At 52.1% G+C, this 114,515-nt stretch overlaps 5 protein-coding genes, 1 long non-coding RNA gene and 1 pseudogene across 8 annotated transcripts; 5 read left to right on the top strand and 2 right to left on the bottom strand.

Annotated features, from left to right (window-relative positions):
- Positions 1-2,695: 2,695 nt before the first annotated feature.
- On the top strand, positions 2,696-8,607 carry F7 (coagulation factor VII). Its single transcript, XM_057533195.1, has 8 exons — positions 2,696-2,779; positions 3,772-3,932; positions 4,484-4,508; positions 4,583-4,696; positions 6,052-6,192; positions 7,044-7,153; positions 7,385-7,508; positions 8,009-8,607. The coding sequence occupies exons 1-8, from the start codon at positions 2,710-2,712 to the stop codon at positions 8,605-8,607; spliced, it is 1,344 nt and encodes a 447-aa protein (XP_057389178.1). The 5' UTR covers positions 2,696-2,709.
- Positions 8,608-11,708: 3,101 nt separating this feature from the next.
- Positions 11,709-30,003, top strand: F10 (coagulation factor X). Its single transcript, XM_007196758.3, has 8 exons — positions 11,709-11,833; positions 13,635-13,795; positions 21,893-21,917; positions 22,886-22,999; positions 24,327-24,458; positions 26,108-26,349; positions 28,331-28,448; positions 29,261-30,003. Exons 1-8 carry the CDS (start codon positions 11,764-11,766, stop codon positions 29,839-29,841), a joined length of 1,443 nt encoding a protein of 480 aa, XP_007196820.2. The 5' UTR covers positions 11,709-11,763; the 3' UTR covers positions 29,842-30,003.
- LOC114235833 (lysine--tRNA ligase-like) lies at positions 13,825-16,043 on the top strand (annotated as a pseudogene).
- Positions 30,004-32,011: 2,008 nt separating the features above from the next.
- On the top strand, positions 32,012-45,319 carry PROZ (protein Z, vitamin K dependent plasma glycoprotein). Of its 2 annotated transcripts, XM_057532917.1 has the most exons (9): positions 32,012-32,124; positions 32,629-32,857; positions 35,750-35,913; positions 37,195-37,219; positions 37,673-37,786; positions 38,746-38,877; positions 39,238-39,323; positions 40,826-40,943; positions 42,296-45,319. In XM_057532917.1, the coding sequence occupies exons 2-9, from the start codon at positions 32,785-32,787 to the stop codon at positions 42,868-42,870; spliced, it is 1,287 nt and encodes a 428-aa protein (XP_057388900.1). In that variant the 5' UTR covers positions 32,012-32,124; positions 32,629-32,784; the 3' UTR covers positions 42,871-45,319. The 2 variants fall into 2 exon arrangements, with proteins under 2 accessions (XP_057388900.1, XP_057388899.1); XM_057532916.1 differs by lacking the exons at positions 32,012-32,124; positions 32,629-32,857 and having other exon boundaries at positions 35,877-35,913; positions 37,648-37,786.
- Positions 42,461-111,122, top strand: CUL4A (cullin 4A). Its single transcript, XM_057532915.1, has 21 exons — positions 42,461-42,464; positions 65,799-66,027; positions 66,704-66,819; positions 75,843-75,947; positions 77,834-77,902; positions 79,064-79,137; positions 81,295-81,457; positions 81,847-81,936; positions 82,904-82,986; positions 84,979-85,046; positions 87,559-87,677; positions 90,718-90,910; positions 92,228-92,332; positions 92,629-92,739; positions 92,822-92,907; positions 93,490-93,597; positions 103,003-103,116; positions 105,452-105,557; positions 105,681-105,853; positions 108,465-108,617; positions 109,638-111,122. The coding sequence occupies exons 2-21, from the start codon at positions 65,874-65,876 to the stop codon at positions 109,731-109,733; spliced, it is 2,286 nt and encodes a 761-aa protein (XP_057388898.1). The 5' UTR covers positions 42,461-42,464; positions 65,799-65,873; the 3' UTR covers positions 109,734-111,122.
- PCID2 (PCI domain containing 2) lies at positions 45,410-65,470 on the bottom strand. Of its 2 annotated transcripts, XM_007196756.3 has the most exons (14): positions 65,302-65,470; positions 59,604-59,693; positions 57,731-57,804; positions 56,603-56,668; positions 55,516-55,557; positions 54,235-54,289; positions 51,341-51,444; positions 50,958-51,033; positions 50,264-50,405; positions 48,229-48,329; positions 47,184-47,257; positions 46,925-47,050; positions 46,077-46,200; positions 45,410-45,807 (listed from the first exon to the last, which is right to left on the bottom strand). In XM_007196756.3, the coding sequence occupies exons 1-14, from the start codon at positions 65,335-65,337 to the stop codon at positions 45,718-45,720; spliced, it is 1,200 nt and encodes a 399-aa protein (XP_007196818.1). In that variant the 5' UTR covers positions 65,338-65,470; the 3' UTR covers positions 45,410-45,717. The 2 variants fall into 2 exon arrangements, with proteins under 2 accessions (XP_007196818.1, XP_028018309.1); XM_028162508.2 differs by lacking the exons at positions 54,235-54,289; positions 55,516-55,557; positions 56,603-56,668; positions 57,731-57,804; positions 59,604-59,693.
- A 326-nt stretch (positions 111,123-111,448) lies between the features above and the next one.
- On the bottom strand, positions 111,449-114,254 carry LOC114235826 (uncharacterized). The gene is made up of 3 exons (XR_003621903.2): positions 114,147-114,254; positions 113,207-113,368; positions 111,449-111,644 (listed from the first exon to the last, which is right to left on the bottom strand). It is a non-coding gene; the product is annotated as an uncharacterized LOC114235826 (long non-coding RNA).
- Between the last annotated feature and the right edge of the window lie 261 nt (positions 114,255-114,515).

Below are 114,515 nucleotides of genomic sequence, written 5' to 3'. Positions count from 1 at the left end.
CGGCCTTGCTCTGTAAAGGCACAGGATCTGAAACTGGGTGGTAATGTTAGGCTCGCCCTCACTGGAACGCCCCCCCACCCCCAGATGCCAGTGTGGGCCGGAGGGGCCCAGGGTGAGTGGGGCCTCCTGATCCCTGAGCCCTCGACCCCAGCGCCCATGTCCCCCATCCCCCTCCCCTCTCTGTCAGGGGTTCTCCTGCAGGAATAAGATAGGGTGAACTCTGTACCTGTGCTCGGCCACCTGGGAGAAATAGCACGTGTCAGTGGGTGTAGTGGCTCCTCAAAGCCAGGTCCCCACTGGCCTGCAGCGTCCCCTCCACCTCTGCGGGGACCCCGTCACCCTGGACCTGAGGGCCTCTGTCTCTCGCATTGCCCTAATTCATGCTGATGCCCTGTGCCTGGCAGGTCGTTTGTCTGTGGAAACCTGGTTCTGTGGTGATGCTTTGAGAAGCCCTAGAAGGAGCAGAGTTCTTTCCTCACCCCCGAGCCTTGTCCCCACTGGGCCTGGGGTCAGGATGCCCCTCACGCGGCTCCCCACACAGGTGCGGCTCCGCTCCATCCGAGGGAAGCCGGGGGCGCCGGGCTGCGAACTTCGCCCTAGGACCCCTGTCCGCCCGGACCCCGGAAGGTGATCCTGCTTGGATACGGGGGCGCCGGGCTGCGAACTTCGCCCTAGGACCCCTGTCCGCCCGGACCCCGGAAGGTGATCCTGCTTGGATACGGGGGCGCCGGGCTGCGAACTTCGCCCTAGGACCCCTGTCCGCCCGGACCCCGGAAGGTGATCCTGCTTGGATACGGGGGCGCCGGGCTGCGAACTTCGCCCTAGGACCCCTGTCCGCCCGGACCCCGGAAGGTGATCCTGCTTGGATACGGGGGCGCCGGGCTGCGAACTTCGCCCTAGGACCCCTGTCCGCCCGGACCCCGGAAGGTGATCCTGCTTGGATACGGGGGCGCCGGGCTGCGAACTTCGCCCTAGGACCCCTGTCCGCCCGGACCCCGGAAGGTGATCCTGCTTGGATACGGGGGCGCCGGGCTGCGAACTTCGCCCTAGGACCCCTGTCCGCCCGGACCCCGGAAGGTGATCCTGCTTGGATACAGGGTCGCTGCAGGTGCAGGCGGTTAAGATGGGGTCATGGTGGCCCCTAGTCCAATGGCTGGTGTCCTTATAAGGAGCAGGAAATTTGGACACACACACACACCAGGCGGGAGCAGCCATGTGCCGGCCAAGGCAGAACCTGGAGGGCTGGCTCAGCAGGGCAGGGGTACCAAGGGCCACCAGAGGCCAGAAGGACCCTCGCCCAGAGCCTCTGGAGGGAGCGTGGCCCTGGGACACCTGCCTTCAGACCTGGGACTGGATAGATTCCCGTCGCTGGAGCCCCTGGGGGCGGTGCTGGGTCAGGCGGCTGGAGAGGAGCCCTAGGAGTCAGTGACCAGTGACCGCGCTGCACTCGGTCTGAGAAGGTGGGCAGCCCTGGGGCCGGAGGAAGCCCTGGGCAGTGGCCACACCCAGCAGGGGTGGCAGGTGGCGCTTCTGGAGCCCTCGCAGGACAGCGCAGACCCCCAGGCTCTCGGCAGGACGAGCACCCCGCTGCCCCGCAAAGAAAGTGAGGCTCAAAGGAACGAGCCCCTTCCTCCCCAAGCTGGGAGGAGACAGACCCTGACGGGACCCTGCTGGGTGGTCTGACTCCAGAGCTGCTGCACCCACCGGGCCCAGGCGTCGCCACGAAGGGCTGTGAGAGTCCCTCCCCTCCCCCTCCTCTCCCCTCCCCTCCCCCTCCTCTCCCCCCTCCTCTCTCCCTCCCCCCTTCACAAATAAATTCCTGTATAACTGAATTCCTAAACAGTTGTTGACAGTAACAAATAGAAATTCCAGAGGTGATAAGTAAAATGTTGTCCTCTAAGGACTGCCTTCCATCTGGGGAGGGAGTAGCGCCGGACCTGCCTGGAACAGCTGGGTCTCCTTGCTCCCCCTCTGAAGATAAATGCGCAGAGCTGCTGTCCCCAGCCTCCACCCGTTTATGGAGAGGAGGCTACTTCTGGAGGAGGCTGGACGCCTGAGTGAGCCTTGCAGGGTGACCGCCAGCCCAACGGGCCCAGGACAGTCCCAGTTAAGTCTGGAAAGTCCAGCGTCCTGAGAAACCCTTTCGTGCCTGGCAGCCAGGATAGCTGGTCGCCCCAGCCGGTGGCCTGGGCCCAGGAGGGCATGAGGGACAAGACCCGGGCCCCCGGGGCTGAGACAGGGGCAGGGGCTCTGCTGGGGGCGCGCTCCCCTCCCCCTCGCGCTCCCAGAGGGGCCCTTCGGCTGAGAAACCAGGCCTCCCCTGTGACAAAATATTCACATTCACGCCCCAAATCTGCTCCCCTTTCCCAGTATCATCAATGCGGGGCACGGCTCTCCACCTGCAGTCCAGTTCTGTTTCCCAGCTTGCCATCCTACGTCCTCGGGCTGCAGGCTTCTGAGCCGCATTTGAGCTGCACACGCCAGACATGCATCCTGACGCCCGTGTCTCGTCTCGGACAAGGAGCCCGATTCCCCAGGCCCGTGCCCTGGGGCGGCCCGGCTGTCCCGTCAGCGGGCACTAGGTGGGGGACCGCATGCCCGTGTGCTTGGGAGGCGAGGCCTCCCTCCCCCACCCTCTCTGGCTCTTGGAGAACTTTGCCCGCCTCCCCACCTGGAAAGTCAACAGACTAAGCGACCCAGGGCCTCGCCATGGTTCCTCGGCTCCAGGGGTTGGCCCTCCTCTGCCTTCTGCTTGGCCTGCGGGGGTCCCTGGTGGCAGGTACGCGGGGGGAGGTTTCCCCATTCACCCAGCAGAAGGGCAGCCGACCCCCAAAGCTGGCCTACGTGCTGGGCGCTCCCGTTTGCTGGCAGCTCCGCTCTGATCTGCTTTCCTTCCGAACGGCAAACGGTGCCCAGGGCCTCGCCCAGCGTTTGGAGGAAAGGCTTCGGGGAATTATTTTCCAGACTTTTGGGAGCCGTGGCGTTCCCCGGCCACAGTGGGCGCCCCCCACCTGCCGCCAACACCCCCCACCCCCTGGCACAGGATCTGGGGCTCAGAGGTGCCTCTCTCACTCTGCTCTCTCGGCCTCTCGGTGGGGGGCTGGCACGAGGGACGGTGTGGGGACGCTGGACCGTGATGATCTGCCACCACGCCTGTGACCCCTGCACCCCGCCCTCGCAGACACTGGGAAGCCTGAGCCGGTAACACGGGGACAGCTCTGTGAGCTGTCATCATGACTCTCCAGCACCGAGGGGCCGAGGTGGGAATCAGGCACCGACACTGTCCCGTAAAGTCTGGTTCACGTCGTCCCTCAGATCCCACGGCCAGACTCTGGGGTCCGAGTGGCAGAGCTGGTGCCGCCCATGGTCCTTCCTGCTTGTCTTCTTTTTTCACTTAATATCGCACCTTCTTAAGCATCATGGGGCACCATCATTTAGTGTTTCAGATTATTTGTCTCCAGCTTTCCTGATGGCTGGGTCTCTGTGCAGGTCTCAGAGCATTTCCTCGGGATAAATTCCTAGAAGTGAAGGGACCAGGTCAAGGGTGTGAATGTGTTATGACGACCTACTGAGCACGTTGCCTTCCTCCTGCACATAAAGCTTGTGCAGTGCTGCCCGTTGGCAGCAGCGAGAACGTGCTCCCATTGCAAACTCAGCCAGGCCTGTGGACAGGAGCCCTCTGACTCCCATTACCTAGCGGAAGGGCGGGGTGGGGGGACGGGAGGGCGTGGGCCCCCCCGGGCGTCCAGCGTCTCACGGCCCGCCCTCCAGTCTTTGTCTCCCAGGAGCAAGCCCACAGCGTCCTGCACCGGCCCCGGCGTGCCAACTCGTTGCTGGAGGAACTGTGGCCGGGATCCCTGGAGCGCGAGTGCAGGGAGGAGCTCTGCTCCTTCGAGGAGGCCCGGGAGATCTTCCAGAGCGAGGAGAGGACGGTGAGCTCGCCTGGGGCCAGCGGCATGCGGCGGCCACCCCGTGGTTGTGAGGCCTGCTTTGATTCTCACGACAACCCTGCGAGTTTTACTTCATTGGCCAGAAGATTCCTCGGGAATCCCTTTTACTGACGGGGCCTCTGCGGTCGGCAGAGCGCCCGTGCGTCCCTTTCCCACCTTCTCCCGCTCAGCGGGTGACTGGACAGTCCACGCAGCATCCGAGGAGGAACTGGGGGCTCAGGGAGCGGGGGTGTCTTGTCCGCATTCACAGCTTGGACGTGGCAGAGCTAAAGCCTGGGGATCCTGACTTGGGAGAGGAAATCTGTGACCTCTGGTGGCCTTAGCGATGGCGGGTGGATATTAGGAAAAAACTCGCTTCCCCTGGATGCACCCACCTCGTCTCCAGAGAAAAAAGTCTGGCTTTCAGAGCCCATCACGAGGGCCGGGTCAGAAGCCCCACAGCCCGCCCCAGCCCGCCAGCTCCTTCCGCGGGGACCATAAGCATTGCCTCTGGTGCACGCCTGTGTCACACACCTTCCTCTTTGCTCCCTCAGAATCAGTTCTGGATTTCTTACAACGGTGAGTATGTGCCCGGACGACTTGTTCTACCCGCCAGCCCCCCTCTCAGCATCCTGACACTGACTTGCTCGCAGACGGGGACCAGTGCGCCTCCAGGCCCTGCCAAAACGGGGGCTCCTGCGAGGACCAGCTCCAGTCCTACCTCTGCTTCTGCCTGGATGGCTTCGAGGGCCGGAACTGTGAGACGAGTGAGGAGGCCCGGGGCCCCCGGGGGGGCTGCTGAGCACGGCCTGGGGGGAGGTTGGCCTCGGTGACCTTGAAGGGCCTCAACCTGAGAGTCTCGGATCTGGGGTTCTAAGGTGCTAATTCTTCCACTTTTGATGCCCTGTCCCCTTCTGGGCTCCCGGCACTGGGAAATTCTGATGCACCCGGAGGGGCCCGGGGAATCACTGCATCTCCACCAGCTCCACACATCCCAGTGGCGAGGTGGTCAGGGAAGCTCGGCCTTCCCTACTTGCTGTTACAAGGGTCGGCCCAGTACTACAGTATCACACAGCTCAGGGCTCCCCAGACCACCCTCAGCTTCAGTCATCTGCTAGAAGGTCAGCGTGCTCTGAAGGCCGACACAGGCACAGTTACAGTTATCACACGGAAAGGATATGGGTTCAAACAGCCGAGGGGCCAGGTGTGAGCTCCCAGCGCCTTCTTCCCGGGAGCCCTGTGGATGGTGTTCTGTTCTCCGAGACCATGTGGGACAGAACTTACAGAGACTCACCCGCCAGGGACGCGCCCACAAGCCCCGGGATCCTGAGGTCCCACTGGGGCTCAGGCATAAGGATGTGGCTGACCCCCGTGTCCAGCCCGTCCAGGGGTCACGCTGATGCCAGGTGGCCCCAGCCCCCCAGGAAAACAACACTCTTATCAGGCAGATCAAATTAAAGTGGGCGACTTCATCAGAGGGGGGCAGTCACTCCCCGGGATCCCTCCCCACCTGTGAACATTCTGATGCCACCTAGCTCGTCTCAAAGGACCACGGTCAGAGACGGAGGAGGCTCCCCGCCGGTCACCTGGGGCTTGGGTGCTCAGCGGTCCTGGTGTGAATTCACCCCCAGGACAGGCCTTCCCGCTGGTGGCCCTGGACTTGCAGAGCGAGCCAACCACGTGTCCACAACAAAGTTCCCTTTTTCAGAGGCAGGTTGAGCCAGCGGCCAGCCCGGGCGGCTCCCTGGGGCACCAGGCCCCGGCTGCAGACCAGCCTCCTGGCTCCGGCTGCTCGCGGGCTGGCCTCCGATTGAGTCGGACTCGTCCACCGTCCCCAGGGGCCTCTGCTCTCCCCAGCCTGGGAGGGGTGACGGTGTGGAGGCCAAGCATGCCGGCCCCGCATCCCCACTGGCGAGGCTGCTCAGACGTGGGCCCCCGCCCCCAACTCCAGGTCTTGCCCTTCCGGGTCAGTCTGCAGAGCAGCCTGCTGCCAGGCTGCCCCTGGAGCCGGAAGCTGGGTGCCACCTTCGTGCAGAACGCGGCCCCTGGCCCAGGGAGGGGTGGCCCCCGGGCTGGCTTGCCCTGACCAGGGGCCCCTGTCGGCCATGCCCTCCGCCCTCAGACAAGAAGAGCCAGCTGATGTGCCCGAATGACAACGGGGGCTGTGAGCAGTTCTGCAGGGATGACGCGGAGGCTGGGCGCGCCTGCTGGTGCCACGAGGGCTACGCGCTCCAGGCGGACGGGGTGTCCTGCACGCCCACAGGTAACAGGCCCTCGGGGACCAGGTCCAGGGCTGCGGGCTTTCATTTCCGATGAGCACTGTCCTGACACACGTCCCCCGTTGGCTACAAGATGGGTGGGGGGAAGCATAGCATCACTGAGCATCTACCAGGCACTGCCAGCGCGCTCTGCGCAGCAGAGGGGAAGCTGGGGTGGAGGCGGCCGCCCCCCGCCCCCCGCCCCCAGAGCAGGGAGGGGCCCCGGTGGGCAGGGCGGAGCCCCGGAGAGGGGGCAGGTGCAGAAGGCAGCGCGCGCTGCCCACGCCCACTCCCCGCGCTGGGCTCAGCACCACACCCAGTGTCTGTACTGACTGCAGCACGATTCTGGATTCCAAGTCTCTTCAACGGCAAGCACGTTTGGGAAAATGGAAAACGTCTCCAACCCAGCCTAAAGGCGATGGGGCTGCAGCTCCCAGAGCTGACCCCACCCCCAGCCCTGCGTCTCTCCAGAGGTGGATGTACCCAGCCTTGTCTAGGAAGCCTGAAATTCAGCTGCCGCCTCTAAAGGCTTTCTTTTCTGGCCTGGGGCTTTCTTGGAGGATGGAAAACTTGGAGCCGGGTCAGAAGAGCAGCCTGATTGTCTGAGATGCCGGTCACCTTACACAGCTTATCCTTTACACCTTTAGTGACTTCAAGCTGCACGTCTTCCCCCCTTGGAAAATGAGCGGGACCCACTCTCCAGGACCCTGGGCCATCTGCTTCCCCAGCAGCTCCCGCAAGGGCCTGCCGCAGCCCTGGGCAGCACCAGAGGCGCAGCCGCCCGTCCGCAGGGCCCCTGGCCTTTCTCACCAGCACCTCACACATCCCCACGTCTTGCTGGATTTGTTTTACACAGTTGAATATCCGTGCGGAAAAATGCCTGTTCTGGAAAAAAGAAACGGCAGCAACCCCCAAGGCCGAATCGTGGGTGGTCACGTCTGCCCCAAAGGAGAGTGTCCCTGGCAGGTAAGGCTCCAGGAGCGTTGGGTCGAACTTGGGTGGCGATCCCGGGCACGCACAGAGGAGTCCAGCCCCGGCGTGCCCACTGTCTGGCCAGCGTCCACCAGTTTTCCACTCCCTTAGCCGGACGGAAGCGGCCTGTAAAGCAGCCCCCATCCGGGGTGCACGGGAAACGGGAGCCCCCAAGGCAGCCACGACGGGAACGCGAGCTTCCAGCATCTGCTGTGCCCTTGCCAGGCCATGCTGAAGCTGAACGGGGCGCTGCTGTGCGGGGGCTCCCTGCTCGACACCGTCTGGGTGGTCTCCGCAGCCCACTGTTTCGACAGACTCAGAAGCTGGAGGAACCTGACGGTGGTGCTGGGTAGGTTGCGTGGAACCTCCTTCTGCCGGGAGACGGTCCTTGAATGATAACCTCGGGGCTTCCACGACCAGTGACCTTCCCCACAAAGAGAAGTGGCAGCGTCTGGGCAGACCCCATACCCACAGCGCCACTGTGGCCACCCACCTCAGCCTCTTTGCCACCCAGATGCAGCCCTGGGGTGACGCTGCTCCCGCCAAGGTCCCCGAGGGGGTGCCCCACCCAAGGCTGCGCCGCCCGGTGGGTTTAGGGGACGACGAGGACCCCAGGAGGGCCACGCCCCGTCTGGAAGAACCAGGGGAACCGGGGCACCCTCTCCTCACCCAGCCACGGCTGCCCGCCCGACCCCCTCACCTGCCTCCAGCACCTCGGGGCCAGATCCGCCCCGACTCACGCCCACGCTGACCCCCCAGCAGCCCCAGGAGGCTGCTCGCCCACCGGGGGTGGGGGACGCGGGGCCCCGGGAGGCGAGGCGGGCAGTGAGTGGACGGTCCCCCCCGCAGGCGAACACGACCTCAGCCAGGACGAGGGTGACGAGCAGGCGCGGCAGGTGGCTCAGGTCATCGTCCCTGACAAGTACGTCCGGGGCAAGACGGACCACGACCTGGCGCTGCTCCGCCTGGCGCGGCCCGTGGCCCTCGGCGACCACGTGGCGCCCCTCTGCCTGCCCGAGCCGGCCTTCGCCGAGGGGACGCTGGCCTTCGTGCGCTTCTCGGCCGTCAGCGGCTGGGGCCAGCTCCTGGAGCGCGGCGCCACGGCCCGCCGGCTCATGGCCGTGCACGTGCCCCGGCTCCTGACCCAGGACTGCCGGCAGCAGTCGCGCCGGAGGCCCGGCGGCCCCGTCGTCACCGACAACATGTTCTGCGCCGGCTACACGGACGGCAGCAAGGACGCCTGCAAGGGGGACAGCGGGGGCCCGCACGCCACCCACTTCCAGGGCACCTGGTACCTGACGGGCGTCGTCAGCTGGGGCGAGGGCTGCGCTGCCGCCGGCCATTTCGGCGTCTACACCCGGGTCTCCCAGTACACGGCCTGGCTCCGCCGGCTCATGGGCTCCCCGCCGCCCTCGGGGGGCCTCGTCCGGGCCCCGCTGCTGCCCTAGCGCCCGCCCCGCAAATAAAGCTGCCGTGTGTGCCCGGTCTTCGCGCACCAAAGCCGGAAATTCTCCTGTGGTTCTTGGGGCAGGGGAAGGGGAAACAGAGACACAGAGAGGGAGACAGGGAGACTGACAGACAGACAGAGACTGAGGGATGGAGAGACAGAGAGAAACCTGAGGGAGATTCTGAGGAGCTGGAGAGAAAGAGAGACTGAGCTTCAAAGAGGCAGATGGAGAGGGGAGGGGGACAGAAGGTGACACACCGGGCAGAGCACGCGGGGACTGGGCGCGCCGGGCCGGCAGCAGAGGCGTGAGTGTCCACCCCCGGTGACGTGTCCACCCGTGGTGACGGTGCCGCTTCCCCACACGTTCGTCTCTCACTCAAGCGTTTCATCTTCATTACAGAAAAACTGTTAGCATCCGCCACTCACTGTGCTGAATATCCTTCCAGATCTTTTCTTTTCTTTTTATAAATTTATTTATTTTTGGCTGTGTTGGGTCTTCGTTGCTGCAAGTGGGCTTCCTCTAGTTGCGACGAGCAGGGGCTACTCTTCGTTGCGGTGCGCGGGCTTCTCACTGCGGTGGCTTCTCTTGTTGCGGAGCACGGGCTCTAGGCACGCGGGCTTCAGTAGTTGTGGCACGTGGGCTCAGTAGTTGTGGCTCGCGGGCTCTAGAGCGCAGGCTCAGTAGTTGTGGCGCACGGGCTTAGCTGCTCCGCGGCACGTGGGATCTTCCCGGACCAGGGCTCGAACCCGTGTACCCTGTCTTGGCAGGCGGATTCTTAACCACTGCGCCACCAGGTCTTTTCTAAGTGTGCGAACTTGACCGTAACACGCGGCCTCATGCTCTGCACACCTGCTCCCCCACGGACAGCAAGCAGCCGAGCCTCCTCCAAGCCCCCGGTGGCTGCCTGCCCTGCCTGAATTGTCCAGAGGCATTTCACGGAGACCCTCGTGTTTATCTCTGAGCAGGTCTCCTTCACAATCACCATCTTTGCTGAAGTGAACTTTGCATGAAGCTGTTTCCAAACGCAACGGCTCTCATGGATTTGGAGGCTACAGTCCCCAACCCTGAGGACTGGGTGTCTCTTCCAGCCGAGGCCCCAGCAGATGACACCTGCCTGGGGACCAGCAGGGATGCTCCAAAAAATGCAGGTTCCCAGGTCCTGCCCAGCTCAGTGGCATGAGGGTGAGGCCCCTTGACCTACCTTCTTATCGAGTCCCTCAGGTGATGGGCACACAGGCCTCAGGTTGGGAAGAATGAGGAACCAGGGACCAGGGAGGGGAGCGCCTGACCCCACCTGAACCCGGCCAGGTGGGCAAGGCCACCCCGGCGGGCGCACACCTCCCTCAAGACTCGCCCGTCCCGGCCTGGGACGCCGTGCTTAAAGTGCCAGACGTGCTCTGGCGGACAGTCCAGCCTGTTGAGTAACCAGGGCTCTGCCAGCCTGGCCACGTGTTTGGGAATAAAGGCTCCCCGGGGCCTGCCCACTCCACTGTGCATCACCCACAGCCCCTTAAAACCGCAGGGCTGAGTTGCTGCAACAGAAGAGACCGTCTGACCCGCAGACCTCACATGCTCGCCATCTGAGCCTTCACAGAAATGCTTTGCTGCCCCATCAGGTGGTAGTTTCTAGGGTTCTCGCCGGACACACGTTGAGAGCTCCGACCTTGGGCCAGACCTCCTGGGGTGGCTCTGGCTCTAGCCCCCTCAGCTGCACCACCAACCCTCTCCGCCCCTCGTTTCATCTACAAGATGGGGCCCGCTGCCATGCTTGTCATGAGGATGAAACCGGTGCAGGTAAAACGAGGCACTGGAGGACAGGCCACCTGGCCAAGGCCAGGAAAGCCGATCTGCAAACGTCCAGGTGCCCCCAGAAAACAGCTCAGGCTGCAGACACTCGAGAAATTCTGCAACCAAAATGCCCGAGGTCTCTGGAGGCCCTGAGCCTCTTGTTTCTTCCTGGAAATGAAAGCTAGCTGGACTCCTCTTCCTGGGAAGAAAAGGGGATGTGGGGTTCAAGGGGCCAAGCCAGGAGCCCACTCAGACCCAAGGGGTTCAGCAGGTCGTGGGCGGGCTGCTGGCTCTGCCCCGCTTTCCCCGGCCTCACTGCTGCAGTGGGTGCAGTGCCGGGCCACGCCGCAGTGCCTCACCCGCATGGACCATCTCCCCTCGCCAGGCGCGGGGAATCCAGTCTCGCCCCACACGCCCAGCAGTGCAGAGACAGGGCAGCACAGAGACCAGGCGAGCCAGGCTCAGGGACCAGGCTCTGCACATCACACTGACCACCCTGCGAAAGACCAGCCCTGGCCTGGGCGCCCAGCAGGAGCATTCTGGGACATCACTGATTCGTTCAGTCCACTGGTGTTTACTGAGCACCTACTGTGTGCCAGACACCCCTCTCCGTGCTGGACACAGAGCAGCGAACAAGCCAAGCGACCAGGGTGTCATACGTGGGACGCGTCAGGTGTGCTCGGTGTGTGAAACACAGCACAACCCCCTCATCTCCAGCACAGGCGCTCACCCCACCGGCAGTTCCCAGGCCTCTTCCTCCAGAGCCCCGGTCAGCTGAGACGCTCGGGCCATGCCCCACACCTGCCACTCCAGGAGGGGAGGTTCCTGGCTGGCAGATCGGCCCAGGGCCCCATGTGGTGCACACACCTCCCGCCCCGCGTGGGCAGAAAGCCCCGGGTCCTAACCCCGCGTCCACCACGCACGGCCATGGACTAACGCTCCACCTCTCTCTAAACCTGTTTTCTGTCCTAGAGAAAAGATGGGCAAATGATACTTGGTTTTTATCGTGGTTGTAAGAACAAAAACAGAGCTAGACATAAACGTCTGAAAGCTATAAAATGACGGTTTTTTCCTCTCTCAGAACAAAGTGCTCCTGTGCCCACAGCAGGCCCCCCTGGACACGGTTCCTGACAAGGACAAGGTTGGGCCAGGACCTCCCCACGGCCACACAGGCCAGGGTGACCATGCCCTCAGTGCGGTCGCCTGCCCCTGACCTCCCCCCGCCTCCCCTGCCACCGGGCAGGCCCAGGCTCCAATCAGGAGGCTGTGATAAACAGAAGGACACCCAGCCACCCTCCAGCCAGGGTGCGTGAACCTTGCCCCAGAGGCCTGTCACGGCGGGGACGGAGAGCTGTCCGCGGCCACACCATGGCGGGCCTGCTATGCCTCGTCCTTCTCAGCGCCTCCCTGGCTGGCCTTCCGCTGCCGGGGGGGAGTGGTGAGTGCCCCTCACCCTGCAGACTGCAGGGGTGGCCCTGGGGAGGAGGAGAGAGGGTGAGGGGTCAGGGCGATGCCCCTGAACTTCCACAGTGTGGAGAGTGGGTGCCCATCCCCTGTGGGAGGCCGGCACGAGGGCCTGGCTTGGTGGTTTCAGCCAAGCATAGCTTAGGGCCAGGTGTGCCTCCCTGTTGGTGGAGAGTCAGAGAGCAGATCACAGATCACAAAGACAGACAGAAACACGGGCAGAGAAGGAGGAAGAGAGACAGAGACAGAGAGGGAGGGAGATGGAGGGAGGGGGAGGGCGTCAGTGGCAGGCAGAGACAGAGAGAAGCCCCCTTCCTCTGCCAGAGCAAACTGCGGGCACAGAGGCTAGGGGGTCACAGGCAGAGAGGAGCTTCCATGGCAGGGAAGAGGATGAGAGCCAGTGCCACCACCCTCAGGCTGGCTCCGCCAGGGGGGCTCTAGGCTTTCTGGGACTCCAGACCTGTCCAAGAGAAGAAACGAGAAAGGACAGAGCAGAGTGGAGGCAGCCCCGGGGGCCTGTCTGCATGTTTGCACTCTGGGTGACGTGGAAGTTCAGTGGCCCAGGAGCGTGGGAGAAGGAAAGAGTGAAAAGTGAGACAGAAAAACAAACCAAACAGGAGTGGGGGGACCAGGGAGGGGAAGGAGGGAGGGGAGAAATGGGTGCGTGGCTTGTATTTCAAAGCAAGCGCTCCCTGGTGGAGCGGGTGTCTGGAGTAATGGGGCATGGGCCCTCACAGAACAAATGTGGGCCTGGCCTTGCTGGGAACACACGGGTGTCACTAAAAGAAATAGGGAATTTGGAAGAGAAAGTAATTTGAGGTAGGAGCGAGTGAACACTAGGAGTTTCATACACTCTTTAAAACAACTCTAAGAAGTAGGTATCGAATTCCCACTTGCCAATATTCAGTAGCAGGTGACCAAGATGCATTTGCCACTCAAGACAGTTTGATTCTGCAGGCCTGTTTTTTAGTTTCGGACATGGGGAGAATGGAGTTCTGATGTGAGGGCAGAATCCATCGCCGTGAGAGAGCTGAAAACACAGCGCTCACGATGGAAGCTGGGACTAGAAATACCAACTTGGAGAGTCATCTTCCTTCTGGGGAGACTCAATTCCCCAGCAGAAGAGAGGCAGAGAGCAGGACAGAGCGCCAAGAAAAGGACCTGAGGGCCTCCCACAGCACAGTGAAAAGGGGAAGAGGAGTGGGTGAGACCGGGAAGACCCAGGCAGCTCGGCAGGGGCTACTGAGGGGAGAGGGGAGAGATCCCTGAGCCAGGACACTTTAATTGGCAGGTCAATTTAGTGGATTTTTTTTAATGAAACAGGACAGAAACAAGTAGAAAATTTTGTAACAAGTACTATTTTGTAGAAATTAATAGTAAGCACTATTTCTTGAAACTTTTGTTTTACTCTTGTGTACGTGTGTCCTGGGACTTGAAACAAATCATACTTTCAATTGTAGATCGTGCAAAACCGTGTCACCTCCCCACCTAACGCAGAGCTGAGACCTTGAAGGCGGGGGGTGGGGGTGGGGTACAGCTGAGCCACAGAACGGAGTGGAGGGCCCGGGGAGGCAAGAGGGACCGAAGGGCGAGTTCCAGAAGGAGGGCTCGGGTCTCAGCGCGGGGCCAGGTGTGCGCGTGTGCGGCGGGGCAGGTCAGTGGTGGGCGCGCGGGCCCTGGGCAGGCGTCTGACCCGTCACTCGCGGGGGCGGGGGTGGCCCGGGGACGCGACCCGCACGTGGGCGAGCACGTGACAACCGCGTTCTCCACCCCAGTGTTCCTGCCCCGGGACCAGGCCCACGGCGTCCTGCAGAGGGTCCGCAGGGCCAACTCGTTTTTGGAGGAGATGAAGAAAGGAAACCTGGAGAGGGAGTGCCTAGAGGAGGCCTGTTCGTATGAGGAGGCCCGCGAGGTCTTTGAGGACACGGAGAAGACGGTAAGGGGCGGCGCGGCCAGGATGCACTTACAGGGCTGCGGGGGCTTCTGAAGCGCCGTCAGGTCCACCTTAAAACTCAAAATGTTTATCTAAGAACGCGCTGTCGGCCTCGGCCTGCACAAGGACCCCGGGCCCGGGCTCTTCGCCCAGACGCTCAGCCGCCGCCATACTCGCCGACGGGTTCCGGTCCTGAGACCACAGGGTGGGTCGGTGCGCAGGCGCAGAACGAACGCAGCCTCGAGGCCCTGCTCTGCACCTGCGCAGCAGCGGCAGCGGCGGCCGCGGCGCGAAAGCATCCGCCCCTCCCCCGGAAGAGGCGGGGCTTCCAATGCTGACCCGGAAGTCACTGAGGTCCGTTAGCCACCTCGCGTCGTGCTGTCGTCTGGCACCTTGCGTCAGGCCGTGGGGTGGCTTGGCTGCAGCAGGGGCCGAGGTGGACGTGGACGGCTGCGAGCCAAAACTGAGCAACCGCGAGCTGAAGACGCCTGAAGGCTGAGGAAAAGGAGGCCAAGCAGGAGCCCACGAGAGACAGCCTGGCTGCAGACAGCGGACCTGTCCACACCACGGGCCTGCAGTGGAGTGTCCAGCGGAGTCTGGGCGCTGGGGGGCCCGTGCCACACAGGCTCGTGTAGACTCCCGCCTGCTCGCGGCAGCCTGGACACCACCGGCCTGGCTCACCTTAAAGGTGGCAGAAGAGCTGTGGCCCTTGGAGGACAGGTCCAGTTGCAAGTCATGGCTGAGTGGAGAAATGTTAAGTCGGAAGAAGAATTTACTCAAGTCTATAGAAGACTTCCTTGTGGAGTCCGGAGAACCCTGGGAAAACCGAGGAGCAGAGCTGAGCGCCCCTCAGCTCCACAGACTTGCGTTACTGTCTTCTTGCTTCCATGGGCACCTCATCCCCCTTTGGCCGAAAGGCGAGGAAAGGCAGTATCATCGGAGATTCTCTGACTCCAGCCAGAGTGACTTTGTGAGGAAGAAGTGTATCCCGCACGCCAAGATGATCACGTGTAGAAGAAGTTTCTTGGAAGAGTTGGGGTTCCTAGATGAACTTCCCATGCTCAATGCCGCTTCACGGGGAGCTGTGACCAAGCTTTCCATCACCTAGCACAGCAAGCTGGACATGAACTTACGTGTAGGAACTGCTCCAGAACGCCAACTGGAAAATGCTGGTAGTTGGTGGCATTGACTGCGTTTGTGATGTTGGATGCCAGTTCCAGAAGGTTTGACTCGAACTCACCACTTGTGAGTTTTACCTGGCCGTTTATGACCTCGTGAAATCATGGATATCATATCAGGGATGCTGAACATGTTATGGGCAGTTACAAGACCACCCACCATCCAGTCAGCCCAGCAGGCCAAACCCATGAGATGGACTCCACCCCACCCTTCTGGAGAATCAGCACAATAGAAGGGCCCAAGAACAACCTGGGAGTGAAGCTGCCGGAAACTAACCTCTTCAGAACGGAAGAAGCTGAAAAAATTATTGATCACATCTGTGTCGCAAAAACTGCTGAACGTCCTCCACCTCGGACCACAGGCAGACTCCTTGCTAAGCTTGTCAGAGTCCCTGAAAGTGGCTTGCAGCAGCGACCCACTCATCGGTGACGGCCCACAGATAACGGCCAGACAGACTGCTCTGGGTCTCACTGAGCAGGCTGAGCTGCTTGTCATGAGGAGGGAAGTGTGCAGTGCTTACACTGGGTTAAATAGTCCCATACAGCAGCCAGAGGCTTTTAAACAACAGGCCAGAGCCACCAACGATGATGATGTTCATAGATGAGAACTTCTATACCGCCTGGAATCCAGGCTGCCACCCCCATCTGGCTGTGGCATGGACATTGGCTGCATCACCGTGTTTCTCACAGTCTACGGTAACATCAAGGAAGTACTTCTGTTTCCTGCCATGAAACCTGAAGGTAAGGAGAATGTGGCAACCACTGATACACTGAAAAGCACAATAGTTGGCACTTCTGTCTAGAAAATAATAATTGGTAAGTTGTATGACTCAGACATCTTTGCATTCCTGCAAAAGGTCAAGGTCTGCAAGGGAATTCTTGTGTTGCTATCCATTTGACTACCATAGTTCATTTCAGCCACCAGAAGAGAGAAGAGGAATTAAGAATTCATTTTTACTCCTTGTTACCAAGTGAACGATTTAGCTCTTTTAAAAAGTTATTCATAATTTCAGGAACTGTTTTTATTTTTAAATATTCCTTTAATTCACATACACTGAACAGTTTTTTAAAATAATAAAAATAATTGTAGTGCCAAGTTCATGTTCTGCCTTTTTCCTCAGTATCATTTCCCAAACACTCTTCCTTACTTCCTTAGAACTACCATACTTATAATTTTAAAGAGCTAAGTTGTTTGTTTGTTTGTTTTAGCCACGCTGCACAGCTTGTGGGATCTTAGTTCCCTGAACAGGGATTGAACCCACGCACTCAGCAGTGAAAGTTCAGAGTCCTAACCACCAGACCGCCAGGGAATTCTCTAAATAATCCACGTGTCAAAGAAGAAGTCTCAAGGGAAGCTAGAAAATACTTTCAGGACTTCCCTGGTGGTCCAGTGGTAAAGAATCCACCTTCCAATGCAGGGGACGTGGGTTTGATCCCTGGTTGGGGAACTAAGGTCCCACATGCTGCGGGCCAGCTAAGCCCACGTGCCACAACTACTGAGCCCACGCGCCTCAACTACAGAGCCCGTGTGCTGTAAACTACAGAGCCCACATGCTCTGGAGCCCGTGCGCCACAACTAGAGAGAGAAAACCCACACAACACAACTAGAGAGAAGCCCACGCACCGCAGCGAAAGATCCCGCATGCTGTGACAAAGATCCCGCGTGCTGCAAGTAAGACCCGACACAGCCAAAAATAAAAATATATATAAATAAATAAAATTTTTGAAAAAAGAAAAGAAAATACTCTCAGCTGAACAGAAATGAATGTATAACATACAAAATCTGTGGGATGCAGCTAAACAGTGCTTATCGGGAAATTTATAGCATGAAATGTTTTTATAGGAAAAGAAGTTCTCAAATTGATAATCTAAGCTTCCACCTTAAGACACACACACACACACAAAAAGGCAAAATAAACCCAAAAGAGGAGAAATCAATAAAATTGAAGACTTGAAATAATAGAGAAAATCAGCAAAACTGATAAGATTTAACAAGATTGACAAAAAAGAACACATGAATTGTATCAGGAATGAAAGAAGAGGTATTACTACAGACCCTGCATATGTTAAAAGGATAATAAGAGAATACTATGAACAACTCCATGCACAAATTTGGATGGAATTTTACAATTTGGATGAAATGGACCAATTCCTCGAAACCATGAATTACCAAAACACATAGTATGACAAGAGATATCTGCAAATTCAACTTCTTAGTTAAAAACCTTATGTAAAGGAAATGTCCAGGTCCAGATTGTGTCACTGGTGAGTTTTACCAAACATTTAAAGAAGAAATAACACCAGTTCTGTGTAATCTCTTCTAGAAACAAAAAGGGAACACTTGTAAGTTTGTTTTTGATCAGCATTACCCTGATGCCAAAACCCACAAAAACAGAAGAAAGAGAAAAAGAGGGAAGGAGGGAGGGAAGAAGGTAGAAAGCAAGAAAGCTATATAACAACATTTCTCATGAACCTCTTATAAAAATTCTCAACAAATTATTAGCAAATTGAATAAAGCAATATATGTTAAAAAAGAAGAATATTAATTGTATTTCTGTGTAATAATAATGTGCAGTTAGAAATAAACAAAATAATTAATGCCACTTACTGTTGCTCCAAAGAAAAATATCTATGTGTAAATCTAATAAAACATGTACACGACCTATATGCTGAAATCTGCAAAACGCTAATGAAAGGAAGAGGACGTAAATAAATAGACATAGAATGTTCATGGTTTGAAAGACTTAACATACTAAAATATTGACTTTTCCCAATTTGATATATAGATTTAATGCAGTGCCAAATTTCCATCAGATAAAGAAAAGTTGATTCAATATTTGTAATATGGAAAAACAAAGGAATTAGAATAGCTAAAACAATTTTGAGAAAGAAGATAAAATTGGAGGAATCACACTACCTGATTTAAAGACTTATTGTAAATCTACATTAATCATAGAGATATGGGACTTCCTTGGTGGTGCAGTGGTTAAGAATCCACTTGCCAGTGCAGGGGACACAGGTTCAATCCCTGGTGCCAGAAGATCCCACATGCCGCGGAGCAACTAAGCCCGTGCACCACAACTACTGAGCCCAAGTGCTGCAACTAGCCTGCGTGCCTAGAGCCCATGCTCCGCAACAAGAGAAGCCACTGCAGTGAGAAGCCCATGCACCACAACGAAGAGTAGCCCCTGCTCTCCACAACTAGAGAAAGCCCGCGCGCAGCAACGAAGACCCAACGCAGCCAAAAAAATATAAATAAATAAATAAATAAAATCGTAGCGATATTGATGTGTGGTATTGGTAAAGGGATAAACACATAGATCAAAAGGACAGAATAGAAAGTCCATAAATGGACCCACGCAAATATGGCCAGTTGATTTTTTTAAATATTTATTTATTTATTTAGGCTGTGCCGGGTCTTATTGCAGCACACGGGATCTTCGTTGCCGCATGCGGGATCTTTAGTTGTGGCATGCATGCGGGATCTAGTTCCCCTACCAGGGATCGAACCTGAGACCCCTGCATTGGGAGCACAGAGTCTTACCCACTGGACCACCGGGGAAGTCCTTGACCAATTGATTTTGACAAAGATGCATAAGCATTTCATTAGAAAAAGAATTCTCTTTTTCAATAAATGGTATTGGAATAATTCTACATCTATATGCAAAAAAGGTCAGCTTTGACCTAAACCTCACAATGGTACAAATATTATCTCAAAATGGACCATATAGCTCTAAAGATAAAACAGGAAACTTTTGGGCTTCCCTGGTGGCGCAGTGGTTGAGAATCTGCCTGCTAATGCAGGGGACACGGGTTCGAGCCCTGGTCTGGGAAGATCCCACATGCCACGGAGCAGCTGGGCCCGTGAGCCACAATTGCTGAGCCTGCGCGTCTGGAGCCTGTGCCCCGCGACGGGAGGGGCCGCGATAGAGAAAGGCCCGCGCACCGCGATGAAGAGCGGTCCCCGCACCGCGATGAAGAGTGGCCCCCGCTTGCCGCAACTGGAGAAAGCCCTCGCACGAACCGAAGACCCAACACAGCCAAAAATAAATAAATAAATAAATAAATAAATAAATAAGAAAATCCTTAAAAAAAAAAAAAAAAAAAAAAACAGGAAACTTTTAGGAGAAAATTTTCATGACACAAAGTTAAGTTAGGCAAAAATTCTTAGACGTGACACCAAAAGCATAATCCATAAAAAACATATAGATAAATTAGACTTATTCTAAATTTAAAACTTTTGCTCTGTGAAAAACATTAAGAGAATGAAAATACAAGCTATTGACTAAGAAAATATTTGCAAATCACATATCTGCCAAAAGTTTTGTGGTCAGAATATATAAAGAACTCTCACAAGTCAACAGGAGAAAATAAACAACCCAATTAAATACAATGAGCAAAAGATTTGAACAGACACTTCACCCAAGAGGATACATAGTTGGCAAATAAGCATACGAGAAGATATTCAATATTATTAGCCATTACAGAAATGCAGATTAAAACCACGATGAGGGACTTCCCTGGTGGTCCAGTGGTTAAGACTCCATGCTTCCACTGCAGGGGGCATGAGTTCGATCCCCCTGGCCAGGGAACTGAGGCCCCACATGCCGCAAGGTGCGCCCCCCCCCCACAGAAACCAAACAAACCACAGTGAGATGCCACTACACACCTAGAATAAAAACAAGTGCTGGTGAGGATGTGGAGCGACCACCACTCATACACTGCTTGCGGGAATGCAAAATGGTGCAGCCAGTCTGAAAACCAGTTCGACAGTTTCTTATAAAGTTACCATATGACTCAGCAATCCCATTCTTGGGTATTTACTGTAGAGAATTGAAAACTTTTTTCACACAAAACCTGTACATAAGTGTTTACAGCAAGTCTATTCATAATTGCCAAAAACTAGAAATAGTACAGATGTCCTTTGTCGGGTGAATGGATAAACAAACCGTGTTCCGCCGCACAGCGGAACACTGCTCATCAGTAAAAGAGAACAAACTATCGACACGCAGAGTAACTTGAATGAATTTCAGTTTCAGAGGCACTATGCTGAAAGAAGGAAGCTGGTTTCACAAGCTTATATCACGTATGAGTCCTTTTACAGGACATCCTCAAGAAATCATGACTATAGTGACACAGAGCAGACGCGTGCTGGGCATTCGGAGCGGGGTGGCCAGTGGCTGGCAAGGTTGGGGGAGACGGAGCTCTTCTGCGTCTCGGTTGTGGCGGTGATTATACAAATCTATACGTGTGTTGGCTTTTATAGAATTGTACACCAAAAAAAGTCCGTTTTACTGTGTGATAAATTTTTAAATAAAGAATTTAAAAGACAGTGTAGTCATTTCTTAGGCCTTCTGTAACAAAGCACCACAAATTGGGTGTCTTAAAACAACAGAAATTTACCCTCTCACAGTTCTGGAGACCACAAGTCGAAATCAGAGTGTCACCAGGCTTGGTTCCTTCTGGAAGGTCTGAGGGAGGATCTGCTCCATCCTCTCCCCCAGCTTCTGGGGGCGACCAGCAGCCCTTGCTGTTCCTTGGCCGGTAGATACATCACTCCACTCTGTGCCTGCACCTTCACACAGCCTTCTCTGTGTGTGGCCTGTGTGATATTTTATGTCTCTTATAAGGACACTCTCATTGATTGGGGGTCCACCCTAATCCAGTACGAGCTGTTCTCGATCCATAACTTAATTACATCTGCAAAGACCCTCTTTCCATTAAGGTCAAATTCTGAGGTTGCACCTAAGTTGGGGCCGGGGAGTAGGGGAGACACTAATTAACCTACTATAGATAGCAAAAAATTGTTTTAAGACTACGAACATTTCTTTTCAGTGTTACATAGGCTCTTGATGCCCTATTTTAAGCTAATTACCAACTATCTTTTTTTCCAAGTAACATAATGATTATTCTCCAAGCATCTGATCCTGTTTTGAATCTTTGACCCGGGTATCTTAATGTAAAACCACTTGTTGATTGGCTTGGGGGTAGCAAAGAGAGCAAACCATTTTTGGTACAATCCGTTTCTTGGTAATTAATTTGAAAATAAATTTTCAATATTTAACAAAGTTGTGCAATTAAGATGATTGAGCATGGCACCTGGGAAACATTTTGTAATATTAAATGATTCACATTAATCTTAAATTGATATACATGTAGGTCTAGATGTAATATGTGTGAAATATAACACTGATTCTTCATATAAAAGCTTGGATATAGGTATTGGTTTAAGAGATAGTAAAAAATTATATGATAATGTTGTATGTGATGAAATTAAAATATTTTGTCTTAGCAATTACAATTATTTGTCATTATGAATTTATTACAGTGTTTGAATGTGATACATAAAGTTTACAGTTTGCTTCTGAATCTAAGCAATTACTTTAGAGATTTTACTTAAGTTGCTGTTGTCTCAGCACAGTTTCTCCAAACTGAGATTAGTGAAAAACAAACAAATAAAACCTATATAGAAACTTTTGTGGTTCAAGAAAAGTAATCTAATTTCAAATTACTTAACAGTTGAAGCAAATAATGTGAAAATCTTGATTGTGATCATATCGTTAGTGATTTTGCTCGGATGAAAGTTAGAAAAGTACATTTAATATTACAAAATGTTTCCCAGATGCCATGTTCAACTGTGTGAGCAGGCAAGAAAATGGACGCTAGGCCGTATTGGGATATGATCATTTATTACACAAACATGTATTGTATTAAAAAAAAAAAAAGATGAATGAAGCCACAGCTTTACAAATGCAGGAGATCTGAAAACATTTCCTTTTTAGATTGAATAGTTCTAGAGCATTTTGTTCCAGAAAATGACCTGTTTGGGAAATAGCCTATTCACTTGAGTTACTAGATTGTGGCTGTTATTGGTGTAAAATGTCTCTTTTCCATAATGCATTAAATTTTTTTTCCCTTTTAGAATGAATTCTGGAATATATACAAAGGTGAGATGTTTTCTATTTCAGTCTTGAGTGAGAGGGGTTCATCAGGGTATTTAAATCGGGAGAGATTGTATTCAAATTTTGAAGATGTTTCCTGAATTTCCTTTCTGCTCTTGTTTAAATTTTACTTATCTAAGACTTTTCCCCTCTGAGTGTTTCCATAATAGTTATCGTAAAATAGTTTTTTATAGTAGCTTTATACTAATTCTAGTTTTGTTACTTATATACATTTAAATCAGTTCATTCCCATTTGAGGATACCAAATTCCATGATAATTTTTTTAAACCCAAGTATATTAGGTAGAAACAAAAAATAAGAGTCTGAAACACTGGGTCCTCTCATAAGGTAACCACCTTGACTTAATGCTTATAGCGTCTGAAATGGTATTTATCATAACTAATGTTTTCACTCTGGTAACAGTATTCAGATTTCTCAAAATGACAATTGGACCTATCTCTAAATTATATTGTACAAATGCCCCAAGAAATGTGAAGTCCCATGTTAGTGCTCTACAGGAGCTTTTCATTCTCCTTTTACACCCAAACCATTGGAAATAGGAACCCTCTTGTCGATGCCCAGCGCAGAAACAAGTGTCCAGCAATCACTTATCCGCCCTCCTTCCAGCTGACCCCATGTGGTCACCAGCACAGGGCTCCTCTCCGTGATGGAAAAACGTTGTCAGTGATTGTAAAAACAGTCAGAGGTCTCAGCAAAAACTGGAAAGCTCAGTCAGCAACCCAACTAGATAGAGGTATCACGTGCACATAGCCACAAAGCCGGGGGGGAGGGGGTGCGGGGGAGGGCAGTGGTAACGAAGTCCAGACAGGACAACTTGTTTACAGGAAAACAGGAAGAATCCCAGGTTCATTCAAGTTAGCTGAGAACTGGGCGCCAGAATCAACACAGCAAAATCATTTCCACGATGAAGGGAATCGCCTGCAAGCTCTGGTTTCCAAATGTTTTCTTCGCAGATGGTGACCAGTGTGAAAGCCGTCCTTGCCTGAATCAGGGCAAATGTAAAGATGGCCTCGGGGACTACACATGCACCTGTTTGGAAGGATTTGAAGGCAAAAACTGTGAATTACGTGAGTTCCTCTTCTTGGTGTACCTTCAGGTCAGAGCCCCCTGCGGAGGCCAGGTGGGAATGCGGGAAGAAGCTAGAGGCCCAAGGAAACTCTCCCGGTCACGTGGGGTTCAGCCTGTGCTCCGTGAGGCTGTGCCGCTGCGGGCCGCGGAGCGCGAGTCAGAGTGCCCAGCTCGGAGGCCGGGATACCGGGCACTCCTCTGCCCCTCTGAGGAGCGGCTGTGGAACGAACGTTCCCGAAGGGTGGGGCCCCTTCACGTGGAAACGAGAACCGACGTTTCTTTCCTCGGAGGAGGAGGTTTCTCCTGCTTCTCCGGATCCTGGAAATTCGTGCAAACGTCAGTGCTGAATGCTCGGGATTGTCCAGTTATAAACATTTGGTACAGTTAATTCTGCATGGAAAAATCACTGAGCTTTCCTATACCGTGATTAATTTTTAACAAAACTTAGGTTAGTATTAGGCCAGTTTTCCCTGAGGAGACAGATTCGCGCTTCTTTGTTGATTTCTTAATCTGTAGTCTTTAGAGCGCGCTCTTCGATTGGATACTTCGGAGTTTCCCCGGTGGGAGTATCAGTCGTGCCCCCTTCCACCCACCGCCCAGAGCTGCTTCCCCAAATACCGTTTGGCTGACGCTGGAATGTTTTCTAAAGTTTCTTTAATGTTTGCCCCGTAACTATTCTTTCATCAAAACCCAGTGGAGAAATGTAAAGTCAGCTGCCAGGGCGGCATGACTGATGCGTCTGGGGTCTGATGTCCGGTGCACGCTGGCAGGGGTGACGCTGGCACAGTCCGGCGGTGAGATCCCCTGTGCCCGGCGCCTCGCGGGACCTGGACGGCTCTCCTGGGGGCTGGGTGGCCTCCACTCCTCTACAAGTGACGCGGCAGGCCGTGGGGGTTAAATAACGTGCCCAAATCACACAGCTAGAGGCCCACGGCCAGCCGGGAGACGGCCTGAGTCCGGGAGGTGGCTACCACCCCTCCTTCCCGCCGCACGGGACCCAGACCCCGTCTGGGGATGGACCCCAGGTCCTTTATGCCACGGGGGACCGAGGCCTCAGAGTGGACGGCGTGGGCTGCTCCCGGCTCGGCCCGAGCTCCCACCTCGCTGGCCAGCGCCACCACACCCTTCTTAGGGCTGAACTTGAGACCCTCCAGCCTCCAGGCCTTCCCTGGGCTTGTGCGGGCTCCCTGGCCCCCGGGGCCCCACGTGGGCGGGGGAGGGGCCTGCCCGGGGCGCCGGCCCTTTGCTCCGGCTGGTGGGCACCGTGGCACCGGCGGGTGAGGGCACGTCCCGGGCCGCGCCCTCAGCTTCCCGGCTCTTCCGCAGCCACGCGTGAGCTCTGCAGCCTGGACAACGGGGGCTGCGACCAGTTCTGCAGGGAGGAGCGGAGCGCGGTGCTGTGCTCCTGCGCCAGCGGGTACGACCTGGGCGACGATGGCAAGTCCTGCGTCTCCGCAGGTAGGAGGGGCGCAGGCTGGGCTCCTGGTGGGGCTCGTGGTTTGGAGACAGACCCACTGTTTCTGTGAACCGCCTGAGAAATGGGCCAGTGATGTCAGCTCTCCTGGGGGCACGTGGAGCGTGAGGGTAACGTGTGGAGGCCCCTTTGCCCAGTGCCCGGCTCGCAGCGAATCCCAAGTGGCCACTTTGCAGCTGCCACGATGGCGTCCCCATCCCTCTCGGAAGAGCGGGGGCTGGGGAGGCTGGAGTTACAAGGGCCGGAGCCGTGGCTCGGCCAAGGAGCCGGGGAGGCGGTGCAGGGGCCGGAAGGGGAACCCAGGGCCCTCCAGCACTGTTTCGGGTTGTGTGGGTCCCCATGTTAATGGAATTTTTTTTCCTTGATAAAAGCCAGATGCCGTGCATCTGGCCCAGAAGCTCACGGAGGGCTGAGTGAGGGCCTGGGTCCTGGGGGTCCTGGGGGTGGGAGAGGCCCCGTCTCACACCCCGTGGGGAGTCCTGCCTGACCGGGACTCCTCTGCTGTGGGGCGGGGGCCGGCCACGCCCCTCTCAACTCGGGCTCCTTCTTGGGGGGACCCCAGCTCCTCCTCCAGTAGGCCCCAGCTGGCCCGCAGCCTTGGCATTACCTGGGGTGGTGAGGAATGCAGAGTCCCGGGCCCACTGCAGAGGTGGGCATATTCCAGGGCAGCGGCAATTGTGTAAAATTAAATCTCTCAACAGGTAGAGGACAGTGAGATTTACATTTCTATTGGTAATGAGATTTTAAACTTAAGCTGGTCCAAAACATATTTTAATTGAAGTCGTTGCTTGACTTGCTTGCAAAATTTTTTTAATTCCAGGAATAATTACAGGCCAATTTAAAATAAAGTCAGGTAAACTACTTCCTGGTGCAGAAAGTTCTGTTCTAAGTCATGGACGAGCTGATGCAGAATTTCAAGGGGGCAGTGGTCACAAATGTTAAGGCAGAGGCGGCTGGCCCGGGAAGAGCTCTCCTCCCGCCAGCGAGCCAGCACTCCCCCAGTCCACTCGCGGGCCCTGCGGGGCGAGCGCCACCAAGAACACACACGGGGGCCCCACCTCAGACCTGCGGCCCCCAGCTGCCCCGCCTCTGTCCTGCTTCGCCCCCGCTCTGCCTCGGTTCCCTAGTTGGTAAGGATACGAAAGGACGCTTTTTGGTATTTCCTGGCCCCGCCCCTTGCGTGGCGCTTGTAAGGGTCGCTGTCATCCTTCAGCTGTTGCCTTACAAAGCTCCGCACGCTGCTCCTCCTGCCCAGAACACTTCTTTTTCTTCAGCGTTTCATTAGGAAACGTTCCCAACACACCGCTTTGGGGGTTGAGCGCCCCAGCCCCCCTTTCTGCCATCCTGGTCTCCGTGTACCAGTCGTGTCCCCCGCAGCCCCACGGTCCTCCGTCCAGCCACAGCCACCCGACTTCTGCAGGCGTCCCAGTAGACGGTCCGCACGCTGGCCGGCCGGAGGTCAGGGCTCCCACCCGTAGCCCGGCCCCGAGCAGGACACGGGGCACCCCGCTCCCCAGAGGCCCCTCTCGGCCCCCTTCCCGGGGCCCACTCCTCCGGCTCCTCCTCGGAGTGGCCTGCGTGGGCCCCGCAGGGAGGCCTCCGCGAGGCTGAGGCCCGACTGCCCTTCTTCCAGAGCCCTTCCCCTGTGGGAAGCTCACGCAGGGACGCAGCAGGCGCTCGGCCGCCCACGGCAGCGGGGAGGCCCCCGAAGCAGGCGTGCCGGAGCAGTACGACGGCGGAGACCTGGGCCCCACCGAGAGCTCCCTCCACCTGCTGGGCCTTGAGGGCACGGAGCCCAGCCCCGAGGAGGACGAGAGCCACCTGGTCCGGATAGTGGGCGGGAGGGACTGCGAAGAGGGCGAGTGCCCCTGGCAGGTAACTGCGCGGAGCTCAGCGGCCGGTTAGCTGGGTGGGGGGCCGTCCCGCCGGGCACCCGGCCCACGCGGGCCTGCAGCAGACTTGAGCGGGCAGCGGCGGAAGGAGCCGCGGTGGAAGAGGCCGGGCCTCTGCCCTCCCTGCCCGGCTGCCCCTCCCGCCCAGGCAGAGAAGGGGCTCCGGCTCGGGCGGCAGGGCGGGCTCCGCGGGCGGAGGGCGGCGCCCCTGAGGCCTCTTCTCGCTCTTTGGTTTGACGGGAGGCTGAAAGAGCTGCTCTCCTTGTTTCATTTCTAATTTGGTAGATTTTTTTTACCCCAACACCCAAGTCCTAATGAGGCAGACGGTACCTTAGCAAAAAGTATATCCATTTGTTTTCAAAGGTAAAAACTCACTGTTTGGTTGTTGATTTGGACTAAAGTTGCCAGACTTAGCAAATGAAAACACAGGTTTCCACTTAAATTTGAATTTCAGATAAACAATAAATAACTTTGAATGTGAGTATGTCCCAAATATCACACGGGACACACACTGAAAATGATTTGCTATTTACTTGAGTCAGATTTCACTGGGGGCCTCTATTCTATCCAGAACCCTCACTTGGACTGTAAGTTTTTAGTGTCCGAAGCCAAAATGCCTTCTCCTACAAGTAATATTCCCAGAGCTGCCCACAACCCTTAGGAATGACGTCAGCTGGCCCCCACCGGCTACAAGGCAGGTGTGCGTTTATCTGAATTATCACGAGCCCGGGCAAGGACACGCGGAAACCTAGTCACCACGCACGGAGAGCGCGCCGCAGGTCAGGGCTGCCTGGGCACTGTGCGTGTGGGTCTGAAAGCGCCAGGGCCTCTTCTCTCCCGTGTGGCATCACGGCCTAGGAAGGGAGGGGAGCCCCCCGCCAGATCCCCACAATTCAAGTTGCTGCGTGAGAGGGCCAGGAACGTGGTGCCCGTGGAGCATGTGAATTCCCACAGGGCGGGGGCGGACATGGGGCTCTGAGAGGGGCTCGCGTGGGGCTCTCCGGGGAGCGGGCAGGAGGAACCTCACGGGAGGGTCCCCAGACTTGGCCAGTTGCCTCATGTCCGTCTCCAGGAAGGACGGTCAGTGTCCCAAGTCTTAGGAAGACTGACCCTCCTCACTTGTCACACAAGTGGGGTTATGAGTTGATAAGTTATGCAAAAACATAAACAAAACATCACGACTTCGTGCTAGTCATGAAAGTCTTCCAAAGTTCTTTTAGAACTTGACATTGTTAAGAGTTTCATTAACCTGCACCCTCTCAACCCATGGCTGTTGCTTAGAGAAGGGTGAGTCCCCAGAGAAGGGAAAGCAGAAAGCGCTCTCTCCGCACTTGCCGGCCCAGTTCTTTGGGGAAAAGGAAAATAGGGGAAGGGTCTGTGCTCTCGCTCGCCCAGTCAGCACCCGTCCCGGTGGAGTGTTCCCCGCCCCACGTCCCGTCAGGAGCAGCCACGTGGATCCCAGGGACCGGCCTTGAACGGTAGTACCCGCAGCCGCGGGAGGGGGGTCCGGACGGTGCAAGCGTCCCCAGGCCCAGCGTAGCAAGTGTCTCATCCAGAGCCTGGCGTCTGCCTGGTCTGGGGCCTAATTCACACCAGAGACTACAGACAGCAGTTCTGCTGCACATAGAGCTGCAGAGGGGCCTTCGGAGCCGGGAAATACAGGCGGGTAGGGCCTGGCCGGGCGAGTCTGGAGTCTGGGTGGGGAGAACCCCGTCAGCCGTAGTGCTGGGCCCTTGGCAGGGCCGTGGGGTCCACGGTGGGCCCGCTCCGAGCACGGGCGGCGCTGGGCAGCACGGCCCCGGGGGTGGGCGCTGGGGTGCGCTGGCCTGGCCCTCGTTCCAGCCCGAGGACCCCACGAGTCCTCCCGGGGGGCAGGCCCGCGGTGGTGGGGAGACGGGGCGGACGCTTGGGCTACAGGTCTCAAAGGCAGGCTCCACCTGGCGCCTGTGGCCCTCCCGTCGCAGGCTCTGCTCGTCAACGAGGAGAACGAGGGCTTCTGCGGGGGCACCATCCTGAGTGAGTTCTGCGTCCTCACCGCGGCCCACTGTCTCCTACAGGCCAAGCGGTTCACGGTGAGGGTAGGTGAGTGCCGCTCACCCCCTGCGGGCCCCCCCCCCCGCCCCGTTTTCAGAGGCACTAGGACTGATAGGCTGGCCGGAAGCGCTAGTTCAAATACTGAGGTCCCGAGGGGGAGAGGGAGGCGGGGGGAGGAGGGGCGCCCCCGCCCCATGCACGCAGGGTCCGCAGTGCCCTCTCCTCCGGGAAGCCCCCGAGAGCCCCCAGCCGTCTGAGCAGCCGGCACCGCTGCCCCACATTTGCATCTGGGGGACTGTTTCCTAACGTCCCCCTTCTCACCACACCCTAGAGCTGCTCCATGACAATCCAGTGCGAGCCACGTGCCCGAGCCACGGCTGTAATGTCTAGCTTCCTAGTTACATTACGTCTTCTAGCGTACGTTTTAAACGTCCACAGGTGACACTCATTTCGGTAACACACCTCATTACCCAGTAGAGCCAAAACAGTGTCAGTTCGACCTGTAATCGGCTTGTAAAGTACTCTTGAGGTATTTTGAGGTATTTTTCATTCTGAGATTTGGCGCTCATGGCACATGTGGGCTGTGATCAGTGCCCACTTGGCCCCGTGGCTGGGGGTCGGTCTGGCAGGTCAGACCCGGTGCCCAGCCCCACCCGCGGGCAGACCAGGGGAGGGTGGCCGCTGCCCCCGGCGGGGAAGCAGAAGGCTGTCACACTGGCCTCGCTCTAGTCACCTGTATTTCACATTTCCTAGTGACCACGTGCCAATCTCTAAGCAGGAAAAAAGTGGGACTGCTTTAACGCGTCAGTGACGTGCAGGGCCTGGCGGCCCCACGCTGACGGCCACGCCCCCGTCCGCAGGCGACCGGAACACGGAGACGGAGGAGGGCAACGAGATGGCGCACGAGGTGGAGGCGACCGTGAAGCACAGCCGCTTCGTCAGGGAGACTTACGACTTCGACATCGCCGTGCTGCGGCTCAAGACGCCCATCAAGTTCCGCAGGAACGTGGCGCCCGCCTGCCTGCCGGAGAAGGACTGGGCCGAGGCCACGCTGCTGACCCAGAAGACGGGCGTCGTCAGCGGCTTCGGGCGCACGCACGAGCGGGGCCGCCTGTCGTCCACGCTCAAGATGCTGGAGGTGCCCTACGTGGACAGGAACACCTGCAAGCTGTCCAGCAGCTTCACCATCACCTCCAACATGTTCTGCGCCGGCTACGACGCGCAGACCGAGGACGCCTGCCAGGGCGACAGCGGCGGCCCCCACGTCACCCGCTTCAGGGGCACCTACTTCATCACTGGCATTGTCAGCTGGGGCGAAGGGTGCGCGCGGAAGGGCAAGTACGGCGTCTACACCAAGGTCACCAACTTCCTCAAGTGGATTGACAAGTCCATGAAAGCTGGGCTGCGGGCAGGGGCCAGGGCGGAGCCGCGCCCCCAGTGAAGCCCCCCACCCCACCCCACCCCCACAGCCCCTGCCTCTCCTCCCTCTCAGCACCGGGGCTCTGAGCCGGCTTCCCTGCCGTGATTAGAGCCGGGTCGATTCTTATCCTGCTTCTGTCCTTGCCCCACCGAAGTGGGAAATGAAGGTCCATTTGGAACCCGGGACCCTGCCTTCCTGTCGCCAGCTGGGAGGTTTCAGGATTCGGGAAGTGCTACCCACATAGGATGGGCCAGGGCTCCCAGACCAAGTCTTCAAACTGAGGGGCCTTTTCTGTTCACAGCGCGTTTCTCTGTCCTGGAGGCCGCCAGCTGTCCCCCTGGCTCCTCACAACGCTGCTGAGTAAACCAGCGGGGTTCTGGGAGCACAGGGGCACCAGGGCCAGCACCCCTCCCTGGGGTCGGGTGGGGCTTCCCCACGCGTGCCCTCCTGGCCCCCAGTCACCTCCCAGGAGAGGCAGGCTCCCTGGGAAGGCAGGGCCCAGAGGGCTCGTCGGCAGGGGCATTTTAATGTTGACCTCAAGACAGGCTCTCTACGTGGCTTCACAGCCACGTCCCAGGGAGCCACGGGCACGCCCCCGGGTGTGACTGTCGCCAGGCCTGGGCTCTGGAGTCTGCCTCTAGGCCACAGCCCAGAGCACGAACCCAGCTCTGGCTAGCCCCTGCCGCCCCCCTGCTACCCTGCTCGCAAGGTGTGTGCTGGGGGGCTGCAGGAGGGCCGCCCCTCCTCCAGCGGTCACAGCCCAGGTCGAGCCCTCCCGTCCTCACCAGCTCCAGGCCCTCAAGCCAAACGGCCAGGAAAACCAGACATGCTTCTAGAAAAAGCAGTCACCTCAGACGGGACCTGCCGTGTTTCCCGGTACCGTTTGCATTTTGCGTAACTCGGCTAAGCAAACTTTCAAAGTTCCAGTACAAGAGCCCCCAAGGTCACTGGCTGGGCAGTTGCGTAAACAGGAGATCTGCACGTTTGCAAAAATCAACGCAAACGGGCTTCCCAGAAACGGTCAAGCCAGTGAAGGATGGAAAGGCAGAGAAGGCCTCGGACGGCCAGGCCCTGCGTGCTAGGGACGGGGGTCTCTGTCCAGAGCAAACCTGGATGGGCTGTCAGCGCACAGGTTGCCTGGGGTCCGGAGAGAGCTCTGGGGGAGCCCTCCTTCCCGCCAGGCTTGCATCTCTCACCAGCGGGGCCGAGCCCACGGGTCAGAGAGCAAGGGGAGCTGGGCACCTGGGAGCGGAGGGCAGAGGGGTCCCCACCGCCCGAGGCGCTGAACCTTCCCGGTCGGGAAACAGAGCTGGACTCAGTGAGGTTCCAGAGGGAATTCGGGCAGCGTTGTAGGGAGGCCGCTCGTCTGGGTCGCACGGATGCTGGTTCCGTGGGCCCTGGGGCCACCTGCCTCAAAGCTTGTCTCCAGGTGGACCTGAACCAGGCCTGTGCCCTGTGGGCACAGCGGTCCTGCTCCACTGCATGTCCCCTAGAAAGTCTCCTCTGGGGACAGACGTGAGCAGGAAGCGGACCGTGAGGAACCACGGCGGGGGTGGGGGTTTCAGGGTCTGACTGTCTCTCCCGAGGGTGAGGGACCGCTCACCTGTACCCGCGGTCCCTGAGGGGGGAGGGCGAAGACACGCCTGGGACAGAGCCGCGTTTGGAGGGGGGAGGGCAGAGCGGCTGTATGGCTGCGGGGTGGCAGGGGGAGGGGGCGGGCTTAGAGAGCCGGCGACCTGCAGAGGCAGGGTCCCTGGAGGCCTCCGCCCGCTGCAGGTGCAGCCGCCGGCCCTCGGGGCTGGAGGGTGACGTTTCCGTTCTGGAGGGACCCTCACGACAGCCACCACGAGACCCTGATGGAGGTACCAGAGCCCTGGGGAAAGTCATCCCGAGCGAGCATCGCCCGGCGCGACTTGAATTACAAACAGGACGGGGTAGCTCTGCATCAGGAGAGCCCGGGGCGCGTCACCGAGCGGGGGTGTGTCCTCACCGACGACGCGGAGGGGAAGCAGGGCTCCTGCCAAGAACGCGGTTCAGCCCTGGTCGCCGAGGTGCCCACGTCAGAAAGAACAAAGCAGCTGGGAAAACACGCTACACGAGCCTTCGAAGGAAACCAAGAGGATGCGGGGGGAGAGGGCACCGTGCGGGTTCTCGTCAGGGGCCCCTTAACAGGAGGGAAGCCCGGGGGGCGGGCTGCCGGCGGAGGGAGGGAGACAGACACACAGAGACACAGAGACAGAGAGTCAGAGACTGAGACGGACAGAGGCAGAGCGCCCACAGGCGGGGCCCGTGCTGACACGCTCGGTGAGGGGGGATGAGTTTGCTGTCCCCTCGGACGGAGGTCAGAGTGTCTACCCCCTCGTGGCGCTGAGCGAGGCTCTCCCCGAGCGTCCCCCAGGCCCGCTTCCCCGTGGCACTTGGTGCCCCAGGAGGGCTGGTCTCACCGGGAGGTGGTGGGCTCCCCAGCCCTTCACAGGAGCCCCGCTGGCCCGGCCCGGTGGGCGCCCGCCCCCGGGCAGGGGGCCGCTGCCCCGCTCTGTTCGGGTTACCCCCCCAAAGGGAGCCTCTGCGCCCGGCTTGTCCGAGACAGCCCCACCGCGCTGTGCCGCCTCATCTGCTCTGCTTTCCTTGACGGCGAGACGTGCCCCTGTGTCTCCCCGCCCCCGCGGTCCAGGCCCGGTTCCCGGGGGACGGCTCCCGACCCCCGACCTCCGACCCCCGACCTCCTCCCCAGGAGCCGCCCCAGCTCCGTCCCTCTCGGCCTCGGCCTTTCATTTCTCTGTCTTCCCCTCTCTTCGCCTTAAACAGAAAAAGACAGGACTGAAGCCTCTATTTAGGACACTGAATTATCCGGTAAAATATCCAATAAACCCGCTGTCCTCCGCGGGCCGCCTTTCTCTGCGGGGTCGGTTTCCCGTCGCGCCGCGCGCCGAGCCGGGCGGGGCCTCTGGCCGCGGGCTGAGCATGGCCGGCCGCGGGCCGCTCGCCCTCCTCGCCCTCCTCGCCCTCCTGGCCCCGCGCGGCGCCCAGCCCGCAGGTAGGCGCCACCTTGGGCATCCTCTCTGACTCAGGCTTGCGGGTGGGTGGGTCGGGGGCTTTTGCTGGGAGCCGAGGGCCCCCGGCGGGACCAGCATGATCTGAGCCCAGCTCCCGGTCTCTTCGCCGTTCGTGACAAGTATGTTGGAAGTGACCGTGTCCCTCGGGGTCCCCGGGGGCCCAGGTGGAGCCGGCCGCCGGGTCCGGGGCTCAGGACTGGGTAGGGCACGGCTTCTGGGGGAGCCGGGAGGGCACCCCAGCCCCTCCATGCCCCCCGCCCGCGGGCCCCTCCCCGTCCTCAACCTTCCTTCGCATTCAGACCCAAACCAGCGGCCGCAGATGGGGGGCCCTGGAGCCCTGCCGCCCACGCGACCAATGCGCCCCCCCCGCCCCCCGCACCCAACCGGCGGCCAAGGTCAGGTCGCCAGGAGCTCAAAACACACCAGATTGCAGAGGTTTAGCACAGAAATCAGAATGCAAACTCAAATTAATAGTTTTTTTTAACAATTGTTGTGTGTTGAAACAAGTATTTTGGATCTATTGGGTTAAATAAGTATATTATTAAAATGATCATAACCTCTTTCCTTCGATGTCCTAAATGTCCTGGGACACTCGTGACCGCAGGGCCTGCATCCATTTCTCTCGGCTGCGCTGCCCACCTCAGCCAAGGCTCCAGCCACTGCCCCCCTCCCTCCCTCCCTCCCTCCCTCCACGCAGCAGACAGGGTGACGTCAGATACCTCTTACAGTCAGTCGAACCTCGGAATGAGGCCTCAGTAAGAGACCCCCCCGCCCCGCCCCCGGCAGCACACAGCTCACAACCGCGTACAACTGTGCACAATCGTGTACGACGTAAACCGCTGAAGCAGCCTAACAAAACGAGGACTCGTGAAACCCTGTCCTGGAGGGGCCATAGATCAGATACCCAGAAAAACCCTCCCGGTAACACTGAAAGCAGAGTAAATATTTTATCCCATGTTTGCTACATGCCCCTGCCTGGCACAAGGGAAAAGACCAACGGGAGCAAAAGAATGAACGAGGCAGTGGAGCACGCCCACCACCCTTGGCTCCCCTGGGAACCCGGGACCTCGCAGCCCCAGGCGCAGAGCCTACACGGCCCGAGGGGACCCAGGAGGAGACCCCACCCCAGCTCAGACCACGCTTGGCACCACGTGGAGGAAAGAGACAAGCTCCCCGGCGGGACACTGGCGCTCGGTGGAGAAAGAGAAACCTCTCCGGAGAAGCAGTCACTGCAGTCGGCCCAGGGGTCTGCGGCGACTGCTTGTGACTGCGGTGACACCCCAACAATCCAGTGTCACGTCGGGGGGAGACATGGGTCCTCGTTGCCTCGGGCTCCCTTCTCAACCTGGGGCCTCTCATGGTAAAAGAAAAACCCAAACACACAAGGAAACAAGACAACCAGAAACTTGCAGGAAAAAGAGTAGAATCAGACTCACAAAAACCTTGATACCCAGACACAGAACACAGGAGACGTGATAGAGATACGACAAGAAAACAGGAGGGCTTCCCTGGTGGCGCAGTGGTTGAGAATCTGCCTGCCAATGCAGGGGACACGGGTTCGAGCCCTGGTCTGGGAAGATCCCACATGCTGCGGAGCAACTAGGCCCGTGAGCCACAACTACTGAGCCTGCGCGTCTGGAGCCTGTGCTCCACAATAAGAGAGGCCGCGACAGTGAGAGGCCCACGCATCGTGATGAAGAGTGGCCCCCACTCACCGCAACTAGAGAAAGCCCTCGCACAGAAACGAAGACCCAACACAGCCAAAAATAAATAAATTAATTAATTAAAAAAAGAAAAAAAAGTAATTCTTAAAAAAAAAAGAAAAGAAAACAGGAGACATTAAAATGCCCAAACAGATGTGAAAAAGAATCAAACAGAACTTCTGAAATGGAAAAAATATTCATTGGAATTTTAAAATCCATTCAATAAATGAATCAACACAAAGCATTCAGGGAAAAGATTCTCCTTTACAGCAGAATGCCGATTAGTAAGTGCAGAAGGAAGGAGGGGTGTAAAGTCACTCTTCTGCAATTAAAATGGTAATAACTGATTCAGGAAAAACTACTTCATTGACGCTGAAAACACTCGGCTAAAGACTGTTGGGGGACAGGACATTCCTATCCCCAAACATCTTCCTCACAGTGGAGAAATCTGTGGACACCACCTATGCAGTGTCCCCCAAACTTCATGTTCACCCAGAACCTCAGAATGTGACCTTAGTTGCAAATAGGGTCTTTGCAGGTGTATTAATTAAGAAGAGATCATCCTCAGTTAGGGTGGGCCCTAAATCCAATGACTGGTGTCCTTATGAGGAGGCTCTACTCAATCCTCCCCGCCGTGAGCCTCATCCTCATATTCCAGAATGACACTTAGAGCTCCAGCCATCACATCTGTGTCCCAGGTAGCAGGATGGAGGGAGGGACAAAGAAACGGCCAAGGGCCACGCCAGTTGTCTTTTTCAAGAAGGTTCCCAGGAACCTGCTGCCTAGCCCTTCTGTTTGCATCTTGGTGGCCAGCGCTCATCCATGCGGCCACCCTTAGCACCAGGGGAGTCTGTCCGCGCAGCCGTGTGCCCAGCTAGAAATCGGGGGCTCTTGTCCTGGCAGAGGACTGCCCAGGGGGCAGCCTCTCAAGCCCGGTCTCCACCCCTTCCTCGCGGGCTCCCACCCTCCTGTTCTAAGCTCACTCCTACTCACCTGGCTGCACGTAAGGGACATCGTGGTGAGCAGGAAGTAAACTTCTTCCCGGGTCTGAGGGTCAACCGTTGGGTCTGCCCCTCCCAGCACCGCAGAGCCTGGCCCTCAGGACGCGGGTGGGAGTTCTTGGGTTGCCCACCCACGCTGAGGCGCCTACACGCCTGTCTTGCTCTGCAGTGTTTCTTCCCACCTCAAAAGCAAATGAAGTTCTGGTGAGATGGAAACGAGCCAGGTCCTACCTTTTGGAAGAGCTCTTTGAGGGAAATTTAGAAAAAGAATGTTACGAAGAAATCTGTGTCTATGAGGAGGCAAGAGAAGTATTTGAAAATGACGCATCCACTGTATGTATCCCCCCTGCCACAAACTCACATGCTTTCTGATTATTCTGCTGCCTTAGAAGATGTATTTTCTCAAAGAGACTAAACTAAATTAATTAACCTATTTACTTACCTGGGAGGTTGATCTAATCTTAATTGTACAGATGAGGAAACAGACACGCAGAAGTGAAATCACTTTCCCCAGCCAGTTAGTGGGGCACCGGGGATGGCAGCTCAGTCCCACCACCTAAACTCTTTCTTCAGATTAAGCAAATTAGCACATTGAGTGGCCGGACTCCTCACAGAGGTCATGCAGCTTGACAGGACTCTGACGGAATTTAGTATTTTTAATAGAGATGTAATTGTTTCAATGTATCAGCAACGCAAAGATCCTCCCTAGGATGCCTACGTGGTAAGAACATCTCTCATAATCTATAACTTGGATTACATGCGACAACACGTACACTCTAAATAATACAACTGAGACCTTGCCATTCTCAGTTACGCATAAGCTTATCAATCAGGAGACAGAAGGGCTGAATATTTGTGTGTAAATATTTCAGAATAGTACAATATGTAATAAAGACTTCCCAGTTTTACATATTAAAGCAGCAATATTTAAAGGTGATTCTGAACAAAATGTTGACCCGTTTCTCTAATATATTTTTAAAGTATTTTAAAATCATAATTTCTTAAATGCCCATGTATAAGAAAATGAAATAGACCATCTTTAATCAAACTAAGAGAAATTAAAACTTCCTGGTAAAGTTATGCTTGAGTTGTTAGAAGTCCGAGTATGATTTGGGGAGATGCAATTACTTATATGTTTACCCTCCAGGCCTTAAGTCTGAGTAATTCTCCTAATTTTAGGTACCGCCACCCCAAATTAACATCCCCCCGCATACACACTTTAAAATTTTTAATCCTTGTTGACTTGGTTTATAAAAACAGAAAAAGTGATGTGAATTTTTTACATCTGCATCAGGCACTCTGCAGAGCGGGGCCATGGAGACAGGCCCAGGAGGGGAAAGGGCCTCGGGAGGCCGTGGTGTTTGTGCCACGTCTTAGACTGTTTTCCCTTCCTCAAATGGGTCACTGTAAATAAATACTGAATGGGACATGGGACATGGGTGTATTAAAGATGATATTAAGTAGATGTAAAGAATTTTACATTCTTTGTTTCAACCAGTATTTTCCTATGAAGTGAATAAAATCAACATTTTCTTATTTTCAAGCCCAGCCACAGGAGAAAACATGGAAAAACAGATGTCCCATTTGTAACACTTTTATGTTTCTCTTGTACAGGATGAATTTTGGAAGACGTATCTGGGTAAGTGTCTCCTCCACCTACTCCAGGATTCTTTCCTCTTCTCCTCCCTTTAAGGTCAGGGGAGGCAGTTGGCTCACGAGGGCTGCTAACTTGAGGCCAGTGGATTCCAGATTTCGAGCCTTGGGCTCCTGGGACCCCTGACCCAAAGGAAGGGCCTGGCACTGCCTGAGGACGAGGACGAGGACGAGGGTGGGAAAGGCCCCGGGGTCCCGCCGGGATTAGGGGGAAGCTGGAGCGGCCTCCCGGGCTCCCTTGGGCCTCGTGCTGAAGGGTCAGACCTGGTTGAGGAAGGCGAGGTTTGGGCGATGCTGGGCGTCCCTGCGGGGACCACGGTGACAGGGGAGCTCGAGGAGGCACCGGCGCTGGTCACGCGGCCGCCCAGCAAGGAAAGGGGGTCTTGGAGGGACGTCGGAGGGTGTTACCCGCAGGGTGTCCTCACGTCCCTATCGGCAGGCGGCTCCCCGTGCGTCTCCCAGCCCTGCCTCAACAACGGGTCCTGCCAGGACAGCATCCGCGGCTACACCTGCACCTGCGCCCCGGGCTACGACGGCCGGGACTGCGCCTTCGGTGAGCACCCCCGCCCGGCCTCCGCCCCGCCCCCCCGGCCTCATGCCCCGCCCCCGCCTCCGCCCCTCCCCGGCCTCATGCCCCGCCCATCCCCTCCTGCCCCGCCCCCGGCCTCCGCCCCGCCCCCACCCCGGCCGCACCGAGCCCCGCCCCGGGGATGAGCAGGAGGAGGCCCGTGGGAACCCGGTTTTCCGCCGGGAATCACACCTTGTGAACGGCCCCCTGTTTCCCCCGTGGGGTCCCCTCTTCTTCCTCCCAGCCCCCCGCCCCGTCCAGACCATTCACGATCTACTCTCCGCTCTCCCGGGGCCCGGCTGACCCCGCTGGGGGTGATGGGCCTGGGGGGCCAGCCTATGAGGGGGCCGCACCCGGCTCTCTGGGTCGTGGGTGCGTGACCCGGCCTGCAGCTTCATCAGCTGATGTCCCTTCAACATTGTGAGACTGTATCCGTGGGGGGTGGGCGGCGCCAATTCCCGTCAGTGGTCGTTGGTGCGGCAGTGAAGTCGCTTAACGCCCCCGAGGGTCACCGAGCCCGTTTCCGGGACGAACGTTACGTCCAGCCTGGATCCCTGGCTGAGCGCCCCGCCCAGTGCTGTGTGGACGCCCCAAGCGCAACTCGCGCCAAAGCAGGGCTTCCGGCTTCATCCCGCACGTGTCCCCTCCCCCGTCCCAATGCCCACCTGGAAGAAGAGCCTTAAAGGGAGCGGCTGCTGCGGCGGGAAGTGAGCCCACGGCCGGGAAACACGGATCCTTGCGAGGGACTTGCAGACCCGGCCCCGCAACCGAGCCGCTGCTCTGAGGACGCAGCCCTGACTGCTCCACGCCCCTTCCTGACGCGGGAGTCCAAACGCTCCCCTGGCGACGTTGGGAATGAAACGCCAGAGTCCCGGTGCGCAAGGAGATTTCGGAATGGCGATTTCCAGGGTAACATGTCCGGTTTTCCCTTTTTCCCTTTTCAGCTAAAAATGAATGTCACCCTTTGAGGACGGATGGGTGTCAGCACTTCTGCCACCCGGGGCCGGGGTCTTACACGTGCAGCTGTGCGAAGGGGCATAAGCTGGGCCAGGACCGCAGATCCTGCATCCCCCACGGTGAGTGCCCCGCCCTGGGCCTCCTCCTGCAGGGACCTCTGACAGGCCACCTCCTTCTCCGTGGCTGGGCGGGGGGGGTTCTCCTCCTCCGTGGCTGGGCGGGGGGTTCTCCTCCTCCGTGAGTGGGCGGGGGGCTCTCTTCCTCTGTGACTGGGCCGGGGGTTCCCAGTCCCCTTCTGGGCTTGCCCGGGGCCTCCGCGGTCTCTGAGAGCGGGTCGTTTAATCTCACCTGCTCGGTGTCTACACGAATTATCTCAACCTAGTGGGCATCCAGGAATAGGCTGAAGGGTCAGCGCCACGGATAAACCCGACGTCTGCCCTGGGAGGCACTGACTTTTCTTTTCCTGTGGCCACATGAAGACAGGTGTGCGTGCGGAGCCCTCAGCTCTGAGTGCCTTCTGACGTCACAGGGATGCGAGCAGGACCTTCCGACTTTCCCGTGGCAGGTAACAGAAACATTTTATGAACGTGTTTTAATCTTTTGTTACAAATTTCATCCTATTTGTCATCTCCACCGTCTTTGATTTAGGTGAACTACTTACAATATCAACATCACACTTCAAAGCACTTTCTCATTCTGAACTTACAGCTTCAGTGTCTTCAGTATTTGCACCAAATAAAAACAGAGTTTTATTTACAGCCATCCAAGGCCTTTCTTGGAGTCCAAAAACCGTTTCCAATGTCACTGCTCTCGGAAGATAAGCATCCTGGCAGCGCTCGGGTGGACGTGGTGGGTCCAGAGCCAGAGCAAGGCCTGGGCCCTGCTCACAACCAGCTGGCCGGAGTCCAGCTCCACTGCCATGTTCAGGAAACTTCTCTTCTTTGGCACTATTTCTGTTATTTTCCTGTTTCTCCCTTGCCTGGTTTGGAAGCCAAACATTCTGTTCATCCAGTGACAACCCTTGCCACTGAAACGTTCGTATCTAACTTAGCAATACCTGAAGTTATTATGTTTACCCTTCTCCCAAATTATTTCAAGCACCTCCCACTAGGCTCATCTGCTATTTTGACCAATATTTTCTTTTCTTGCTTTTTTAGTAACTCCACAAAATAAGTATTATTTTTAATCATACCGCCCACATGGGTTTGGATTTACCTACGTTTTGCATTTTCCTTGCATCCCAGGCCCCTAATGCAGATCATCCCCTTCTGCCTCGTCTGTCCTTTAGAACAGCCCTGTCAATAGAAACACAATATCGGCCACAGACGTAACTTAAATTTTCTAGTAGCCACGTGCATAAAAGTAAAAACAGGTGAAATTAATTTTGATAGTGTGTTTTACTTACCTCAATACATCTAAATATTATCTCAACATGTAATGAATAGTAAAAAATGAGAGACAGTCACATTTTCTCTTTCTACTAAGTCTTTGCCCTCTGGGGTGTACAGCCTTTTACTCTTGGAGCACATCCTGGCTTGGACCAGTCAATCTCAAGTGCCCAGTAACCACAGCGACCACCATGGTCGACAGAGAGCTTTACAGGGCCCTTTGGTGAAGGGGCCGCCTCAGCCCCCCCGTGCGTGCGCGTGTGCGCATGTGCAGAACGCGTCTACTTCGCCCTGCTGCTCGCAGGCAGGCGGAGCCGGGCAGAAGCGTCCGGCCGCTGTGTGGAGGCCCGGCCAGACGGCGGACACAGCTCAGTGACCAGCGGACCCGAAAGGACCGAGGGAGGGGACATCAAGTGAGAGGCGGGGTGGGGGTGGGGATCTGTCCCCAGCGGGACCGTACCTTTGCTGTCTGTCCTCCTGAGCGTCCGTCCATCTTCCAAGTGTCCGTCAGTCACCCCTTCCCGCCCCTTCCCTCCGTGCGCTGAGGCGGCCTCAGCAGTGGGTGGGCTGGGCTGGGCTGGCTGGAGGGGTGTGCGCCCATATTCTTAACCACGACACTATACTGCCCCGAATCCTGCAAACTGGCACCAACTCTTTATTGTCTGTTTGGTTTTTAAAGGTAAAACTAACAAATTCCGGAGGAGAAGACTTCTGTGGAGGTGTTCTAATACAGGACAATTTTGTACTGACAACAGCAAAGTGTTCACTCTTGTACAGAAACATTAGTGTGAAAACAAGTAAGTATTTTATCATTCTTTTTAAAAAAAAAATTTATTTATTTATCTTTTAATTTTTGGCTGCGTTGGGTCTTCGTTGCTGCGTGCAGGCTTTCTCCAGTTGAGGTGAGCCGGGGCTATTCTTCGTTGCAGTGCGCGGGCTTCTCATTGTGGTGGCCTCTCTTGTTGCGGAGCACGGGCTCTAGGCGCACGGGCTTTAGTAGTTGTGGCACGTGGGCTCAGTAGTTGTGGCTCGCGGGCTCTAGAGCGCAGGCTCAGTAGTTGTGGCGCACGGGCTTAGTTGCTCCGCGGCATGTTGGGATCTTCCCGGGCCAGGGCTCGAACCCGTGTCCCTTGCATTGGCAGGCAGATTCTTAACCACTGCGCCACCAGGGAAGCCCTATCATTCATTTTTATAAGATCACGTTGGAAGTAAAAACTATCCTATGTAGAAATAAAATTTTTAATCTAGAATTTTTGCTTCTAATGCAGTACAGACTGAGCTTATCTCCCTACTAGTGAGATCACTCATAAAGTCATAAAGCAACGGGGATACCTAGTGGAACTCTGGGCACAGCAAGCAGACAAATGCGGAAATATTTAGTCTAAGGAGGAAATCACAGCTGATGAAACTGTCACTTAACTTGACACCGACATGGAGCAGCTCAGATCCCCGTCCGCCCCGGGGCCTGGGCTGTGCTGTGAACTGCTCCACAGTGATTCCCAGGACCCGCAAATCCACGCTCCATCCCCAGACATTTTTCAGTCAACAGAACGTCAGCCTAGAAAATGACATCTGGGGCTTCCCTGGTGGCGCAGTGGTTGAGAATCTGCCTGCTAATGCAGGGGACACGGGTTCGAGCCCTGGTCTGGGAAGATCCCACATGCCACGGAGCAGCTGGGCCCGTGAGCCACAATTGCTGAGCCTGCGCGTCTGGAGCCTGTGCCCCGCGACGGGAGGGGCCGCGATAGAGAAAGGCCCGCGCACCGCGATGAAGAGCGGTCCCCGCACCGCGATGAAGAGTGGCCCCCGCTTGCCGCAACTGGAGAAAGCCCTCGCACGAACCGAAGACCCAACACAGCCAAAAATAAATAAATAAATAAAATAAAAAAAAAAAAAAAGAAAATGACATCTGAAAAGCCAAGCTCTGATTGGCTTGGAGAGGTTCCTCCTAATTTCTTCCTAGTCTTCCGACCGGTTCAGCAACCCGCACAGCGCTCCGCGCCCGCGCTCCCGCCCCCGCGAACACCTCGCTGGGTTTCCTAGAGGAGAGTGTGGGAGAGGCCCCTCCGTGGGGTAGCCCCTGTCCCCTGCGCGCAGGAGCCGGGCGGCGGGGCGCACGGAGTCACCTTGACCCCCGGCCTCCTTCCAGGTTCCCGCTGCCGGGCGCGCGAGGCCCCGCCGGCGGTGGAGGTGAAGGGCGTCCACGTGCACACGAGATTCGAGGCGGACACGGGGGACAATGACGTGGCCCTGCTGGAGCTGGCGCGGCCCGTGCGCTGCCCCGACGCCGGGCGGCCCGTCTGCACTGCCGAGGCCGACTTCGCCGAGCGCGTGCTCCTCCCGCGGCCGGGCGTGCTGGGCGGCTGGACCCTCCGCGGCCCCGAGCTGGAGCCCGCGCGGCTGCCGGTCACACACGTGGAGCCCGGAGAGTGCGGCCGGGCCCTCAACGCCACGGTGACCACGCGGACGGGCTGCGAGCGGGCCGCGGCGGCGGCCGGGGCGGCGCGGTGGGCGGCGGGCGGCGCGGTGGCCCGGGAGCACCGCGGCGCCTGGTTCCTCACCGGCCTCCTGGGCGCCGCGCCCCCCGAGGGCCCCGGGCCGCTCCTGCTCATCAAGGTCCCCAGATACGCGCTCTGGCTCCGGCGAGTCACGCAGCGGCCGAGCTCCGCCAGCTGGAGAGGCGACCACGGTCACGGACGCGACGGGGAGCCGGTGCTGGGGTGACAGCGCCCCCAGCCCCTCCCCCGGGACCCCTCATCTGAGCAGAGCCCCGGACGGGAGGGGGGAGGGGCGCGCGTCCAGCAATAAAAGCAGAGCTGCCGGCACCGCACGGCGCTTTCCTGAAACGCCAGGGAACAGGGGGCTTCCGTCCAACATTGGTCGCGGGGGCGGCGGCGTCACAGCGACCTCCCCGCCTGCCCCGGGAGGGCGGAAGGGGCGGGGAGCACGAGGGGCTGGACGGCAAACCGCGGGCCTCTGCGCGGGCCCGACCCCGGGGCGGGAGCCGCGGAGCGGCTGGGCCGAAGGGCCGCAGCCCCACGAGGAGGGCGGCGCAGGGACCGCGCGGCGAGCCCCGCGGCCCCGTGACGCCGCCGCCTCCCCCCGCGCAGACGGACCACAAGTCCAGACCGAACCGCGCTTCCCGCAGACCGGGACCCGGGGGGCGCGTGGGTGCACATCACGTCTATTTCCCCGTTAATTTCTAAGCCGGAAGTGCCCAGTTCCCCCGAGGGAGGGAAGGGCTCTCACGGCTGACAGCTCCGTGGCCGCCACGGCGGGGCCCGAAGGCAGCTCCCGCCAAAGGCACAGGCGGGGGCGGGCTCCTTCCTGACCCGCTGCTGGGGAGCGGAGGGTTGTTTTAACGGGTTAAAACTGTGACTTATACACTCTCCTCACTGGAGAACGGAGTTTAAACACAGTTCAGATTTTTAAGTAACAATTCTTAAACTTACACGATGCTTGTTTCATTCCTGATATTATACTTCAACCCCAGAGTTAGCCTTTTTTTGGCCAATCTGCAGATGCGCTGGCCCATTTCTTTGAAAGGACCTTGGCAAAAATAAATATGTGAATCTGACGCAAACTAACGGACAGGGCAGTGGAGGAACAGGAGTGGACTTTGAAGTCTTACTGAAGTGTGGCTGTGTTATCTTCAAACTGCCATAAGGTCATCAGGCCACTGCTCTGAATGGCTACCAAGGATTTAAAATCCAGCGGATGAGCGCTGCAACTTCTACACAAATCATTCTGTAAAGATACCTGCAATCTCGCTGATGGCATTAATTTGCCCTACAAATCTGGATTTGCTAGAGTAGAAACCCTACCTGGAAATTATGACAAACACACACAGCACAGGCAGAGGTAAGAATCTCCCTACAGCATTTACGGGCTCTATAAAAACAAGGACCACTGCAGAGAAAGATACAGGCCTGCAACGCAGCTGAGACGCAGAGGGCCATGCGAAAGGAAAACTGCTCTAGTCACGTGTATAACTCAATAAATGGTTAGAAACCACACGAGGTAAGCACATCGAAACAATAAAACTCAAGAAAAGGGAACTTGATTAGATGGCCACACCCATTCACGCCCGGGTACAGACCGGCTGCTTCCACGTTTGGGGGTGGTGTGGACAACCGCGCCAGGCCTGTGTTCACACAGGCCTCCAGACCAGTGGGAACGCAGGGTGCTCGCGCCCGAGGTTCTGTTTCTTTCATTGCCAAGTACGACCTCGTGTTGTGGTTCACGGTCAGTCCCTGGTTTTCGGTGTCACAATCAATCTACTGTTCAAGAAAATACCTGAAAGTGCTGAAAATGCCCAGCTTTCTACGCTATGAAATCCAGGCACGCTCCCAGAAGTCCAGTGCTCACCCCGCAGCGAGGACGCAGCTCTCGTCCGTGAGGCCGTGCCCGGCCCCGCAGAGCAGCGATGCCGTGACAGCAGTGCCCCGGGAAACACGGACTGTCTCCCCATGGCCGTCTGCGCCTCCCCCAGGCCACGCCCTCCTGCTCAGGGAACTGGTGGGGGGAGGCGGCTGGGGGCCTGACACCCACGGCAGGCCGTCCCCATGCCCAAGTCTGGACGTGCCCAGGGCGGAGGGCACACTGTTGGCTCGAAGCCCAGCTCACAGGAGTGGGTCCAGCTCCACCTCTTCTTTGGGGCCCTTGCTCTCGGAATACGGCTCCATCCCACTGGAGGGGCCCACGTGGAGCCCGACTGAGCGCCAGTCAGAGCCCCGGGCCGACGCCCTTCAGGGTGGGTCACTCGTGCAGCCCGGGAGAGCCCTGCAGAGGAGCCACGCGGAGCACACTGCACACTCCTGAGCCAAGCGGGACAGTCGGGCTGGCAGCCGGAGCAGCTGACGCGGGGGGCCAGATGGGAGGCCTCGGCGGGGTGTGTGTGTGTGTCCGTGTCCATGTCCCACAGTGGCTCTTCTCCGCGCAAAGGGCACAAGCAGCCTCCAGGTTTGGTGCCTTTGCAGCGATGAGCAACTATAGCCCATGACATTTCCTTCTTTAGTAAGTTTTGCACAGACAGAGGAAATACGCATACTCTGAAAAAACAGCTATGACACCTGGAAAATTTAAATCAAAGTAATTTCAGCTTGTAAAAAGAAGCATTAAGTTAACCCAGCATTTTGATCACACAAAATGTTCAAATTTAACATAAAAATAGACGTATCCCAGAAGATATGGTAAAGAATACGCCTTTTTGTGTAAATTCAGATCGAATACGCCTTTTTGTATAAATTCAGATTGAATACACTTTTGTATAAATTCAGATCACCTTTTTTTATAGAAAGAGTTAAAAGATGCCTTCACGAACAACACTCATGAGAAGTAAACAGTAGCTGCCTCGGAGCCCGTGCCCCTCGCGTGAGTGTCACCAGCACCCCAGGGCCAGCGGAGACGGCTGCGCTGAGAAGGGGATTCCAGGCCTTTGTGAGGTGCATATTCGTCAGCCGTGATGTCAGAGACACTGAGGTCTCAGCATCCCCAGGAAAAGACCCAAGAGACTCCAGCTGCAGAAAAACCAGGATCGCGCGCTCCCTGTCCTAGGGGCCGGGGGCGGGGTCAGCACACGGTGGACAGCGGGGGGAACGGGTTCTGCTTGCTGACAACCAGCTTCTGGTGCTGGTGCGAGATGTAGCCTTTAATGTGACCCTGTGGGAGAAGAGCAGAGGCGGCGTACGTTTCTGGGCCTGGGTCTCGTCAAGCCCGCGGGGGTGAAGGACCTGGTGCTGTGGCACAAGTACCCCCCCCAGTCACCGTGCAGTCAGCTCCCCGGGAGGACAACGAACGAACACGCGCAGGGGAGAACAGAGAGATACGTGCCGTGTGCATCCACCCCGCCCACACAGAGCCCTCTGGGAACAAGGAAGGCGTCAGAGCTCCCGGCGAAGACGGGGCCCAGGGGAGGCGCGGCCACACACCATGTAGATCAGGTTGGCCAGGATGCACTGGACCTCGGCGATGTCCACGTCCTCCACCTGCATGAACTTCAAGGCAACCAGGAACGCATCCAGAGACAACTGGTGTGTCTTGAGTAACAGGTACCTGGAAGAGGGACAGAGCTCACGCTCATCAGGGACGGGATGTGAGGACGGAGTCAGTAGGAGAAACATCTGCTGAGAAACCTCTGTTCAAGAGGAACAAAGCATCTCCCACCTGCCAGATACACTTGAAAAATAAGAGCTTTTCATTCTGACTTTCCAATTTTAAAAAGCCACTAGTACAAATATACTTTACATTTACTGAATATTTGCTTGAATCTCAGATGCACGTGTTCTCACATTTTAACATCCTTAAAATCGAGACGCACCTTACGATGGACAGTGTCTCAGGTGTGATGAACTGGGGTCCTTGCTAATTTTGATATATTCCTCACAGCCAGAAAAAGTCTGACTTTGACTGAAGTTTAACTGAGAACCTGCTGGGACCAGGCCTCAGAGAAGAGTCAACTTCCAGAGTGACACGGAAGAAAAGAACAACCTCTGACGGACAGGGGTGGTGGGGAGGGTCAGTGGGTCACCAATAGAGGACACGGGCAACGGGTCCCACACTCCCGGCAAAATGGGAAACGCTTGGTTCTCAGGGCTGGCGCTAAAACGTCTGTTACAAGGTCTTCACCGCAACCCGAGTTATTCCTCCCGCAAGGGCGGGCAGACCTCCGCTCCCTCACCCGTGCAGCCGTGGTGCCAGGGCCCAGGGCAGTGCGTGGGCTGCGGAAGATGGATATGGATTTTATCCCACAGAATGAAAAAGAAAGGACTCTGCTTACACTTTCTTAAAAAGATTCCTGTAGGTGATAATCTTCAGCTTCTCGAGGATGAGGAAAATGCCGCACCGGATGAAGAAGGTCTCGTGCTTGGCCAGAGCCTCGTTCAGGAGGAGGAGGTTGCCTTCGCTGGGCGGTGGGACAGATGCACAGACACAGTCAGAACAACGTCCAGGATGAGAGTGTTCCCTCACAACATGAGGACGTCTGTGCTGATTTTATCTTCTAAGAGGTCTCAAATGGAAAAGGAAAAATACTCTACCTCACAGCTTTGGTCACCTCCGCAAACTGCATGAGATGGTACTTCCTCAGGAGCTCAATGGTTGGCATGTGACCCTAAGAGTAAATTTCCAGAATAAGAACCCTTTCACTTTTAACCAAATTGTCTTTGATAAAACTCTTATCAAGGAAATAAGTTTTAAAAACTTGCAACCTGCGTTTCTTAGGCTTTCTTCCTAAGTCGCTGAACAAGAACTGAAAGCATCCTAGTCTACTGGGAAAAAAAAAAAAAAAAAACAACGCTGCTCTGGAAATCAGAAAACCTAGCCAAAACATGGTTTTGTCATCAGTGACATCTGACCTTGACCTCGACCTTCTCATTACTGTCTCATAGGAGGCCATGACACCTGAAGCAGTACTAGGCTACAATTTAGGAATTCAGAAACAGCTTCCAGAAGAACCAGCTGAAAAATCTAAAACTGGTTGTTCCCGTGAAGTCGGGTTAGCAGTGGGGAGGGAGGTGTGACACTGTCTCTTTCCCACTACAAGTCGCCCTGAACTAGGTAAGTATGTGTGTGTTGTTTTGATAATTTTTAAAAATTTTTAAATGGGAGGAAAGGAAGCTCTATCTATTACTTTGAGAATGTTTTAGTCAAATAACTTGGTAGCTATTTGTCATTTCTTTACAAATATCAAAAATAATTTTCAGTGACCAAGTAAATAAGATACCTACAGACAGGCTGGAATGACCTTTTTCTTTCTTGGTTAATCCATTTCTATAAATTTAGATTTTTTAGGGGAAACAAAAATAATATGCACTTATTTTACTTGTCTTATACATGTTAAACTTTTGGTTAGGGAACTTCAAGAGAAAGGAAACACAGGCAAGCCTTTCCAGAAGGATCTGGAAGTGCCAGTCACGGAAAGAGTAGTTCGGGTCACACCCAAGGCTCACTCCTCCTCAATTTTGGGGGTGTGCTCATGTGCAGCTCAGACTGTGACCCATCACACACCACTGGCTGCGCTGTAGAACATCTGCCCACTTCCTGTAGACAACAGGACCCGTGAGAGCTGGTGAGATCACTTACCAGGAGCATCTTCACAGGAAGTAGATAAATGAGGACCATCCTTTTGTTCTTCTGGCTCAAACGGTGGCAGTGCTCAAAAGCAAAGGACAGGTACTCCTCAGCTGCAGAGTCAGCCACAGACATGGTCACCACGGTCCCCACCCTATGCCTGATGCTACCACCCACCCTTACATGAAGGCCCGAAAGGTTTCAGGAACTGCAAATATCTACCGTCAACGTTAACAAATAATTTCCTGCTGTGTCAGGTATTCAAAAATACCACTCAGTGCATATTCAGAGGAAAAGCACAGCAATACCTTCAGAGACTTCAGCTGAGAGTACAGGTGACCCCTGAACAAGGCAGTCTGAGCTGTGCGGGTCCACCTGTACACGGGTACTTGCAACGGTAAACACTATGTTACCACGTGGTCTGTGGCTGGCTGATCCGTGGATGTGGAGGAACCGTGGGCACAGGGCTGACTGTGAGTCACACGGGGCTTAACCCCCTTGTTGTTCAGGGGTAAACTGTAATTTAAAAGCTTCTCTTCTTGGACTTCCCCTGTGGTGCGGTGGTTAAGAATCCGCCTGCCAACGCAGGGGACAGGGGTTCGAGCCCTGGTCCAGGAAGATCTCACATGCCGTGGAGCAACTCAGCCTGTGCGCCACAACTAGTGAGCCCGCGAGCCACAACTACTGAGCCTGCACTCTAGAGCCCGTGCTCCGCAACAAGAGAAGCCACCGCAATGAGAAGCCCGCACACCGCAGGGAAGAGTAGCCCCCTCTCGCTGCAGCTAGAGAAAGCCCACGCACAGCAACGAAGAGCCAACATGGCCAAAAAATAAATAAATAAATAAATTTATTTTAAAAAAGTAAGAAATAAAAGCTTCTCTTCTTATGCTTGATATTTAAAGGAAAAAAAAAAGATGGGGGAACTAACCAAGAAAACCCCTCTTTCGAAAGCTGTAGATGTATTAAAAATTTTGTGAAAGAAAATGAAAAGTTGGTCTACACAGCCCTACAGAGTAAAAAAACAGCACTTATTATGAGAGCGCTGTTATTTTTGTTATCGGAGCATCCATGGCTGTTGACACATGGAGAGGAGGTGCTCCTTACGTCTGGTGTGTTGCCTGAAGTCACATGCCTTCGCGTGCAAATAACTGTCGGAGAAGTGAGTTTAGAAAGTCTGGTCTGAGGACGAGAGAAGAATCATAAAGGACCACCACATGCCAGCTACTCCAAAAGTTCAGAAAGAAAAAACGTGGCTTCCCGTTCTCGAGAAAGCTAGTGACACAAGCCACATAACGTGATTTCATGAAAGCGCAGCTCTGACGCGGCGCCGATCCGCCACGCACGGCCACAAGCGCCGAAGACGGCACCAGCGCAAAGCTCGTCCACCGCGGCTGGAGCTGAGCTACGCGCTGCCCGATCTCCACGTCCTGGGCCAACGGGACCAGCAGAGGCCATGGGGAAACACCGACTGTAGCCTGCGCCGCAACACCGGTGCCCAGAAAAGGACATGCTGGCGCCCGTCTCAGCGACCTGGCGCGGAGAGAGGAACTTCCCGTGGGACTTCCCCTCGTGGAACCAACGTAGTGTCAAAAATAAACACAGCCGGGGCTTCCCTGGTGGCGCAGTGGTTGAGAGTCTGCCTGCCGGTGCGGGGGACACGGGTTCGAGCCCTGGTCTGGGAGGATCCCACGGAGCAACTAGACCCGTGAGCCACAACTGCTGAGCCTGCGTGTCTGGAGCCTGTGCTCCACAACAGGAGAGGCCGCGATAGTGAGAGGCCCGTGCACTGCGATGAGGAATGGCCCCCACTTGCCGCAATTAGAGAAAGCCCTCGCACAGAGACGAAGACCCAACACAGCCATAAATAAATAAATAAATAAATAAATAATTTTTAAAAATTACTTGATTAAAAATAATAATAATAATAATAAAAAAAATAAACACAGCCTGGACGCAGCCAACACCCGCGGTCCACCTTCAGCAGTAACAGGAGGCAGTGACCATGTGCCCTGAACCCAGCCCCAGCTGCTCAGAAGCAGTGACACACCTTGCTTGAAGTCGCTGTCGAACATGGCCTTCCGCCCCACGTAGTACCTGTACGTCACCCGCTGGGCGGTGCTGTAGTCGTCCTTCAGGTTGGAGCTGTCGATGGCTCTGATGAGCGGTTTACACAAGTGGAGCTTGTTGATCTGTAACGAGCAACCGTCTACCCTGAACAGCATTGTAAATAAGTAGGCAGGACAGACGTAAGCTTCTGGTTACGAAGTGCACGCCTCCTTGCGGTGGGGTTCCCGTCATCAGAACCGACGGCTGGATGCTAACCTCGCACCACAGCCGCCCGGCCTGACCACGCCCACCGCGGAGGGCGCCCCCGCACGGGGTCGGACCCCGCGCCCCGCGCCCCGCGCCCCGCGCCCCACGCCCGGCCGTCCCCGCACCGACACCGGCGTGAGGCGCTGGCACCTCCCTTCCCCTGGAGCCGAGCACGCGCCTCGCCGGGCGGAGGCTAAAGGCTAAAGAGGACCACGGGCGTGAAGCGCTGACAGCAGCCCTCGCGCCGGGCAGCCCCTGGGCGCACGCCAGCTCCCAGGATTATGTGCGCAGCCGGGGGGGGGTGGGGTGGCGGGGGACCGCTTCCCGGCCATGCCGGGAGGCCGGCTTACACTGAACAGAAGGGCTGTCTGGGAAGACAGGCGGAAAGCAGACCCAACAAAGAGACGCAGTGCTCTGACAGCATTTACCTTAAAATAGATCTTGAATAACTGATTCACCAGAAACAGCATGCCCCACTTCTTGGAGTCCTCTATGCCCGCACGGCTACGGGGAGAACGGTTATGTTAAAGCTGCCCAGGAAGTAAAGATGTCACGTGTCAACGCAAAATCAGCTTCCGCAACAAATTAGCGTCTTAAGATAGAGCCCCACGGCTCGAGTCATGTGCACGGAAGACTACAACGCCACGAAAGAAGACGTCTTTAGAAGTGCTAAATGTGTGCGGAAGCATAAGAGGTGGTTCTTTTCTCTTATTTCCTTATGAGACAATGGACTATTTGAAGCAAAAGCTAACAGCAGTCGTGGGGCTAAGGCGAGCGCCGGGCGGGGCGGGCGGGGCGGCGGGGCGCTCACGTGTCGCTGGCGCAGACGCGGAAGCAGCTCATCAGCAGCTCGGCCGCCTTCTCCAGCATGTCCCCAACTTTGCTCTTTCCTTTCTTTACCAGCTGCTGATCTGCCTGATAGAAGATAAAAACCTTTACTTTTAATCTCCTCTAGACGCCTCGATTAAACAGAAGATCACGGCACAGCTAGAAGCAAAAACGTACAGCTGAGGGTCGTCCCCAAAGGTTCTGGCAAGACCATCTAGCCTGTGCTACTACGTTTTCCAAAACGGGGGCGTCTACAGCGTGTTCCAGCTCTTCCACAAATCAAACTGCTCTTCAACCAATTCAAGCCCGTAAGTCGGTCACGGACTCCTTGAGCCTCTGCCATGCGCTAACTAGCCTTTTCTTACTTGGCCGTGAAGCCCCATCTCCCACGCGCGACGTTTGCACGGTGCAGAGGACGGCAAGGGACGGGACTGGCGCCTGCTTGGCGGCCCCAACCGAACTCGAGGCCACTGTGTCCTGAACCCCGCGCACCCGCGTCCTCCCATCAACCAAACAATACAGCTAACTTCACTTTAGAGGGTCAGTGAGGATGCAGTAAATATTAACATTAGTAAGTCTTAGTCCTTGAATACATGTATTTTTAGTGTTCTTTGTAATGAAGCGGGAAGTCCACCTACAGCACGTCTGTTTTTAAGGAAAAGCACTGGGGCCACTGTCGAGGCCGCAGGCTGGACTGTGGAACAAACAACCTCAAAGCCTGGCCAGCCAGCGTGGGCCACTGGCCAGCGCGGGGCTCTGGAAAGTGAATGAAGCCAAGCCTGTCACTCCCAGGCAAACACTGACCATTATCTGCTGCCGATGACATTTGCACTTTCAAGACAAACTTAGAACTTTGGAAAACTTGTATTGACCACCAAGAGCCTAGCAGCTTTCCATTGCTTCACGACTTCTCTGATGAGGTCACTGGAGAGATTAACAAATGTAGAGTTTTCCTGGTTTTTGTTTTTTCACGTAATGAAATATATCAACATTTGGAACATCTGGGTAACTCAGTGAACCAAAATTCTCCAAATGATCAATGTACAACGTTACAAAATCCTACAGGGGTAAAAGATCCATTCACCGTGCAGGACACACCAGTGGGTTTGGATGTAACGGGAAACGGTCACTGCTAAGCTTCAAGAGGCCACGTTGTAACGAACCTTAAAAACTACTCTTGGGCTTCCCTGGTCGCGCAGTGGATGAGAATCTGCCTGCCAATGCAGGGGACACGGGTTCGAGTCCTGGTCTGGGAAGATCCCACATGCCGCAGAGCAACTGGGCCCGTGAGCCACAATTACTGAGCCTGCGCGTCTGGAGCCTGTGCTCCGCAACAAGAGAGGCCGCGATAGTGAGAGGCCCGCGCACCGCGATGAAGAGTGGCCCCCGCTTGCCGCAACTAGAGAAAGCCCTCGCACAGAAACCTAGACTCAACACAGCCATAAATAAATACATTAATTAATTTAAGAAAACAAAAAACAAAAAACTACTCTTGTAGTTTTAAAAGGTGTAGCTCAGAGAAGGGCATCTACGATCACCTGAAAAGGCTACCAGAACAGTCCTCCCACTTCCATGTACATCTACGTGAGGCCACACTTCTTCATATATTCAACCAAGACAAGGTACTGCAAAGAGTGAATTCAGAAGCAGACTTAAGAACCCGAGCGGCTTCTGTTGAGCCATACATTAAAGAGATCAAAATGGAAAAAAATGCCACTTTTTAGTACATTTTGTTCACTTTGAAAATAGTTTTTTTTTAATTTAGAAGGTCAATTATCTTACCACATAAAAGGTTTATTATTTCAGGTGAACAATATTAAAAACTTTCCCAGTTAAAATTTCTAATACAGTAAGTATTGATATAACCCACACGAACAGAAGCTTCTGGGGGTCCTCAATAATTTCTATCTAAGTTATTATGTTTTTCAGTTCTAAAATTTCCATTTGGTGCTGCTTTATATCTTGCATTTCTTTGCTGAGATGTCTCCACCTGCTTCAAGCGCGTTCGCACCTGCTCCCAGGGTTTTATGGCGGCGGGGGTGGAATCCCCATCCCATCCTCAGTGTCGGGTGCTTGCTGACTATCTCCCCCATTCAGAGTCTCAAAGGCCAAGAGTCCCGATTCCTGGTATGACAAGGGACTCTCGATTATATCCTGGATGCCCGGGATGTCATACGACTGTGGCTCTTCTTGTTTCAGCCAGGCCTGCGCTCCCACCACGCCACCCACTGCTGACAGGGCTGGGCCTGCAGGCCCGGGGGGAGCAGCTGGGACGCTCCCGGCCCCAGAGGTGGGGTGGAGGGGAGGGAGCCGCGTCGTCTCTGCCTGTCAGTGTCCCCGGGGTTTCAGGCTTCGCCAGACCGAACCAGGATGCCCAGGAGACGAGAAGGAAACAAACACAGGGAACTCGCTGCTCTGCCCCTTCTTCTCTCCACCTCTCAGAGCCACGCTGGCCTTAAAACTCCCAGCAGGAGGGAGAGAAACACGTGCCTACCGTGTCTTGTCCAGAACCAGAAGTTATCAATAGTTTTTAAAACTGTAAAGGGGTGTCAGGACCAAAAAGTTAAGAACTGCTGCTCCCAAAATGGCTTATGCTGACCCCAAGGGGAAATCGACTCATAAAATCCTCCTCGTTCCAGAGAACCCTCAGCACTCCCTGAATCTACACCAGGGAGAGGGGACAGGGCGTATCTCCGCAGCTGACGAGAGCGCGGTCCCTCATGCGTGATCCCAGCCACCCCCGTGCCCTTGCTCTCCACGCCGGATTCACCCGACCCCACGTGTTCCTCAAAATTTGTGCAAAGAATGACATGAAATTAAGCAACAGATAGATAACGAGTTTGGGTTTAAAACAACAGTGACAGAAACTGAACTTACATTATTGGCAAATATTCGAAGGTCAAGTGCCACTGCATACATGACAGGCAGAGCCCTACGAGGCAAAAACAAGTACATCTGAAGAAGCTCTGAGGTCAGAGGTTCCATTACCAGAGGTGGGGACGCCAGGGCTACCATCCAGAACGGGGGTCACCAGCCCACGCCCGGGGCTGCTAGGCTTTCCCTCCCCCTCCTCCCGGGCAGGCGGCAGCCCCTCCCCATCTGCATGGAGACGCGGGAAGTCGAGGGGCTCAGCTCCGGCCGCACCCTCCCCCTACCTCCCCCTACGCTGGGACAGGAAGTCTCCCTCCCCTCAGCCCCTACCACCAGCCAACAGCTCCACTAAAACAAGACGTGGTTCACAACGATCTCCTAACAGGGCCCGAGGTATGTAACAGACCAATGCCATAAAACGACTTTTCAAAATCTAGCTGGCAGTGTTAATTTTATGTGTAAGAGAGATCTTCACTTAAAAAGGGTTTGTTGGTTTTTTTAGTAAAAGGTATTTGCAAGCCTTCAGTTATTTTAGTATAAACAAAATTTCAGTATTTACCAAGATTTTTAATAAATCATAAAATAGTTTACCAAGGAATTTAAAATAACCCAGTTATTATGTATTCTATCATCCCAAATGAACTGTAATTGATCTACATCTTTTATCCAAGCTTAAAGCCAAAAGTAAGTTCAAAATTGACAATTAAAGGGAAAAAATAATATTTAATAAATATTTGGGGGCATGGAATGGCTGAAATACTTCATATTTACAGAAAAACACTGCAAATAATCTGGCTCACCTGCCATTTAAGTTTACACTGACTATTAAAACGCCATTATCTGTGTTGATATTATCACGTCAACACACAATATTAAATACCAACACAGAAAACACAATTAAAACTTCTGCTTTTAAAAAAGAAAAAAGTGGGGCTTCCCTGGTGGCACAGTGGTTAAGAATCTGCCTGCCAATGCAGGGGACACGGGTTCGAGCCCTGGTCTGGGAAGATCCCACATGCCGCGGAGCAGCTGGGCCTGTGAGCCACAACTACTGAGCCTGCGCGTCTGGAGCCTGTGCTCCGCAACAAGAGAGGCCGCGATAGTGAGAGGCCCGCGCACCGCGATGAAGAGTGGCCCCCGCTTGCCGCAACTAGAGAAAGCCCTCACACAGAAACGAAGACCCAACACAGCCAAAAAAATAAATAAATAAAATTAAAAAAATAAATAAATAAAAGAAAAAAGAAAAAAGTCATTTGCTAATTTCCAGCTGTTTCTGTTTGTACTTACCAGTTTTCTTCTTTGTGGGCCTGAAATGCCCGTAGGAATGATGTAGTATATTAAGGAAGGTCCGACATAAAAAGTTCAAGTCATGCTACAATTGAAAGACTAAAGAACAACGAGAGTTCTAAATTGTAAGGGCTATAGCTCACCACTTAAAAGATTATGTATAACAGCAGCAGGTTCTTGAAGGGAAAAAATACATAAGCCCACATTACAAACGCCTGAGTATCATTAGGTATAAGTAAATACATTTATTTCATACATACTTTCCCCAAAGTAAGAAAAGGACTGTTATAAGATTTTTAAAAGTGGCAATTTCACACATTTTTTTTGGTTTCTCTGAGCCCAGATGACCACAACTTATATATAATGTGCTTTAGAATCTGTAGTGTAAAGTTTATTTCATTGATTACAGAATTCCTGCATTCAAAGGAGACTTGGCTGGTCAGTAACCAATTCTCTTCTGTGTATATTAAGCAAGATGGTTAAAAAATTGGCAACTAAAGGGAATTCCCTGGCGGTCCAGTGGTTAGGACTCAGCACCTTCACTGCCGGGTTCCACAAGCTGTGCGGCTTGGCCAAAAAGAAAAAAAGCAACTAAAGTCTGGAGATACATATAAACAGTACTAGGATACTCACTGACCAGGGCCTTAGCCATAAGATATCACTTAAATGATTTAAATCAGAATTGGCTTGATTAAGGACCTCAGTGACCACAATTCAATGCTGCTGTGTGTTGCGTCCACTCTTCCATCTGTGCCCGGATCTGGAAGTTCTTCTATTTCTCCAAGGGGACTAACCCATCCCTGTAACTATACTGAATGTTGGAAAGGCAACAAAATATTATTCTTCACAATAGAATTAAATAAAATCCTTAATCATAACCAATGTTCTTCCCTACCATATAGGTGACTGGACACCAGTCTGAAGGCTATGCTAAATTTAAGTACCTGAGTGGAAGAGCTAAATGAGCTTCTCCTGCTTTCTAATGAAAGGTGTGACTAAAACTGGCCTGATGTTTCAAGATCTTAGCCCCCAAGTAACCCGCTGTATCTGTCAGACATTGAACAGTAATGCACACGACAAAAGATATTGGACAATGACGGTCTGGCACTTGTACGCCTCTATGAAGTCGTGGTTCCCCGCCGCGTACGTGCACCTGGAAAGGAAGCGGTGGATACTGAGGACGGCAGGGCAGAAAGTGCGCGTCCTCGCTGAGAACCGGCATGAACCCCGCGGACCGCACTGCTCACTCCCAGCACAAACGCCCTGCTCGCAACCGACCCAGCAGATTACAAGGAGGCTCACAAGAGACCACCGGGTACAAGAGGAAATCGCACGCTACATGCTGGGCCTGTTCTTTCAAGTCCCAGAAGGAGAAGGCCAGCTGCAGAGGTTCCACTAACAACACGCAAATGGCCCTTCTCGGGCATCGATGGGCAAGGACACTCTACCCAGACGCCCGGCTGGCACTGTCACTCTCAGTCCGTCCGTCCCCAAATCTGGCGCCTCATCACATGCTGCACAGAGCTAGGAAGTTGCTACAAGAAACACAGCAGCACTCCAACTTTTCCAGAGATCTCAGGGGCCCCGCAGGTCTGCCCCGCCCTGCCCCCGCACCCCAGCCCGCTCAAGACGCCGGAGAAGAGGGCAGCCACGAGGACAACCAAATACCACACGCTTTAAGACCTAGAGCTTGCCTGAATCGAGGCTTTAGAGGTGAAAACGGCAGACATGACATGTGACTAAAAAGCAGAATTTCATCTGCTCTGCTCTGCTCCAGTTTCTTTCCCAGTAAGGCCGAGAGGTTAAAACCCGGGCGTTTCCATGAAAAACGCAAGTCGATAGTGGGCACCACATCCCACTGCACAAAAGACCACGACGCAGCCAGTAGGGTGAATATCAAATGCTTCTTAGAGCATTACACAGAAGACACACACACATCCATGATTACCATTTCATGGTAACTTTTGAAAACACATGTGGTCCCTGAATAAAAAATTTATTAAAATTCTAAAGTATTTCATTTTATTTTTTTTTAAGTATTTTAAACTTCAGAAGATTTTCATAGGTGTTACCAAAGTGAAATTACAAACACACTTTCCTACTTTTTCAAAGGAAATTTTTCATTGCTTCAAGCATAAAATGATGGTAAATAAAACCCCTAGTCAGTTCAGCAATTTTCAGATTTGCTTGTTTTTCTCCCTCACTCATGGATTACCTTAAATGAGCTGCAAACATTTCGTCATAAGGGGGTTCCAAAACTTGTTGACACTTCTCTTCTGGAGAAGCCATCTAAATGATCGTAAGAAAAATGGTAAAAATAAAATTAACTGGGACAGAAAGAATGCAACATGTAGGAAGAGATTCAGACAAACCTTTGTTTCAAAAGAATTTACACTTTACAGTTGACAGTAACTCTTCACACTTTAGCACTTCAAAAAAAAAGGTTCATTTCTTCCACTCATATTTATCAAGCACAACCTACGTACAGGGCAGGAGATGAACACAATTCGCTTTGTCTACCACAGGCCAGGAAATACTCTAGGCATGTTCATATGCATCTTAATCTATTTATTAAGCAGCTACTATGTGCCTCGTGTGAGGTCGAAGGAGCTGGAGACAATGCCTGGGGGAAGGGGGGTCGGGGGGTCAGGAGTCGCTCCTGCTCACTTCCTGCTGACAGGACTGCCCACTCAGGGTCCTGAGAGACAGCAGACATTCACCTCGAACTTGCCCTCGCCTCTCAGTGGCCAAATTCTGGATAACACGAGCATCACAGTGGATTATGCAGTGCACTGAATTTAAAAGAAAGGGACTCAGTGAATCCACACTGATACAGCTCTATAATGAGACAGGGAGAATGGCAGCATGGGAAGGATCACCACCTTACAGCCCCTGACGAAACAACCAGGCAGACAACGGGCCCAGCGAGGCAGCTGTCACATGGAAGCACGTGGAGCTCTGGAATCAGCCTCAGGTCACAAACGGGCGAGGAGACGTGTACCAGGGACAACCTGCCAGCAAGCTGAACCCGAGTCCCATCAGGACTCCGAGCACTTTCTTTTTTTTAAATTTAATTTAATTTATTTATTTTTGGCTGCGTTGGGTCTTCGTTGCTGCGTGTGGGCTTTCTCTAGTTGCAGCTAGCGGGGGCTACTCTTTGTTGTGGTGTGTGGGCTTCTCATTGCAGTGGCTTCTCTTGCTGTGGAGCACGGGCTCTAGGCACGTGGGCTTCAGGAGCTATGGCACGTGGGCTCAGTAGTTGTGGCTCGCGGGCTCTAGAGCGCAGACTCAGGAGTTGTGGCACACGGGCTTCATTGCTCCGCAGCATGTGGGATCCGCAGCATGTGGGATCTTCCCAGACCAGGGCTTGAACCTGTGTCCCCTGCATTGGCAGGCAGATTCTTAACCACTGCGCCACAAGGGAAGCCCAGGGCACTTTTTTTCGAAAGAAAAATTTAGGTCCCTGATAGGACACTCCAACATTGTAACGGCTATCAACGAGGAAATGGGTGTTACAAAATATCAACAATATCTTCCACAGAAGCTATTGCTTGGAGAGCATTTATCATCTGAATCAAGAATGCTTATATTTTAGAGCAGGGGCTGGCAGATGCTCACATAAACGGCCAGCCAGGAAATGCTGCAGGCTCTGCAGGGCCCATGTGCCTCTGCGGCAGCCAGCGCGGAACGCAGGCGGCTGTGCTCCAACAAAACCTCACTGGCAGCAACAGGACACGGCTTTGGGCTCCAGGGACAGCCAGGCCGGGGCAGAGCCCGAGCCCCACTGCCTGTCCGCTGGATGACCTTGGATGACCTGGCCCCGCTACTGCACTTCTCTGAACCCCAGAGAGTCGTGTGGGAATTAAATGCAGGAAAACGAGCACAGATCTCAGCACAGACTCTGAGATGCGGTGCTCAATTAATGCTCAATAAACGAACTGGAATTAGATAAACTGTGAAGGAACTTGGCAATTTTCAAACAAGAGTGGCAATCTTAGTTTCCTTCCTACTCAAAGTCTCAACTTTTCTCAGGAAGGTGGTGACCCCGTAACCCTCGCAGACACCTGTGCGTGGGGTACCACACCTACCTGAAGCCGTGGGTTGGCAACATGAGGGTGCTTGAAAGACACCAGCTCTGCAAGGGATGACCCGTCTCTGGTGTCAACTGCTTCACAGACCTGAAGCGTTTGGAAAGAGAAGAGCTAAGTGGAAAATAAAATACTCTGTCCTAATGGAACCTAGACAGCACACTGCACACCCCTAAACTTCACTTTCCCTACTTTGAAAGGACTCAAAATATAACAATCAGTGCTCTCCTTAGCCAGCAAATAATCACTGCATTTGAAAACGAGATCTCCTGGAGGCAGACAGGTGACTTACCGTTAAAAACAATGAAAAAGCAGAAAAAGCCAGCGGTTTATTATTTGCTTATTAATGAAGGTGAATTATTCAATTTTACTCAGTCATACTAACAAACATTTGAAAATCCACTTATACAGCTTATGAAGAAGAAAAAAGAGCTTGAAAATCACATATGTCCGAAATTCAAAGCACTTCCACTCAACCTAAATTTAAAATAAAAATGGGAAGGCAATGACCAAATAAATGTCACAGTCACACAATAGGACGCCTGGGTGCTGTGAAAGAGAATCAAACAGATCTACTTGTAATAACATGGAAAAGTGTCCACAACATACTTACTGTTAATTCCAAAAAAATTAGTTGCAGAAAAACTGTACAACTTGATCTTGGAGAAAAAGAAAAACTAAGTATCGATATGACGTGTAAGCACAGGAAGAAATGCGGGGCCCCAGGCCGCACCAGCTGACCCCTGGCCAGTGGAGTGGGAGCCGGGGGGGGCCGAGGAGAATTTCATTGTATATATTTCTATACTGGAGGCCTGAGTTACAGCAGAAATTTTGTAAATAGAAAACCAAATGATATTTTAAACTTATATTTATCAAAAAATGACATAAAAATCCTAACCATGTAAGTGAAGACAAAGCCAAGCATAAAGCTGCACGTACCATAGCATCATTTATCCACAGAAAATTAGGTACGGAAAGTATATGCAGGGGCGACGTGAGAGGACACACGAATGCACACCCACGAGAGGTGCTCACATCACCGCCCACCAGCAGGGTTAACACTGAAAGGCCGACCACCCTGAGAGCTGCTGAGAACACAAAGCGACTGGAACCCCAGCCACCGCTGGCGGGAGGGCGAAGGGGTGCAGCTGCCCGGGGAAACGGTGAGGCACGCGACCCTCCCACCTGGTGACCCGACGGCCAGGAGGAACGGAGGCCCATGCTGCCTGGACACCTCCAGGACCCAGCTCCTCGTCTGCTGCACACGCAGCATCGACTGGGAAAGTTTCACCACCGTCTCTAAGGCAATTCACAGAATAAAGAATTTGCCACTTGACTATTCAACAAACTACATATGCACTTATATTTTGAGCCAGCAATCCCACTTCTGGGGATTTACCTTCAACAAGAAACAAGATATTCGTGCAGGCTTACTTGCTGATGTATTATAATGAGTAATCACAAAATACACAAAATCAGCGTCCCTGCCTCCGAGAAGCTGATAAAGCCCACGACATTCCCGTCACAGGGGGTGTGACGGAAAACAGAAGGCTGGCGACAGACTATGGGCAAGTCTTAAAGAACTGATGCACTGCTCGGCAGACACTAGAATCACAGGCAGGCCAGTCACCCGCTCTGGTCACCGTTAATGTGTCACGCCCCAGAACCTTTGGCCCTTTCACTTAACACCCGCACTGGACCCTGCGGCCGGACCCCAGGTCAGCCTGCTGAGCAGTACCTGTGGGCCTGGACCAGGGACTGCAGACCTCACCAAGTGAAGCTCACTAGCTCTGGGCGCTCCCAGGAGGAAATTCTCTTCCCGGGATGCTGCTGGTCACCTTGCATTCTCCAGGTTCCGAGCTGGTCCACAGGGGGATCATCTACTCGTGAACTCATAATCCTTCAAAAATATGTTTTCTAGCTCCAGCCACTGAAAAGGCACAGAATTAATGACTCCCCAGTAGCAATGGGCACACCTAGCACTCAGGTTTGTTTTCTAAATTCTATTCCCCACTAAGAGGAACCAGAGCTCCCTGGGGAAAGGGCAAATCCAGCACTGGGACAGGGAAAGAACTAGGTGAGCCTGGAGTATATATTATTGTGCCAGAAAGCAAGGCAAGGCTCAAAGAAGGACAGAGGCATGTCAAAAAGCCACAGAATGGGGACATATGTATAACGGATTCACTTTGTTATAAAGCAGAAACTAACCCACAATTGTAAAGCAATTATACTCCAATAAAGATGTTAAAAAAAAAAAAAACCCACAGAAACCAGTTTTAATGGACTCCCAGTGGTCAAATCGGGGACAATTCGAGCTTCAAAAAGAATAGTAACATTCCCACTATTGGTACTGGATTATAACTAGGCATTAAAAGTAATCTATAATGATGCTTTCAAAAAGAGGGGCATAGAGGAAAGCATTGTTTAACTGCTGAAACACTAGCTAGTAAATGTAGAAAGAACGATAGGCAATCACCACTTGGCAACCACTAACGTAATAACTGACTTGGGAAAACCATTTTGTGGGAGGGTGTAGGGAACAGGACGCTCAGTGGTTTTCAGGGTCCGTCCAACAGCCCACAGGTTAATCGCAATGCGGAAAGGTACCTCAACGGTGGAGTCATCTGATGGGCAGACACCTCCTTAACCAAGTGGTCCCGTCAGCATCCCCAGCGCTGGGAGAGGCCGCGGGAAATCCACACGATCCGACTGAACCCGGATCTAATCATCAGGAACAGCCAAATAAAGGCAGCTGGTGAGGCATTTACAAGTCACTGGGCCTGGACACGTAAGAAAGGTTAAATGTCATAAAAGCCCCCTTCCCCAAAAGGCAAGAGGACTCTTCTAGAAGACTAAAGGGCAAAGCACCCTAATGCCATGTGATCTGACTGGACCCTGGGTTTCAAAAAAGAGGTTCCAAAGACGATTGGGGGTGGGGGGGTGTGGATTAAACTACGGATTCTACATTGGAAAATACTGATGTTCAGTTTCTCGATGCACCAAAGGCGCTGCAGTTACACAGTGGACGGCCTGGGTCTCAGGCGCATGCTCAGGAAGGTGAAGGCCATGGGATCACCGGGAAGAAGCGCGTGGGCCCAGAGGGAAGGGTGAGTGAGCACGGTGGGTACACGCCCGGGTGAGGGGTACACACCTCTCCATTTTATTCTTTCAACTTTTCTGTAGGTCTGAAATTTTTCAGGAAAAAAAAGTTGGAGGAAAAAAATGTTAATGTAGACACAGCTTTTAAAAAGTAACCTGCTGTGTGAAATAAGAGTTTGTGTAATGGACAAAAGAATGAAATAAAAGACACTAAAAAAAATAATATCAGCCCTCAGAGAGATACTAGAAGTGATGGAGAGATCCACCTCGGGGAGAAGCATGCAAACTGATCTTTTTCTAAGGAGGACAACAAATCTTTAAAATATATGGGGAAATGTAAGGTAAATTAATTCAAAAAGAAACTAAATGGAATGCCTGCTGAAACTCGAGTGCTGAGCAGAAAGGGGGTGTCGCCGCGGGCCGGCTGTTGAGAGACAGCGCTCCTGGGCCCTCGTGCTGGGGGTCCCACACTACAAGACTCTGACCACTGGCTCTTTCACTAGGGCGGTTACTCAGGGCTGTTCATGTGATGAGTTACCTTGAGAAACGAGATAATGTCTCCCCCATCCCAACCCTAGACAAAAACCAGACTTGCTTACTGCCTGCTACAGGACAGGTAGATTCCCCAGGTTCTGTCTCTCTCAGGTACATGTGCAGCCGCCCTTCTGGGCCCGTCACATCGCCTGTGGGACTTCGGGCCCAGGGAACCACACCAGCACGTGATGCTGTGCCGCTTGCCACACAGAGTAATAAGGTCCCTGGTCTCTGACCCAGGAATCGCACGTGTTCTGCCAGCATCCAAGAAACTAACAAGAGACCTCATGGGCTACTGAGGGTAAAATCAAATCCCAGACCCAACAGCTAATGGAAGTTATCACAGAGACCACGGGAAATGAACGACATACGACTTGTCCACAGGTGGTTGCTGGCCGAGGATGTTGCAAAGGTGAGAAATAAGTCCAAGCTGACAGAGTCACTGAGATTCAAGCAACAATAAACTTCGGAAGCTAAGGAATAGGCAGGTTCTGACTTGGACAGGAAATGGCTGAAGCTTGGGCTAACAGAGGTAGTGAGCTTGGTGTCACAGCACGGACTCTGGGGCCAGGACTCCCAGTCTGAATGTGCCACTTACTAGCCCAGTGACCTTGGAAAGTCACTTAACATCCTCTGTAAAACGGGGCTTTTGCAATGGACCAACCTCCTAGGGAAACAGTGGCGATGATGCGCTGCCGGGTACCACGGCGCCTGGCTCTCGGTAAGCCTTCGCCAAGCACTCATCGTGCCTGGTCTTCTCACAGCCACCCCGCTGTCCCGTGGGGTGGAACAGAGAAGACAGACAATTACAGGAGATTCTCAGAGTGCTCCTCTGGGAAGGCAGGGAACAGGACCGAGCGGTAGAGTCTGGAGAAACAGAGGCACAGGAAACGGAGACACAGGCCAGCACGAGTTCTAGCTCACTGCTCACTAGAACGTGGAGGTCCGAGCACTGGTACGTCACTCGGCCTCATGCCCCTCCACCTGCCTGCATCTATCCAGCCCACACACTGTGCTGCACACTGCGTGGCTCAGACACTGTTCAAGGCACACACAGTGCCCCTCCCCCCAAACCCTGGGGTTAGGTGTGGGCCAGAAAACTGTAAGAGATTTAGAAATATACAAAAGATACAAATATACAGAAGATAAAAGTTATAAAAAAAGCATAAAATTCTAGAGAGACTGTATTCACATTGGTTCTCAAATGTCTACGTACTTGTTCAACTTTAAATAAAAACTGATATTGAAAAATGTTAACTCTGCAAAGGTAAGGCCAAGGTGGACTTTTCCTTAAAGAAAAGGTCTTAGGCCTCATTCAGAAGACTGCAAACGAATGTATATTTGTAAGCTTTAAGTTAAGATTAAAGCATGTGTCTGTTTTTTCCTGATTCCCGTTTTAACCAACTTTCTCAACTAACCAAACAACTAATAGTTCCAATCTTGTTACACTATAATCAACTGACAAATAGATATCTTGGCCTGGTTGTCAACAGACACCTCCAACTCGACACGTCCAACACTACATTTGTTTTTCCCTCCTAATCTGTCTTGCTCATCTGTTGCCCAACTAGAAACCTGGGAATCATTCTTGACTCCTCCCCGTCCCCCGACAGCACATCCTCATTCACCAAGCCCTGGTAAAGTCTCCTTCAGATGTTCTAAAAAGCCCACTCCCCCTTTTCCGCACCCCTATTACCACGGTTCTAGTTCTGCGAATTAGCACAGCTCAGAGGAAAGACTACAAGCTTTGAATCCATAATTACCTATGTTTGCGCTGTGCTGCTGCGTTCACAGGCTGTATGGACAAAACCCTGAGAGACACACTTCCCAAAGGATGTCAGCAGCGTATCGCTAACACAGACCGGCTCGCAGCCGGACCACTTGCTCTGTCCCCCCGTTACTTCCACCACTTTGTTCCCCCCTCCCCACACGCCCCTAAACTGAGAGCGCGGCCAGGGGCTCCAGCGCAGCCGGTGGACAGACTCGCCCGGGCTCCCGCTCCGGCCCGCAGGCCAAGACAGCGGGAGGACAGCTGGCAGGCGGCCCGCTGGCCGAGGAAAGTTACCTGCTGCAGGTACTGGTTGATGGTGATGTGCGCCATGGCCACTCCCGCCGCCGCCCCGCGGAGCTGCGCGCCCCGTCGCCGCCGTCGCGTCACTTCCGGGCCGCGGTCCGGTCCCGGCCCCGCGCCGCCCGCCCCGCCTTCCGCGCACGTTGGTTCCGGAGGCAGCGTGTGCGCGAGAGTGCGAGCCTCGGGTCGGCATGGCGGCGCGCCCGGGCTGAGGAAGGTCGGGGGCTGCGCTGCGACTCCCTGCCCCCCACACGAGGCCGCCTCGTCGGCGCCCCGGTGCCCGGGCCTGCCGGGCCCTCGACTGTTGCGGGTTCCACACGGACCGCGGCGGACGCGGACTGCGGCGCCCGCGAGCTCGGGGCTGGGTCGGGTCGGGGTCTGGCGCGCTCCCGAGGCCTGCGGCGCCGGGTCTGGTCGGGCCGGGTCGGGCGGCGGTTGTGCCGGGCCGGGCGGGGCTCAGGGAGCGCAGCGGAGGGAGGGCGAGGCCGGGCGGCGGAGACCGAGGCCGAGGCGGAGGCCGAGGCCGAGGCCGGGCGGGCGGCGGGCGGAGCGCTGCGGCCGCGGCCATGGCCGACGAGACCCCTCGGAAGGGCAGCTTCTCGGCGCTTGTCGGACACACCAACGGCCTCACCAAGCCCGCGTCCCTCGCCGCGGCCGCCGTCACCTCCAAGCCCGGGGCCGCCGGCGGCTCCAAGAAGCTCGTGATTAAGAACTTCCGAGGTGGGTGCGGGGCGGGCGGGCGGGCGGGGCTGGGGTCCCTCCCCTCGGCCGCTCGGGCTGCGACGTCGGCGGGGCGGCGCGGGCCGGCGGCGGCTTCCACTTGGTCTGTACAGTTGGTCCAATGGCATTGAGTGACGCCAGGTAACTCAGGTGTCCCGGTTCGCACGGCCGAGCCGGACCGAGTAGCAGGACTGAAGCTCTTCGTGATGTAATTTAATTACTTGCTCCACTTCTCACCAGCTCTGTCGCTGTCACTGTCTCAGAGCAGGCGTCTTCGATGCAGACACACGAGTTACAAGCTTATTCTTCACCTTCCTCCCAGCTTGGAGTAGTTTCAGTCGACTTTAAATGTTGTAGAGAGCTTAACTATTCCACGTTTATACGTTTGTGAAACCCACTTGTTAGGTAAAGGAATACCGTAAGATTTGTAGGATTCCTACGTGTGCTTATCCTAAGTATCAGTACTAGACGTATTTGTTTAGCCAATCGAGGATGGGACGGTTGCATAGTCTGTAACCCAAGAAATTTATAAATATGGTACTTGCATTGGGAAAACCTAATTTTTGCGTTCCTCACCTATGTGTATTTTAAGTACTTTTTTTGTGGAATAGTTTTTTAAAGATGTGTGATTCTTAGCATGGATGCCATTACCCACTGACTCCATCTGCATTTACAGACAGACCTAAATTGCCTGATAACTACACTCAGGACACCTGGCAGAAACTTCATGAAGCAGTGAAAGCCATACAAAGTAGTACCTCCATCAGATATAACCTGGAAGAGCTCTACCAGGTAAGGCTCCACATGTGCAAAAAGCGGAGCTTGTTAGAATTCTCACTGAGATGTAAACGCGCAGTTTTCTTAGGGAGAACTTTAAGACCTGAGGGGGCCAGGGTCCGGTTTTTCACTTACCTGATTGTTTCTTATAGTGTCGAAATAGCACAATTATCCAACTCCAGTGAAATGTGACCCAGACGTGGATTTTGTGCTTCTCGGTGTTGTTTCAGAGTCAGTAATGAAGGGGATAATAGAAATCGACTCTGCCTGCAACAAGAACAGTAGGAGTTCTGTGGCAGCGTGTTCCAAGTCGAGGAGGGTTTTCCGTTTTTGGTGGTTGTGGGATTTTTATTTCATTTTCAGGCCTCAGCTGTCTAGAAGGGTATTTAAAGTTAACCCATTACAGGAGAGAAATGCGTTTCTAAGAGTCACATGACTTTTAATATTTTCCAAATATGCAGCAAACTATTATTATAATTCCATTATGTTATATATGAAAATCTTATTACAGTTTGACTTGTTAATGTGGATTTTCCCTTTTTCATTGTGTTTTGTGATCAATTGTTGCAGTTAAAATGTGCAGACTGGTTTTGTTACATTTAATTTGAGATAACGATGTTCCTTTTCTAACACCAGAAGAAGTGATCAAAAGTACGTTTCACTGTTGGGATATTTCAGTTACACACAGACTGGTTTTCCTGATATCTTGTTTTTAAAGAATGACATTCGCTAACTAGTCTAATATTATCTACATTTTAGGTAATTTGATAGCACAATTTCTACTAAGAGACTTAAGTTAAAAAAATTTTTTCTGTTTACATAAGTGATTACATTATAAAAATTATGCAAACTACAAAAAGTACAAAGAAGAAAATAAAAATCACCTATATTCCTACCACCCAAAGAAGACTACCATTGACAGTCGATGGACACCTGTCCCTTCTTCGTCTTAAGTTTGTGTGAGGTTACTGTATTGTTTAATCAACTTAATTACAGTGAAAAATATGTACTTCAACAAGTTTTAACCAATGTATCCAATTGTATAACCACCACACAAGGTACAGAATGTTTCTGTCACCCCGAAAAGTTCCCTGAGGCCCCTTTGCAGTGGGTCCTGTCCTGTGCCCTAGCCCCCAGTCCTTGGCAGTCACTGATGTGCGTTGTGTCGGTATGTTTTGCCATCTCTAGACTCTCATGTCAGTGGAACCGTGCAATTGTGCCTAGCTCCTTTTGCTTAGGGTAGGGCTTGTGAGTTAGGCGCGTGCATGCGTCCTGACAGTAATTTGTTTCTTTGTCGCTGAGTACTCTGGGACCACCAATTAGTTATCCTGAGGTAATGGACGTCTGGGTGTCTAGTTTGGGGTTGTTATGAATAAAGCTGCTGCAGACATTCATGGGTAAGTCTTCGTGTGGACAAAAATTCTCATTTCTCTCGTGTGAACATCTAGAAGTAGGTTCTCAGAGTAAAATGGAAAGTGTGTATTTAACTTTACAAGACATTTCCTAACTTTTTCAAAATGGCTTCACCATTTTGCCTCTGCCAGTGGTGTGTGAGCGTTCCAGCGGCTCCGTGTCCTTGCTGACGTTGGGTATCGTCAGTCTTTTTAATTTTTGCTATTCTAGTAGGTGAGTAGTGGAATTTCACTACGGTTTTAATTTGCATTTCCCTAACGATATTAAGTATCTTCTCTTGCGCCCGTTGCCATTCCATACACCTTCTTTAAAGAAGCGTGTGTTCAAATCTTCTGCTCATTTTTTATGGTGGTGTTTATTTCCTTTTTATCGAGTGTTTGAGTTTATTATGTGTTCTGAGCGTGCATCCTGTACCAGGTATTTGCCCTGCAAATATGTTCTCCCAGTTTGCAGCTTGTCTTCTGATTCTCTTAACTATGGCTTTCAGAGAGCAGACGTTTTAAATTTTGATGAAGTCTTTGTATCAGTTTGGTCTTTTATGGATTGTGCTTTTAGTGTCTCTCTGAGAAGTCTTTGCCTAATCTAAGGTGGTAAAGATTTTCCCTTGTATTTCCTTCTTTTAGCGTTTTAGGTTTTACATTTAGGTCTGTTGTCTGTTTTGAGGTGAATTTTTGTATTTGCTGTGAGGTATAAATCCAAGTTCACTGTCTTCCCTGTGGAGGTCCAGTTGGTCCAATGCCGTGTGTTGAGGTGTCTGTCTTCCCCAGCAAACTGCCTTCGCCCCTTTGTCAGACGTCCTTGCCCCTGTGAGTGTGGGGGTCCTAAGTCTCCAGGTCTGGAGCGCTGGCCCTGCAGCTTTATCCTTTTTTGGGTAAACTTGTTTTGGGTGTTCTAGGTCCATTATATTTCCATAAGAATTTTAGAATCTGTTTGCCAATTTCTGCAAAAAAGCCTCCTAGGATTTTGGTTTGGATTATGTGTAATTGTAGGTGAGCGTGGGGAGAGCTGCTATCTTGACAACACTGAACCCCCCAGTTGACCACAAGGGACACCTCTCGCTTAGTTAGGTCTCAGCAATGTTTTCTAGTTCCGCTGTGCGGGTCTTGTACATCTTTTGTGAAATTTATCCCTAAAGCATTTCATATTTTTATGGTATTGTAAAAGGTAGTATAAATTTTAATTTCTGGTTGTTGATAGTACATAAAAATACAACTCATGTTTATATATTGATCTTGTATATTGCTGTCTTGCTAACCGCTCTTATCTCTAGTAGCTTTTTTGTAGATCCCATTGGATTTTCTGTGTAGACAATCACGTCGCCTATACACAGAGATAACTTTACTTCTCCCTTTCTAATCTGCATGCCTTTTATTTCCTTTCTTGCCTCATTGCACTGTATAGAACCTCTGGTGATTAGTACGATGATTAATAGAAACAGAAAAAGCAGACATCCTTGTTTTGTTCCTGGTCTTAGGGGAGAAAGCTTTCAGCCTTTCATCATTGAACACCATACGATGCTAGCTGTGGGTTTTTCAAAAATACCCATTATCAGGTTGAGGAAGTTCCTTTCTGTTCCTAGGTTGTTGAGAGTTTTTATCAGAAATACATGTTGGATTTTGACAAATTCTTCTGTGACTGTTGAGATGGTCATGTGATTTTTGTTTTTTAGTTCGTTAATTACATGGATTGATTTTTCAAATGTTAAACCAGTCTTTCATTCTGGTATAAATCCTACTTGGTCATGATGTATTATCTTTTTTATGTACTGTTGGACTCAGTTTGCTGACATTTTGTTAATTTTTGCATCTGTGATCACAAAGGATATTGTATTATTCTCGTGTAATGTCTGTGTCTAGTTTTAGTATCAGAGTAATGCTGGCCTCATAAAGTGAGTTGGAAATGTTCTCTTCTTTTCATTGTCTAGAAGACTTTATATGGAATTGGTATTATTTCTTTTTTGGTTTTTTTTAAATAAATGTATCTATTTTTGGCTGTGTTGGGTCTTCGTTGCGGTGTGTGGGCTTCTCATTGCGATGGCTTCTCTTGTTGTGGAGCACAGGCTGTAGGCGCATGGGCTTCAGTAGTTGTGACACTTGGGCTCAGTAGTTGTGGCACGCGGGCGTGGCTCATGGGCTCCAGAGCGCAGGCTCAGTAGTTGTGGTGCACGGGCTTAGCTGCTGTGCGGCACGTGGGATCTTCCCGGACCAGGGCTCGAACCCGTGTTCCCTGCATTGGCAGGTGGATTCTTAACCACTGCACCACCAGGGAAGTCCAGAATTGGTATTATTTTTTTCTTAAATGTTTGAGAGAATTCCCCGGTGAAGCCATCTTGGCTTTCTTTGTGGAAAGATTTTCAACTACAAATGTCATTAGTAGATATAGAACTATTCAGTTTATCCATTTCTTTAAGTTCACTCATCTTCTGCAATGTCTAATCTGCCACTAATACCATCTGGTATAATTTTCACCTCCGCATTGTTTTCCTCTCTAGGTGTTCAATTTGAATCTTTTTTTGTATCTTCTCTTTGCTTAACTTTCTCTAACGTGTGGAACGCAGTTATAGCTCTTTTATGTCCTTGTCTGCTGATTCTGTCAATTCCAGGTTGCTTTGACTGACTGATTTTTCTCCCCAGTAAAGGTTGTTTTCCTACTTCTTTGCATGTTTGATAGCTTTGATTGGATGCCAGACATTGTGAATTTTGACTTGTGTGGTAGATGCTTTTGTATTTCTCTGAATATTCTTGAGCTTTGTTCCAGACTTGGTTAAATTATTTAGAATCAGTTTGACCTTTCAGGCTGTTGCCTTTCAGCGTTGCTAGGCAGGACTAGAGCAGTGTTTCGTCCAGGGCTAATTGCCCTGCTGCTGAGACAAACCTTCCTGAATCCTCTGCCTGGCGTCCTGCTGTGTTCCCGCCTGGCTGGTGGGAAGTGTGTGAGCGCCAGAGCCCAAGGTCTCTGAACTCTCGGGGCTTCTTCCCCTCACCTCGGCGGTCTCCTCCCACATACGTGCTGGACAGCCCTCTGCTGAGCACTGGAATTGGACCTGAGGTCACCTCCCCTCGGGGCCTTCGCCCTGCAGACTCAGGCCTCGGCCCGGGGCGACTGCTCTGTGGCCTGGACGCTGGATGCCAGAGGCCAGAGTGGTTGGTGCTTGTCTCTCTCCTGTCTGCCAAGGCCACGGCCTCTCAGAGCCCAACGTGCCGCGCTTCGGAAACTGCTGCTTCGTGTATTATTTCAGCGAAGGCTGAGTCCGCTTCCTTTACTTCGTCTGGACCAGGAGCAAGAGTCCCACCGAGTGCCCAGACTCAGAGGCTTTTGATGTAATGAAATATTATGTCTTCCAGCTAGGGTTCATTATTGCTCTTTCCCTGGAGATTTGACTGTCTGGTATCAATTGCCCATCAGTTTTCTTAGTAGAATGACTTTGCTGGACCTTTTACCCAGGATGTGTTTCATAATAGTCACCATAGATATTATTGTAAACAGTGTTTCCAGATGCCCTGGGTATCGTGGGTGTCCGTGTGGGTGTATGTGAGACCCTGAGGGCTAGGGCTGCTTACCCCCAAAGTGGCACTCATTCCAGGGGACGTCTCAGGAGGGCCCGTGTGGGGGGCAGTGGATGGGCTTTTGGACGCAGGTGCGCGGGCGGGCGCCTGATCACTCAGAAGTTCTAGCAAGTCTAAGTACATCTCTGCAGAGTGAGCCGCTCACATCTTGTGGAGCGAATGGGGTGGAGATAGTAAGTGATGTCACGGTGAGACTATCCTGGTCTCCAGTAGAGTGGACAGTGCACTGGACCTGGTGTTTCAGAATAAAGCCTGAGTTTCTGCTGAGGTGGTGTGGTATATAATTTGCCAAAGAATCTTATGTGCAAGGAACAGTTCTCACCAAAGCTGGAAAGGTTTTTTGTTTGTTTGTTTTTGAGGAGGTTTTCAGGATTATTTGAGGGAGAACTTCTTGTTTTGATGTTGATCAGTTTCCCAAAAGTGGGGTCTGGCATCTCCCCGTGCCAGGTCTGAGGAGGCCTCGGTGGAGGGAAAGGTCAACTCCAGCCTGTCTGCACAGCCTACCTGCAGTTTCTTAGTTACTTTGTTTTTGTTAGCTAGAAAGGGATATTCAGATTACATGAAAAAGTCTTAGTAGATACACATCCAGCTGAGAGTCATTCTCTTATTGTAACGCGAGGAGGAGGAGATTTTGAGTGCATAGATCTTTTCTGAATTTAGATCTGAAATCTCAGCTTGCTGAAGAAAGTATATCTTGTGTGTCTTAGGTCTATATGTTTTAGTCCTACTTGTCATCTCAGTGAGGCAACAGAAGACAGAAGACTACATTTTCAAGAATGGTTTCGGGGAAGGCTATGTTGTTGATTTCAGACTAGTTTTTTGTTTGTTTTGTTTTTGGCTTTTTTTAATTATTGAAGAACAGTTGATTTACAATGTTGTGGGAATCTCTGCTGTACAGCAGTGACTCAGTTATACACATAGAGATATTCTTTTTTAAATACGCTTTTCCATTACCATTTGTCCCAAGAGATGGGATATAGTTCCCTGTGTTATACAGTAGGACCTTATTGTTTATCCATTGTAAATGTGGTAGTTTGCATCTACCAACCCCAAACTCCCAGTGCATCCCTCTCCCTCCCCCCTCCCCCCTCCCCCTCGGCAACCACAAGTCTGATTTCTATGGATTTCAGACTAGTTTTGATGCACAGAATCAAACCTGTCACAGAGAACTTGCGCTTGAGAAAAGCTGTGCTGCTGACCTTGAGTCACGGGGTAAATGTCTCCAGGAAACCCTGTGCCTGGTGAGAGCTCGGTGAAGGAGAATGGAGTGGAGTCAGGTCCTGACGGATTAATAGGGTGGGTGAAAGTGATGCAGGCGGGTGAGGAAGCCCAGAAAATGGGAAACAAGTAGACACTTTATTTGATGGACCAATTTGAGAATGTAAATTAATCAAGAGTGAATTCAATGCATAAGTTATTCAAAAACAGAGAATATTCAGGTTCAAATATCTTAGGCCTAATAGGAAGGATTTTGTTAATTCAGCGGCTTTGGTCACTCAGCGAAATCAGTCATTTGTACGAGGGCATCACGTCCGGCATTCGCAACGGGGGCCGGGAGGGTGGACGACTTCCTGGGACACCGCCCCCGCCTCATTCTTCGTCCCACGCTCAGGCCCAAGTCCTTGTCTCCTTTTTACGTTGCCCTTTGCTCGTTTCTTGTGGGTGGGAACCGCAGAGTCCTGGTGGTGGCTTCTCCTGTGTGGTGTGCTTGTCGCGTTTAGACGGGCCTGCCACCGAGTAGGGTAACCCGGGGCCTGGCTGCTGCAGGAAGCCGCTCCTCGGTCCTCGGGATAGTCCACGGGGGCGTGGTTTCCCCGGGGGTGGGGGCGGGGCTTTGTTTTTCCTTTTTTCCCTTCATTTACCTAAGTAACTCAGAGTACTTGCCTGCTCTTTCCCCTACGGTTTCTCGCTCTGAAACGTCCCGCTCCGCCCTGACGGCAGCTGTCGCCGTAGCTACTGGCGCCCGAAGCGCGTCGTTGCCAGTGCCGCGTGGCTGTTTTGCTCCCTCAAGGCCCTGGCGGGGATCCCCACGGAGGGGCGCGCCCTCGCAGGCATGGGTGTTTCGCTGGGACACTGGTCTGTCCTGAGACAGATAAGCGTGTGCAGAGCGGGCGTGGTGGCAGGGCTGGGAGGCTGGGGCGAGCAGGTGTTTGCACTCGGCTGCGCTGGTGTGAGGAAAACCTCTGTGTCCCAGTGCTCGGAGGGCCCAGGTCCTGCCGCTCCCCTCCTCCAATGCCTGGATCCAGAGGTGTGCTCGGTGCCAGTACCGGTTCCGGTCACGTGAGGTGCTTCGTACACCACGAGGAGGCATTTCTAAGCGTCCAAGTGTGACTGAATCTCCTGAACGTGTTCTGGGGAGGGCCTCCTGTGTTGGGCCGCTCCTGCAGCCCCAAAGAGCCTGCGGCGTCCCTGCCCCCCCGCGGGGAGCGAGCCGGTGACAAGGTGCCTGTAACATGAAGACGCCAGCAGTGACTCAGCAAAGACCCGAGGTGACGGGCGCCCCCAGCACGCCTGGGTGCCCCAGGGCTTGGCTGGTGGTTTTAAGAGGCCTCCAGATTCTCAAAAAAGAAATCTCAGTGGGCTTCACGTAAACAGTAAGCATGTGCTCAACAGGACATATATATACGAGGGAGAGTTGGCTCTAGCATTCAACCAAAAAAGTCACAACTGGGAAAAGATTGTTTTGAGGACATTGACACCTGGTTCAGGAATCGGAGCATTCAGAAAATGGTTCTAAGATGTCCTTTTATGAAGGACACGTACCACTAAGCTTATCTTGATTTTTACCAAAGAAAAATGTTTTCTTCATATATTATATTAAAAATTTACTTGGTAATAATTGTTTGTAATGATTAACTACTGCTGCAAAGGCCTTTGTTAGGAGGTTATCTTGGTTTTTTTTTTAAGAAAGAGACAGTGGATCTTGGACTGAATTATAAAAACATGAAGCTTTTGGGAAAGGCATTGAAGGATGTAAAAACAAAATGTGGATGGGGATCCCTTGTTCTAAGTAAGGCAGAATGTAAGGGAAAGGTATTTTTAGTCTCTTAATTATTGTTATTAGTCCATGTTCTCTTTGACCTTTTATAAATATGCATGTGTTTTATGTATTATATAGTTCTTTACATAATTATTTTCTTCATATCTACAAAAATTTAAGTTGCCCTTTTTTCCCCTCGGGAATATAGTATTTGAGTTAAGATTCCGAAGTGTCTCCATTCTGTATATCCCCCATATATTTTAAAATAGTTCAAAAATAGGCAGTTGAAAAACTACATTTCTGTTTACAATATTTCGTATTTGGATTGAATCAGATGCTGATTTTGTACATGAGATTTGAAAGAAAATTTTATTAGAACTGGTAAGAATATACAAGCATTATTCCTTTGATGTGGATCAAAACAGCTAATGAAAAATATTTCTGCCTCAAAACCTTGTTTCTTCATTAATTTGAGGCAGACTTGGCCCGTGTTCCTTCAGCTTATTTGGGACAGAATCATCAAACTCATGAGCGTGAAAGGAACTGGAATTCGTGTCGTTCTCCCCCCCACTGGAGGGTGGTCAGCAGGGTCTGGAGCAGGGATTTCCGGCTCTGGTTTCACATTGGCGATCGTCAGGGTCAACCCACACGCCTTCCTGTGGGTCCACCTCAGACCAAGGCGTCATCCAGACACAGGCGGGGGGCTCAGGCTGCTTTTGAGTCCTCGGGGGCGGTGTGCAGCCCGCTTGAGAGGCTGTTGAGGAGGGTCGCTTCCGAGTACTGTGAGAAGCCCAGACTGGGGCGGGCCCACCTGGGGCCTGGGTGTCCTGGGGCTGTCAGCGCGGCACCGCCCCATCTGCGCTCCAGGTTCACTGTTGTTACGGACCATTTTTGCCAAACTTTTACTGGATTCTGGCGTTCCAGCGATAATTGCCCTTGACCATGATAACTTATTTGTGGATTATGTAAGTGGTGGGCGTGGCTTTGTTACGATTAGAGCTGTTTGTACAGATGGGTTGCTTTTAAAGAACAAATTTGTCGTTCACAGTGAATAACTCACTTATCTCTTTTGTTTTCAGGCTGTTGAAAATCTTTGTTCTCACAAAGTTTCCCCAGTGCTCTACCAGCAGCTGCGCCAGGTCTGTGAAGGCCACGTCCAAGCACAAATCCTTCAGTTTAGAGAATATCCTTTTTTTGGCTTGTGAAGTTCCTATTTATTACCTAAGTATTTTGAAACTGAACATTAATAGGATAAAGAACTAATGAGTATCCTTAATATTAAAGCAAAAGCTTTTAAAATTCTCTTTTATTTATAGAAACAAAACCTTACATTTGTATCATACAACCCAACGTAACATTTTTTTAGGTGGAGTTTTTACTGTTTAAATTACTTGGCTGATCTGAATAAAGTCAGAGTGTCCATTTATCTAGTCTGTTTTGGAGTATTTAGGAAGAGTTCTGAAAAACATCTTAAGGTTTGAGTGCTGCTATTCTTTATTCTTGTTTTTTAAAAGTCTGTGTTAGTTTTCTGTGATTATAACCAATTCCCACAAAGTTGGCCGCGTGAACCAACCCCGGCCCGTTGGCTCACGCTCTGCAGGTCAGCTCGCGGTGGGCTCGGTGGCTCTCGGCTCCGGGCCTCGCCGGCCCAGATCACGCCGGATATTTGGTCCCGACGAAGCCTTGCCCCGGGTGGGGCCCCACCTGGCCGCAGCCCCCGGGCCTCCCCAGCACCTCAGGTTGGCTGGCGTGGGCTTGACCCTGTGCAGCCTTGCCTTCGGGCCCCCGCTGGCCACGGAGACCGGTCAGGGTGCCGCCACGTGGTGAGCGCCTCGGCTCGGCACTGGGCACCGGAGCTGCCAGGCCGCTGCCGAGGTGGCACCTGCCTACGTGTGCTTGCGACGCAGGCCTTTTCAGACTGTTCGTGGAAGGTCTGATACTGTGAGCCATTATAATTGTGAGCAGTTGTAATAGTTCTTCCAGAATTACTTGTTAACCGTTCAGCTATTCGGTCTGTGCTGTGACTCGCTCTGTTTTTAAGTTAGGAGCGGACCCTCGAGAAAATGAGTGAGGCGCTTGGCTGGGACCCCTGTGGCTGTGGTCAGTGCGCCCCCAGCCCCTGCCCCTCCCAGCGGCCCCCACCCCCGCCGGGCCTCCTGCCGCTGAGGACCCCAGCGCCTTGCGATTTCACACGCCAGAAACGGGCTGCTCTGTGTTGCCTCCTCTCTCCGTGCTCAGAATGTCGCACGTCACCTCGCAGCCGCGCCGAGCCCTGCGCCTGCTGCACCTCGGCCGAGGGGCGGCGCTGAGGGGTGCGCCCGTGTCCGGTGCCGCGTCCGGTGCCGCGGAGCTGAGACAGGCCGGAGCAGGGCTGAGGCCCGGGAGGCGGGTCCTTGCCTCCGCCAGCTGCCTGCGCACCCGTGCAAAGGGTGTGACGGTGCGCCGTGTGGCTGGGTGTGAGGGTGCTGTGTGGGCCGTAGGCGGTGTAGACGTCGTGACCGTGGGGCTTCGATGAACCCATGCACGCAGTGCCCGGGTGCTTGGCGAGGTTTGCCCTGGGAGCCCGCACCGGGTGTCTTTTGCTGTAAACAGCGTCCTGAGAGTCAGGTCGTGCACGTGGTGCACGGATGAGGCGTGACGTCCGTCTCTGTGAGACCAGAAGTGACAGTTGACGCTCAGCCCTTGTCCTCCGTCTGCCCGTCCCCCGGTGCTGTTCACAGTGACTGGCTTCCTCGCCTCGGAGACAGCATGTCCAGAGCTGCCCTCTGGGCGGGGGCCTTTGGTCCACCCCCCAGCCCACGAAGCCGCAACGGGCAGTGGGGTGAAAGGGAAACGGGGAGGGGCAGGAAGAGATGGAGGACGGTGAGTGCAGGCAGGTTCATCACAGGTAGGCAGGGAGACACGGAGGCTGGAAACCACGTGTGTGGTTTCTGAGCTTCTGCCCTTTCAATATTCTGATTACTAAATAACATGTACTATTCGGAGGCGAAGAGAGCAGAAAGTAAGGGGTAAAAATTGCAGTAAGTAAATTGGCCGGTGTTTCTGAAGTTTTCCTTAGCAGGTCTGCACAGACTCACTAGATAGTGTTTTGTTTTTAAAGAAGATTAACACATGCTGGCAGGATCACTGCAGACAAATGGTAAGCCTGCCGACACGCTCCCTGAGGGGGTCTCAGTGCACACGCCCTCGTGGGGCTTTTCCTCCAGCCTCTGGCTCAGCGGGGCGGAAGGCAGATCTGAGTAGCTGGGAGTATGTGCCCCCTTTGCGTCCAGCTGTGTTGCTTGTTTTTCTTTTTAACCAAAGCGTGGCTTCATCCATCCTCCCTCAGCCCCCAAGGGAGGCGGGGCCCGGTGGGGGGGCTGGGGAGGGGAGTTCTGCTCAGGCCAGGTGCTGCCATCCAGCTCCGACAGAGCTGGACAGTGGGTGGAGAAGAGTGGGGACGGTCTGCTCTTCTGGGCTGGGGCTGGCTGCGAGCTTGGCCTTCAGGCCGACCACACAGGTAACTCATGGTGCCTGTGATTCCCCGTGGGTCTCTGAAGTTTTCCGTGATCTCAGTTTATGCCTGAGAATCAAGCCTGAATTCCATGAGTTTACTGTAACTAGACGACCAGGCTTAGACTTAGTAGATCTGTTGATTCTAATTTGATTTTATGTATGTGAGTTTTCAGGGTGACCTGGCTGAAAATTATGTAAGTGAGAGAAAAGATAGTATCAATAGCTTTCCTAACTAGGTTGAATTCTTTTGCTTCCTGACTGAGGTGAGTAGGCGACAACGAATGAGTCTCTCTTGGGCCAGGCACCGGGGGAAGGTAGAAACAGGTGAATGTGCCGGGAAGGTTCTCTCTAGGTGTGTAAGCAAACCTCCACAACACAGTCTGGGGCGCTCGCTGAGAGAGAGCCCTGGGGCCACCGCCCACCACGTGAGCCTGCAAAGTAAAGTCGAGTACACACACGTGGCTGAGACCCTCATGCCGAAGTGATGAGCCGGAATGCTGGAAAAATTCAGCTTAGAGCATCTCCCAGCCTAAGGAGATTCCCCACGTCAGTCAGGAAGTGACTGAATTTCAAAGGCATCTTCGAGGCGAAGTGCTGTACAATCCCTACAGTCAGATTTTCTGGATAAAAGAGATGAAAAGCAAACGCCAAGGGGAACGTGTAAATTCAGGGGAAAATCAATCATGAGGGTCTTGAAGATGAAAACATCTTTTCATTGAGAATCATGTTAGATGTGAGACAGCTAGGGTTGAATGTTTTGTTGGTAAGGTACGTAAATAAGTCAAGTCCTCCTCTTGCCCTCCAGATCATGATCAGAAGTATCTTCCTGTTTCTGGATCGTACTTACGTGCTTCAGAATTCCATGCTTCCTTCCATCTGGTGAGTGTCCCCCGGTCCTGGTCTGTGGCGGAGGCTGCGGCTGACCTGTGTCTCCGACGGTTGACTTGATGACACGTGCCAGGGTCGCTGGCACACAGGCCTGCCCCTCGGTGGCTCTCGGCCCGGAAGCGTCTGTCACCGTGAGGGGCAGCCGCCAGTCGAGCACGTTCTCCTGCGGGCCTGGAAGTGCCTGTGAAGCCCGTTTCTGTCACCTCTTCCACCTCTGCTCCGGGAAAGGCTGGGGAGCCGGTCACCCTCTGGTGGCGCCTCCCGGTGCTCTGCTGAGCGGCGGGCACAGGGCGTTGGCGTCCATCTGCTCGGGGCAGTGTCGAGTCGGGAACCCCGTGCCCACGTTGCCCTGGGTCCCTGGTCCCCGACTTCCAGCGTCGTCCCGAGCAGCTCAGCCTTGGTGACGGGGCCTGTCTGTGGTCTCGCCCTCGGTCCTCCTGGCCTGTGCCCACGTGGACGTTCCCTCCCGATTCAGCATGCTGTGCCCTCGCGCCACCTCTAAGTGCCGTTCTGTAAAGTCGCTTCCTTTTCTAGCTTCCTGGCCGTCCGTTCACTCTGACCCAAGGCAGTGCGATTTCTCCTTCTACCACCGGGAAACCGCTTGTCTTTGTTTCCTGTAACCCACGCATGGGGCGGCTGGGGCCCTCTCTCCTCTCCGGAATTCCACGTCCCCTCTGCTCCTCTCTCCTCTCAGCCCCGACTCCTGCACGTCTCCTACTAGACTCCCACGATCGTCTGCAGGACAGATCCTCGTTACTCAGAGAAGCAACCAGTTTGGAAAAGCTGCTGACGACAGGAAGTCACAGAGCTCCTCCTCTGTGCGGGGCTCTGTCCTAAGGGCTTCACCGCCTCCTGATGGACTGCATCCTTAGCGCGGCTCCGTGAGGGATGACCGTCCTCCAGATGGAGAAACTGGGGCAGCGCGGCTGCCGCCGCAGGACCTTCTTCTGAAGCGACACTCTCAGCTCAGGCTCCAGCAAAGCCGCCAGGATGTGCCCGCGGCTTCCTCCTCCCTCGGCGCGCCTGGGCGCAGCAGGCTTCCCTCCCCAGCTCCTCCCGTCTCAGCTAGTGGGCCGCTCCACGGACTCTGCAGAGCTCAGGCCGGGGCTCCACTGCACACCCAAGTTGCTCACGCAGCCTCACAGCGATCCCTGCCGTCCTGCACGAGCACACTAGCTTCCCTGCCTGCTGCCGTGGACGGGGGCTGGTCGGGTTCATGCTCTGGGCAGTGCCTCCAGGTTAGACAGCAGGGTTACGTTATGAACTACGTTTAGACTACGGAGCCTGGCGAGCTGGGTACAGCAAGCTCCTTGTAATCTCGCTGCCTCAGTTTCTCCATCTGGAGGACGGTCATCCCTCACGGAGCCGCGCTAAGGATGAAGTCCATCAGGAGGCGGTGAAGCCCTTAGGACAGAGCCCCGCACAGAGGAGGAGCTCTGTGACTTCCTGTCGTCAGCAGCTTTTCCAAACTGGTTGCTTCTCTGAGTAACGAGGATCTGTCCTGCAGACGATCGTGGGAGTCTAGTAGGAGACGTGCAGGAGTCGGGGCTGAGAGGAGAGAGGAGCAGAGGGGACGTGGAATTCCGGAGAGGAGAGAGGGCCCCAGCCGCCCCATGCGTGGGTTACAGGAAACAAAGACAAGCGGTTTCCCGGTGGTAGAAGGAGAAATCGCACTGCCTTGGGTCAGAGTGAACGGATGGCCAGGAAGCTAGAAAAGGAAGCGACTTCACAGAACAGGGCTTAGAGGTGGCGCGAGGGCACAGCATGCTGAATCGGGAGGGAGCGGGCTGAGGGAGTGCGATGGACTCTGGTTTGCACCCTCAGTTCTGTCGTCCTGTGGCCAGGGCCACACAGGAGGAGCAGCTGGAGGATGGGGGCAGGGCAGGCGGAGGGTCCCAGGGCTCCCGGGCAGGACGGCGGGAACCCGCTGACCCGTGCAGGAAAGAGGCGGCATTGATGAGGAAAGAAATACAAGGCACACCAGACTGTCAAGAATGAACATTTTTCAAAAAAAAGGAGTTCTTGACACCTGGACCAGAGAGTTAGCAAGTCAGTAGCTTGGGGGTGATATTCGTAGTGTAGCTGGAGCTTCACCCAGAACTTCTAAGAAGTGAAACTGAAACAGTCTTGTCTTCTCTGCTTGTACAGGGATATGGGATTAGAACTATTCAGAAACCATATTGTTAGTGATAAAATGGTTCAGACGAAAACCATCGACGGCATCCTGCTGCTGGTCGCGCGGGAGCGCAGCGGGGAGGCCGTGGACCGGAGCCTGCTGCGGAGCCTGCTGGGCATGCTGTCCGACCTCCAGGTGGGCACCGCGCGCCCTCACAGCTCACGGGGGAAGCGCTGGGCCCCGCCCAACTGCTTGCACCCGGGTGACGAGGCATCAAGGATGTCGGTGTCGGAACTTGGCGCCGTTAGAGTATTGGTAGGAGGTATGGGAGGGGAGTGACTCGGCTGGCACTCACCCGGAGCCGGGGAAGAGGCAGCTTTTGCCGCACAGACGCAGTGCCCTGGGAGGCGGCTGGGGCCTGGGAGCACCCTGGGCAGAGCAGGGGGGCTGGGCGGGCCCGGGCGGCCTGTCGCGGGCACAGGTCACGGCAGCCGTGCGCCCTCGACATGGGGCTGCACCAGCACTTCAAGCTGAGAGCTAGGTTTCTTCGCTGTAATTGGTCGTTAACCCTGCTCATTTTTTAGGTGTATAAAGATTCATTTGAACTGAAATTTTTGGAAGAAACTAATTGTTTATATGCTGCAGAAGGCCAAAGGTTAATGCAAGAAAGAGAGGTGAGACAACGAAATGTTTCTGATTTGCCTTATTTCATCTTCATAGATGTGCATCTAAGTGTGATTTCTAAATGTTTGTCTCTTCATGCTGGCAAACATCTCACTGAAAATCTTCCGAAAGCTACAATCTAGTTTAAATTCCTAGTGATGAGCTTCTTTGTGACTTTATTAAGGGCTTAATTTTTTTCTCCTAATTTAGAAACCCTTCTATTGCCCCCCGCCCCCAATAAAAAAGCTAGTGAAACAGCTTCTAAAATACATAAAGGAACTCAAGCTGAAACAAGAGTTTAAAAGATAATTCTTAAATATGAAAGAGAAACCTGACGTGTTAAAAATTTTCATCTCTGTGAGGCATTGAAAAGGTTACCCAAAAAGCCACGGGAAAAAAACGTGTTTAGTAGTAATAAGAACCCAAAAACTTGATAGCCGGTTTCTCGGGTATCAGAGCCCAGCCCAGCAGGAAGCCCCTCGGGACCGTCACAGGATGGGGGGTCAGAGCCTCAGCGACCCCTGTCATGGGGCCTTTGCTGTGCAGGCAGGTGACCCTTCACCCCTGGAAACTCAGAGTGTGTTTTGAGATCTCCTGCAGCCACTCTCTTTGGGGCCTCAGAGGAACAGTCTGTTGATTGGCATTTGCCAACCCCGCCAAGCGTGGGTCGGGGGGTGCCGTGACCTTCCCCGGGCCTCGGTGACTGGAGGACCCTCCCCGGGAGCAGGGCGGGACCGTGCTGTGCTGCCTGCCCCCATTCCAGACGTTACCTTCCGTCTCCAGGATTGGGTTGAAGGAAACCTCCTGCCATGTATCCCCCCTCCCCCTCCTCACCACGCCCACTCCTGGTAGTCTGTTAACATTTTGGCCTGAATGTACATTCTGCTTTTTTTTCTTAAATAAGGAAAACAGTATTTCAGCTTCTTGGGTAACAAGAAGGTTTTTGTTGCTGATGTGTTTAAATGTTGTGTTTGGAAGGTTCCAGAGTACCTGAACCATGTGAGTAAGCGCCTGGGGGAGGAGGGTGACCGCGTGATCACGTATCTAGACCACAGCACACAGTGAGTACCACTCCCGCGCTCAGCTCCGTGACCCGCAGCCTCTCGTAGCCTCTCTCGCTGCTCTCTGAACCCGAACGTGTTCTGCTCCAGGGACAGTTTGCTTGTTGTCTGTGATCACTCAGCACTTGTAAGTCACGCTGACTCGTGGCCTGTGGTGAGTCATGATTCAGGCTGAGATACTGGGTATTTTCTATAGACAATTTATAATTTATGTTGTAAACGTATAATAAATTTATAGAAGTTTATGTTAACGAGGTATCGTTGAATATAGGCAATTTCGGTTGTAAAGTTTTGTTGGACATGTGATATAGCTGTAATTTTTCCTTATAGTACTCAGTCACATTATTTTTTCTTTTAATATTTACTTATTATATTTGTTTTTGGTTGCGTCGGGTCTTAGTTGTGGTATGCCGGATCTTTTGTCGCAGCGTGCGGGCTTCTCGCTAGTTGTGGTGCGCGGGCTCCAGAGTGCGTGGGCTCTGTAGTTGCGGTGCACGGCCTCAGTAGTTGCAGCCCATGGGCTTAGTTGCCCTGCGGCACGTGGGATCTTAGTTCCCCGACCAGGGATCGAACCCGCGTCCCCTGCGTTGGAAGGCGGATTCTTAACCACTGGACCGCCAGGGAAGTAAGTCCCTTCTCTTTTCCTCCAAATTTTTTTTTTCTCTAAACCTGAGGTCAGTGAGTAGCTAGGGAAAAGTACAAGGGCAGGTTTTGTGAATGTCTGCGTCAGGCACATGATATTTGTTCAAGTGAGGAAGATTAGAGCAGAAACCTGAGAGACATAAAAGAGAGACGTTTTTAAGAGGGAAAGTGCTACAATGTGCAGGACGTGGTGACTCGCGGGGGTGGGGGGAGGGGCCAGGCAGGATGAAAGAAAGGGACAGGATGTGACAGCTTGAGAACATGGAAAATAGAGGGTCGTGAGGCGGAGGTGAGGCTGCTCTCAGACACCTGGAGCTGGAGATGCCGAGCGGACCTCAGGTGCGGGGCGGTGCCGTCGGGCCGAAGCGGGGTCCCCGGGGGTGGGGGGGGCGGGGAGGTGGAGGAGACTGTGTCCAGCGCCTGGTGGCGCTGGGCCCCTCGGCCCCTCCTCCCCGCCCTCCGGCGTGTAGGTGCTGTGTTATAAGTGCCCCCTCCCCAGCCTCGCTTAGGAGTGTCTGAGGGTTAAGCAGAGCAGAGGGTGGCCCCCCTCTGGGTTAGGGTTTCGAGGAGCGCTGCCCTAGGTGGCTCCTGTGGTGTCGGGCGGTTCAAAGGTCACCGAGTGAGAAACGGTTTTCAGAGAAACAGGAGGGAGATGGCAGATAAGGGGGCCGCGGCAGCCTAAGGGCTGCGCTCCGGGTGCCCCTTCCCGCCTCGCCCGTGCGCACCACCGCCTTCGGGACGGGCACCGTGGGCATCGGTGCAGGCCACACCTCTGGGCCCTCCGTGCCCGGAGCCCGAGTGCCTGCTGCACCTCTCTCGGGGGTCGCCCTGAGGTTCACCTGAAATGGTGCGGTGAAAAGTTCCTCAAAATGAAGGCCAAGGTCAATACGCCTGGGAGTGAAGCGGGGGCTCTGATCTCCTAAAAGAAGAACTGAGCGAGCAGGGGGTGATGAATCAGGAGTAGCAGCTGTGTGTCCTGCGTGACATTCCCGCGGCCTCTATGAGAAGTCAGATTTTGAAGAGTGATCCTGGGGGAAAACGGGCAGGAAGAAGTGAGGGCAGAAGGGCAGCTGTGGGTACAGGAGGCCGTCTGTGGGACCCGGGCGGGGCAGGGTTGCGGGCAGCCCGCCCGGGTCAGCCTTCGTCCCCAGGTGCGGTGGGCGAGGGCGCCTCCCGTCCGCTGCTGTCCCCCTCTCCCGGGGCCCCGGTGATCTGAGTCTGTGTCAGCGTCGGCGATGGCTGGGCGTGTGCTGACTTGGGCTCATCTGCGTGGATGGGGGTCCCCGTCCTCCACAGCCGACAGGCTCTCCCCTGCACTTCCTTCCTGACACGCCTCTGTTTACTTCCCAGGAAACCACTGATTGCCTGTGTGGAGAAGCAGCTGTTAGGAGAACATTTAACAGCGATTCTGCAGAAAGGTAGGTTTTCCCAGCTCTGTGTCTCTGCACTGATTGCTCGTCCCTGATTTGGTAAGAGAGTTAGCGGAGCATTGTAAGCACGCAAGGACACTTGTTGTAAGAAGGCAGACACTAAAATCATCGGAAAAATGATGGACACTAGCCCCTGAGGGGAAAATTGATTACACACAATAGTGAAAGGCGCGCGTAAGAACCACGGTTTAAGCTAAAATCACGTGAAATCCTCTCCGGGCTGAGAGGTTGGTTGCGAGAGGCCCTCTGGCCGGCAGACGGCCTGGGCTGTGCTCACAGGCCCCATCCTGTACGGTGACGTCCCGCCTGGGCACTGACCCGCAGGCGTGGACGCGTGCGGTCCGACAGGCTGGGGGCGCCCGCGGGCTGCATCCCTGCCCTGCGTGCGGCTCCGCGGCAGACGAGCTGCTGGAGCCATGGTCCCAGGACAGAGGTGGAGCAGGCCAGCGCGGCATATACGGCCAACGGTGCGGTTTTAGCGCCGTGCTGTTAGAGGTGATGTGACGTTTTCACTCCCACCCTCACTGTAATGAGCACAGTCTAACCTTCTTCCACACTTCAGTGCTTAGTGTTGCTTTTTATATCGTTTACTGTTACGTTTGAAAGTCATTTTGGAGCCACGGGATCTGTTTCAAGCTATTGGAAACCTTAAAGTCTAATTTTGGGAAGGCCCAATAGCTCCCAAATGCGTCTGGTTGGGGTCTGCTTTGCCGGATGGTAATATTATCTCTAATGAGACACTAAACGTGGGGCTTCCAAGTGAAACCAGAATGAAGCCGAAAGGAGAGAATTAGTGTTCGTGAGCATCTGCTGTACTTCATGTAATGCCTTCGGGTCCTAGAACAGCCCCAGTTTACAGGAAAACCGAGCGAGACACTAGTGCCTCAGATCATGGCCCGAAAGCCAAGGGCCAGGGTGCGAATCTGGTGTCTCCTGCTCCCATCACACTGGAGCCCAGACACTGGCTACGTTTCCACGTGGATGGGGCCTCGATTTACTGTCCCCCTGAAACAAGTGTCCTCCGATTTCATACTAGGTGTTTATTAATAAAAAGGAGTCACTTTTTTGGGGGGGCGGGGGGCCACGCCATACAACATGAGGGATCTTAGTTCCCCGACCAGGGATCGAACCCTCGCCCCCTGCAGTGGAAGCACAGAGTCTTAACCACTGGACCACCAGGGAGGTCCAAAAAGGAGTCACTTTTAGAAGAAAAGGGAACTTCAAGTAGACAGTAGAAATTTGGATGAATCATTTCAGTGTGTTTTTTTTTTTTTAATTATTTAATTATTTATTTATTTATGGCTGTGTTGGGTCTTCGTTTCTGTGCGAGGGCTTTCTCTAGTTGCGGCGAGCGGGGGCCACTCTTCATCGCGGTGCGTGGGCCTCTCACTATCGCGGGCTCTCTTGTTGCGGAGCACAGGCTCCAGACGCGCAGGCTCAGTAATTGTGGCTCACGGGCCTAGTTGCTCCGCGGCATGTGGGATCTTCCCAGACCAGGGCTCGAACCCGTGTCCCCTGCATTGGCAGGCAGGTTCTCAACCACTGCGCCACCAGGGAAGCCCTCAGTGTGTATTTTGATAAGCAAAATTGTTTCAAGAAAATGGTAAATTATATATATGTAAGAGCATAGTCTAAATTTTATTAAAGGCATTTGAAAAATTAAAAGCTGTAATATTTGAATTTTTAAGTCATTGTTCAACGTTTCAGTAGATCAGTTGTAGAATAAGTTATCTGCATCAGTAGATCAAATCGTAATTGAGAGAAATACAGACATTTGGAGCCTTGCTCAGGGTCCGTCAGCACAGCCGACGCGTTTGTGTGTCTTTGACGTGTGGACAGTGTGCCTGATTTACAGCAGAAGCTGAGGCTGCAGTCACATGACTGGCTCACAGCTTCTCCGCTCTAACCTCACTGCCTCCCCACAGTTATCAGAAAGCAGGTGGTTAGAAAATCCTTCATGAAGCTCTTCTGATTGTGGTGGTTTTAGAAAATCTTTGTAAAATGTTAAAACCTGAAATAGTAAAGACCTAACAAAATGCTGTTAAGCACCTCCCAAGTATCTGATAAACAATACATGTTTTCCTTCCACAATTTATTATACAGGTGAATAAAATAAATCAACTAAAAGATTAGATTTGATAGCTTATCTTAGGCAAATATACTTTCTGGCTGATGGACTAAATCAGAAGCGACTTGGGGTCATAAAGCTCCCAGGTCAGAGAGTTGGTGTGAGCGTTCTTCGGACCTTTGCTGCATTAGCCAAATAAGGGGGCCTCCGAGCGGGGAAGGGGTAGGAACTACACCTCCCAGCGTGGTGCTCAGGGAACAAGACTCACCTGGTGGGCTGCGTCACGGGGCCTTGCCCGCGTAGGAACCAGCCGACCCCTGGGTTTCCGCGTCTGCAGGGGCCCTGTGTGCCGCGAGCCCCGGCCCAGCCTAGCTTTTGCTAGTGCCACCTTCCCACCCGCCCTGCCGAACTAACATTGCCGTGTGATCTCAGGGCTGGACCACCTGTTGGATGAGAACAGAGTGCCCGACCTCACTCAGATGTACCAGCTGTTCAGCCGTGTGCGGGGCGGCCAGCAGGCGCTGCTGCAGCACTGGAGCGAGTACATCAAGGTGCGTGGCCGTCGGTCGGGCTCTGCGAGGGACAGGCGTGGGGCCGCCGTCACCCATCTCCCTCCAGGTCACTCGTGCTCAGGATTTTCAGGGATGAATGCCGTCCGGGTGTAAACACGTTTTAAAAGCTGCCATTTGGCCGTTTGTTGTCAGCGTAAGTATTGGGTTGGCCAAAAAGTTCCTTCGGTTTCCAAGTAGAAATAAAAGACACATTTTTCATTTTCACCAAGGACTGTATTGAACAGCTTATTCACTGTTTTGTTCCACTACCTTCTGCCATTTTTCAAGCAACTTCATAATTCCGTCGTCCCAAAACTTTGTACCTTTTTGAGCAAAGAACTGTTCAGGTGCCTTTCACTGTCTTCCAGGGAATTGCATTTTTTTTCATTAAGAGAATTTTGTAAAGACAAATAAATGGAAATCTGAAGGTGCAATGTCTGGTGATACGGTGGATGAATCAGAACTTCCCAGCCAAGCTGTAACAGTTTTTGCCTGGTCATCATAGAAACATACGGTCTTGCGTCATCCTGATGGAAGATTACGTGTTTTCTGTTGAGTAATTCCAGACGCTTTTCATCGAGTGCTGCTTTCAGTTGGTCTCATTGGGAGCAGTACTTGTTGGAATTAATCGTTTGGTTTTCTGGAAGGAGCTCATAATAGAGGACTCCCTCCCAATCCCACCATATATACAACATCACCTTTTTTGGATGAAGACTGGCCTTTGGTGTGGTTGGTGGTGGTCCATTTCACTTGCCCCACCATCTCTTTACTGTACAGTATCCACTCATTACTGTACAGTATCCACTTTTCATTGCCCGTCACAATTTGTTTTAAAAACGGAACGTTTAAGTAGAGAATTATATGCGGAAATACCGTCAAGTAGGTTTTTTTCACTTAACTTACGTGAAACCCAAACATCAAAGCGATTCACATAACCAAGCTGGTGCAAATGATTTTCAGCGCTGGATTTGGATAGTTTGAGTATGTTGGCTGTCTACCCCGTGGTATAACGTTGACTGTTCTCAGTTCATGTCTCGACTGGGTCGCTCTCAACTTGAACTGGTCTGCTCGACCGTGGGGCGTCGTCCGGCGAGAAAGCTCCAGCACAGAACTTCGCAAACCACTTTCGACAGGTTCGATCAGTCACAGCACCTTCTCCATATACTGCACAAATCTTTTTTTGTGCTTCAGTTGCGTTTTTACCTTTCTTGAAATAATAAAGCATAATATGCCGAGAATGTTGTTTTTTCTTCCATCTTCAGTATTAAAATGGCTACACAGAGATTCACCAATTTTGATAAGTCTTTTTTTAAATGCATGCTGATATAACAGCTGTCACAATACAATCTAACAAAATTGTTTTGAATGAAGTTAAAGACAACTAAGTGCTACTAGAGCCATCTTGCAGAAAAAACTGAACGAACCTTTTGGCCAACCCAATGCTAGCTGAGTTCTACAATCAAGATTTTCAAAAGTTGTTTTTGTGAATCTACTGTATAAACGTGGTCTCATGCCTTTGCTCAGTGGGAACTCTCACACGTTGTGGTATGTCAGGTGGGTGTGTATGCTACTTTGTTTCCTAGAAATCCAGGACTTATTACGTAAGCATGTACTTGCGGGTTTCTGCGTGTGTATGCATGCATGTGCACGTGTGTATGGTTATCAAAAGGCAACAGGAGAGATCCTTGTGGTGCTGGCTGCTTGGCCTCTTGGCCGCGGGCGTAGATGACACACACAGGTGATGCCTGCCCAGGTGACGCACACACAGGGAGCTGCAGGCGAACACGGCAACCCGTCGGGGTGGGCCGGGCGGGCTGTGTCACGGCCAGTGTCCTGGCTGGGGCGCTGCTCAGTAGCTTCCCCCAGGGCACCGTCGGGGAGACGAGGCTTAGTGTGTGCGGACATCGTCGCTGTCTGTGCCGCACGCGAATCTGTGACTGTCACGGGGAAACTTCAGCTGAGGAAAAAGATAAAGGAAATAATCAGGCCTGAAGTTGCATGTTGGTCTGCGTGTGGCCAGCTTGGACACACGCACACGCGCATGCACGCACACATGCCCCCAGGATTTTGTGCGGTTGCATTGAGCTGAAAGGCATAAGCGACTCACGCTGGGTCAGCACTGGAGCTTTATGTTAAGAAAGGCCAGTGGAGATTTAGGGTTTTGCCGACCAGTAGTCCTGAGAGAACAGGAGCAGGTGCTGAACACGGGAGTTCACCTTTGCAGTGTCCATTCGTGGCAGGGAAAGTCAGTGTGTGAACACGGTTCCGAGGGTCCACTAATGATAAGCAGTTACGCTGTGACAGCACAGTGTTTCCTCACAAAATAAAGCTGACCCTCACGTGTCGTGGTCTTACGTATGTTATTTTAACATCCTGTCAGTATGAAAGGGTACAGAGTGAAGAGTGAGTCCCTCCCGCCCCTGCTGGTCATGCCCTGTCCCTCTCCAGAAGGTCTTTATGCCACGGGGGTCATTTGTACCTTTTCACCAGCGATCAGCCTCCACGGGCATCTTTGACGTGTAACTGTGTGTGTGTCCTGCATTGAACCACGGTTGTGTTCAGCGTCTCTTCAGCTGGTAGTTTTTCATCAAATAGCGAACTGTTGTTGTCATGCACAGACTTCTAGTAATGTTTAAATAGCATCTTTAAATTAAAAATACAGGCTAAAAACCAGGCTCTAAACCACCCACGGTTAGAAGTGAAAGGGAAAGAAAACTATAGTCAGGAAGTCCAAATAGGTGTATCAGGTTAAGGGGGTTACTTTCTATTTGAGGAATTTATAAGTAAAAGTTCTTAAGAAAGCAACAGACATTTCCCCAGTAATTGATAAATTCTTCCAGAAGCAGAATTGTAACCCTAAAGCATTAGTGGCGTATCCACTTAATTTTTAGAAGGACTAAATTTGTGAAACTTTTGATATTATTTAGTGTTTTATACCAGGAGTGATTAATTTATATAAAACTGTCATGATTGTTGGATAGCAGGAGAAAAATTGTGTTGTATCAGAAAGCTGTTGATGACTTGGGGTTTGTTTTCGCAGACTTTTGGGACAACGATCGTTATCAATCCTGAAAAAGATAAAGACATGGTGCAGGACCTGCTGGATTTCAAGGACCGAGTGGACCACGTGGTAGAAGTGTGCTTCCAGCGGAACGAGAAGTTCATCAACCTGATGAAGGAGTCCTTCGAATCGTTCATCAACAAGAGGCCAAACAAACCTGCAGAGCTGATTGGTAGAAACACATACTCCTATACCTTTTCTTAACACGGGAAAATAAAGCAAATCTCAAGTAGATTTTTTCCCCAGAAGTTCAACTTCCTTACGGGGAGGGCAGGGAACATGCCTTAACAGGACACACCTTTTCAAAAAACCACATACACAGGTGTGTGCTTATAGATATATTAAATACATATGTAAGTGCGTGGTACTTTCATAAGGGTGAATGTAGTCGTGATTTCGTAAGGAAATGGAGCTTGACATCATAAGAGAGGAAGGGACATAAAGATTTATCCTAGTTTGCACTACTCACAGCTCCAGAGTTGTTTTTGTAAGGATGAGCCTTGATTCTCTATGTTGACTACAAACCAGTGATTTCTACTCAGAAGTTGGGTTGAGGTTTGTTACATATGAACGTTATGAGGTCATGAGGAGAACTGTCAGTCTCTAGATAATACTTAACGGGAGATGCTGTTTAGTCACTATCTTTGTATCCTCCAGTCAGTATTCAAGTACGGTAGAATTGAATGACATCTCAGGAGATAGCATATTTTAAGATGAAACAGTTTTTAAATTATCACTTTATATGATTATTTCATGATAACATCAAAATATTTTAGGATTCACAATTTCATTAGCGAGTAAATTTTTTTTTTTTTTAAATTGACAGGAGGCAAAGGGCAGGGAAGGTGTGACGCAGACTTGGGCTGTTGAGGGTTGTTGAAAATGTGGTGGGAACGTGGGGTTCACTGGGCAAGTGACTGCTTCTGTGCATTGTCAGAATATTTCATAATAAAGAATGATAAGAGGAAAAAAGCAACAAGAGGAGACGTTTAAAGGCAATTTAATTTGGCCTTTGAACCACTTTATGGATTGCGGTTTCTCTAAAGATCGGTTCGGACTCTTGGGAGCTTGGGTTCTGCCTTCCTTAAGCCAGGTCATGGTTGGTTCGTGTATCTTAGAAACAAGAAGAAGCCCAAGCAGAACTGCTCTGTCCCTGCATTGTCAGCCCTGAGAAAAGTTCTTTCTCTTGAGAAAGTCTCACCCGGATGTAGCACACCACATCTTGAAGACAGGGTACTGCAATTTCTGGAGCACTCATGTGTCATGAGCCCCAGCATGGGATCAAAGTGTTTGTTCTTGGTGCCCTGAAAGTACAGATCTTAGAAAATCAGGTGTTTGCCTTTTTGTCTCATAATAATATCATTTTGGAAAGGTTCCAGAGTGTTACTGTTCAGTTTTTGCGTGGAGAAATTAAAGATCTTCCTTCATCTATTTAGAATATGTATTACATAATGAATGCTTATTTTTCAAATAATTTAACCTCTTACAGCAAAGCACGTTGATTCAAAATTGAGAGCAGGTAATAAGGAAGCAACGGACGAGGAGCTGGAGAGGATCCTGGACAAGATCATGATCCTATTCCGGTTCATTCACGGTGAGCGGGGCTCGCGGCATCTCCTCACTGCCGGGCACAGAGGACGCGGTGTCCGCAGAGCGTCTGTAGTCGGGCCCCGTCTTCTGTTGAGAAAAACGGGAATGTGTCCGTTTCCCTGTTACCACAGGGACTAGGGTGACGGCTGCCACGGACTGAGTGAGGTGTTTGTGGGGATTCAGTGGGTAGAGCTGGCTTGTATCAGGGTGGACGCCCCGCTGGCCGTTTCAGCTGGCGAGGTGAACGTTTGCATGGTAGCTATCTAATGACTTACGTTGTTCTCACTTGCTCGTAAATAGGTAAAGATGTCTTTGAAGCATTTTATAAGAAAGATTTGGCAAAAAGGCTCCTCGTTGGAAAAAGTGCCTCCGTTGATGCTGAAAAGTCTATGCTGTCGAAGCTGAAGCATGGTGAGCGCGTGGGGCGGGGGTGGGGCTCGGTGCCCGATGGGTGCCCTCCCAGGATGCTCACCTGCAGCCCGTTTGTGTCCAGAGTGCGGGGCCGCTTTCACCAGCAAGCTGGAAGGCATGTTCAAGGACATGGAGCTCTCGAAGGACATCATGGTTCATTTCAAGCAGGCGAGTGGTGTTCTTGTCGAGTAAAACAGCTTTTTAAAAAGTATCCTATTTTAAACTGTGAGAAGTGATTATGTAAATTATGTACATAAGTATGTGAATTATGTACAATCCTCGTCCTTAAAAATTACACCGTTAACGTTTCACATATTCAAAAAACTTAAATTCAAAATGAAAAAGAAAAATAATCCCTGGGAATTCCCTGGCAGTCCAGTGGTTAAGACTCCACTCTTTCACTGCCAAGGACCCAGGTTCAGTCCCTGGTTGGGGAACTAAGATCCCGCAAGCTGTGCAGTACAGCCAAAAAAAGAAAAAGGGAAAATAATCCCTAAAATTGCACACTAAAAATTTGACTTAAATGAGTTTAATGATCCTTATTTGATACAAGACTAAAGAAGAGAAAACATTTCTAGTGACTTTAGAACAGGGTGTGTGGTTTCGGTGAAATATGTTCCAGGGACTAAAATAAATGAAAACACAAGGTAAACTGTACTTTGAAAATGACACCATTTACTTTTTAATGAATTAATTCCTTTTGGTGATATTCTAAAGTAATCATTCTGTCCCGATTTTCTTTGTTTTTAGTATATGCAGAATCAAAGTGACCCGGGCTCTATAGACCTGACAGTGAACATACTTACGATGGGATACTGGCCGACGTATATCCCCATGGAAGTACATCTAACTCCAGAGGTAAGCGTTTTAAAGCCCGAATGCCCTTTGTTATTCATATACTGGTGCTCCAGAGCCCCACGGACCTCACCCTTGTAGCACCCATGCCAGCACAGATGTGCTCTCTTTCAGGGAGTGTTTAAATCACGCACTCGGTCAAAACCCCAATCGTCCCTGTCTAAACAGTGTTTGCGGTGGATGCTTTTTGTCTCCATGTCCACCGGCCGCCCATCAAGAAGGTGCTGGCACAGGCGCTTTTTTAAAAAGTTCCTGCGTGCGGAGCCATGGGCCTCCTTGTCTGGCTGCTCCTCCCGCCCGTTGTAGACAGCGCCAGGGTCCCGTGAGGGGCAGGGGACGGTGCGTGCGTCGGCCGTCACTCTGGTTCTCTGGGGACGTGCGGGTACTGGAGAGAACCCTGGGCTCGGGCACGGAATGTGCAGAGAAGGAAGCAGCACCCAGACCGCTGGTCGGGGCGCTGGCTGGCTGGTGCCAGGCCCCCAGGAAGAGAGCTGGGCATGGAGCCCTGGGCCCTGCGAGCTGGGGCAGAGCGCTGCCTCTTGGAGCCCTTCTTCCCGTTTCCAAGACAGTATCTTTCTTTAGCTGTTCTTCTGTTTCTGACCCCACTAGTCAGTTGCCTTTGTGGTTTTCTTCTCTTTTTTCCCTTCCCATCGGTCCTGAATGCGGATGTTCTCTGGAAGCCCCCTCAGCTTCCTTCCCCTTGCGCACATACCCCACTCAGCCTCCAGCCTATGTGTCCGCTTGCCCCACGGGACCTCCACGGCCGTGGGCTCGGCCCTCCCTCCCTGAACCTCTCCACCCGATGGGAAGAGTCTGAGGCACCCCACGTGCACCCGGTTCTCTCGTGCTCCCGGGCCCAGGTGTGACCCTCCCAGTGGAACCTCTTCTGCAGAAAACCGCCATGCCCCCCCACCATCTGGGAGACACTCGTCTCCCCAGTCACCTTCGCCAGAAGACACCCCTTACCTCCTCCCCCCGGGCGTGCCCTGCTCATGGTGCTGCAGGTGTGTTCAGTTGTTGTATCAAAATAGTTCAGGCTGAGAGAGCCTCATGCACCAGAGGGCAGACAGCAGAAGCAAGAAGAACTACAGTTTTGCAGCCTGTGGAAGGAAGACCACATTCACAGAAAGGTAGACAGAATGAAAAGGCAGAGGACTTTGTACCAGATGAAGGAACAAGATAAAACCCCAGAAAAACAACTAAATGAAGTGGAGGTAGGCAACCTTCCAGAAAAGGAATTCAGAATAATGATAGTGAAGGATCCAGGACCTTGGAAAAAGAGTGGAGGCAAAGATCGAGAAGATGAAAGAAATGTTTAACAAAGACCTAGAAGAATTAAAGAACAAACAAACAGAGATGAACAATACAATAACTGAAATGAAAACTACACTAGAAGGAATCAATAGCAGAATGACTGAGGCAGAAGAACGGATAAGTGACCTGGAAGACAGAATGGTGGAATTCACTGCCACGGAACAAAATAAAAAAGAACGAAAAGAAATGAAGACAGCCTAAGAGACCTCTGGGGCAACATTCGCATTATAGAGGTCCCAGAATGAGAAGAAAGAGAGAAAGGACCGGAGAAGATATTTGAAGAGATTATAGTCGAAAATTTCCCTGACATGGGAAAGGAAATAGCCATCCAAGTCCAGGAAGCACAGAGAGTCCCAGTCAGGATAAACCCAAGGAGAAACACGCTGAGACACATAGTAATCAAATTGACAAAAATTAAAGACAGAGAAAAATTACTGAAAGCAACAAGGGAAAAACAACAAATGACATACAAGGGAACTCCCATAAGGTCAACAGCTGATTTCTCAGCGGAAACTCTACAAGCCAGAAGGGAGTGGCATGATATACTTAAAATGATGAAAGGGAAGAACCTACAACCAAGATGACTCTACCTGGCAAGGATCTCATTCAGATTTGATGGAGAAATCAAAAGTTTCACAGAGAAGCAAAAGCTAAGAGAATTCAGCACCACCAAACCAGCTCTACAACAAATGCTAAAGGAACTTCTCTAAGTGGGAAACACAAGGGAAGAAAAAGACCTACAAAGACAAACCCATAACAATTAAGAAAATGGTCATAGGAACATACAGATCAATAATTACCTTGAACGTGAATGGATTAAATGCTCCAACCAAAAAACACAGGCTTGCTGAATGCATACGAAAACAAGACCCATATATATGCTGTCTATAAGAGACCTACTTCAGACCTAGGGACGCATACAGATTGAAAGTGAGGGGATGGAGAAAGATATTCTATGCAAATGGAAATCAAAAGAAAGCTGGAGTAGCAATACTCATATCAGATGAAATAGACTTTAAAGAATGTTATAAGAGACAAGGAAGGACACTACATAATGATCAAGTGATCAATCCAAGAAGAAGATATAACAATTACAAATATATATGCACCCAACATAGGAGCACCTCAATATGTAAGGCAACTGCTAACAACTGTAAAAGAGGAAATCGACAGTAACATGATAATAGTGGGGGACTTTAACACCTCACCTACACCAATGGACAGATCATCCAGACAGAAAATTACTAAGGAAACACAAGCTTTAAATGACACAATAGACCAGATAGATTTAGTTGATATTTATAGGACATTCCATCCAAAAACAGCAGATTACACTTGCTTAAGTGTACATGGGTCATTCTCCAGGATAGATCACATCTTGGATCATAAATCAAGATTTGGTAAATTTAAGAAAATCAAAATCATATCAAGCATGTTTTCCGACCACAACGCTCTGAGATTAGAAATCAATTACAGGGGAAAAAACGTAAAAAACACAAACACATGGAGGCTAAACAATACGTTACTAAATAACCAAGAGATCACTGAAGAAATCAAAGAGGAAATCAGAAATTACCTAGAGACAAATGACAACGAAAACACACTGATCCAAAACCTATGGGATGCAACAAAAGCAGTTCTAATAGGGAAGTTTATAGGAATACAAGCCTACCTCAAGAAACAAGAAAAATCTCAAACAATCTAACCTTACACCTAAAGGGACTAGAGAAAGAAGAACCAAAAAACCCCGAAGTTAGCAGAAGAAAAGAAATCAAAGATCAGAGCAGAAAGAAATGGAATAGAAATAAAGAAAACAATAGCAAAGATCAGTAAAACTAAAAGCTGGTTCTCTGAGAAGATAAACCAAATTGATAAACCATTAGCCAGACTCATCAAGAAAAAGAGGGAACGGGACTTCCCTGGTGTTGCAATGGTTAAGAATCCGCCTGCCAGTGCCGGGGTCATGGGTTCGAGTCCTGGTCCGGGAAGATCCCACATGCCATGGAGCAGCTAAGCCCGTGCACCACAACTACTGAGCCTGCGCTCTAGATCCCGCGTGCCACAACTATTGAAGCCCGCGTGCCTAGAGCCCATGCTCCGCAAAGAGAGAAGCCACCGCAATGAGAAGCACGCGCACCGCAACAAAGGGTAGCCCCCGCTCGCCGCAACTAGAAAAAGCCCGTGTGCAGCAACGGAGACCCAATGCAGCCAAAAATAAATAAATAAAATAAAAACAAAAAAGAAAAAGAGGGGGAGGACTCAAATCAGTACAATTAGAAATTAAAAAGAAGTTAAAACAGACACCGCAGAAATATAAAGCATCATGAGAGACTACTGCAGGCAGCTCTGTGCCAATAAAATGGACAACCTGGAAGAAATGGACAAAGTCTTAGAAAGGTATAACCTTCCAAGACTGAACCAGGAAGAAATAGAAAATATAAACAGACCAATCACAAGTAATGAAATTGAAACTGATTAAAAATCTCCCAACAAACAAAAGTCCAGGACCAGATGGCTTCACAGGTGAATTCTGTCAAACATTTAGAGAAGAGCTAACACCTATCCTTCTCAAACTCTTCCAAAATATAGCAGAGGAAGGAACACTCCCAAACTCATTCTATGAGGCCACCATCACCCTGATACCAGAACCAGGCAAAGGTACTACAAAAAGAGAAAATTACAGACCAGTATCACTGATGAATATACATGCAAAAATCCTCAACAAAATACCAGCAAACAGAATCCACCAACACATTAAAAGGATCATACACCATGATCAAGTGGGATGTATCCCAGGGATGCAAGGATTCTTCAATATACGCAAATCAATCAAGTGATACACCATATTAACAAATTGAAGAATAAATACCATATGGTCATCTCAATAGATGCAGAAAAAGCTTTTGACAAAATTCAACACCCATTTATGACAAACACTCTCCAGGAAGTGGGCATAGAGGGAACCTACCTCAACATAATAAAGGCCAAATACGACAAACCCACAGCCAACATCATTCTCAATGGTGAAAAACTGAAAGCATTTCCTCTAAGATCAGGAACAAGACAAGGATGTCCACTGTTGCCACTATTATTCAACATAGTTTTGGAAGTCGTAGCCACGGCAATCAGAGAAGAAAAAGAAAAAGCATACAAGTTGGAAAAGAAGAAGTAAAACTGTCACTGTTTGCAGATGACGTGATACTATACATAGAGAATCCTAAAGATGCCACCAGAAAACTACTAGAGCTAATCAGTGAATTTGGTAAGGTTGCAGGATACAAAATTAATGCACAGAAATCTCTTGCATTCCTATACACTAACAACGAAAGATCAGAAAGAGAAATTAAGGAAACAATCCCATTCACCATTGCAACAAAAAGAATAAAATACCTAGGAATAAACCTACCTAAGGAGATAAAAGACCTGTACTCAGAAAACTGACACTGATGAAAGAAATCAAAGACAACACAAACAGATGGAGAGATATGCCATGTTCTTGGATTGAAAGAATCAATATTGTGAAAATGACTGTACTACCCAAAGCAATCTACAGATTCAGTGCAATCCCTAACAAATTACCAGTGGCATTTTTTTTATAGAACTAGGACAAAAAATCTTAAAATTTGTATGGAGACCCAAAAGACCCCAAATAGCCAAAGCAATCTTGAGGGAAAAAAATGGAGCTGGAGGAATCAGACTCCCTGACTTCAGACTCTACTACAAAGTTACAGTAATCAAGACAATATGGCGCTGGCACAAGAACAGAGATATAGATCAATGGAACAGGATAGAAAGCCCAGAGGTAAACCCACGCACCTATGGTCAACTAATCTGTGACAAAAGGAGGCAAGGATATACAGTGGAGAAAAGACAGTCTCTTCAGTAAGTGGTGCTGGGAAAAGTGGACAGCTACATGTGAAAGAATGAAATTAGAACACTCCCTAACACCATACACAAAAGTAAACTCAAAATGGATTAGAGACCTAAATGTAAGACCGGGCACTAGAGAACTCTTACAAGAAAACATAGGAAGAACACTCTTTGACATAAATCACAGCAAGATCTTTTTTGATCCACCTCCTACCGTAAAGGAAATAAAAACAAAAATAAACAAATGGGACCTAATGAAACTTAAAAGCTTTTGCAAAGCAAAGGAAACTACAAACAAGACGAAAAGACAACCCTCAGAATGGGAGAAAATATTTGCAAACGAATCAACGGACAAAGGATTAATCTCCAAAATATATAAACAGCTCATGCAGCTCAATATTAAAAAAACAAACAACCCAATCAAAAAATGGGCAGAAGACCTAAATAGACATTTCTCCAAAGAAGGCATACAGATGGCCAAGAAGCACATGAAAAGCTGCTCAACATCACTAATTATTAGAGAAATGCAAATCAAAACTACAATGAGGTCTCACCTCACACCAGTTAGAATGGGCATCATCAGAAAATCAACAAACAACAAATGCTGGAGAGGGTGTGGAGAAAAGGGAACCCTCTTGGCACTGTTGGTGGGAATGTAAATTGATACAGTCACTATGGAGAACAGTATGGAGGTTCCTTAAAAAAATAAAAATAGACCTAACATTTGAGCCAGCAATCCCACTACTGGGCATATACCCAGAGAAAACCATAATTCAAAAAGACACATGCACCCTAGTGTTCATTGCAGCACTATTTACAATAGCCAGGACATGGAAGCAACCTAAATGCCCATCGACAGACGAATGGATAAATAAGATGCGGTACATGTATACAATGGAATATTACTCAGCCATAAAAAGGAACGAAATTGGGTCATTTGTAGAGACGTGGATGGCTCTAGAGAGTGTCATGCAGAGTGAAGTAAGTCAGAAAGAGAAAAATATTGTATGTTAACGCATATATGTGGAACCTAGAAAAATGGTACAGATGAACCAGTTTGCAGGGCAGAAATAGACACAGATGTAGAGAACAAACGTATGGACACCAAGAGGGGAAAGTGGCGGGGGGTTGGGGGGGGTGTGATGAACTGGGAGATTGGGATTGACATGTATACACTGATGTGTATAAAATGGATAACTAATAAGAACCTGCTGTATAAAAATAAATAAAATAAAATTCAAAAATTCAAAAAAAAAACCCCAAACAATTCAGGCTTAGAGGAATTTGCAAGAACGGTTCAGAGTTCCCAGTACCCTCCCCCGCTCCCCAGCGCCACCAGGTGTGCCCATCACGCTCCCCATAATGTGCTTTGTTTCCTGATCCGTTTGAGAGTAGGTTGCATCGTGTCCTTTAACCACAGTACGTTAGTGGGGCTTTCCTGGCAGTAGAGCCGGAGGCCACTGTCAAGTGCAGAGAGTTGACGTGGATGTGTCGCCCCATCCTGCTCGTCGCCATGTTCCGATTTTGTCAGTGTCCCAGCTGCGCCCTGCGTGGCGCTGTCTCTGGTTGCCAGGCCCCCACGTCGCCCGCGACCGTGTCTGCAGTCCCCTTCAGCGGGGGCGGCAGCACCCCCGTCCTTCGCCCTCACGACGCAGCCCTTTTGGAACTGCAGGCGGCTCTCGCAGGCTCCCGGCTTGCTGGTGGGTTAGACGCCGGCCGTGCAGGTCCCGCCACAGGCTTCTCGGTCCCTGGGCCAGGGCCGCACGCTGTTCCTTTGCCCCTGGTGATGACGATGCCTGTGCTCACCTGGTTAAGGTGGCAGCCGGTTTGTAGTTTTCAGGTGACTTGTGGGGAGAATCCGAGGACGACGTGAACCTCTTCATCCCCGTCAGACTCACTTGCCCGGGTCCATGCTCACCTTACGGGCAGTGATCCCGTCCCATCTCCTGTTTCTCTCTGTTGAGAAGTCGGCATCCTCTTCTAAGCACGAGCCTTCCCCTCTGCCCCACGAATTTACTTATTTTTCCTCTGTCTCTGTCAGTGTGCACTCCTGGATTCTTACCTATTTGATGCTGAGATTACCCCGCCTTTGGCTTGCAGGGGCTCTTCTAGCTCCTGTGCTTCAACACGTACCCCTGCACTCTTGAGAGCCTTGGTCTTCTAGCAGAAGGTGTTTGGGGCTAACCAAATACTCGTACTTGGTAAAATACACCTACAGTTTTGTGTACAGCTCAGTGGCAGACCTAATCTGCTTGTTCTGGACGTTTGCTATAAGATCGTACATTGTGTGGCCTTCTGGGTTGGGCTTCTCTCACTAAGCATCATGTGCTCAGGGTTCATCCACGCGGTCGCGTGTGGCATCTTCATGCCTATTTAAGGCTGGACAACGCTCCATCAGGTACCTGGATCACATTTGTTTATCCATCCATCGATGGGCATGTGGGCTGTTTCCGCCTTCTGACTGTCGTGAAAGTTGCTGCTGTGAACATGAGCGTGCCGTGTTTGATCACCCGTTGTCGGCCTCTTGGGGTCTGTCCCTAGGAGTAGAATCGCTGGCTCGCGTGATGATAGTTCAACTTTTTGACAAACTACCACCATTTTTCATAGCACCTACGCCATTTTATGTTCCCATCAGCAACTCACAGGGGTTCCAATTTCCACACCTCCTCACCAACATTTATTGTTTTTCATTTTTTATGACAGCCATCTTAGTGGGTATGAATCAGTATCTCATTTTGGTTAGACTTACTTTTGCCTGTTGACTGATGATGTTGAGCATCTTTTCATGTGCTTATTGGCTATTTGTAGACCTTATTTGAGGAATTGTCTATTCAAGTCCTTTGCTCATTTTTTAATTGTGTTTTCTGTCTGTTAAGTAGTGAGAGTTCTTTCTGTGTTCCAGACATTAGATCCTTATCAGACATGTGACTTGCAAGTACCTTCTGTGAGTTGTCTTTTTCTTGATAGTGCCCTCTGCATAAAAGTTTTTAATTTTGATGAAGTCCACTTAATCTGTTTTTTTCTGTTGTTACTTGTACTTTTGGTCGTATCTAAAAAACTATTGCCAAATCCAAGGTCATGAAAATTTGTGCCTATGCTTTCTTCTAAGAGCTTTATAGTTTTAACTCTTACATTTAGGTCTTTGATCTTTGTTGAGCCTAGAACGGTAACCAGCTAGTAAGCACCCATGTTAGCTGCTGCTACCTTATTGTAATCATTATTATTATTTCCACTCCTGGGAATTAATCTCCAGGAAATAATTTTAGGAGAGGTCTGCATTGGAAGCTTTATCACACTGTTGACTTTTTTTTAGGTGTAAGATGGTACAGTAGACCCGTTTTCTAGAAGAGCCCTTGTCTGTTAGCTGTGTTCTGAAATACTTAGAAATGCAGTGACATCATGCCTGGGACTTGATGTATTGAAGATGGGTCATGGGTCCATGGGGTGACTAGGAGCTGAGTTTGGAAACATGAAGAGGAGTTGCCGGGCAGCCGTAAGCCTGGCAGGCCTTCCCGACAGAGGGCCCAGGCCCTCATCCCTCGGCACCTGCTTTGCAGCAGCGCAGAGGCAGCCCAGGTCCCGCTCCCTTAGCACCCCGTCCAGAGGGCTGGTGACATGGTGGCAGTGCTGGCGGAGCAGCTCCGGACCTGGCAGAGGGCTGGGATGAGGAGGTGCGCGCCATGAGGTGGGGAGGGCCGGGCCCAGGGGAGAGCTGAGTCCTCTCCTAGGAACTGGGCCTCGGCTGGCGACACTGCCAGGGCCGAGTGGAGCGCGGGCCCTGGGGCTCCAGGGCGAGAAGACAGACCCAGAAAGACCCAGAGGCGTGGTCGGCAGCTGGAGACAGGGATCCTCGTGGTGAGGGTCTCGGGCGCCCGGGGGCAGGGGGGCTGCAGAGGGAAGCTGTTGAGAGGGGTCGTCTCACCAGATGAAGCCTGATGAAAGCCGCGGGGGCTCCTGGGCGCGGAGGCTGCGGGAGGGGCCGAGGAAGCCTGCGGGGGCTCAGGAGGGAGATCCCGGCCGCACACCCAGCGGGGGCTGGACGGTGTCAGGAGCCCTCACTGAAAGTACCATTGAAATCGCGGCAGCCTCAGGGCCCGAGCAGGTGGCGGCAGCTGTCAAAACACAGAACTGACTTTTCATTCAGACGTGAACACTGCACAGTATGTGGTTCTTCAGGTTAAAGGTGTTCAGCGTAATTAAATTTGTGTTTTCTTGGCTTGACAGATGATTAAACTTCAGGAAGTATTCAAGACGTTTTATCTTGGAAAGCACAGCGGTCGAAAGCTTCAGTGGCAAACTACACTGGGTCACGCCGTGTTGAAAGCAGAGTTTAAAGAGGTGAGTCCTGTGTCTCCTCCACTTTTTATTTTTCTTAAGTGTGTTAATAGAATGTTTTTTGATTGTGATTGAACTTTGGTAGCAAAGAAAGGAAGCCGTTATTCAATATAACTCAACATTGGCTTTTCGAAGGTCAATAAAATGAAACAGTCGAAAGATTACTATTCTAATCAATAAAAATTAATTAGAATAGAAAAGCATTTACCTAATTAAAAATAGAGCTAAGGCTGTGAAGAGGCAGTTCATAAAAGTGAGACTGAAACATCGCTATCCATGAGAACGTGTCCACTTCTCTGCCAGTCGAAGGGTTACAGGTTAAAAACAATAAAGCGCCACTCTTTGACTAGGAAACTGATAGAGGCTAAAACGAAAAGAACAGCAGCCTCGCCCACTGCTGGAAGGAGCCGTGAGCTCTGCAGAGGGCAGTGTGGTGCTGCCTCTCAGAACCGGAGACCACGGGCTTTGTTGCGAGTAGTTCCAACTCTGGGAATTCAGCTTAATAAAACATTCTCACAGATTAATGAGTAAGAATATTCGTTTCAGTGCTGTTATTAAAAGTGATAATTTAGGAAGGGAAAATGCATACAATGCATTGATAAATGAAAGAAGCATGTCACAAAACAGCCCATATTCGAACTTAACTTCCATTTTGTAAACAAAATTCAATTATGTATACTGAGCCAAAAAATTACAGAATTACTGTTTTGCAATTGTACTACGTTAACTGCGTTTTCATATAAATTACATATACATATATATACAATTACACATAAATTATCTGTACATATTTCATTGTGTGTTATTGTACAGGGTCATATACACAAAACCACACACACTATATATAGTTCTTGTTTTTTCTTTTTTTTTTAATAAATTGATTTATTTGTTTCATTTTTGGCTGCGTTGGGTCTTCGTTGCTGCACGCGGTCTTTCTCTAGTTGCGGCGAGCAGGGGCCACTCTTCGTTGCGGTGTGCGGGCTTCTCATTGTGGTGGCTTCTCTTGTTGTGGAGCAGGAGCTCTAGGCGCGCGGGCTTCAGTACTTGTGGCTCATCAGTTCAGTAGTTGTGGCTTGCGGGCTCTAGAGCGCAGGCTCAGTAGTGGTGGCGCACAGGGTTAGTTGCTCCGCGGCATGTGGGATCTTCCCGGACCAGGGCTCGAACCCGTGTCCTCTGCATTGGCAGGCAGACTCTTAACCACTGCGCCACCAGGGAAGTCCTCACATATGGTTCTTTAAGGTGTCATGAGAGTTAAATCCCACGGTCTCCTTACTGTCCACACCCCCGGCTGGGCCCAGAGCAAGCGCTTGCACGGGGTGCCCCTCCCCACAGTGACCACGTGGCGAGTGTCCGTGGCAGGGGCTGGGTGATAGGAGGTGGGGCCCATGTCAGCTGCCGCAGTGGAGGGAGTATCGCAATAAGGCGGGTCACATGGCTTTGAGTGTGTGACAGCGCTACGTCTGAGAAGCCATTATATACCTTAATTTAAAAATACTTCATTGCCGGGGCTTCCCTGGTGGCGCAGTGGTTGAGAATCTGCCTGCTAATGCAGGGGACACGGGTTCGAGCCCTGGTCTGGGAAGATCCCACATGCCACGGAGCAGCTGGGCCCGTGAGCCACAATTGCTGAGCCTGCGCGTCTGGAGCCTGTGCCCCGCAACGGGAGGGGCCGCGATGGAGAAAGGCCCGCGCACCGCGATGAAGAGCGGTCCCCGCACCGCGATGAAGAGTGGCCCCCGCTTGCCGCAACTGGAGAAAGCCCTCGCACGAACCGAAGACCCAATACAGACAAAAATAAATAAATTAATTAATTAAAAAGAAAATCCTTAAAAAAAAAAAAAAAATACTTCATTGCCAAGAAAATGCTAACTGTCATGTGAGCCTTCAGCAAGTCCTAATCCTTTTCTGGTGGAGGGTTTGAAATACTGAGTCACCGACATGGGACACGGGCACGGAAGGAGCAGGTGCTTGGAAAGGGAGCCGACAGACCCCCAGACCTGCAGTCGAGCGAGGTGTGGAGTGCGCGCCTGTTCCCGGTGGTCCTTGTTCTCTCCATGCGGGATCGGCCGCGCCTCCTGCCAGCTTCCCTTCCATCCAGGCCTCGTCACCGTGCCTTCTCGTGCTCTGTCCAGAGTGTTTCAAGAAAAGAATTAAGTGCAATCCTGAGTCATTTTATTCTTGTATAACTAGTAACTTAATTTCTTCTTATTTGGTGTTTAATTAGTAACTTCTTACCATTCCCCGCGCACACGAAGTTTGAGAGCAAAGATTAGCCTCTTAAAAAGGTCTGCGGAGTGTGCAAACACAGCTTCCCATGTGAGCTGTCCTTCTCTTTAAGGGAAAGAAGGAGTTCCAGGTGTCGCTGTTCCAGACGCTGGTGCTTCTCATGTTCAACGAAGGGGACGGATTCAGCTTTGAGGACATCAAGATGGCCACTGGGATAGGTAGGCACGCCTCCTCAGCAGCTGGCGCTTCTGGGGAAGAGGAGATGGAGACGCGGGCTCTGCGGGTTGCCCCCGAGGTCATGGCTGCTCGGGGTCCTGACCTGCGCGCATTCTCCCGCTCAGAGGACGGCGAGCTGCGGAGGACGTTGCAGTCCCTGGCCTGCGGGAAAGCGCGCGTCCTGGTCAAAAGCCCCAAAGGAAGGGAGGTCGAAGACGGAGACAAGTTCATCTTCAATGGAGAATTCAAGCACAAGCTGTTTCGGATCAAGATCAATCAAATTCAGATGAAGGAAACCGTACGTATCCACTTTCTCTTCTTGTTACACGGCATTCGCCAGAGAATCACTGGCTTTAGAGTAATTTCTCGACTGTAGGGTTCCAGAGCATATTCTGAAGTGTCTAATTACATAGTCACGTCTATGAGAGTGCTTATTTTAACATAACTTTCATTATTTTTATACTCATGACAGGAGCAAAAATCAGAAAGAAATGCATTTAACAGTTATGGTTCCTATTCACAGAAGTGGTGGATAAATCAGATCTTCCTAGACCGCATGCCGTTAGCGTGGAGAGTACGTCATTTCCAAAACCTGGTGACTTGTCTCTTGGATTTCTGCACAGCACTCAGCCATTCTCTCAGCCTTGCCTCCACCAGGTCCTGGGGTGGAAGTGGTGAGGGTCCTGGGAGTCGTGGACCCACCGGCAGCGCCTCTGGGATCCATGTACAGGTGGAGCGTCTGTAGCTTTGATCAGGCTCTCGAGTGTCACGTGTCCGGAGCAGGTTCTGAACCTGCCCTCGGGCCTTGCTGATGCAGAAGCCCTGGCACCGCAGGGCTGTGGTCAGCGTGCGGGCCAGGCAGGCAGGCATACCCTGGGGCCCACCTGCAGAGCAGGTGTCAGCCGCCCCCTTGTATGTGTGGATGAGCGAGGCGCAGGGCCTTGTGGGGAGGGAGGTAGTCCAGATGATGCACGGGCAGCTCTGGAGGTCTGAGGTGGCCTCGTAGACGCTCCTACGCCTGCAGCGGGACTGAGGCCCGCCGCCCCTCCCCGGAGGAGCTCGGTGTCGCCCAGTCGGGAAGTACGTTCAGAGCGTGCAAAAGAAATAGACCAATAAATACCTGAAAGGTATTTACTCTCATCAGTAATTTTTTCAATTCAAATTAAAATAATATTCTGTTTTTTGGCTATCAATTTGGGAAATGTTTAAAAGTTTGATAGTATCTGGAGTTGGCAAGAATATGAGAAAATGGGAATTTTTATGTTTTTATTTTTTAAGAGATGTTTGGATTGGCACAGCGTTTTTAGTGGGTAATTCGACATATCTGTTACAGGTTTAATGCACATAGCCTGTGTTCCATCTTTCTTACTATTAGGAATTTATACCAGAGTGACTAAAGGGTGTAAGATTCTGGAGTTATAATTCCCAAGTGGGCCTGTCTGTCACCTCTTTCCTCCAGAGGTGACCTCTCCTGCCACTTGAGTTTGCAGCTTTTTTGCAGGCAGCTTTTTTCTCTGGTGTACATGTGTAAACTTGTCTTAATGGGATCGCTCCACATGCCATTTACATGCACCATTTTGTAAGCTGTTCCTCTTCTTCACCCTGGGCCTCTTTCCATGTCAGGACTTGGTTTTTAAGGGTGCAGAGGGCCTCACACACACACACCGAACATCAGCTTCTGCCACCGAACATCCGTTCTGTGGCTCGAATCCGTGGGGCCCATCTGCAGGGCCTGGCAGTGCCCTTGCTGAAAGGCAGTCAGGATGTTTCCATTCCTGGAAATAGGGTTATGCTAACCATCCTGTACAAAACACTCCTGTTTCCCTGGCTGGGTTATTTCTTGAGTATAAACTCCTTGCCCTGGAATCGCTGGGTCAGAGAACGTGAACTTTGTTGATTTGACCCCTCAGCCAGATTCCAGTCTCTGGCTCACGGGGGTCCTGACCTCCGCCCCCTGCCGTTGCCCACCCCGTTCTCAGGCACGGAAGTAGCTCACTGCCATGTTAGTGTGACTTCCCGTGGTCCCTCTGAGCATCGTTTTGCCACTTAGGAGCTCGTACGAGGCAGGTAACCTTTCTAGTCCTCAGGTCTTCATCTCTTAAAGTAAGTGCAACACCATCTCAGGGTGTGAGATCGCAGTGAGAACGCTTGCTTAAGACTCTCGGCCAAGCGCCTGTAAGCCTTCATAGCTGTTGGTCCTGCTCTCTCATGGGTTGCCATTTGCGTTTTTCTCTTTTTAATTCATCGCTTGAATTCGAGTCACTGGTACATTTATTGAAATATTCCACCTCTGACTTGTGGGTGTCCTGTTTATATTGAGGAGATTAACCTTTGTCTTTTGTGCACATGATTTTGTCATTCTGAGAGCGTTTCCCACATGACTATAGTGGGAAGTAGAGTCTTTTCTTCCACAGTTTCTGACTTGGGGGTCATCCTAAGAAAGACCTTCCTCTAACCCAAATTTTAAAAAACATTTACCTCTATTTTTCTAGTAGTTTATACATTTAAATCTTTCTCTGAGCAGTGTAGAAATTATTTTAGTATCAGAAAACATTGTAACCACCCTCCCTACTTTAAAAAGTGAGTTGATTCTCTGATAACCTGTTGGAACTGTCACCTTTATTATAATCAGATTCACATATTATGGGGAAGTTTCTCATTTCTGTTCTACAAGTTCTGTTGATCTATTTCATAGCGAGCACCCAAAGTCTTTTAATTAACGTACATATTCCTATAAATTGACTTATTTTGGTCCTGAAGTTAAACGGTTTTACTAGAACAAAACTGTAGCACAGAACACGATCCACCCGCAGTGTGGCCTTTCTTTCAACAGAAGGTTCTCACCAGACTCCACAGTCGGAGATAATTAGCACTGAAATACACTCTGGCATCCGGCTTCTCCTGTGCAGGTTGAAGAGCAGGTCAGCACCACAGAGCGCGTGTTCCAGGACCGGCAGTACCAGATCGACGCCGCCATCGTCCGGATAATGAAGATGAGAAAGACGCTGGGCCACAACCTGCTCGTTTCCGAATTGTATAATCAGCTGAAGTTTCCCGTCAAGGTGAGTGGGTGTCAGCTTGATTAAGTCACAGCACCGGGTACACCCTTGGCAAAGCGCATACGAGTCTCACGACCTTTAGCATCGGACCATCTGTCCTCCGTTATAGCTGGTCACACACTACACACATCTCCGTGTGTGTGTGAGAGTGGGGCTCCGCCTGACCCCCGGTCACCGTGGCAGGGACGCTGGGGCCCGGCTCTCTCTCCTCCCACTGTTGTCACGTTGCCTCTGCCCGAGGACGTCTGCCCTAAAGCCTTCCAGCAGGCGTCCCAGGACCGCCTGTGCTCCTGGGCAGAAGTTCTCTGAGGCCGTGTCGTCCAGCCCAGGCGGACCGGGGAGTGGACGGACACTGGACGGGCCAGCGGGCCCTGCTGTCCCCAGGGAGTCCTGTGCCCCCCCCCCCCCATGCTCTGCACCCTGCGGGGCCGGAGTCCCTGCCCCTGCACAGGAGGGGCCCGGCGGTTCAACAGAGGCTGCGGAAGCACCAGCTCTGCTCTGACAGGTGCTGGTATCGGCCCATCACTTGGGGTGGAGGGTCCGCTCGGGCTCAGAGGCGACCGCGCAGACGTGCCCGGTGCGTCCCCTCCCCACGGGCACTGCCCACCCGGAGCATGTGTAGTAGCACACGGTGATGGCAGGTGGCATCGGGGGCATCGTCCTCACAGAGGAAGGACACACCCCGGGCAGGCGCCGCCAGGCTGTGGTGCACAGCGACCTCGGTGCCGTGCTCACCGTTCACGGCCTCACACCCCCAACGGGCAGCCCTGCTCGGAGGCCTGCCACACGGAAGGAAGCCCTTTGCTCACGCTGCGACGTTAACATTGTCTTTGGAAGCAGGGAGTTTTGTTTTAGCGTTTTATAATTGGCTTCTGATTATAAACACTTCTTTGTAGATGGGTGTGTTGATATGTGGCATATGCACATAACTGTAATCCCGTGCTTCGAGCATGGTATCTTACATTCCCCTATGGTTGTAAATTTAACGCCACTGTAATTGGGGCTTTTGTTCTTCTTTTCCAGCCTGGAGATTTGAAAAAGAGAATCGAATCTCTCATAGACAGAGACTACATGGAGAGAGACCAGGACAGTCCCAACCAGTACCGCTACGTGGCCTGAGGCTCGTGGCGGCTCCTCCCATGAGACACTAGAATGTATCTTTAGGGCAGAAACACTTCTGTGCTGTTTCCAGGACCTTCTGGGACTTAGCAGCGTGGCTGCTTCGGGCCTAGCAGGAAAGGGGGGGTCCTTGGATCCTCCTTCACAGGCTCAAGGGTTTGCAGATGGCTTGTGTACCTTCCCTCCAGTTCCTCCTCCTGTTCTTTAGGCGTCTGGATGGTTCCGTGGCTCTGCAGAGTGACTCGGAGGTCGGACAAGCAGATACTGGTTTCTTAAAAGAGGCTCCTTTGTAAGCGGTGTTCTCGTGGCAGAAGCTGATGTTCGGTGTGTGTGTGTGAGACCCTCTGTGCTGCCCTTCTGTAGCTGCAGGGACACAAGCTCTTAGACCCAAAACAAGAACCCTTACTGGTGAACATTAGGGAGAAACAGTCAGTGTTAAAGCTGGCTGGTCGATTATGCAGCCTGGATAGTAGCATCTGTTCCAGGTCTTTCAACAAGTGTTAGCCTCTGAGGACTGGTTTTCAGGATGGGGCTCCTTGGCAAGACCTCCGATGCACCAAGAGGACGCCACGTCCGACGTGTGTGATGCCGCGAGCCCGTCCGCGCCTTCACTTTACTTCCACTGCGTCCCCTGTGGATTTTCTGTTGGAGGGTTCGAGGGGGGCAGTGTGTGTGTGTTTGCTGTTCTAAGATTGAGTCTGGCAGCCCCGTTCTCTGCATTGGGGAACTGCTGTTTGATTTTTTCTAATTGCAGTGTTTGTACGATTGCGACAATAAAGTTTGGTTTTGTTTTCACGGCCCTGGGCAGGGTGGCTGTCCTCTGCGGTAACCCCTGTGAACGTTTCGGAGGAGACTTGACATTGTGGGCAGGGGTGCGCTCGGCGGCGCCTGCTTTCGCGTTGTGTGTGCGCAGCTGAGGCTGAGCAGCGGACGGTGACGTCCGTGTGGTAACTAAACAAAGACGCTTTCCTGAGAACATTTACGAGTGCTTTATATTCTACAGGACAGCGTGCTTCGTTCTGATTAAAAGCTACCAAAGGGATTTTGATCATGGTGTAACTGTTGAAAGCAATATTTTCTGGAATATACCAAGTTTATATAATTTGATTTTTGTGCTAAATTATTAAAAGATTCTCCCTTTTTGAAACGTGTGTTTAAAATATGACATCTTATGGGTTTCCATAGGAGAATCCTCACTCTTTAAGTATCATCCTTATTTCTATATTTGTAAATTTTCATTTGTGAGTTCAGTAACAGGTGGTCGATAAGAGACCAGATAGATTCTACTTCTTAGACTTTAAGTTCATTATCTCTTGATTGTTGACATTGTAATTTAATGTAGACTTACCCTGAATAAAATCAGTTTAATTGGCCTTAAAATTACATTAATGAAGCTGTGGTGTGCAAATGACACATTCCTCCTTGCCCTTGTAGCGTGCAGACAGCAGGGCGGGGTGGGCCGCAGCCCCCGGCCCCCCGCCCCGACCTCACTGTGTTTCGCCTGTGCGCTTCCTTCAGGGTCACGTCATGTCTCATTACGGTTAAAGGTCAGCGTGGGAAACAGGCAGTCGAGGAATGATTGAAAAGGAAAAGACACGTAGGCAAAAAGCTACTAAATTGAAAGGAAGAAGGTGAGATGCTTTGATGACTTACACGGGGAAGCCCTGAGCTTCAGGCAGGAGGTCCGGGCAGCGCGGGATGGTGACAAACGTCCCCTTTAAAACACAGACACGGTGACTCTAACAGCAGGAAAGAAACAGGCAAGAGGAGCCGAGCATTGTTTCAGGCGTCTCCTGACGCAGGGCGACGACGGGGACGGGGGCAGAGCGGTCCGTGCGGAAGCCACGCCCGCGGGGCTGCAGTGGGGCGGGGCTGGGGACAGGCACGTCACCAAGGGTCCAAGAAATGAAACTGTAAATAGAAGAAAAAAACGTGAGATGCATCTTTTTTGGAGTGGAAAAAAGTCAATATGAATTAAGATCCCTTTTTTAAAAGACAAAGATAAATGACATTCTTAAAAATCGGGGGGGGGGGAAGTTTTTAAATGAAAACTGGCAAATTGGGGTCAGAATAAGGCAGTGCTGAGCATTTTCGTGTGCACAGAGCTGCCAGCCAGCCGGCCGTGGCTGTGCTCTCAGTGAGTCTGAGCCCAGAGCAGCTGGGGGGCGCCGCCGTGGTCCCTGGCCCAGGAGGGGGTGGGTCGGGACGGGCGCTCGCTGGGGCTGGGGGCTGGGGCTGGTCTGGGGGGGCGGGAGGGGCTGAGGTAGGACCAGAGCTGGAGGACGGACCCGATGGGTCAGGAGGAGAAGCACCAAGTGACCGTGATGCCGAGGGTGGCCAAGCCCCCTGCCTCGGGCCCCGGGGAGACGTGTCGGGTGACAGGTGTCGGGCGGGCGAGCTGTTCGGCCAGGCAGGAGCTCTGCTGCCCAGCACCTTGTGTCCCGTTCCCTCCCTGGGGTGGGGGGACCCTCTGATGAGGTCGGCCCTGGTCCAGCTCTGGCCTGGAGGCGGAGCCTGCCCATCAAGAGACGGAGGGTCGAGGGGTCAGCAGAAAGGGCTGGCGGGACCGGCCTCCTGTGCTCGGGCTCAGACCCGCGGGCCCTCAGGACGTGCCCCTCGGTTGCAGCCTGGAGCGGTGGTCTCGCGGCTGAACTTACAAGCACATTGTTCGAAAATGCCCGAACCCGTGACCCACCGAAGTCCACATCCCTTTCGATGTCCTGCCGCTCGTGGGGAGGGAGGCCTGGCACCGGAACAGCACGCACAGAAAAAAGCCTGAACGTCCTTGGACAGGACTTAGGTGGTGTCCGTCCAGACGTGCGTGACGCTGGGTCCCCCAAGCCTTCCCCAGAGTGAGATCCAGACGCTGATGGCGCGGATGTCGCATGGGAGGGAGAGGTGTGGCCCCGGGAGGGGGCAGCGCACCGCCCCTGTGCACACGCGCGTGTGTACGTGTGTGCGTGCGCACAGGTGCACGACAGCACACAGCCGTCCCCTCACGATGGACTTCCAGGGCCAAGGGGAACTGTTCACTGCATACTTTGTACTGCTTGAATTGTTGTTAAAACAAAAAGTGTGTAAATACATCCAAATTGTTAAGAAAGACAAAATGGCCCCACATACCTCACCCATAGCATCCTGCCCCTACCATGGAGGGCGTGGGTCAGCCCACCCAGAGGAACCCCAGCGCCCCTCGCCCCTCCTCCTCATCTGGTCAGTTGTGTCCCCTTCAGTTCCTTTATAGTAAGTCACACCTTCCAACCTCCATTTACTTGGCTCAACTGTTTCTCAAGAGTATCTAGTATGAACATGAGAAAATGAAGGCCCGTATTCTTCCCCTCGATTCCTCCCCCTTCCAGTTTCTGACAGCTCTTGTCGTACCATGTTTATGTATTTATACATATTAAACTTTGCATGTTTTGTCTAAACGTTGCAAACTCACAAAAGGCATTTACGATCATCTGTTAACTCACCCTTGAACCCCGGAGTGAAGTGTGATTCTGTACCCGGGCAGCTCAGACTCTGAGCACAGAGACGAATAAGCTCTCTTCTTCCAAACACCATCAAACGCTCAAAGTTCATGTCATATTTTAACTTGCTTTATATTTGGACTCTGGTCCAGCTTTTTGTCTTCCCTGGACATTTTAAAATAAAAATTTTAAATAAAAATATAGCAATTTTTAATGCTATTGTTGACAAAAAAAACCCCCACAAACCTTTGTCTTATCACCACGATCTGCAATTTTCTTATTAAACTCTGCACGAATCCAATTTCTTCTCAAAGACCTTTTCCTCAGAACCTGATGCCTTCCGGCCGGCTGCGAAGCTGGCGTCCCCTCCTCCCCAGACCCCAGCCTTCCTTTTACTTATTTTCCTGATTCGTTTTTACTAAAGTGATCCTTACATGACTTCCTCAGCAGAAAGGCATGGGAGGAAAATGTTCTGAATCCTTGCTTGTCTGACTTATTTTGCCTTCGTGTTAGTAGTTTGGCTGCACGTGAAGTTCTAGGTTCGGGACTTCCCTGGCGGTCCAGTGGTAAAGAATCCGCCTTCCGATGCAGGGGACGCGGGTTCGATCCCTGGTCGGGGAACTAAGATCCCGCATGCCACAACTAAGACCCGACTCAGCCAAATAAATTAATTAATTAAATAAATGAAGTTCTAGGTTCACGTCCTGGCCCAGAACTCGGAAGGACTCGCTTCCCAGCCTCTGATTTCCAGCTCTGAAGTTGGCTGCCGTTGTGTAACTAACCTGGTTTTTTTTTTTTTCCACAGAATTTTTGAAATCTAGTCCCAGGTTTTCGTATTTCACAAGATTGTGACGTGGGGCCCATTTTCCTTTGTTCTGACAGGACCCAGTGAAACTCCCTCCTCAGGAGACTAGCGACTCCCTTCCGTCCTTTCTCCACTCACCTCCTCAGGGCATCTTCCTCTCTGATCGTCCCGCTCTCACTTTCTTCAAGAGGAATTCTGTGAAGAAAATAGACCCAGACGATCTTGAATGGAAACCCACATCCCCTGCCCCTCCCTGCCCCGCCGTAAACTTTCCACTTCTGTTTCTGGTCAGTTCTTCCCCCGCGCAGCGGCCTCTAGATCAGGCTGTCACTTCCTGTTTCCTGATTACCCCCAATTTTAATAGGAGACTGTTCCTTTGTTTTGTTTTTATGGCTACAGTATGTTCTTGAAGTTCTGAGGGCACTAATTCAAATTTTTGAAGTTCTTTTCTCTTTCTGCACATCTAGGGCAGGGTTGTAAACCTTTTCTGTAAAGAACCAGACGGTA

Source organism: Balaenoptera acutorostrata, chromosome 18, assembly GCF_949987535.1.
Source record: "Balaenoptera acutorostrata chromosome 18, mBalAcu1.1, whole genome shotgun sequence".
In the NCBI taxonomy this organism is placed as follows: Eukaryota; Metazoa; Chordata; class Mammalia; order Artiodactyla; family Balaenopteridae; genus Balaenoptera; species Balaenoptera acutorostrata.
Note: the sequence above shows the minus strand (reverse complement) of the source record. Positions and strands in the feature narration are given on the sequence as shown.

What these genes read in the sequence shown, in the direction of transcription:
- F7 (XM_057533195.1), top strand. Translation starts at nt 2,710, where the DNA reads ATGGTTCCTCGGCTCCAGGGGTTGGCCCTCCTCTGCCTTCTGCTTGGC. An exon ending in GCGGGGGTCCCTGGTGGCAG is followed by an intron (nt 2,780 to 3,771) that starts GTACGCGGGGGG and finishes CCCGCCCTCCAG; the next exon opens with TCTTTGTCTCCCAGGAGCAA. An exon ending in TCCAGAGCGAGGAGAGGACG is followed by an intron (nt 3,933 to 4,483) that starts GTGAGCTCGCCT and finishes TTGCTCCCTCAG; the next exon opens with AATCAGTTCTGGATTTCTTA.
- F10 (XM_007196758.3), top strand. Translation starts at nt 11,764, where the DNA reads ATGGCGGGCCTGCTATGCCTCGTCCTTCTCAGCGCCTCCCTGGCTGGC. An exon ending in ATTCTGGAATATATACAAAG is followed by an intron (nt 21,918 to 22,885) that starts GTGAGATGTTTT and finishes TTTTCTTCGCAG; the next exon opens with ATGGTGACCAGTGTGAAAGC. An exon ending in AGGCAAAAACTGTGAATTAC is followed by an intron (nt 23,000 to 24,326) that starts GTGAGTTCCTCT and finishes GCTCTTCCGCAG; the next exon opens with CCACGCGTGAGCTCTGCAGC.
- PROZ (XM_057532917.1), top strand. Translation starts at nt 32,785, where the DNA reads ATGGCCGGCCGCGGGCCGCTCGCCCTCCTCGCCCTCCTCGCCCTCCTG. An exon ending in TTCCGACTTTCCCGTGGCAG is followed by an intron (nt 39,324 to 40,825) that starts GTAACAGAAACA and finishes TGGTTTTTAAAG; the next exon opens with GTAAAACTAACAAATTCCGG. An exon ending in AAACATTAGTGTGAAAACAA is followed by an intron (nt 40,944 to 42,295) that starts GTAAGTATTTTA and finishes GCCTCCTTCCAG; the next exon opens with GTTCCCGCTGCCGGGCGCGC.
- PCID2 (XM_007196756.3), bottom strand. Translation starts at nt 65,337, where the DNA reads ATGGCGCACATCACCATCAACCAGTACCTGCAGCAG. An exon ending in ATGTTTGCAGCTCATTTAAG is followed by an intron (nt 56,669 to 57,730) that starts GTAATCCATGAG and finishes CTTCCTTTCCAG; the next exon opens with GTGCACGTACGCGGCGGGGA. An exon ending in TGCCAGACCGTCATTGTCCA is followed by an intron (nt 55,558 to 56,602) that starts ATATCTTTTGTC and finishes TTAATATACTAC; the next exon opens with ATCATTCCTACGGGCATTTC.
- CUL4A (XM_057532915.1), top strand. Translation starts at nt 65,874, where the DNA reads ATGGCCGACGAGACCCCTCGGAAGGGCAGCTTCTCGGCGCTTGTCGGA. An exon ending in AAATCCTTCAGTTTAGAGAA is followed by an intron (nt 75,948 to 77,833) that starts TATCCTTTTTTT and finishes CAGGTCTGCACA; the next exon opens with GACTCACTAGATAGTGTTTT. An exon ending in AGGATCACTGCAGACAAATG is followed by an intron (nt 77,903 to 79,063) that starts GTAAGCCTGCCG and finishes CTTGCCCTCCAG; the next exon opens with ATCATGATCAGAAGTATCTT.